Genomic DNA, 127,547 nt, shown 5'->3' with positions numbered 1-127,547 from the left:
CCCCAGTGTCTCATCCAGGGATCGATACCACCACACACCACAGCCCTTTACTCACACTTCAGCCTGGCAGTAAGGGATTGCAGGGAGCTGGTGGGTCAATTGCCAGGCCCCCGGTCGGTTGATGGCCGTTCGTTAAAGAGCGGTCGACACGGCGGAGCTCGGTGTTAACGGTGTCAGCCCTGATACTCCCGCTGGGCCGCGCTCTCCTAATGACCATCCAATCAATAGTCGTCTGCCCTCAGTACTGACCAATCAAATTGACATCTCTTGTTGACACATCGAACTGGAGTGGAAGAGGAAGGTTCAGCCGTGTCAGTATAGAACAGTGTCGCAGTTAGGTTTTGTGATGCATTTACAGACACTAATAAAATATTATTGATCAATTGGTTACAACAAGGACATTTGCAGTTTCTATGCAGGGTTTAAGGAAGGAAGAATTATGTCCAATAAGATTGTGTTATTTTTGTTTTTGTTGTAAAAAGAGGATTTGAAATGTCCAATTCAAATGAAAGGTGGATTTTGAATAATTATTAGTGGCTCCTAGTCTATTTTCTATGCAAAAAAACAAGTCTACACTGCCACTCTGTATCAGTTTTTGGCACTATTGTGTTTCTGTGACAAACTCACCTGTGTCTCTGCTGGTGAACTTGTTTTGTTTCCCTCTTTTCTCTTTTGGGGTGAGATATTTTTATCAGCTCCGTGGGGTTTCTTTTTCTCAACCGCACAGTTTGTATTTCTGCCTCTCTGTCTCTGTGCTCTTGTCAGCTTTTGGCATTTATTTGCAAAATAAACCAAACCAAAACTATTTATATATAAATAAGGCCAGGAGCTGTTTGAAAGCGGTTATCATTGCAAAATGGCCCAATCTTGTCCCCTGTGACGCCTCAAAACGCCAATCCTTTCCTTAAATCCATCCATCTAGGCATCACTGTGTGCTGCATCATGGTTTGATGTGTTTGTGTGTGTGTGTGTGTGTGTGTGTGTGTGTGTGTGTGGGTGGGGGGGGGCAGGAAATGGACAAGTCTTGGATATGAAAGGGGATTCAGGCCACGTGGCGACAGCTACACTGGAGCCTCAGTCCTCTGTGTCTGTCGCTGAGTCGCCCCGTCCGTCCATCTGTCCGCGCGCCCTCAAAGGGACGTTTGTCCCGCCACAAGGGTCATTCACAACACACACACAGATACAGAGATAAAGAAAGAAAGAAGCGCACCCTCTTCTGACTGGACAAATGGACAGTTGGTGACTGAGTGAGGCACTTCACGACCACTTTAATCGCCTCACACAATGAAAGTAGAGGACGTTGTTTTTAATTTAAAGACGTAACTGAGGACAAAATAGACAGAGAGCAAAGCTTCTGTTGATGTGGTTTTATTGCAGAGTTGATTACATGAAAGCAAGACAGCAGGTCATGCACGGGAACAGACCGATGTGTGCAGATTGAAAACAGTAAACAGTCATGAAAATACAGTATATGGCTGAGATTTCTCGTGTTTTGCAGTCAGATCATTTCTGTCAAGAGTCCAAGACATTGCGAAGAAAATGTATTGTTGTGGTCCTGTAAATACCATGTATCTCCACAACATCAGCTTTTCATCAGTTTGTAGCATTTTGCAGAAAATCCAATAGTTTTTTTTTTAGTTTTTTTTTTATGATTTTTAAAAAAAGTTAATGATATTTTTCAGACAATAAAGGAACAGTAAAAAAAAATTGGAGATACGTAGTTTCCAGTGGACAGCAAAAAACATGTAATGTATCACATTGTTTTGTAAGACACCACTTCCACTTAGTTCAGAGTTAAGTGTTCTTGAGGCCTAAAATGCTCTGCAGACAAAAATGACACTTTTCTCAATGGAGTTTGGAATACAAATACATTCCTTTAAATACATTAAAATTGTATTATTTGACACTTTTGCAGAACATGTCATTTCTACTTTTCTTCATTCATTAAAAACACTCATGTGAGCACATTATCACCATTTTTGTCATATTATGAGCACTGAACATCTCATTTTACAGAGCATAAGGTTAAAAAAAAAAATGAAATGGTGAAAATTAGAAAATTTCCGGTTACATAAACTGATAAGTCCCACCTCGGCTCTGGCAAAATACCTTATGAAACAGTATATCTGAGAGGAGCTGGCAATAGAGTATTTTCAGTAGGAGACGTGACAAAGTGACATCATGCTGAGGGGAAATGAGCACGAGCAGAGATATATTCAAAAAAAAAAAAAAAAAAAATTCTACCGCCTCTATCCCTGAGCTTCACTGACAAAAATGCTTTAGGTGCTGAGGATTATGGATTAATCTATAATAACTAGTGAAGGAAAAGAGAAAGGAAGAAAAAAACAGTCTCCCGGGCCCCGAGTCTACCATACCACCACCAGAAATACTGCCTCATCATCTAATGTTCCCACTAATATTCCCAAATTGTATCGTTTAGACCTGTATCAGCGCCGGAGAATTAATCATCATTTCTCTGACACTGCCCGTCCCCAGAGTTCATTAAATAAACTCTACCCCCCCCCCCCCCCCCTCTAATTTCTACAAGTTGGCGAGATATATGTTTTTTTTCTTTTTGGTCCCTTCACCCAACCCCACCCCTCCATTCCTTGATAATCTGTTTATCCGTAAGTGTCACATTACATTTGCAAAGCAGCTGGGGGGACCACTGCCATCTTGTATGGAGGGGCTTGAGTGTGATTACCCGGCCTCATATTTGGCGCACACTCAGACTTGTCAAATCCTTTGATCTGAACTGTCTTCATAATCACTTCAAAAAGTCTTCCTGAGAGCGTGAGGGCTTTACAAATGGGCTTCCCACTTTCACAAGGCTACACTCTTATTCTCTCTGAGTGAGTGTGTGTGTGTGTGTGTGTGTGTGTGTGTGTGTGTGTTTCTGTCTCTATATCTGTTTTACTTCTACTTTTGTAGAAGTGTGATTGTCTTTCTCCCTGTCTTTTTTTCTGCGTGCACTTCAGTTCACTCGGCCAAAGCAGATGAAAGAGAACGGCAGATAAAAACTAATTCAAATAACAAACTGGTCACATAAGAGAAGAATTATGAAAAGCAAACATCAACCAAAATCAATACATCTCGTGTTCAGGCATCTTGTGATACAGGAGGCGTACATCCAGTCTGATTGTACAAATGCTTTCATGTCAGAAGCTCCGTTCGTATTGGGTGTTAATTTTATACATTACACATAATGCATACAGAAGTTGTTAGGGGCACTGTTGTAAATACTGACTGTGCGGTATCTCCTATATACTAACTGTCACTGTATATCAGGTGGACAGAGCTCCCGTTAAGACATGTATTAACTTAAGGAACGTGTTGCTGTGCCAAAGGAGGCGCTATCTCCCTAACATCTATCATCAGAGTGTGGGAGGAGCTGATGATTTTTGAATCTTAGCATCCAAGAAGTCCAGCACACTGACTCATTAACAGTTAGTACACAAGAAATGAATATATTTCACAGGAAATGAGGCAATGAAACTGCAACTTTTGACCACTACTTCCCATTTAACTCAAAGAGAAAGCTAAACGTTTTCCCCACTGATTTAATACTTTTTTAATTTTCATGCACTATATGTTTTGTTGATGGCTGTGTCTGTAATCACTCCCTATTGACATACTACATTATATTAACTATTATTCTGTTGAGTGTCTCGTTTCTGAGTGTGAAGCATATACATTACTTTTTTTTTACCAACAATCCAACAACATAATGTGCCACGTTTTATCGGTGTCATGTGACATTACACCTGCTAGTGATGGCCCTAAAATGAAGATAGTGACTTGAGAGCGAACCGCTGAGTAGCTGTTATTATAATGAGCATAACTGCTGTCTAATGCTTTACAGCTGTAGCTCCTTCACTCCCTCGCACTATGGGACAGTAGTGTACATTAAGTGTTCGTAAGTATATTTTCCTAAAGATACTCTGACACTCTTAGATGAAATTTTAAAGACAGAGATCTTACTTGAGATCGAGTGTTCTTACACTGAAGCACAGTTGGAACTAACAACATTAACGAGCCATCGTTACTTTTATTAGTCACCTGTGCTTTTCCTACTGTGACACGTCAGACTGTCTGCTGTGGAAAAGACCCAACTTTTGCTTCAGTAAAGGATTTAAGAGCTTTTGTCCTCCACTGTTGTCAGGACGACGTGGGCGGGTACAGATCGTGCTTGATTGACATCTAGTTGCAGCTTTGTTGCACCCGTTAGGGCGGGACCATTTGCACCTATTTCATCCTTATTAAGATGACATCCCACCGGCATTCGGGAAAGCAGTTGTCCCTCTGTCTCGCCAATAAGCTTTATTGGTTTGACTGTTAAAACAATGCAGAATGGAGTGTGCCTCGTTTCATCGATGTCATGTGACATTACAGTTTAGTTATATACATTGAGTACATTGTACAGCATATGACACAGGCCTCTGACTTGCTCTCCCTCTCTTAGGGATGTGTGTACGTCTGGCTTTGTGGTTTGTGTGATGGATTTCATTATCTCAATAGCTGCGTGTCTCTCACTGTGTGTGTGTGTGTGTGTGTGTGTGTGTGTGTGTGTGTGTGTGTGTGTGTGTGTATGTGTGTGTATCTCACTCTGTGTGTCTTTTTACCATAGGGTCCAGAAAAAGGGCTCAACTGAAACAGATAATGGTGGTGGCCTTTCAGCATATTTTTAATATCCTGCCCCTGTTGTCTCTCCCTCTCTCTCTCTCCTCGGTAAGACCTGAGAGTCCTCTCTCTCTCTCTCTCTCTCCCTCCCTGCAGTGGATGGATAGAGGCGGAAGCAGCAATGGTGGCAGCGGCAGGGTGCAAAAGGAGCGCGTCCCCCCTCCCCTCCAACCCCCTCCCTCGTTCTGCGCTTCAACAATAGCATTTGCATATTTTTATACTCTCTTTCCCTCCCTTCTGTCTCTTTCTCTCTCTCTCTCTCTCTCTCTCTCTTGCTCTCGCTCTCTCGCTCTCTCTCTCTCTCTCTCTCTCAAAGAAAACAGCCTGAAGCGTGAATACTCCAGCAGCGGGCGTGTAGAGGAAAACGGAAGCTGGGGAGACGGCGTGTCCGCTTTTGCTGGGGGAGAGAGACAGTGCGCATACAAATACACACACACACACACACACACACACACACATACACAAAGACATGCATACACACACACACAAGCTAGGGCCCTTACCTCCAGAGGTTGTGCATCATAGGGAGGATGGGGGGGGGGAGGGGGGGCAAGGAGGGATGTCACAGGAGGACCAAAGTTTTGTGTGTGTGTGTGTGCTTGCGTGCGTGCGTGTGTGTGTATGTGGTGCCAGGGACTGTAGCTCTCCTGAAAGAGGAAGAAACAAAGAGAAAAACAGACATTAGAATCAGATGGGAACGCTCTTGAAAACAAAAGGCACACTAGATTGAAATACTGTTATACTACGAATCTTCTAAACAGGTGTAGGAAAGTAACTGAGTACATTTACTCAACCACAGGCACTTGTTCTGTACTTGAGTATTTCCATTTGATGCTACTTTATACTTCTACTCCAAGATTTTACATACAAAACATATGATGATCTTATCAAATAGGATGACTGTAACAGATTCAACTACCCGAGACTGTATGAAACAACTACAACAACAGAAAAACAATGCTCACACAGTAATGATAATCAGTATGAAATAATATATCACAGGACCCATTTGTCTCTATCATACTTAATGTGTTGCTGCTGTTACATATGACATTTTGAATGCAGGACTTTTACTTGTCATGGAGTATTTTTACACCATGTTACTGCTACTTATACTTTAATATATGATCTGAATACTTCTTCCAATACTGGTTACTTCATACCTCTACTGCACTACAGAATGTAATATGTTATTGTATATATAATATAATATATTATTGATCAAACTACTCCTACTACCATTTTTCAGATAGTTTTTATTGTAAGTGTTTTCTTTTTTTAAAATTATTCTCGTGACTCAGCATGAATGTCTGTGATTTTGTAGATTCGACATGTGTTACTAGTTATTTCTTTTCTGTATTTCTCTGCTGTAGCCCTGCCTGCTAATACTGGCGCCCCCACGACCTGTAAAAGAGTTTCATACGGTGCTTCCAGCTCTCCTCTGATTGGTCCATTCAGGGAGCAGACCGATTCTTAATCCAGGAGATTGCAATCACCTGAGTGGTGAGCCTGTTGCTTTTTCTATTCCGTTTCTCCGACCATCCCTTAGTTCTAAATGTTGCTCTATTGACTGGGATTGCGCCGATCAGTACATTAAGTAAATCTTTACACTCTGTTTTTACTGCCCCGCGAAAAAAACATGTATCTCCATTTTCGGAGAGATACACTGAAGAAATAGATTCATTTTTCAATTGATAAAATTCTCCTACTTCTTAAGCTAAATAAACTAATCCCATTTAAATTGTGAGAGATGTGCTGTCACACAGTTTGTCTTAGCTTTGGCGATATTATAATGAACAATATATGAAAAGATAACGTTTAATACTTTAAGGATATCTCATTCATAATACTTAATCTATGAAAGTACATTTTTGAATGCATGACTTTCACTTTTTACAATTTTGTATGTTACTTTTGCTAAAGTGAAAGTTCAGATTACCTCATCACACCTTATCATTCTACAAAACTACATAAAAACTTCAAACCAGTTCCCAGCAGAACCGGTACTTCACGTCACTTTTGAGACTTCAAGCCATCGTCTGTCACGCTTCCGTGTTTTTCGCATGAAGTTTCCGTTTGTGCCAGAAAAGCTGCTCGTTCATTTGTGCAAATATTTGTCAAAAGTCCACCGCCTGCATTTTGCGGCCTACAGCGAGCTCATGAAAGCGTTTTCCATTTGCTGTGCTAAACACACCTCTGTGTCTGGCAGCTCTTTCCTGGGAACACGATGTGTTTTCAGTTTGTTTGGAGTAAGCAGAAGAAGAAGAAGTGTTAGCATAAGCAGTGATGGCCGTCCTCACCGAGACAAAAATACAGCAAAGAAACTCAGATGTCAACAGCACAAAATGTGTGTAGAAGGACAAAACAGGGCCACCTGCACTGTTTGATTGACAGGTGGTTTCTGGAAAGTGCAGTGCAGGAATACAGTGCCATGAAATGCAGAGTTAAATATTTAAAATTATTACATTGAGCTAAAATCAATGCCGGTCACCATAGATACTTTATTTTCAGTGCTACTGAACCAGTTTTACAGTAAATTCCTGTAAGAAGTGAAACAAATCCACTAGTTTTAAGAAAAATATGAACTAAACTTGAGACTACGTGGTTTGTTTTGCAGTGTACAGTAGGTGTAAGGGTGTTAAATGGTTTCCTAATACAGATAAAGTTGTAATTTGGGCTGTTAGTGATCTCTTGTGTAAAAACACAAATCTGGACAGAACCCTGCACAGGAGCAACATTTAGCAGAAAACAGACATGTAAACATATGGATCACAGCTCTGACATAATATCCTGTGGGTGCATTTCATCTGCACTGAAGACCATAAGACACGCAGTCAGATTACTGGAGGAGCCAGGCAGCGTTATGTAACAGTGTCATCCTGAGTTTTAGCTGGAGGAAAACACACAGGTTGGCTAAAGTAGAGTTTCTGTGACAGATATTGACAATGCATTGAGACGTGTGTTAGTCATTGTTGGGAGGATTTGTGTTTGTGGACTGCTAATCTGAAAAGGTCTACGACAAACACAGCCACACACACTAAGGAGGACTGAATTTAAAACACACACACACACACACACACACACACACACACACCCCAACCACAGGCGTAACCGCAGAGAATTGGCCATGCTTTGCTAAGTTTTCGTCTCACACCTACAATACGAAGGCTACAGTCTTGAGAATAACAAGACGCGCTGCACAGTGTAGAGGAGAGAACGGCGTGCTGCATGTAATTTCATCTTACATGACACCCTGCATTATCTCAAGTTCAGTCATACAAAGGAGGCGTCCCTGTGGAAGACCTTGATTTGGAGGTTGTGGCAACATAATACGAGCTTGCAGTCTTTTCTCCCACTCTGACAATGGAGACATCCACACGAGCAGTGATGCTGTTTGAGGCAATATATATTGATACTAGCGTGTGCGGTGCCATAAGCGCTGAAAAGTCACAAAAATGTGTTTTGTCCCAACCTGACGACACATGACGTATTGAATGTGACACTACCTTTCAGGCGGTGTGAAAAATATTCTGAAAAATGTGAAAACTATTTATATCAAGACAGAAAAACCTGTTTAAATCCTCAGAAGGACAGATTTAATGTGATGCTGCTTGGCTAAAAAACAAATCCTGTTATTCATTTTTTGAAGAAAACACTTGCCAAAACAGGCAACGAATGGAGACACACACACACACACACGCGCGTAGGCTCAATACACATGTTCACACACAGTCAACATCACTTCCTGGAATGATGTCCTGACAGTGCACGACCAAAAGCCAAAAGCAGAGAGGGATATTTGACTTGACAGTCCATGCTGAGGCAATTTTCCAACATGGTTGAACAACAAAGTTCTATTGTGCTCTATTCTGTGCTGCATTGTTTAATTCTCTTCAAACTAGCCATCATTTACACAAGCTAATGATTCAAACTCAAACATAAAAAAAAACAAGCTCTGAAAGGAAAACAGCGGAAAGGGGTTAGTAGAATATGAGTCCTCTCTCTAGTCCTGTGACATACACTGCCTTCCTAGCCTGGTTCGCAGTCTGCACTGAGGCCTGCTGGTGAGTAATGTGTGGTGGGTGTGAGCTCAGAGGGGTCGGCGGCCAGCGTGCAATCCCCTCAAAGCCGCTTTTGTGATGCTGCTGGCTTGAACGCTCACGTCAGGCCTGGGCGAAGACGGAGGGAGGGGACGGGGGGGGGGGGGGGGGGGGGGGGGGGGGGGGGGGGGGGGGGGGGGATCTAGCTGCACCTCTGTGAAGCAGGGAGCAGAAAGCGCGTGGATATAATAATCACACTACTGTAGACGCTTGCAGTTTTCACACAAGCAGAAATCACGTCAGATATCTCTTCTGGAGACTGTTGAGTCAGGGAATTAAAAGACCATGAAGAAATTTCGTTTATGGACATGTGAGCATGAAGGAGCTGCAATGGCATAAACTATAGTCGGAAAACCAATTGTCAATTAATAATAACCTGTTTGCATAGCACTTTTCCAAACAAAGTTACAAGTGATTTTGGAGGAGAACAGACAAAAAATAGCAGCGATTACAGTAAAATGTCAGAAATTATAGAGAAAATACAAAGAGAAATAAGTTTGATGTATAAAGACTGAGTTAAGAGACGGGGTCAAAAAGCAGTAAATACTGAAAGAGAAGTGTATGAATTTAGTTTTTAGCTGATATTTAGAGGAATTTTCAGAGTTGTTGTTGCAGAGTTCACAAATCAAAAAGCTCTCAAATGTTTGCAAGAGTCAGAACATGGAGTTCTTTAAATGTAAAACTTTAAAACCCTAAAAAAAAAAAATGTAGTTTCAAAACATAAGTGTATCTTTATTCTTGACAAAATAAGCAACAACAACAATCAAGGAGCGGGCTATTGCATGAAGAATTTAACACTCAGAAACTCAGCTGATCTGCTTCATCAGGACTGTGTGGGCGTGGTTTGACCATGTCACTGACTGTGACCTGGCAAAGAACACAGAGAGGAAAAAAAAAACTCAAATACAAGAAATCTCTCGTGTTAGATTTCCCGAACTGTTGTAACTGTAGCAGATAATTGTGTGTTCGTGTAGGCTTGAGTAGGTTTTCAGGGCCTCTGAGTTTGGACCCGGCCACTGCTAGCAGAGTTTTCTTGCAGTATCTAAGGTTGAGTGGGTGCAAAAGCTCAAACTGGAGCCAAACCGTGGAGGGCTTAAGAAAGTAATAAGTAAACCCTTAAAATCAAGATCAACTGGTTTGCAATGGCTTAAAACTGAGAGGATCTCTCTTGTTTTCTAACGACAGTATGTAAACCTTTATATGTAGAGAGTTCTACTATTACCAGAGCTTCCATAGCTACTGAATAGGCCTTTATTAGCTGTTGTAACCAAACAATCAGAGTCATAATGGTTGAAAAACTAAATCTACTGTATGAAAACTGACTGTGATCCTTCAAAATAACTGAAGGGCCCATACTACTACATGTAAAAGCATAATCATCTGTTCATACCGCATACCACAGTTAAATACCTCCATGATGGAGGGTGAATTGCATCACCTAAATGCCCCCTGTTGCAGCTGATATAGCTGCACGTTAGTAGCTTCTAGTTTAGCCAGACTGTGTGTGTGTGTGTGTGTGTGTGTGTGTGCGTGCGTGTGTGTGCGTGCACGAGCTGTAAGCCCAGGGAGGGGAAGAGGGAGAGTCATCTAGAAGAAGATGTATGTAAACCCATTTCCAAACAAATGGGCCTGACTGCACGGCAACGGGGAGAGGTGCCATAAGCGTCCGGCGTGCATAATGCCGGCATGAATCAAGACTTCCCGGCTGCTGAACGTGACCACACAAGCTCTCGTATGAATAGCACGTGTCACCCGCGGTCACATATCATCCACAACACTCTCCGACCCCAACGGCGGCCCCCCCCACCCCACCCCACCCCACCCCACCCCCTGTTCTGAAGTTGAGAGTCACTCATCATTATTATACACGCCTTGAATCTGGAGCTAGCTAGCCACGCTCAGCCAGTCATACATGTTAACGTGGCGTGTGTGATAAAGACGCAGCACAATATAATGCATGCAAAACCTGCATTGCATAATACAGCGGGTGTCAAAGTGTGGCCTGGGGACACGCAGGGGCCCTGTGTAGGCTTTTAAAGGACCATATACTTTTGAATGCATGCTGCAGACTTTTAGTTTTTTCTACTCTAGCAAGCAGCCATTTATTTCCCTTCACTTCTGTACAATATGAAAGTCAATGAGCCCACTCTTGCAGCAAAGCATTTTGCAAATCACATTCCTGTGTTTTAGCACTCTAAATACATTCCCCCTAATGTTCCAGGCAGCCACTGGTTTCCATTCATTTCTACATGGTATGAAAACCAGTCAACAGAAATGGTTTAATTCATCAGTTTTTGTAAATGTTGTATTATCTTCTTGTGGCAATGCAGTTTAAGCACAGATTGATTTGAATTGCTCTGCCTCAGAATGATAATGTAAGTTTTACAGAAATGAATGTCACAAGAGTTTGAAGAGTTTGCTAAAAAAATAAAATAAATAAAATTGAAATGGTACATCGGTCGAAATCAGTGGCTGCTGGGGACAAATGTGTGAGGATATCTCAGATAAAAAACATAATGAACTTAAAAAGCCATAACAACAACTCAAACGTACATCACATAGTAACACTTGTAAGTACTGATTTTGGAGTTGCGCTCAACGTTCACATCCTTTACTTTCTGCTCCATCCAACCCTCGCTGGTCCCATTAGAGCTGTAGATTTTCTGCTCATTTGCTAAGCATGATGGATCATCAGATGGATCGTAGGAACGTGATGGCGAACACTGTGCGCTGTCTGTCTCTGCGTACGCGTCGCACCTGCACCTCCACACATGTATGTACTGTACAAACGCACACAGGCTGGATAAACTAGGTACATACGTAAGGGATAACCGGATTCTATGGAAGCCACATGTGCAGCCCTCTGTGCTCTACAAGTGGAATATTCATAGATGTATGCACAAAACACTCGGACACACACATACACACTTAGTCCGTGTGGACCATGGGGGCCGGCTGCCTTCACCCCGAGAGGCCTGGCTCTGAGTCAGGGCCCCGCCGGCAACTCCAGCCTCCCCTCATACCCCTCAGCTCATACATGGCAGCAACAGTATGTGTGCGTGCAAAGCACGTGTCTACAAACATACGACTGTGTTTGCAGGCATTGGAGAGCCTGTGTGTGCGTGTGCGGTTAGGGGTGGCAGGGTTTCCCTCAACGCGATGCAACGAGGCCATCAGTTATCCCTGATTGGGATGAAGGCAGTAGTGTTGGATTTGTGCTACAATGCGGTGCCCATAAAGACAGAGAGACGACATTTCCTCCCCATTTCCCTCATGAATATCAAAGGCGGAGGCAGCGCCACCACCACAACAGCACATAAGGAAAAATTACAGCCCTATTATTTTATTTGCATTACCTGTAATAGGCAGCATATTAGGTGCTGTATTTATTGCCTTATCAGCAGCAGCTTGGCTGTAAACATTTGCAGATTTATTAGCCACGCGGGCTTTGCCCAAACATCACACGTAATTACTTAGCAAATACTGCAAAGACGGTATCCGGAGGTTTTTTTTTTTTTTTTTCTTGTTTCTACTACTTTGTGGGCTTTGCGATGGATTGACCAGACTTAGCCGAGAGAAAGCAGGCAGCGTCGGTGTTGGGGGTTGATGCATCTATCACAGATGGGAGATCGTAGAGGCTAGTTTTTCCTGCTGCTGGCTCGGACCCAGACATGCCTATAGCCTCGACAGGGAATCAGAGAGTGGCTGTTATTTGTACAGCTTTATATCCAGAGTCACTCCTTTCGGGGATGTGGTTAGTGTTGTTTTTTTTTCTCTACCTGAGCGCCCCGCTTCCATCCAATTATGTTGTTTGTCTTCTCAAAGGCCTCAATACCTCTAGCTTTGCAACCACCCCCCCCACCCCCACCCCTCCTTGCTCTTCCACACACTCTGTTCCACAAAGTTAGATAGAACTAGATCCATTAAGTTGGTGAAATGAGCAAAAAAAAAGTGCGAGAGAGGGTTACCCTAGGTGCGCCCGTTCTTCTGTTATCCAATTTTACTGGGATTTGGAGTGATTTGCGCCTGGCTCCCCGAGGGAAATAAATACTTTGATTAATGTAATCCTGGGCAGGGAGGTGCCACAATCCCCCCCCCCCATCCTCAGGGAACGCCACTGTTTAACAAACAAAAACAAAAAGCAGGGACTATGGAGAGACATGCACAGTGGCTACAAACCATGCTGCTGAAGACTTCTATAGATTTGACTTCCTGTGGATTTAGTTTATTTATTAATTACTCTGCCTAATAACACAATATCATTCTTGATTAGCATGTGTAATACAGTCTAATAGAATAGAAAAATACCAGCGTGTCCGTCGACTGATTTGCATACACAATAACACTGTGGTTTGTTTTGATGCTGCTGCTGGATGTGGGGGTGCTTAGGCATGTGTGTCATGATGATGTGTTTTACATCTGTATATATATGTGTGTGTGTGTTTGTGTGTGTCTGTGTGTGTGTGTGTGAGAGAGTTACAGAGAGAGAGAAGAAGGGATGTGGCCGAGACTGAGGCAACCAACACCCAATGAGAGATGGGTGGAGGGATGAGGGTGGGGGTGGGGTGAGGCTGAAGACTGACGGACAAAGCACCCCCCCCTCTCCCCCTCCTCCCTCTCTCCCCCCTCAACCAGACACACATACACACACCTTTCCTTTCGCCCTCTCTCTCTCTCTCTCTCTCTCTCTCTCTCCACCACCCCTCTGACTCAGAAAGCTGCACTTCATCCTATCTTTGCCGATCTGTCCCCCGTCACTCACCTCCTCACCAGCCGGCACTAGTGGACTAGTGGTTTTGTGTGTGTGTGTGTATGTGTGTGTGTGTGTGTGTGTGTGTGTGTCAAACAAACACCTGCCTTTGAATCAGGCCACATAGATGAATCTTTTCCTCCCTTACGTCATGTTTTCACCAAAAAAAAAAAGACGTGACCTCTGCAACTTTCGACATTTATTTCCAAATTAAATCACACCTCAAAGTTATTTTATTAGTTATATGTTATTATAAGGTGACTCATTTTAATCTGTTGCTCATTCTGTCTGTCCACAAATGAAAACTTAATTAATTTTGTATAATTGAAACACTTTTTATTCCGATTTTTTTACTTCTTTGCTTAAAAAAATCAGTTCTAATCATTTGAATTAAAGGCAAAACACACACATAGAGGAAATTACTAATAAAAAAACACACATCCTGTCCTTTAAACTCATTTTTTTTTCACTTTAGAACCTTATTTTAGGCCAAATTATGACATCCCTATTGATTTCCAATCGCAGATCCATACCAGCTGTGCTGATACATGTCTGAGCCATGGCTCATGGTGAAATGAGGAGTGAGCACCACGAGAGTCCTGTGATAACACTAAACATAAAATCTTTACCTGCATGTCAGCCCATTTACAAGCTGTAGGCACACAGCGCTGCTCTGCTAATACAGGGCAATTACCAGCCCCATGCAGTGGAATAAGAGGTGTGTATAACTCTATATTGGCATTTATTAATAGAAAATTAATAAAGTGTCCCTGTCTCATTTGAATGGGTTAAGAAAAAAATCCCATTCATGTCCTAAATTGAAGGCATGTTTAATGCTTACACTGATATTCAGTGTAGCCCATTTAATTAACGGTATAGTAGCTACATTATCATGTAAGTGCTCCAAGTTGGATTCGGCTTTAAATCAAGGTTTAGCCTGACGTGAGACGCACTCAACGTATGTCGTTTGGCATTAGTGACTGGACCAAAGGGAGGAAAATAAATTATGTAGCCCATAGGCAACTTAAGTAGGCTATAATTAAAACGGCAGGAATTGCATCAATTTAATCTGAATATTGTAACCAGGGGTTGCAGTGGAAGCTACAGGCACATACACTGGGTTTAGCCACCTTTTTGAGGGAGACATAAATCTGCATGTCAGGTGTCAAGAGTTTATGGCTGCTGTAGAAAGTAGAATCAAAGTGATGAGACAATGAGGAGGTTTTATGAGGGAGAGAGAATTGATTAGTGTTGTGGGTAAATAGATTTTTATTCATATTAGTGAGTATTTTTGGCTTGTGTGGACGTTTTTATTCCCCCACTGAATGTGATCACATTTGTATATTTTTTCATTAATTAAATCACCTTGAAAACAGCAGAAAAGAGCCACTCCCTTATCACCTCCCCTGGTTTTTCTACATTGAAATTTTCTGTTTGGAAACATGCATGCAGGCGACTCCTGATGTATTTCTCTTGTGACTGGGGGGAAAGCAAGTTCATGAAAGGATCTTGATAAATTAGACAATCTGCTCCTGGAGGAATAAATAAATGGCCTCCTGCTACCAATAACCGTCATTGTTACGCCATGACAGAATGGGTGCATAATGCAGAGTAATAACGCACAGTGCTGCTTTGATGCTTTGCTGCTGCTGCTGCTGCTGCTGCTGCTGCTGGTGATGATGACGATGATGAAGAATAACAGTGGATAGTGCAACACTAAATGGCCGGTCAAGCATGCAGAGAAATTGCAATGCACTAATTCCCGGGATGATTCATGAGTCCTGCCCGGCCCTCATTTGCTAATAATTCTTAAAGTCGCCGGTTGGTCATATGTTTCCACAAAGACCTGCTGGCTCACACTTATGGCTTATAGGCTACTGCAGATGGCGACTGGCTTAAAACAGCGTGCAGGGCCTATCTGATCACAGACTATTTGCATATCAACCAACGCTGCGCTGTCACTGATAGGCTGCTGTCACTGGCCTGCGCTGATCAATACAAGCAGCTCCTGTGAAAATAACCACGTACGTGCGGGGTCCAGCCTGCAATAAAATCGGGATATCTTTAAAAATGGGATAATTAAATTAAGTTGTTGTAAATTGCCTCTGGGACTGAGGGATGAACAAGTATATAGAATAATATTAGCGAGAGCAGGAATGAGTGAGGTATCGCACATCAGCACTGCTCTATTTATTAAACAGCTTCATGTGTGCAGCCTCACTTTGTTTTTCTATGAAGGCCTCTGGAAATCTGTCCCCATTTAGTCATTTCCCTCCTGTAACCCGGTGATATCTTAATCGCCAATCCCGCCATCAATGTCTGTCTGAGAGTGTAGCTGTAAGAACGCACCTCTACACTGCAAAAATATAGACATGGGTGTCATGAATAACATTTAGTCTCACTTTAAATAAAAAGTAAGAGCTGTCAGTGGCTCACAGTGAAGTGGCTTCAAATGCATATGGTGCAGAACGACTTAAGCGGGTGATTAAATGAAGTCATTACAGTAAAATCATATTTTCTTCATTGTTAGAAGAAAATAAAAAACTGCACTAGAACCAAGTGGAATAATCTCACAGGGTCAGATTTTTAATTTGTAAAATAAACAAATACAGTTATTTTGATAAAATCATGAATATGATTTTGAAGTGTGACATAAGATGGACATTTTTTTTTGCAGTGTATGCTTTACATATTTGCAGCATTTGCATCACGAGTGAGCGCGACACCTGGCGGCAGTTATGATTTTTTTTAATTTATTTATTTATGATGAAGCCAACAATGAAGATCTATTTCACCTCCAGCCTGAGCTGCAGCAACAACCGTGCACAGCAGATACTGAGAGCAGGATTTCAACACTGCGCGTAAAAAGCAAATATTCCTCATGCCTTTCCTCTTAACACTGTAAAAAAATAAACAGATGAATATAATTTTCCCAGCATTTCCTCGTGGAAAATAGTGCGTTACTTTTCTTCCCAGCTACGCATCACAAAACGACAGTTTGATCTTATTTTAAAACATCGCGATAACTTAGTTGCTCCTCAGCCAAGTCATGATTGCTGGTAAAAAACCAAAGTAACGTGTCTACTCGGGTAAAGTCAAACTTAGGCCACAGTCATGAATAAACTGAGATTAAAAAAACTGCACGCGAAGCTGCGATCGTTCATAGTTATCAGTCACAACCCAGCAACAGCTTATTATTTCTCCTCCACGCATCAAGTGCTGATGGCGTTACTGTAACGCGTTACCGCCCAGCACCGGTGCTGCTGGCCCGGGACACCGAGGCTCTTTTCATCTCGACTCCAGTGCACAAACATACAGCTTAATGCGACTAGTGTTTCCCCCTTTTATTGGGCTCACCATGGCTACCAAGTGCTGGGCTCAGAAATGCACTCCCCATCAATGAAGGAAAAGGAGTTAACCCGTGAGAAAAAAAAAAAGAAAAAAAAAAACCCTTAAAGCAAAGTGCAGCGAAAACCGACCGACTCGTCCCCAGATTCTGGTTAATGTGTGATAGATCCTCAGTGATGTCGCAGAAAGTTGTGACAGACACTGAAATGCTGTGTTTTACTTCTTACGGATCATGCTGTCCGCTGTTAGGTAATTGCCTGTGACCACATCTCTTTTGCATCTGCACTTTTCTTTTTTCTTTTTTTTTTTTTTTTGAAAAATCTGTCGTTTTTAGTTTGAGTTTTCTTCCTTCTTTCGCTCCTTGGAACAGCTCCAAAACAAAAGCAGGAAAAAATAAAGAGCAAGCCGGTCAACAGTCATTACAATCCATGCTTGTTTACAAGCAATCATAGGCTTTGTCTGTCTTGACGGGTGCAGTTTAGGAGCGAGCTGCGGTCGGCTGCCTGCTGCATATAAACTTTAAACAAACTTTGCAGCGGTGATATCGATTTATATTAAAGGATTTCATATTGCACTTGCCTACGCGATCCCTCTGGAGGATTCAACCGAGGGGTCTCTCTCCTCACTCTCTCTCTCTCTCTCTCTCTCTCTCTCTCTCTCACCACCCCCCCCCCCCCCTCCCCCTGCTCCCTCTCTCCCTGCTTAAAATGTGATTGATTGCACTTTTCTCCGGTGGACATTCACTACAAAACAGCACGGCTTATCCATCTGCCCGCTATTTATATAAAAAGAAAAAAGAAAAAAAAAAAAGCTGGTGCGTAAAAGCAAACAGCAGCGCGCGTATTGATTTTTACGCATTTGGGGGGGAAAAATAGGTAAAGGGACACGCATTTGCAATTCGGTTTTAAAAATAAGTTAAAGAAGATGCGGCTGCATACAGGCGCAGATGTAGCATGGAATATCAGTTAAAGCGAGGACCAGTCTATGAGGAAGCGTATTACAGCTGCAGTGGAGAAATGCGCGAGAAGGCGATAAACTCTAACATTCCTCAAGCGTAAAAAGAAACCCGCATCGATGACTGTTGACTTACCTTGTGTCCAAGAACAGGGAAATAGCTTCACATTGTTCATATGGCGTCTGTAAATGGTTATCTCCCTTTCCTACGACTCGGTGCTCCCTAAGATTTTCTTTCCTCTGCCTCAACTGAGCAGGAGCACTCCTCGGCTCCCGCTATTATTTTCACTAAAATATATGAAAATTTATGCAAATGAAAATCAGCACTAACTGTTCGTCTCTTGTTATACTTGGGGATGATTTTTTTTCCTCTCCCCCCTTTCTTTCTTTTTTTTTTTTTTTTTGCATACAAAATAAATGAACTCCCCCAGCAGGGAACTTGGGGACCTTTTTATAATAAGCAAATAAATAATAAACACATCATATATCAGAGAGTGGTTTTTTTATCGGCGCACGGTGATTTCGGGGAGCATTTCTGAAATGGCTTTTTTGAAGCTCTCTTTATATGTTATATGTTTTTTATTTTATTTTGAGGGGTTATCTTCTGTGTGTGGAGCCCTCTTCCCTGCTTATGTACCCTTGGTGTCACGTTTCTGCTGGCCGCCTGAGACGCCCTTTCAGATCGTGCAGTGTGGATTGAACAGCAGTAATTTAGACAGAAATCCTCACTGTATATTAATGAATAGAGGGCCCCATGGCTCTGGCCCCTAGCCTGCCTATTCAATGTAAACAAATCCACGAGGCTCCCTCGGTTTTGAGCCCAGTCCAAATTAAATCTACTGGGATGAGAAGAAGAAGGGGGGCACTGGCATGGAGTACACAGCCTGTGCACAGCTCCACTGCCTTATATTTGCCCTTAAATCCCTTCTGCAATAAAATCTTTGCGTCAGCTTTGATTTGGAGAGCTTATGGGTTTAACGCATGACATGTAGCCGCAACCTATAAACAAAATACTGTTAATCCTGTCAAGAAGTCACCTGCCGCAGCCCTTGTTTCGGCCAGGTGGGTCCAGCAGGCTGCAGACACCCTCAACTCAACCAATGGGTGCAGTGGGAGCTATATATCTGGCACTTGTTACCACCCATGGGTGCATCCATAGGCGCAGGGGTCCCACACACTAACAAAGGCCCCATTCATCTACGGGTTTATGTGGTCATCTTAAGGGATGGTGCACATTTAAGGGCGATATCTCTGGATTTTTTTTTTTTTTCCTTTCTTAAGCAGACGTTTCCAGCATCGCCACCCCGCACGCACGCACACACATCCCCCAAGGACTGCTCAATTTGCCCTTGTTTTGGCTGCCACTTTCTCTTTCACTGTGCTTCAGTGAGGTTGCCTGTGCGCGGCGTTTCCGCATGGAAGCATCCCCGCAACCTTTGTGCGTTAACTCCTGAGGAGCCGAGGCGCAGGGCTGCACTGGCTGCACTGGCTTTCCTGCACTCGAATCGTGACGTGCACTTGTCGTGCTCTCTCTTCTACATGTTTCGCATGTGCACATGCTGCTCTGAGGTGCATTAAAGTGACCTTGATTCAGGGCAGAGTCAGTGTGCAGAATGATGGTTTTATTGAATTAAAAATCATGGCTTTATACCTTTATAAACTTTAGTTTGTAAATTTAGACAAAACACTTTTGAAGTGCTAATGAGCAATTCAACACACTATATAACCACGTAGCTTCATATAACAAGATAAAACATGCAGCATCCAGTGAAGCTTTTTTCTTCCTTTTTTTTATTCTAAGCCTTTCCTATATTTTTCATGAGTGGCCCAGAGGGAATTGAACCCTAACCGTGGCAGCACTGATGCTTTATTCTATTACACAATCAGGTCAGGTTACCAGATTATTATAATTGTTGCCAATAGATCTTATAATGTCAATGTGCATGGTTTGAATAAACTTGCATTAATACTAGATATGTCTGTAACAAGACGAACAGAGGGTAAAAGTGGAGTTTATCCACCTATCTGAGCTGACATCAACCTTTATGATGCTCATTTATATTAAAACTTTTACTTTCAAACAGGTGTAGTAATGCATAGACACAGAGGAAAGCACATAGTGAAGCTTTTCTTCGAAAATAAAAGTATAGCACGGTGTCAGTTTGAGACATGATGATCAGGAAGCAGAGGTCACAGTTTATCGACCTCTTTTATTTACCCCTTCACCCCTGTTTGTGTACTAGTATCTCAGTACTGTTTACTACCAAGTTGTCTTCCCCGTTTTGTTTGGACTGCAATTAAAAATCAGCCAATTGGAACAGCCGGAAGGAGGGCTCGTGCGCCCGGAGCAAGGCTGGCACGACCTGCCAATCACACCCCGGGTAACCAATCAACGGGGACGCACGGGGTAAACATCCGCGCGTCGTCGGGCTTGCGGGGGGGGGTGGGGGTGTTGGGGGCGGGACTACACGGCCTGTCAGGGAGAGAGAGAGCGAGAGAGAGATATAGAGAGAGAGAGGTGGAGAGAGAGAACAAGCGAATGAGAGGAGAGGCTTTGCAAGCAGCGCCGTACACTGTTATACTGGACTGTACTTCAACGGGAGTTTGCGGTTTGGCAGGTTTATATACATCAAAACAGAACAAAGAGAGAGGCTCTACAGTGCTATAAAAGAAGAGAGAGAAAAGAATAAAGCGAGGGAGAAATCTCTGCGACTGAATTACAAAAGAACTGAGGACACTCTGCTAATGTTTTTCACATCCAAAGGGGACATAAACTGGGACTTTGGACATTGTGGAGCATTTGCAAGGCTTTTTGTTTTTTGCGACCTCCAAAAGTTTGTTTGGGACAACTCCTTTTTCTTGTATATTTGAATTTTAATGTTCACAATTTCATCCCAGTGCAAAACTTTCTAAACGGACTGCACATGGTTTCAAAGGGCTTTTGAAAAACCTGGAATTTTATTCGTCCTTGTCCATGCAGAACTGTTTGAAGTAGAATGTTGTAAATACATGCGGATTTTATTCAGCTTTCTGCCTCCGTTTTTCAAGCTTTTTGGCGTTTTTTACGCACGTCGATGGTATTTGCCAAAAACCTACCCATACTTTTAAAGTTTGAATAATTCATGAGATACAATTTGCCCGCTCGAAAGAAGTGACTGTAAAAAGGGAGGGGGGTTATCCACAAACATATTCATAGGGGTTGACGGAATGGCCACCGCGGCTTCCAATCCTTATCTGCCCAGCAATAGCATCTTATCGTCCGGCTCCATCGTGCATTCTGACTCCGGAGGTGGTGGCATGCAGCCGGGCAGTGCTGCGGTTACCTCGGGGTCTGGGGGCTACAGGGGAGACCCCTCAGTCAAGATGGTACAGAGTGACTTTATGCAAGGCGCAATGGCAGCGAGCAACGGGGGACACATGCTGAGCCATGCCCATCAGTGGGTGACATCCCTCCCGCACGCCGCAGCTGCTGCAGCAGCAGCCGCGGTCGCTGCAGCCGAAGCCGGATCGCCCTGGTCGTCGAGTCCCGTCGGGATGACGGGCAGCCCGCAGCAGCAGGACGTGAAAAACTCCGGCAGAGACGATCTGCACACGGGCACCGCGCTGCACCACAGGCCCCCTCACTTAGCTCCCCACCAGACTCACGCCGGGGCTTGGGGTAGCACGACTGCGGCTCATATTAACTCCATATCCGGGGGCCAGCAGCAGCAGCAGTCGCTGATCTACTCCCAACCGGGGGGCTTCACTGTGAACGGGATGCTGAGTCCTGGGAGCCAGAGCCTGGTACACCCGGGTTTGGTGAGGGGGGACACCCCGGATCTGGACCACGGCAGCCACCACCACCACCATCACCACCAGCATCCGCATCACCAGCACCACGGCGGCGTCAACAGCCACGACCCGCACTCGGACGACGACACGCCGACCTCGGACGACCTGGAACAGTTCGCCAAGCAGTTCAAACAGCGGAGGATCAAACTGGGCTTTACGCAGGCGGACGTCGGCTTGGCTTTGGGCACCCTGTACGGGAACGTTTTCTCTCAGACAACCATTTGCAGATTCGAGGCTCTGCAGCTCAGCTTCAAAAACATGTGCAAGCTCAAGCCTTTGTTAAACAAGTGGCTTGAGGAGGCCGACTCGTCCACCGGCAGCCCCACCAGCATCGACAAGATCGCGGCGCAGGGGAGGAAGCGAAAGAAGCGCACATCCATCGAAGTGAGCGTCAAGGGGGCTTTGGAGAGCCACTTCCTAAAATGCCCCAAACCCTCGGCCCAGGAGATCAGCACCCTGGCGGACAACTTGCAGCTGGAGAAAGAGGTGGTTAGAGTCTGGTTTTGCAATAGGAGACAGAAGGAAAAACGGATGACGCCCCCAGGAGTGGCACAGACGCCGGAGGATGTGTACTCTCAGGTCGGCAATGTGAGTGCAGAAACACCGCCCCCCTCCATGGACTGCAAAAGAATGTTCAGTGAAACATAGAACAGCACACAAGAATATTTTATATGAAATTAAACTGATTAAAAAACACACAGACTATCGCCAAGATAGCCAAATTTTTTGATACTGTGATTGTGAGGGAATATGAATAAGACTGCAAATGTGTTATCTATTTTTCACCAGAAAAAAAAAAGAAAGAAAAAAAACAGCAACCTTTCCCTTTTTCCTCCCAATCCCCTCAGAAAACGCACCGTTAACCTTTTTCCAGGCCCTGAAATGTCTTAACCTAAAAGGTTCCTTCTGCTTTTTTCTTTCAGGGGCATTTTTTAGTAGATTACTTAAAAGATGCAAGTGAAGCGAGCGACCAGAGGGTGACAACTACAAGTTCATTCCACCAGGTAATTTTGGCGCATTAAAACACACCAAGAGGAAACCAAGTATTGTTTTTTATTATTTTTTCTTCCCCCCCTCCAAAAAAAAATTCTCTCCCTCATTATCCTGTGTTTGATTGAAGAAACAAAGGAGCAGGCATTTTGTATATTTAGAAATGGGACTGAACCGCCCCCCCCCCCCTCTCCATGCCCAACAATAACAGAGGGGAAAAACTGCAACAATATGAAGAAGAGTGACATCCACGACGCTTCCATCATGATTTACAGCTTTTTAATTTTTTCTGAGGTGGATTGCATGGTTTCATTTACACACACGGAGGATTAGGGATTTTTTTTTTCTCTCCATGTTGAGGCCCTCATGAAAGAAAAGACAACCAGGACCAGGACTGTCCCAGCCTGATCTCAAAGATCACCTTCTTGGGGTTTTTTTTTTTTTTTTTTTTAATTATTATTATTTAATGGACTTTGACACCGTGAGTGGATTTTTTCTGTTTTTTTCAACAAATAGAGCATAAGACATTTGAAAAGACTTCAGCTGCACTTATTTGAGAAAAAAAATTCTGAAAATCTGTTGCCAAGTGTGACTGAGTGGGTGCTGTGGATATACTATTAATGCTGCCCTTTCTAAGCAGTATTCTTTGGTAGGTTTTAATAAACAAAACTCTGTAAAGCCGGCAATATAGATCACTAGATCAGATACTGATCTGAGTTATTTACTTTATATTTTTCATCAGAATGACTTGTTTTAATATTTTATTCGGAATACATATGAATTATTCCAAACGGTAATTTATTTTCCCCCAGGAACTTGTGTAAGATGCTTTCCCTTTTCTTGTTTTATTTGATTTTTTTTTTTCTTATATTTTTGGTTGTTGCCCTTATTTGTTTAATTTTTGTATTATCGTTTCTAAAGGAGCACAAATCATCATAAGCTGACATTGACCGTTGTTAGGTAATAAGGGTATATTTTGATGTGATAATTTGATTGTAATTTAATTTCAGTAGTGGTTCCGTACGAGCTGATTGAGACACAATAAATTTGTTAGAATGAAATGCAGTCATCTTGTGTTTTGACATTTATATTCTTATCATACACTGGGCTGTATTTTATTGTTTTATTTATATCTTTTGGAAAGGGAATTACCGTGTGTACTATTTCTGCATGCACAGCAGCAGAAGGCTAATGAAGAAAATGGTGGACTATTTTGAAGCTGCGAGCTAATAATACCCTCCATTAGAATAATGCACAGGCCCTTTGCAGAAAATGACAATATTCCACCTTTAAAACTAAAAAAGCTGATTTTATTTATTTACCAAATATTAAAAAAAACTAAGCTTGGCGTATTAATATAGATTTAGCCGTTTTAAGAGCCCATAAGGTCCTAAGTTATTGCCTAAGCTTAAATAAACGTCCACAATCGTTTGTTATCATCATCCCATAACTGTACATTACCATTTAAATGGAAGATCGCGGCCAGTTTCAGGCCTGCACAATGGCTCGTCTGTTTGTTTACATCTGCTGCCTCTTCAGGCCTTGGGCAAAAAGCAGGAGCCCCAACCTCAGCCTGCAGGATGGACAACAGCCGAGGCTGGAGTCTGTGTTGTGGCGGGAAAAATAAATAAAGAACAGAGACATTTCTTAGAGAAAGAAAAAAAGAAAATCAAAGGGATGACAGACGCCGCCGTATTGTGGGTGTTAATGTACAGAGCGTCCTAATGTCCTGACTGTGTGTTATGTAATATTTACGTTGCAGATACTGCATCACATAATACTGATAAACACATTTAGTATAATTATTAGGCTGCTCCACGAGCGCCTGAGTCACGCGCTCGTCAAAAAAACACCAACTCTAATCTGCAAAATAATTGATTTCCATTCATTGAAATGACAGAATTGAATGTTAAGCTGTCTGCTTTGGGCGCACGCGAGATTATGAATGAGTGCGAAACAAAAGTGTGTGCTGATGTTTGATGTGACTACAAACATGGCAGACCCACTGAGCTCGGCAGGTGTGTTCTCAGGTGTGTGAGCTGACATGTTGTAGTATCCGGGGCACTGGGTCACAGAGCTTATTGACTGTGTCTGTCCAAAGCTGAGCTCAGCCTCTAACTGCTCTGCTCTGGGGATGAATCAGTGAAGAGCTGCTTGACACTGTCATATCAGGAACTGTTGTTTCAGGAGTGTTGACAGGCTTGGAGCGGGACAGGCCCAAGAAAGGATCATAAAATAATGTCCAACTGTTTTGAAAGGCACTGATGAGGCGCTCGAGCTATCATCTTATTTCCTACAATAATTCTAAATGATAAAAGCAGCACTTTGGCTGTGTTATATGTATATTTATACCCTATAGCCTCTATATATATATATTATTATTTTTTTTTTTTTTAACAACTGCACTATTTTTCCGTCACGGCTGCAAGAGGCAAATGTGTTCCTGGGTCTCAAACTTTTTTTTTTTTTCTTGAGTTGTCTTGCTCGCCTATTCAGCAAAACTCACAAAACGTGTCCTCTCGCTGCAGGATTTGAATTTCGCGGATGATTTCCCATACTAGTTGCTTAGCAACTGAATTCAATGATATAGAGAAGTAGGCATCATTTTTCTTTGTCTCCATTAGTAAAAGTGGCAGCACAGACACGCTGTGCATGCAGTCCTCAAAACTTTAGATTTCATTTATTTACGTTAATGGCGTTTTGCGAGGACGTTTTGAGATGTAAGGCTCCCTGAAATAAAATAGTCAAAGCTGGTCGGCTGAAATGCACTGCTCATTTAATTATATTTAAAGTTAAAATGTTGATGGAACATGAAAGAGAATAATAAGCTTTTAAAATATATTTAGGCCTATCGTGTGCAGTGAGGTTGCTCTGGCCTCATGTTGTCTACCTATGCACTTGCTCATTATGCATGCAGTTCCTGTGCTGTAAAATCCAATGCAAAGGCACATGACGTGCTAAAATAAGCCTGCCATGCTGCCCAACTCACAAGACCTTCACCACAGAGAGGAACACATGAGCTACTTGACTATGACAGATCCCATACAGCAGACCTGTGCGTTTACATTGCGCACGCATATGGATACAGCAAAAAATAAATAAAAAAAATAAATAAGACACACACACCTCTTAGAGCAGCCAGCAGCAGCTTGCATGGTTTGTGCAGAAATATCCCAATCTAGTGAGAGATTTTACCAAGGGCGACACAAAAAGAGTTTCAAATCTCATAATGGGTTTTGATCCGCCTATTCTCCAACAGCTTTGCCTTTTTCATGGGTCTTCAAAACCATGTTGGCAGCAGCATGGGTGTGCGTGTGTACGGCAGCGCTGCACAGGCCTGCCTGTGTGTGTGTGTGTGTGTGTGTGTGTGTGTGTGTGTGAGTGTGTGTGTGTGTCTGTGTGCACCGATACGTTCAGGCCCTAGGAGCACTTTACTTTCCCTGTTATTGATTTAGGACGCCAGTGGCCCAACAGGCTCGTCGCGCCCATTCGCACTAATTAAAGCTGCTCGTTGTCACACCACTGTGCCCTTTAAAACAAGACTTCAGCTGGAGAAGTGGAGGGACTCCGGATTTGTCCTATAAAACCCAACTTTTAATGTCTAATTATTATTAATATTTCATGTGGCTGTCAGCAGCACGCGCCCTTCAATCAGTCACTGACACTCACATGAAGAGTAAATGTAATAAAAAATAATCTAATTACACAGATTTATATTTTATACAGCCGCCTGAGCAAATAATAATCTTTAGGCCCAAATTCAGTGTATTTCAATATTAAAGTATGGCTTTGATACGTGTTGTAGCCTGTAGCTTTGCAGATGCTGTTTATAGCTGTAGATATGATGTAACGTAATTAGAAGTACAAATTAACGCACTTTAGTTCACTTTTTAATTATATATACACATTAACGCGCTTTAATTATATTTATTATCTGTGTATACGGCTACTTGGAGGGTTAAAGCACCTACTTCTGATCAGGTTTAATATAAAGTAGAATAAACACAGGCTACTTAGTTTTTATGTGCTGTTACTTGCTGTCGCGTTGTGGTTACGCTGTGTGTCTTAAAAGAGTAAATCCACTGACATGTACAGTATAGCAGGTCGGTGTCAGGCTCATTCTGACCTGGTGAAAACGTGCATATACACAATGCCCCCCCCCCCACCCACCCTCCCCTCATACTGTATTTACTCCACGTGTCGAGCACATGAATATGGATTATCCTGAGCTGCTCTCCGCAGGGAGCCGTACTCCTTCACGTCCACATGGATTTATCTGTGCTGCAGAAAAGACGCTCAGAAAATCTCCTTCTGTCTGCTTGTGACTGCTGACTTCTGATCATTATTATTTTTTACTGTTATTTAAAGTAAGTATAGTGGCTTATTTCTTCTATTCGCCCCGCGTTTGTTTGGTTCTCACGGTGGTAAATATGGGTGCGATGCAAAAGTCTGTTCCACTTTTTTTGTTTTGGTTTTGAGATTATTTCTTCTCTTTTTACGTCATTATATTTTCTTTAGATGATTAACTGCGAATAAAAAGTTGGGTAATTCTCGTAATCTCTTTATTGCTGTAATTTATGTTTTTTTTTTTATTCAATTTTCTGTTCATGCATTATCTTGTTATTGTTGTCAACAGAGCCATTTGGCACATATTTGAGTTAATTTATATAAATAAATTAGCCAATCAGGAGTGTTTAATGTCTGTAACGACAACAGTCATTATTATTATTATTATTATTATTATTAATAATATTATTATTTATCCACATTTACAGAAGAGTTTTTTTTTTGCTACATTAGAATATTAAAAAAAACATAAAATGCAGGACAATATCTAAACAAAAGCATGAGAATCATAATAGACCTACATGTAAATAAGAGCTTATCAAGTCTCTGTTCTGGCTGCTGCAGGAAAAGAAGAAGAAGAGGAAGAGGAGGACGTTTTTAAAATATGACGTGACTCTCGGGGTTTCCTCTCTATAAATTGTGAAGGTCATGGTTTTCTGAGCAGGCAGGATGGATAGGTAGAGGAGGGGTGAATGGAGTCTGAAGGCAGCTCAGCCATACAGAGGTAATGTGCTTCAGCATCTCATCTGCCTGTCTGCATTTCAAAAGCACATAAAGCCTCGTGCAGTCTCACGTTTTTGCTTTCTTATTATTTTTTACCCCCTTCTCCTGTTTCCAACTGCGGATTGAACGCCTTTAAAACAACAACATGAGTGATTCTGTCAGCTTTAATTAACAAGTCACATACATTTATAACTGACAAACAGGACAATAATGATCTTTAGCAATTTTTGATTATTTTTTATACGGATTTTCAAAATAAAGTGAGATCAAACACTTAAACTTGCTGCTTAAAACAAATCCCAGCCTGAAAATAAGCCCAAAAAGACGGAAAATAAATAATACTCCTATAGGCGTTTATAGTGTTTAATGATCCAGTATTAATTGAATATTTCGCCAAAACTGGATTTCTTTTTATTTTGTAGTAGCGAATCACCGCTATGTTCCTATAATATTCAGAATATTCTTATTTTAATTTCTTCATTATATTCCTATTGGGATATTTTAGAAAGTGTATTATCTACATTATAAACAATAACAGTAAACTATACGAAATGTCTCCCATAATATTCCCATTTGGAACTTTCTTAGTTATAGTGTCCTCATACTGTTATTTCTACTATTATTATAGGAACTTTGTCAGCACTATTGCGTTTTTATTCAATTTCCCCCACACACACGCACACACAAACACACTGCTGTGTTGTAATAAGTTGGGTTTTCTACGGGACGTTTTTTTGGCCGGAGAAATAATGGGTCTACGCTGTAGGTCAGTCCCCAGTGAGCAGCCCACACACACACACACACACACACACACACACACAAACACACACACACACACACACACACACACAAACACTATTTCTCACAGCACTGATGGAAAAATAGAATAAAAAATAATCAGGTGCATATTTGTTTGTTTGTGGTCATCTCGTCCACAGCCTGTGTGTGCTCCCGCTCGGCCACTCATTAGTGTCAGTCGTGTTGAAATTGTTGCCTGAGAGAGATTTGGTGTCTGACTGAGGGAAAAGTTGCAGCAGAAACAAACAGGCCCCGCACCAAGACACTCAGACTGGATCTCTACTACATGAACGTTCAGAGCCTTTGCATCATTTCCTGCTTGCAGATAGCCTAACTCTTCTTCTGTTCATAAGTTAGTCCCTCAGAAAATAGAAATGTGTATTAGACCTATTTGTTTGTTGCAGTCACTTACAGAAAATACACATCTTTTTAATAATATAATCACTTAAATAACAGCATTTAAACCAGGTAATTCATGTCGTTTTTTCTCATCATATTTACCAGCATTAAAATAATTAATTATATAATTTCTTCATGTATATCTGAATATTTCTTTCCACAGTAAAAAAAAAACTCAGTTACAGATACAACACTAGATATATTCACTATAGAACGCCCTCTCTCCTTTATGATGGGATTCACAGGAGGAAATATCTCCTCCCCAGCTTCCCTGACCTTACAGCGCCACCCAGTGGCCGCAGGAGCCGGCTCCACAATTCAAACGCTGCTGTCATTATCTCCACTAGAATCAGCTGCTTTAATTAAAGTCACTTAATAAAGATGACATTTTCATGTAGTTTTGATTATGGAGATTTAGATTTTTTGAAAGGGGTTGTAGCCACTCTGCATGTTTTGTGTGCCATTTTATGAGCTTTACACAAAATTTACAGGGAGTTTTTTTTTTTTTTTCTGGCACTGGACTAAAGCAGCCAACACGACATTACTATCCTTAAAATATGCATTGTTACTGCTCTGGATTAATTATATATCTTATGTATTATATATTTTTCTTTCAGCTGTTGCTCAGTTCAATACATATTGTCGACATCCTGTGAAAACCATGTATCTCCAAAATGTCAACTTCTCCTGATCTACAAAAAAACCCCAAAAAACAACAGCCCTGTTTTCAACTATTTCAGGTCCAGTGGGCTTTTTAAAGGGTTATTTATGTGAAGAACTTGTAGAGGAGCGTCTGAAAAATTTAAAATTCAAATTTGGAACTACATGGTTTTCACTTCAGCAGTGACATGTTAGCTCAGCAACAGAAAAGTTGCACATTTAAATAGAAAAAAAAGCCATTTAATTTGACACTGAGTGTGTGAGGACATTTGTGATGGCTACACGGTTTGGTCTTTTTTTTTTTTTTTTAGAACAGTGCTAATGCTGCTCAGATATATTCTGATTGTTTAGCTTTCATATTGGTTTATCTGGACATTTTGGAATTACATGGTTTTTCCAAAATGACAGTCCTGATACTAACTATTTCTGAAGTTGTGTTACCACTTTAATTGGTTTCCTGCACAACTTTTCTGTTTCTATGCAGTTTCTGTGCAAAATTAACTCCTTTCTTTTATCCAGTCTTATACGTGCACCATCTCGTTTCAGGGTCAAACACGTGCTCCGCCCGCGCCGATGATCCCCATAAAAGACGGCCATGCCCTGCTTTATTGGTTGCCATGGGAACCAGGAAGCTAGTTAGTGATCTTTCACATCTTCTCCTGCTGTTTATTCGTGTGACATGATGAGAGGCAGCTTTTCAGTCAGTGCACATGTGTTTGGAAAGCATTGTACAAAAGCGGTAATACCCTTTGAGGATTATTCCAAGCAGGGCTACTTTGTTGATGCTGATGGCATCCATGATCCATACCATCCATAATCATCACCCATGGGTGACGTCGCTGTAAGGTGGCAGCTTGTGCAGTCTTACATGCTATATTTTAGTTGTAGAAATCATTTCATAAGGTTAAAGTGGAAAAAACAGAACATTGAAACATTCAGTAAAAGTATTAGAAATATATGAAAAGTGAAAGCATCAAAGTTTTAATGCATTATTCTGAGTAATTTCTTCACTTGTGGTAAAGATCAAGATAAAGAGTGTATTATTTCCTTTTAAAATGCAGTAAAAGAAAAGATGCATTTAATAGAAATACTCCACAGTATAACATTCCTACAGGGGCTTTCTCAGGACCTAGGGCCATGAGCGGCATCTGTACATAAAGCTATCTTTGAACAGATTGCCCAGCGATCGTAAGTTCAGCCTGTGATGTAAAAACTTCTTGGTCCCTACCCATAATACCTCTCAACCGAGAAATCGAACCCAGCTCCACCCTGCATCCAGCCGGGCCCGCGTCTCGCAGCGAGAGCTCGGGCTGCCTCCAAAGCCTCGTGTCAAAAAGCTGGTCAGCATTTCAAAGGGCTCCCAACATTCGCGAAGACTGACGCCCACAGCCTCCAACGAGCCGCTGCCAACAATCGCTGTTTATGTTGGCTCCGAGAACCATCGTACAGGGAGAAGGGTGCGGGAAGTTGCCAAGTAATGACTTGCTAACCTCAAAAAAGTAGAAAAGAAGAAGAGATCCTCCAATGACGTGCCAGGACTTTCTGCTCATGAGCACAAACATCACATGGAGGATGACTTCTCTCTTCAACAGAGATCGACTCTGAAGCAGATGTTTTTGTACTTCAGGCTTTGAGGTAATACTTTTGGGGCCATTTTTGGCATTTAGCAGTTTGCTGTGGAGTTTAGTTTGGTTTCAGGATAGTGGAGTTTTGACATCACCTAACTGAGATCGGTCCGATCAGAATCTTTGGCTCTCCGAGACAGATGTGTGTTTACAAGCATATGTGCATTCGTGTGTCTATCTGTGCCTCATTGAATGCGAGCGTGCGCGCGTGTGTGTGTCCTGTCCTATCTAAGTCCCAGGCGGTGGTGCATCTCCACAGCAGACGGATCGATGGTCGGGGACGGAGACAGGGGTCGGTCGGTCCTCAGGGGTCCGCCGGTGACATCTCCTGCTGCAGCTCGCCGGCCGGCCGCCAGCTCGGGTCAGCTATCCCAGCAGGCCGTTCTCTCTGGCAGCAGTTACCAAGGTGACAGCATGTCAGCGCAGCCCCACAGCGCCGCTGAGGGCGAGAGGGTGAGGCGGAGGGGAGCGAGCAGGGAGCCCAATGCATCACCATCTCTGATGGGTTTGTCAATACTGCTTAGATCCAGGGGGAGCCGGGCCCGCCGTGACACACAGCGGGCCCCTCCAGAGAGCCAGCATCAGCACACACACCTCCACCTGCAAACACACACATAAGACGCCAACAAATTATGCACACATAAGCTTCCACATGTGCGTGCAATATGTGCAACACATGCATTGTGGTTTTAGAAAAACACATATTCACAGCAGGATACATCCACCGACACAAACGTACAAGAAAGACACGAACACACGTAACCCAAACTTGTTTTTGTCATTTAACGTAACATTGTATTGACTTTAATTCATTTCCTGGAAACTTAACCACCCATAACCGCCACATGCCCAACCCCAACCAAAGAAAAAGTATTGACACTAGAATGTATTAGTTTACCTTGTGGGGAAACTGCTTCTCGTCTCTGTGTCTCTTATGTGACTTCATAACAGCAAGCACACAAAAACTATACAACACGTGCACACTGTATATGCAACAGACAGCGTGTGTTGTGGCTTAGAAACACACAACATGGTCTTATTTACACATTAACACACTCACATTTAGGCACAAAAAATACAAAAACATAAAAATCACATGCAGCCGCTTTCAGTCAAGAGCAAGTACATGCGTTGCCACTTAGGAGGACGTTGCATTGATTGATAGTCGTTGCCAAGGAGCAGCGTAGTCTGCGTAGGCTTACAAACACTCATCATATACCTACATAACAGGATACCTACACAAATATCCTGTTTTGGTCTGGAGTCACATTTTGGCACAGCAACAGATATGAAGCGAATCACGTTACATTAGTTGTCCCGAAGACTTACCCATAAGCACTGCACGCCTGACCCCGAACCCTGACACCCAACATTTCACTAAAGCCACATCGTAACCCTAAAATGTCATAGTTCCACCACAGCTTTTTGACTTGTGTGTAAACCTACACAGTTCATCAGTATGCATACTAAAGGGTGTAGTGTTGGTGTGCACTATTTGCCCCCTTGCACAAAGGGAATAGAAGTTTAACCCAAAGCTGCAAAAAATGTTGATAAATCACAAATTGTTGGTGAGACGGCTCAAGACATACCTCAGAGAACAACACATAAATATCTGGAACTTCATTTTGCTTTCATTTGCTCAGCCTGATTGGCAGTGTTTTAAAGTCTTGCTTTTATTGCTGTCACATGCGTTGCATCATTTTCTGTCTGTATCGATCCGCAAAGTGTGTTGATTTCTGGTGCACCCATATGATGATTTTTGTCCCCAGATGGAAGCTAAGTCCCCACAACGTTAGTATGCGAGCAAATAGTTGTCCCCACAAGGTGAGTAATAAAAGCGAACTTGCAAACACACATCATGCACGCATAGCCGTAGTCTTATTTGCACATTGATATATATATATATATAGGCATAAAAATACATGAAAGACATGAAAACCATGTATATTTCCTCGCTAGACACACACGCAGCCACATGCTCCTGACAGACACTGATAGCTCGAGGAGACTGCACGGATGCATGGATTAAGCCGTTGGTGCAGGAGTCGAGAGCGAGCCGGCAGATAAACATTACTGTGCTGTGTGCTGCAGGAGCAGAGAGAAAAGAGGGCGAGGTGAAGGAAGAGAAAGCACGCTCGGGCCATCTGACTCTGTATCTCATTAACCAGAGTGAGCGGGGGATTGGAAAAGCAGCATCAGCTACGTTTGGCTCAAAGGAGGGCTGGCAGTGTAACCATTTCTAGGCGGTGGATTTAATAGATTACTAATGATCGGCCACAGGTATTTCCAAGTTAGACATTAGAGGCAGGTGCCCAGAATGAGATCATTTGCTAATCCGTACATTTTCACCTCTCTTGAAACCCACTTTGATATGTGAATAAGAGCGGGGTACACATGTTTGGATTCAAAGCGGTTAGTGTTGTGAGTGAATGGGGGAAGGAAAGGTTTTACGGCTAATCTCGTGCCGCTATCTTGGTGTGGTGAGGTGCTGTAAGTACAGTCGAAGGAGGTGTGAGGATATACGGGGCACTCAGGATTCCTGTAGGCTCTTTATCCAATCTGACCAATCCTCTTAGCAAGAGAGAGTTGAGCTCTGCCCTCCCCAGAAAAGTCTCCTTTTCATTCAACCTATTATGTCAATGTTTAATGCCTGAGGAGGAAGAGGAGAGAGGTAAAAATATTATGACTGAAGCCTTGACAGAGCTTGTTTGCAACTAATACCAGAGTGCCGAACTGCTCCTGTCAATTTCTCATGGTTGTTTTGAACATCTGCTACAATTTCCCCTCCTGTTACAGTGAATGTGAGCTGTATGGCAAAGTGAAATGCCTGATTCTGATTTAAATAATCTGTATGTGTGGCGCCTTCATGCTCATCGCTGCAACAGCAGGGCACAACTTACACATTAGCAAACACAGAGGTTGCTTGCACTCAAACGCGGGCGCCATTCGAACGGCTTCCGCTGCCGTTTAAAAGCTTTGCTCACTGAAATAAAAGTAATTAATTGGTGTTATACACCAAGGACATAATTATCTTTTCCAGTAACTGGCACATATTTAATTACCAGTAATTGTTCCCCTAGCCTTGTTCAAAAGTGTTGCGCGCCAGACAGTTCTGATATATTATACACTAATCCTGCACTTGATACTCAGTCAATTAGGAAATGTGTGTCAAAGACCAAGCATGTAAACAGCATTGTGGAACACACACACATCCTTCTGAGACACGACGCCTATGTGGGGCCTTTGTCGGCGCTCTCACACACTCGCACACAATCATCTGTGTCACTGCTCTGCACTTTGTTTTCCTCCTCAGGGTACGGATCTCTACCTATCCCATTCCTTCCCTAGGTGTTAATGCCTGCCAGATTGGAGGAAAGTAATTTGAGATCACTTTGCAACAAAGGCCGCAGATACTGATTAACACGGGGGCTACTTTCTAGCCAAGTGGCGCAGTCCCATTTAAAAAAGCGTCAGGAGCTAAATTTACTCCCCTGTGCCTTGGGGTGTGTGGGGCCAGAGGCTGCAGTGGGGCCCTTGAACATGAGAACAGGGTTTAATAAGTAAACAGGAGAGGCAGAGAACAGTGCTTCTGATCAGAGCTTATTTGCCAAGCCGAGCCCCTGGTACGCGCTACTAGCTGATTAGCCCTGCCGATTGTACCTTGTAATTGCAGTGCCTTGACCCCCTCTAGGCAAATATTAGATTTTAGTGGTTTAACCTTTCCAGTCGTCAGAGCGGGGTAAATTGCCCAACCAGATGTTAAGGAGCCCAGCAGTAGTCCGCAGCCCTTCTGATCAGCAGGGAAAAAAGCTCACAGATTGAACCTTTTCTTTTTAATATTGTCTCAATTTCCTCTGGCCTTTCAAGCTGATTTTTCGCAGCGGTTTCCTTCCCCGAGAAATGGTCATACTCCGATCCTTATCCCGTCTTGTGATGTCAGGTTACAAGCGAGACATATTTAAAATCAGTCCAGTCACAGTCATTAGCAAGGGACAAATGATCAATGAAAAGATCAATGACAGATATTAACCCAGCAATCAGTCCCTCAGTTCAATCACTCCAGTAATTTGTCAGCTGGTTACCTGCGACACATTCACTTGAACAGGTTTTTCCTCAAATGTTATGGGAGAAAATGTGCAGTTTGTTGGTCATTGTGCAAAAGTAGATTTGAACAGCAACCGCAACTGTTATTATTAGACTCCTTTCCTCATCGAAAAATTATTACATTTCAAAGAAAATAGTTTGCAACCAACTGCCAAGACCGTTGTGGTCAAATTTTGCATGCAACCACTTCATTTTTTCCTTTCGTCATCCAATACAGCACAGAGGAAAAGATTCCCTCCAGTGTGCTACGCTGCAGCGGGTAGAGAACAACAAATTGCAGAGAAAGCAACGGGGTGTAGATGTCGTCAAACTGCCTCACATTCCAGCTCTGAGCCGAACGCGAGGTCAAACGAGCAGCAATTATACAATCCCGTTCCCTCGGATAAAAAACATTATTTTTCCACCAGATCCCTCTCTGTAATAAGGCAGAGATTGATGTGCGACTGTATGCGAGAGCTCGCTCGAAGCGTCCATCCAGATGAAATGGAAACAATATGAAAACATTCTCTGAAGGGTGGAATTTCCCCCTGACTTTTTTAGATCTCGCCTGGCATTTAAAAAATTCACCCAGATATGTAAATCTCCCTCGACCGCAAACCCAACATCTGTGCCTGGTTTCGATCATTCTTTGCAAACCTGTAGGTGTCGGCGCAGCCAAAACAGAAATCTGAGGAGGTCACAGACACCACTGCACAAATTAACATAAACCTCATTCCCTGCTTGAGAAAATAAACTCCAAATGTATAATCTTATATGTGGTACAACCTCGGAACTTGATTACAATGGGAAAAAAAAGTGTACATGAATGTCTGTAAGTATGGGTGGTTTCTGGGAGTTAAAGCTTTCACACATTCTTACTTGAGTCTGCGGGCCTTTAGGGAACCCCCACAGCACCTCATCGCAGGCTAAACACCATTATGGGAAACACTTTAGGACAAGACGGGACGAGGATGTCGGAGGGGCGACGGAAGTTTTTCTTGGGTCATTCCCCGCAGTTTCCAGAGATCTCGGGTTTCTCCCCGTCCAGTCTCGGATCCAGGTCCCTCTTCCTCCCCCGACAAGCGTCTCCAGGCCCCAGTTCACCCCACATGTAATAGTTTCCTTCCTCCCCTAGCCTCTCACCTGAAAAAAGAGTCGGATGGAAGAAGGGGAGGAAAATAGTCATCTTTTCATCCCAGCGATGGACTGAAGTAACCCTTCAGCTGGAGGGGAAACCCAATACTGCCTCCGGCTCGCTGTCTGAGACGACAGAAAGGAGAGGGCGAGGGGGGGGGGGGGGGGGGTAACCAAAGTGGTTCCATGTGAGAGACGGAAGTGAAGTCTGGGAAAGACAGGGATCGACACCCCGAACGCACCTCCACTACCCCCTCTCTACTCAAACCACCTTACACAATCCCATCCTCAGGCCTGGAGACGGGGAAATGGGCCTTATCGCCAGCATCACTCTGGACACTGAAGAGATACAAACCTGCTCTCTTTCCCTCTGATTGGTGTTGCTCCGTATCATTCTGTAAACATATCCTACCATGTGATTTATATGCTTGAAGAGTGTAAACCTATTAGACCCCTTAGATCGCAAGGAAGTAGTCCGTTAGTCCTTCCAGTCTCGCCCCAAACCCAGTTTAAAGCCACCTGCGTTCTAAATTAAACACTACTTAAACCTCAACTTTTAAACCACAATGGACAAGAAGTTCTTTCAGTGCTCAGAACACTGGAAATTTCAACATTTGAAAATGGGCGAATCTACTGAAGAAGACTGTGTGATATGATCGAAAGCCCCAGAGCAACTGTCTGCTGCTCCCTTTACTTCCTTTTCCACAGATGAGCCATCTTATTATGACACTACGACACTTTATTTAGCTCTTTATTAGGTTTTAAAGGTTTAGAAAGTGTTCCTCTACCTTTGAATTGCCTTTGTGTTTCAAAGGTGCTGTGCAAATATACTATTTGTTTCTATTCAGATCTGGTTTGTGCATTTCTATCCAGTTGTTTATTCTGCTCTGCTCTATTTTATTTCACACAATTCATTTTTTGTGCAGTTCTATTAAATTTTAATCGGCCCTGTTCTATTCTGCTCTAGTTTTTCCTTTCTGTCCTCGTCTGTTCTTTTCCGCACTGTACTAGTTTACTTCTTTCCAACCGTTGCTTGTGTTCTATTCTAGTCTGCACTTTCTTTTGTTTCATCTCTGTAGTTTATTTATGTCTCATTCAGTTGTCAGTGTCAGTTCTGTTCTGTTCTCTGCACTGTGCTTTATGCATTTTACTCTATTTATTTGCATTGTGTTCACTTCTATTTTGTTCTAGCGTTCGCTGTTGTTCCAGTGCTTTCTGTTCTATTTTATTCTAATCCTGTGTTCTTTTTATTCTATTCAGCACTGTGCAATTGTATTAGCTTCAGTCATAGTCATTTCTGTTCTGTTCTACCTGACTGTTTTCTGTTTTAATATGAAACCCTCTCAAACTGCCTCCTGAAGCTCCAGTCTGTTCAGGTAGCTTTCTCCCCCATGGAGCCGTTCTGAGGAGGAAGCCTAATATCTGCAGACATCTATGGCCGCCGCCCAATCTGTTGCACGCTCCATTCATTTCACGCACTGCCAGAAGTGCTTTGTAATTATCCTGATATTGATGAAGGCTGATTCCAGCAGGTAATCGCTGGCAGTTCAGCTGTTTTTACGCATCTCAGCAAAATGTCTCTATCCATTACCAGTGGCAAATTAATTTCCACTCAATGACCATACTTGTTGATAATCTACGAAATGGTGTGTGTGTGTGTGTGTGTGTGTGTCTCTGCGTAAATGTGTGTGTGCATGAGAGAGGGGCTGAGTAATCCTTGACAGAGCTCTGAAACATAGCATGTAACTTGGTTTGCCTCACACAAAGATCACTGTGGGTGTTGGCTTGACACTACACGTTGTAGAAATTGTATAAACTATAACGTTATTAGTAATATTATTAATATCAAAAATTGTAGATCGATTTAGAGCTGAGCTATGAACTGGAATAGAAAAAAATGGCAATAGCAATAGGAAAGTTGATAGGAATAAAAAAAAAATAAGAAAGCGAATAGGATTGGGAATGGAAATGGAAATAGGAATCAAAATAGAACTGGGAATACAAATTTGACAAGAAATGGTGATAGAAAATTGTAATGGAAAAACTGGAATATGAGCGAAAGCAGAAATGGGGATAGAAATGGTAGGAATGAGAATAGAAATGAGAATAAGAATAGGAATTATAAACTGAAAGCGGAAAGAAATGGTAATAAAAAGAATTGAAATTAAAAAGAGGGATAAGACTAGAAACCGGAGTAGAAATTGATATGGAGTTGGAGTAGAAATGAGAAATGTGAATAGGAATCGAATAACGAAATATTAGTAAAAATAGAAATAGAAATAAGAACAAAAATAGCAGTGGAAATAGGAGATTGATAATAGAAATAGGAAAGAAGAAGGAAGAGGTATGTAAAGGAAACTGAAATAAAATAGGGAATATGAATGGGAATAGAAATATGAAACACACAAAATACAGATAGGGATAAAGAATAGATACAGAAATAAGATTTGAAATGACAATGGAAGTAGATGTTGGGATGTGAATATGAATAACAATATCAATTGTAATGGGAATTGCACTGTGGATGGTATAGAAATGGTGTTGATTAAATGTGTGTGTGTGTGTGTGTGTGTGTGTGTGTGTGTGTGTGTGTGTGTGTGTGTCAGTAGACTTCCTCCAGTTGGAGCTTACAACACCTCTGGCATTCCCTCTGCTGATCCCGGGTCTCTCCGGGTCCCCTCGGCCTGACTTGGGTCGAAACTGTACTCTCTGCCCCACCGTCTGGATCAGAGCAAGAACCTGAAGACTGGAGTTGTGAAGATATGATTGTTAACAGGTGAATATGAATAATTCTGTATCTTCTGTTCTTTTTTCCATTCACACATTTTCTGGATTCTGAGAAACTTACAGCTTGACTGCAGAAAAGCAGATTTTAAATTGCATTGGTTTTTTGCACCGGCTCTGCTGTGCATCTGTTTTGGCATGCAGGCACCAGGGTTATATACTGTTCAGTGGATGCAGTGTTTTACAGTATTGTGGCTGTGCTTTTGCAGAATGGGTGGCTCCAGCGGAAATTGAAACCCTGTCAGTGTTAGTGCCCTTCTCCTCATTGACCTGCCGAGGGAATGGATCCCCCAAAACCAACAGAGGTAGGACGACACTTAATCACTGACTGAGCTGAGCCACACAGGGACAACACCACTCCTTTTGTGTCCTTGTAACAAATACATGATCTGTCCACTTCCTCATTTGTTAATGTAACCTGAGACTTTTTTATCTGGATACTCATCAGTGAAAATATTTTAAATTATGATTTTTACCTCTGTCTTTATTCCTTTTTGTCATTGGATGCATATGCCGTTCTGTTTATGCTGTGTAGTACAAGATCAACATGTGCACCTTAAAAAAAATATGCAGCACAGTATATTAAAGATGTGTGATTCATGGTGTAAATGACCACTTATGCTTAAATACACCGTTTCTACAACCTGCTGTGATGTATTGTGGTATATTGAAGATCCCTTCCACCACAGCATTAAGGGGTAAATAAATATGCTTTAAAAGAGTAAATGAGCTTGAGCAAAGTGGCCCTTTGAGTCCCCATGTTTGTGGAGCAACCATAATGGATTCTTTAGAGCCGTGAACGGTTTATAGGCATGACAGCCATGTTTCAGCACGATGGGCTTATCCCTACGCAAGGCGCTAAGGATATTAGGGAATCAGCGTAAAGCAGCATGGAAATGATGACTGGAGCAAAGCCTCAGCTCGCTGGCATTATAAGCCCTCATTTCTCCAGCACTCCATCCCTGGGAAAGAGGGGGAAGGAGCGGACTTGGCACAGCTCCACAGTGCGATATCCTCCATTATTTCTTGCTCCATCGCTGTTTTAGCCCTACAATTAAAAGGATGTTGCTCAATCTGGGGATGGGGCAAATTGAGAGGAGGTCAGTGTCGCCTATTGTGGCGTTTCCTTTTCAAGACGGTGCTGGAATCCCTGCTTGTCCTTATGGAGATCTGTTGGAACAGTTGGATGAGAGCCAACTCTCTAATGCCTGGCACTGAGCTACAGCCTCATATGAAACACTGATGGCACATGCCATGCATGAAGAAAAAAGCCCATAAGGTTCCCTAAATTAAATCCTTTTACTTTCACGTCATAGCACTGTTTTCAGTGCAAATTCACCATTTTCACAGCGACTGGCAGTGTTTGGTTCTCATTAACCAAGGTGTATCTTCTCATTAACAAAGTATGATGTGTGAAATTAATTAATTCTCCAGTTTGCAGTCTTCACAGTGTCAAGTCACTCCAGTATAATGCAGGGTTTACCTGAGTCCACAGTAAGCTCACCAAATGAATATCTCCACCCAATCCACCCACGGCGGCTCGCCTGTCAGAGACGAACCACAGCAGAAGGATGATTAATGTCCCAACCCTCACCCCCCACTGTGAATTAGAGACCATGGGTCGAAACTATTTTTCTTGGTGAGCAGGAGCACGCTTGTGGCTAAAAACGGGGCAAACACCGTTTATCATCTGCCTGACGACAGCCCTCCTCGGGGCAAATTAACCACGCGGCCATATCGACTGGCACGGGCCGGGAGTCAGTGCCCCTTCACTTTGATTAATCTCCCCGTGTTCCTGTTCCAACTCTATCAAAGTAATCTAAGTGAAGACACACAGCATTGATCTGTAAACACAGCATACTACTGTACCGAAAACACACACACACACACACACACACACACATACACTATGAGAGGAAAAGGGACCACAATAACCAGAGGTGAATTTCTCCTGTCCTGTTTGCATGAATTATAAATGAAAAACACATTGCATGTGCGTATTCCTATATACAGTATGTGATGGTGGTCACTGGAAAGTTATGACAGTGTTTTCATACATGAAGGTGTTAATACCCAACATCAACCAACACCTGAAACATGTATTCATTATATTAAAAAGTCATATTCTCAGCTTTCTGACAAAGCATTTTTCAGCCAATCCAATGTGTGTTTTCATGGTTTATTCAAGAAGTAGAAGAACTTTCTTAACCCATAAAGGAACACTAAAAATCCATCAAATTTGGAGGTACGTAATTTTCCTTGAACAGTAACAGTCTGCAGTTTGTAGCTTGATTTATCATGTCAGATCTTAGAAGAATTCACTTTTCATTTTAATATTTTCAGGGAAACATCCAACAAAGATACATTTGCTGCATAATTATTTGCGCATGATGGTGTTTTTTAACATTAGTTTACTTCAACTTACTTCAGCAACTTTAATATATTAAACTATATTTTAAAAAAGCACATAAATACATCTCAGTAAAACATCACTTAACCTCCTGCTCCTCAGCATCAACAATGGGAAAACTGTGGTTGTACAAAACATGTTACTGCGTGACGCTCCCTGGGGGAATGAAGCTTATTTTCATCCCTATCAATAAAGTTTGGCTTAAGTGGCAGCTTGTGCTCATCTATTCAAGGAATCCACACAAAATGTTGTGTTAATCCATGCCTGCGCTGCCCAGCACCGACTGCACCACATATGCAAAACAATCTGTTTTATGTGTATCCTTGCCAACTTGTTTGGCAGACGGTGACTGTGCATTTTTTTTTAATTGTGTTATTTCTGACAACTCATGTGGATCCGCTGCTTTAAATCCTGTGGCGTGACATTTACAGTGGCCCCTCCTTTTGTTTCTGATTTAGCATGGAAGGCAGATGTTCACATACAGTTTGCATTAAACTGGGCGTCAGAGCCTCACAAGTAGGTCTGTGGGGTCAAAGTGGTTTTAGATAGTTGTGCGTGTCGTTTGTATGCAAAAAACTGACGCTGGACATGGTGATCATGTGGTGTAAAAACCTGAAAGGTTGGAAGAAAAAACACTAAAGATGTGCAAGTATAGGAACCAGAATTAACATTAAATTTCTAACAAACTCCCTAGTGGTAAATGTGTAATATCACCTAAACAGTCAACACACCATTGTTTTTCTGCACATTTTGGATGGTACAGTAATGAAATTGACAGGTGGATTTTTGTTTGTTTTGTTTTGTTTACCTGAAGACAAACGAGTATTACGCTGTTTCAGCATTTAAGATTTGAGCAATGGCTGTTATTAATTTACAACCTAAAAAGGACACGGGGAATAGTTTTAGTGCTGCAGTTTGCTCGTAGCTGCACCATGTGGCCAGCATGTTTTGAACTTTCATGATCATACTGAACAACACACGTTTCCAATGAGCTGTGGCTTGTGTGATGTGTTGTGGACTGATTTTTTAAAAAGCTGTGTATCTGAAGCAGCCTATGTACTGTAAGTCATTATATTCAATGTCTCAGTTGTTTTGAAATGTGTGATCTTTGTTGGAATCTTTTATATGTTCTATGTTTCATTTGTCATTTCAGACAGGTTACGCAATTCTGTTCATGCGGCTTGAATTATCCAGTCCATTTCTTTTCTGAATGCACTAAATATGAAAAGAAAAACAAACTCTTTGCCATTTAGTGACAAGTAGTAGAAGAGCAGTTAATTATGATGGCTCGGGATTTGGTATTAGTCCATTTTGTATTTGTTATATAGCACTTTAACTCAAACTTGAATACAGCATCATACACAGACATTGAAGCTTTTGAGAAGCACTCAGCTGCAACATTTCTACATTTATTTTAGAATAAAAGTTGTAAAATGTTCCACATAGTCTATTTTACACCAGGTTTTCATTATAGATTTTGAAAATGAAGCCGAACAATATTGTTAAAGCAAGTTTATGTCCACTAAAGCTTGTTTATTTACATGACATAAAAGAGCTTTAATATAGCAACTAAAAATGTAAGGAGGTTGTGAAATTTTGTGGTTATACTTTGAAAATGTTTATTGTAATTTTTATTTTCACATTAAACACAATATTTTGTGTATTTTAACATAAAATACAAATTACGTTTTGTCACGTGTCCCGTGACGTGAAACGACTTCCGTGTCTGACGTCAGAGCTGTCAGGAAAGATGGCGGTGTCCAGTGTGCGAACCGTGGGCTCGTTCCTCGGTAAATGTGGGAATTGCTGCTCCAGTATAAACACAGTCACGTCGCAGCTGAGCCGGCAGGTACAGTGTGATAATGTCTCTAATTAACCAACTGGTCCTGTAATTAAAACAAACGTGTACTCGATATAAATTCATTACAACGACAAAAACACTGACGTCCTTGAGTTAGCATCCTACTGCAGCTTCTTCTGACCGAAACTAGCTTAACGGATGTTTTAAATAAGGGTCTGCTAACGTCGTATTTAGTTTTATAACAGTGTGATATATTTTGTTTTATCTTACTATGGATTATTGAACCCTAACAACAGTTCGGCTATGGTTTTGTTGTTTTCGTTGCTCCAGATATATAGCATGGTGATGCAGTTTAGCTAACTACAAATGTCATAATAACATCGCTTAACCTCCTCTCCAGGTCCTGAGCAGGCAGATATGTGTGAGCTCTGCCCTCCACCGAAAGAACCTGGCGGCTGCAGGACCGAAGAAGTACACGGCGGAGTATATTGAGAAGCAGGTGGAAGAGTTCAACATCGGGAAACGGCACCTGGCCAACATAATGGGAGAAGACCCGGAGAACTTCACGCAGGAGGACATAGATGTGAGTGCAGTGCGCTTTACTGCACACATGCAAGTACTGTTACTTGTGTGTGTGTGTGTGTGTGTGTATGTATGTGTCTGTGTGTCTGTGTCTCCCATGCACCCACTGGCTTGTGCAGAGCTGTTTTGCAGCTCCGGTTTAGTTTTTAGGTTTTTCATTGTTTATCTTAAATTTCATTGGCTCCAATATGAGTTAAGGAGGTACAAAATTCTAGATATGCCTTTTTTCACTAGTGAAAATTATTTGATGGCTGGTTATATGTTTTCAACACTATTCTATTCTAATTCCTGTAGCTGTAGCACATCAGTGAGCCAGACTGTTGCACTGGCTGACATGTTCCCTCATAACCATGAACACTTACACTGTTGTTTATTCCCACTCACACCATCCTGGTTCTGTAAATACTCGCAAGAGCATCGACTGTGGATTTATCCACTGCTGAAAATTGTCCCCCAACAAATTATTTACTATGTTCTCTGTTTTTGGAAGGTTTGCTAAAAAACAAAGTGTCCTACCGATTTAAGAAATTACTGAGCCTTTTCAAAAATGTCATAAAAATGTATTGTTACTTTAAGTTTTAAAGTCTTTGGTATGAGCCAATCTGTTTGGGGCTGAGTGATACACGATTTGAGATGTGGACTTGTTGGTTTTGGATTTTGATGGAATTTGTTGGTAAAAATTAATTTTTATGGTGATTAGAAGTCTCACTGTGGCTGTCTGTTATAATTGTTTAGCAGTTTACATTATTTTTCTGCCATATTCCACATAATAGTAGCGCCTCAGCAGTTGTTGTTGACAGGTGGGAATTTGTGCTTGACAGCTCCTCAGGATATTCAGTCCAGTAATTATCCTCTCACCATGCCCTTCTTTAAACCTCTGAATTTATGCTGCAAGGTAGTAGAGTTTTTGCTCAGTCTTTGGATCTACACTTATAAACAGGCTTACAAACAGGTTTTAATAACAGGTATACAGTTTTCTCTACTTTATTTTGACAGTCAGTTGTACTGCCTTCGTGTGTGTCCACATTCATCTCCCCCTCGTGAGACAAAAATCCGAATCCACAAGCATATAAGCATTTTAAACACTGATTAACTTCCACCTTTCAGTCTGGAGAGGTGTTTTGTTTTAAAGCTCTGCTCTCTTCACATCATCGTCATCATTAGCACCGGTAGACTCCACCAGCATCAGGGAGGTGGGGCCACCTCTTGCTAATTCGCTGCGTCAGGGATATTAGCAACACCCTCAAACACACACCCAATGCTCATTTGAGATTTTGGCAATACATTAGCCCTCACTGCTCCAACCGTTTAGCTTGATTTCCCACTCTCCCCTCACTGGCTCCCCAGTGTCCCTCACATGCAATGAAGACAGCAGTTGGCGCCAGGCTGTGAAAGCCAAAGTGACGGCTAACAGCCTAAACTTGGCTGTGTGGAGGCAAGGAGGAAAATTTGGGAGGACTGGAGAGGTGCAGAGCGGGGCACCTGATAAATCCCTCCGCCTTGGTGTGGAGTCCAGTCTCTTCAGGTGTGACGGTGATAAAGACCCAGCAATAATCAAAAGGATGTTTACAGTCAGGGGAGTGTCATTTAACACTGGATATTTGCCACAGACCTAGAAAAGACACATAAACAGCTCTTGCGAATGTTTAATCTTTGAAAACAAAATTGTGAAATATACATGACTCTCAAAAACTTTGAATATATATCATAAAATAGCTTTTTGTCTGACTTATGGCTGCACCATCTGCTCGTATTCTAGTTGCCAACAATTTTTTGAGCCTCCATTCAGCTTTTTCTAACTAGCACCAAATCTGATCATTTGATTGAAATAATAAATCCATAACAGTTTTGATCATTTCTTAACCATTTCAGTTCTCAAATGAGATAATTTTCAGCTTTTTCTGTGTTGTAAACTGAATACCTTTGGGTTTTTACCTGTTGATCAGGTAAAACACGCAATTTCAAAGCTGTTTTCTACTGTTTTCTGACGTGTTAGTAAATGATTAATCCATTGATCAACAATGACAATAATCGCTAGTTGTGCTGTTATAAACTATCTTGTGTCAGAGTAACATAGTAACAGCAGAGTAACCACTGCATAAACATAGAAATCAAGGCTACAGCAAAAGATTTTCATCGTTAATTAGTTAATCATTTATTATTAGATTTACTGAATAATCGTTTTGTGTTTGAAATTATAGAAAATAGTGAGAGCTTTTCGTTGGACCTATAACTTATAGTTCTATGAAACAAGGACACAAGGACCTTTATTGTCATCTCACCACAGTTACATTTCTACTTTCTACAGTACAATTCTACATAATGAAATGATAGGAAGCGAGGTTAGCCTGCTGGCCCGTTGAAGCTTTTTATCCCACTCGTTCTGTCAGGAGATGCGAGAGCTGCCGACCCTTTGCCAAGTTTCAGAGACGCAGACGAGACGATAAAAGAAGACGGTTTCAAACGTTTCATCCTGCGTGTTCAAAATTTAGCATGATTGATTTCACTGTGTCGGTGAAATTTGTAAAATCGGACACCCTCCTGCGCTGTGGCGCTGCTCAGTTGTACGAGTGTCGGTTCGACTGTCGCTCTTCCTCTTTCTTCCTCTGTCACTCAGTCTTTGCCCCTCGGGGATCTCTGCCATATTGTACTGAGGCTCAGGGGACACACAGGTGTGTCTTCATCTGTTCCCTGCTCCTCTGTCTCCGCCTGTCTTTCCCTTTTCCTCTTCTCCTCTTACCCTTTAACTTCTCCTCAATTGTCTTCCTCTTCCCGCCATATACACACACACACACACACACACACACATTTATTCAGTCCTTTTCTCCCTGCTTTCTGTCGTTCTGACAACCTTAAAGGCAGCAACCCGCTCCCTCTGTGCAGCACCTGCTGCCTCACTAATTGAAGCGACAGAGAGGAGGAAAAGAGGAAAGAAGAAGAAGAGGAGTGGAGAGATGGTAGGATGGAGAGAAAGAGAGAGAGATGAACAGACTGTCTTGATGAGTGTGGCGGGGCCAACACACTTCCTGTCTCCCTCTCCTCGCTCACACACATTTACAGTGCCATCTGTAGCCCTGCTAATAACACGGACACACGCACACACACGCACACACACGCACAGCAGCAGAGCATGAACTTGGAGTGAACTGTTGGACGTCCACAGTGTCCTCTGCTCACTGTCAACAAAGCCAAAAACTTGTGCCTTTTTCTGCTTGTTTTCTCCTCTAACTCTACAGTAACACACACACACACATACACGCTCCCCTTTCCTTGAACCCGCCAGCAGCTTGTGCCTCTTCTCTTCTGTCACTTTCAGTGTTGTCCGCTGGTGTGACCTCTGTTGTTGGGACGTGTCAGCATTGTCATAATCTGCCATCAGTGCATCTTTCAAACTGCCATTTCTTCTACCTTTAATTTATTTATTAATTAATTTCCTCTCTCACCCACAGAGGAGTATCGCATACCTCTTCCCCTCCAGCCTATTTGACAAGAAAGCCCAGCCCCTCATGAAGGTAACTTTCCTTTCATGTGTTTAGCTGATGTTCAAGTTTAAAGGCTGTAAATTATTAGTTTTTATGATACAAAGTCATGTCGAACTGATTTATTTGTTATCGGTTGGTGTCACAGGTCTAAAACTGGACAAGAAATTGTCACTGAACAATTTCCTTTCCTTGCTTTTTGCATGAAGCATTTTCAATCTCTTGGGCAGTGGTTTCCAGCGTGAGTTTAAGGACCCCCAGTGGGGGTCCTCAAGAAAATGAAAGAAAGAGATAGAAACATGTTTTATATGGACTTTTCTCAATTTCTTGCTTGTTTTTTTCTTTAAATCTGAGAAATAAAACTCACTAAATGGTTAAATCATTCACATTTGATACGCACACTCTTCCAAAACCTGTTATTTGATGGTTTTTGTACTTTAATATAAAATGACATGCAAATGAAGGAGTCAGTTGATGAATAATAACATAAATAGATGAATGCAGTGATATTAAATAGATCACAAATTCTTATCCATGCTCATATTTGCTTGCGGTTTAAGCAACTACCATTTCATGGGATGACAGGACCTGCTGATGCGAAATGAATCTTTAAGGATGAGAAATAGATTTGGAGGTCATTTCACTAACTTCAGCTTCACTCTTTGTTTATTTACTGCTCACTGGGGCAGGATGGCTTTAATTGTCCTTGCTTTTTTCCTCTGTTTCCACTTCCAGCATCCAGAGGAAATATTTCCAAAGCAAAGAGGTATGTCATCTGTGCAGCCGATTACTTTTTTTTACTGTAAATGAGTGTGAACTGCTTCTAAACTGATCATGTGTCCTGTTTTTAAAGCTGTCCAGTGGGGAGCAGACGGACGGCCTTTCCACTACCTGTTTTACACCGGCAAACAGTCCTACTACTCCCTGATGCATGTGAGTACTGCAGGCACTGTCAGGTTTTCATGTGAGGTGGAGGTAAATCTTCATCCAGCTCAGAATCCTCAGTTCTTCCTCACCTGCCACTCCCTCCCCATCCCTGCCTCCTGCACCCCTCGGGTCATATCCTATTCAGTGAGTTGAGAGAAGGCTGCGCTGTCCCCCCGAGGAGAGGCCACATCAGATCCTCTTTTCCACACAGCTGAATAGAGCGGTGGGAGATTAGAGGGGAAGTGAGACAGAGGGAGGAAGAGTCAGGCGAGCGGGACAGAGAGGTCAAAGGTGGTCTGTCTTGACAGGTGAATCACTGGAGAATAACTGTGTCTACCTGTGCTCCTGGGGTGGTGAAGTTTATTCTCACTTTCTCAGTCTGGGTCCAAACAGCAACTGTCAAGCAGAATGTTTTTAAAGACAGTTTGTCTACTAGGAAACACTGATGACTTCATGTTTCAACTTTAAAATGTCCCACAGTCTGGTTATGGACATGATTCAGATCAGCTGAGAAGAATAGCTTCATACAATAATAGCCTCTTTATTGATCTCGTTAAATCTCAGACTTCATCCACACGCACAAACTGGATCATTTAGAAGAGGAGCTGACTTTTAAATCCACATTTGTAATAAAGAATAAAAAAAATAATGGGATCCTTAAAATTTGAATATTTGCTTATATATTTTCAAACTCTCAGATATTGACATTGGTATCAGCCTCAGATGTCCTGTATGGTTGGTGCCACTCCCGCTGGGAATATTATGAAGCAATATCTTTATTAGACTAGATCTAAATAAGACTTAGTCTGTGTTTAAACATGGTCAGTATCCATCCACCATTTCCTTCCTGATAATGAACCAAATCCCTGCAGCTGTCTGAACTTTGCAGAATTTCTACCGTTTCAGGGAAACTGTGACACTGACAGAGAACAACATGAGATGGCAGCTAATAGAAAAGCTGTTTGTAAGTCTTTGAGTATATAAATCCATACATTTATAGGATTTTAAATAGTTTTTTTTTTATTATTCTAATGAATGACACTTAAAGTTGGTAGTAGGGAAGCCAACAGGGGGCACCAAAAATCTAACACTGCCATTTTAGATGTTTAATTGATAAACAAGGAAACATAAGGAAAGTAAGAAAACAAGCTAACACAAACAATTTCATAAACAAGCAAAAAAAAAATATTCAGTTGTTGGTTGAGATGGAGAAAAAGAAAAAGAATATTTGTAAACCTCCATGTTTTTGTGTCCATGTTGAAATTCGTGTCTGAGGTGTGGCACGTCTGGCTTGTCAGGCTTTGTCCCGCCACAGGGAGCAGTGACTCCACGGGGATTTGAAAGGGAAGTGAGGTGGGGCAGAGTGGGTGATTCACACTGCTCCCCACCTCTGTGCAGACCTCCTTCCTCCATCCTCTGTTGTTTTCATACTCAGCTGTTTGCTTCCTGTCTATCAGCTGCTGACCTTGTTGAAAGACGTTTCGTAGACAATAGATGTGTCTGTATCTAAAACACAGAGGTATGATATCTGGATATTGGTCACACGTCTTATACACACACTCACACTCACACACACACACACACACACACACACACACACGCGCACACACACACGCACACACACACACACACACACACACCATTGTGCCCTGGAGCCACAATCTGCACCCCCTGCTGCTGGTTTAAATAGGTATGTCAGACATGTCTGAGAGCTGGAGCTGCCTGTCTGCATGATCGCAGCCTCAATCACACTCATTTTTTTTTTTCTCCCTCTCCTCTTGTTTCCTCCTCTCCCTGTTTTTTCCTCCCCTCGTTCCCTCCCCCCATCTTGTCTCCACACACCTCAGGAGTGTTGCCAGGAGGGGGCAGTGGCGTGTGCAGCTCTGGCTGTTGTTGGGCTCAGCCAGCGCGGTGCATTAACCTGCCCACCGCTCCACTGAGCCTTTTATGGCCACGACCGTGGGGGATGTGAAAAAACACCCACCCATCGCACGTCTCACCCGTCACTTTAACTTCATCTAAACCTACATATGAAATAAACACCCAATCCTCAGGGGGAGATGTTCTTTCATTTTCATCCTTTATCATTACGTTTTGGCTAACTTAGTCCAATTTAAATGTTTGACTATATTCCTTTTCCTCTCATAGCTAAAGCTGTGAACTTGAAGGTGTTGCCATGCATATGAAGAACCACTTATTGAAAAGAAAGAGTGGAGCTCTAGCTGTCGGTCTCCGTAACAGCCTCGACTAAAATGTATCCAGATACTGGCCCTCTCCTCCTTTCATCCGGCCAATCCATGCGAATTATTCCTCGCCATTGTAGGGCCCAGTGTTTGCAAACGTGTAACGCAAGCCCCTTATCCAAGCCCCCTCCTCCACCTCCTCCTGCCTTCTCTTTTTTTCTGATTTTCTATTACGTGTTTTTTTTTTTTTTTTTTTTTTCTTGCAAAGAAAATTGGTTTTTGCTTGATGTTTGCTTTTTTGGTGCCCCCCACCCTCCTCCTCCTGCTCCTCCTCCCCCCCCCGTACCCCTCTGTCGCTGGTCGGAGTGGCAGCGGATTAGGCACACTCTATCAAGAAGGAATTAAACAAACATCTGGTGAATAATTGACGGGGAAATGAGTTCTCACCCAGGCGCAGGGCGGCAGAGGTGGGGGTGTCTGCCTCAGGGACGTGACCAGCATGCCCCCCCCCACCCTCACCAACCCCCACCAAAGTAACTTGCGCATTTGTTCACAATCAAACCTTATTGTCTACAATAAGATTCACAAATGACAGGCAGAAACAATCTCCTATTTGATACTGGAGAAATCAAAATAGAAACTAATTAAAGGGTCTTTGCAAACTTCAGACAGCTGTTCTGGTTTTTGATCATCTGTACAGCAGAATACTTCAGGGTTTTGTTGAGTCATTTCACGGAAGATGAACTTTCCTACAGTACAAAGAGAATGGGACTCCTGTACTATAAATGTACACACTCCCCAGTGTAAATGCTGCAAATATTTCATCAACCAACAGTGTGTGTATGACAAGTTGAAGCATGAGCCTCAGATTGATTCAGTTACTTCTTACAGTCAGTAAATGTTCAGGAAGATGCAACTAATGATTTTGTTCAACTTGTTTTCACTCTTTATTTAATCAGATGTATCAGGGGCTAAAACTGGAGCATCTCAGGCCATTTGTTTTGTGTGTGGCCAAAAGTATGTGGACAGCTGAAGATTACACTCATATGTCATAGTTGAACATTTAATTCCAACACCATGGATATTTATCTGCTGTTATAGCAGCCTCCTCTCTTCTGGCTGCAGGGATTTACTTCCATTCAGGCACAATGAGCTTACAGCATTTTCAATGTGCACATCTTTCACAGTTATCCTTAGTGTTGTCGTTGTTGTTGGTGGATTTCAGGAAATGTACGACAAAATCCAGAAGTTGGAGAAGTACCAAGACCAGCTGAGAGCCAAAGGACTCTTCACCGAGAATGCCAAGCAGATGTAAGTTGAGAAAGACGTTTTTTTACACTTCAGAATTTGGGAACAGTTTTGATCATCAAGTCATGTCAGATGGGAATGATAACAAGAGTAACAAGATCACAAAAATTCATGGATTTAAATGAAAACTTTTTCACAATCCAAGCAGGAACTTTGGTATTTTGCTGTATTTTGTGTCAAGTGGAATAAAATGATCTTTTATTAAATATTTAGTTTGAAAGTACAGTTATGGTGACTCTTAACTACTCGTGATGAAAGACGGCTAAATAGGAACTCTCTTCATAAGGTGTTTAAATGTTTAGAGAGCCACCTGACTCCAGTAATAGATTTGAAAACTGTTTAAAGGATTCAGATGAAGTCAGTTTGAAGTCTCAGAAAATGAAAGCAAGGAATCACCATAAGGAGAAACGAAAATAGTGCTGCGTCTCTCTCCTTCAGCTCTCTAGGCACAAGCCGGTGGCTCACAAAGGAGGAAGTGGAGACGTCGCTGGTGGAGACCATCTCGACTCACGATGTAAGAGCAGACTTTGTTTCCTCTCATCCTCCTTTTCCTCTCCTTCTCTGATGGAGGAAGATGAAGCTTTTGACACGTGTGTGATGTTATCCTCAGTACAATCACTTCATCCAGCTGATGGAGCGCCTGCTGTCCATGCCCTACTGCGCCACAGAGGAGGAGTTTGTCCTGCGTTACCGCCGGCAACTGGAGGCTCAGTCCAAGAGCCAAATGGTGCCGTCTCTGGAGAGGGATGACAGAGGCGTGGCCTTCAGCACAGCAGAGGGTAGACGGCTCTCAAATTCACATCCCAACTCACTGAAATTTTCCACATTTGCTGAAATGTAATTCTTGTCACATCTGACGCTGACTGGAGATCTGCCATGTCACATCTTTATGTCCTCAAGTTCAGAAAAGCCTGGACATTAGCTCTTGGAAAATGTTTGGAAACCTGCAGAGATTTTTTTTTTTTATGTGGTTTAAAGTACAGAATCACCACAGCCCACAATGTCAGTCAGTTTTTAACACTCATTCTTCTCCAGGCCTGTTTGAGTTTGTTAAACAAGCTGAAAGTTAATTTTTGAGATCTGGAGACTGGGTCAGGTGATAAAAAGAAGGGTGACTACAGGAGAAATGAGCAGTCAGGCTGTAAACAAATTCCCAGCTTAGTCGAATGTATTTGGAAAAGAAAATGGAGGTGGACCTGTTTCTTGCCATGTCGTCAAACTATAGAAATGATGGCCGGGGTCTAAAAAGAAAAGACAGGGTAAATTTTGTTTTCCTCTTGTCCACCAAACATGAGAAATTTAGATTTAAAGAGCAAAAACTTTGTGTGTGTGTGTGTGTGTGTGTGTGTGTGTTTATTCTCAGGCCGTAGGAAGACATCAAGCTCCTCTGTCGTTCTCCGAGACTGCGGCTCCGGGCGCGTCACCATCAACGGCCGAGACTACATCCACTACTTCTCCGTGCTACAGGACAGGTAGGAGAGCCCCTGAACAAATAAACCTTTTCCACATCACATCACACTCTGCCGCTTCATTCACAGACACCATTTCCCTTAAAATGCAAGCCGTGATGTGTTTTACTCCCCCTCTCCCCAAAAAAATTAAAAAGCAGCTTTTTCACTCTTCACAGCATCGCCTCGTTTTTTTATTTATCTCCTTGTAGTAAGTTAATTACACAGTTGAGTGATTGTGTGTGTGTGTGTGTGTGTGTGTGTGTGTGTGTGTACACGTACGTGTGTGTGTGAGTGTGTGAGTGAATGTCCAGAGCTGGTGTTGTCATGCAGTGTGAGGATGGGCTGTAATTGGAGCAGAGAGTTGACAATTGACTTTGTCAGCAGCCATAGGCCATTCAGCCTGAGACGCCATCCAGAACACAGACACTTTCTTTTTCACTCACACACACACACACACACACACACACATACGCACATACGCACATGCACACGCTCTCTACCTTATCCTATTCCTGCTGAGTCAGAAGTTACTCTGTAATATGTGGTGGTGAGATTGTAAGAGAAAGCTTTTCACAGTGCTGGATCCTCTGTGCTTGTCTGAAAAGTCACCCAACCAGACATTAAATTAGCTAAGCCTCTGCTGTTGATACCACTATCTGTTAAATAGCACACACTCCTGCTCTGCCTATTCAACCACATTTCATTCTTTCACCTCCTTTTTTTTATTATCTCCTGGTCATTTTCTTCTTTCCTCTTCTTTCTTTTTTTTTTTTATTCCTCATCTCTCCGCCTTCAGGGAGCAGCTGATGTTCCCGCTTCAGTTCATGGGCATGCTGGGACGTTTCGACCTGGAGTGCACCGTGAGCGGCGGTGGCAGGTCCAGCCAGGCGGGGGCGCTGCGACTCGCCATCTCTCGTGCCCTGCTCAGCTTCCTGGCAGAAGGGGACATGGAGATCATGAGACAAGGTGGGGGGAGTCACATACATCATACTTTGTTTTGCATGTTTAGACCAATTTACTACAAATCATGTACATTAACACTTCTACTGATACTTTTCCCCAGCCAGCAAACCCCCTGTCATTTCATTGCTTAGAAGCACTTGCAAAGGCTTGAATCCATCCAACGCAGTGGAGCAGCCCCTCACAGTTAAAACATGTCATTTTGAAGACAGGAACATTTGCAATGAATGAAAAATGTTAAATTCACACTGTTTCCTAACATTCAGGTTTGCTGTAAGCAAATCAGGTCTCACATTTATAGTCACAAGCCACGCCTACAGTAAATGATTCACATCCTTGAATTTAAAAGAAGTTGATTTTGGGAAATTTGGAGATTTAAGCTTGAACAGATTGATAAAAACTGATTAAGCTCTTATACAACATTGACTAATATACTGCATATATTAAATGAATGTGATGTATTATGTGTGTTGTAAAATCTCAATATGAGCACTTTGTAAATAACTAAGATAGGAGTCAGATACAGTTCCAGCTGTTTACTTTTTTTTCAGGCTTGTTTGTTCTCTGCTGAACAGGTTGTTCCCTGTCTAACTTATTGCTCGGTTGATGTACTGTTGTTCTGATGTATTATGACAAGTTCAGGGATAAAAAGTTCTGCAGCTGAAGTTCAGGTTGAGGTGAGGCTTAGTTGAAAGATGACAAGAAAGAAGAACTGCAGGCGACGTAGGTGAAACCACAAGAGGTCCCTATACAAAAAGAAATAAATAACACAGTGACAGTCTGTGATGCAGCTGAACAGAACATCGAAACAAACAATATCAAAGCTCATTTATTCAGAAAGCAGCTCAGAGGTGAATATGGACGAATTGGGTGCAGTAGTGCATTCCGACAAGATGGACATGACATCATCATTACCACTTTGTCTCATGATTTCATCCTTCATCCATCCATTTCATCTCTCTCTGTTGTTTTCCAGCTGGTCTGTTGACCCCTGACCCCAGAGTGAGGGAGAGGAAGAAGCCAGGACAGGAGGGAGCGAGAAGGAAATTCACCTGGAAGAAACGCTGAGGGGGAAGGAGGATGATCTTACCTGAACTGGAATATGAAATATTCACACTGGTGTCTTCCTTAGTTTATAACAACAACAAACCAAATGTCTTCATGCGCTCTCACACAGACGCCATGTTTTCAGGATGCAGCCCGGACTGAACAACAAGCTGCAGTGAGCGACCTCAGCCACCAGATGGAAGCGTGTGTCAAGGAATAAATGAAAAAGTTATATATGATTATCAATATATGAGTCACTAAATGAAGTTTTTCATGTAAAAATATGGTTTTCTGTCCATCTTTTTCTGTTTTTCCTTGTTTTGGTTATTACTTGGAAATTTAACCATTTGACATGTTTACTGCACAATTCTGATGCATTTTAGTTTAACTTTATTTAGACATTTGGTCCGATTTAGACTACACACCAGTGAAGTAAAATTTTTTTGGCCAAAATAAAGGAATAATGTATAAATTTGATTAGTAAAGCATGATAAAGCAATTATTTAATTCATTATTTCTGTTTTTCTAAAAAGTATCAAAGAAGATGCAGCAGAATAGAGATAATGTATTTGTTTAATTCCATGCATTCCTCTTTCTTATCAAAACATGGGGCCTTCATTACCCATAATGCAACCCTGACCAGATAACCCGCCCAGGGGGCAGGGGGGTAGAAATGTGTTGTTGGGGCCATATTGACCTCCACTATACATGTACATGGCATGGCAGGAAGTTAACAGGAACAGGAAGTTAATTGGCAACAATTTTAATAATTGATTCCAAAATATTTGCTAGAGTTCTCTGGTGATTACACTGTTTTTAAACTCAAACAATGAACCGGGTCTAGTTTAAAAACTCCAGTCTGAAATTGACCTTTTGTGAATTTTAATCAGTCTTCACGCTCTCTCTGTTAATGTAGTCCAAAAAGTTATTTTTCGTCTTGACCTGGTCTAATGTGGACTGGGTACTTAAATTTACCGAACCTGCAAATATACGTTTCCTATTTGGTGCTATAACCAACTTCCGCCACGAAATGTCGCCAAATTAGCATAAATGAACCAGGTGCGTCCCTGCTCATTATAACGCACCTGTTTCTGCTTGAGAATAATTAGGCCATTGTATGAAAGGATAGATTCATAAGGAAACATCGTTCGGTGAGTATATCTGCTTCAAACAAATTAATATATATGTTAATAACGATTAAATTGTCTTTAAGTTTACAGTTTAACTATATATACAAAATCCTACACGTTTGTTTTGGATATTATCACATAATTTGAAGTGTGACAGGTGCACTTCCTACCTGTAATCAGTCCCGTATGTTGTGACGGTGGAGGCAGGGGGGTGTGTGTGTGGGTGTGTGTGTGTGTGTGTGTGTGTGTGTGTGTGTGTGTGTGTGTGTGGTGTGTGTGTGTGTGTGTGTGTGTGTGTGTGTGTGTGTGTGTGTGTGTGTGTGTGTGGGTGGGTGGGTGGGTGGGTGGGTGTGTGTGTGTGGCGGAGAGGTGGAGTCACGTAGCCTCCCATTGGCTGCCGGTCCAGACAGGCGTACGAGACAGATTACTACCACTGCCGAATACAGAAAGCAGTCTGAGGGTAAAGGGGTGAGCCAGCAGCCGCAGCAGCTTGGCCCTGCCTGTCCTCCGTTTCGGATCCAAAGTGGAGGTGGGTTAGCGGCTAATACAACGTTTTTTGTGTGTGTGTGTTCTGATCCAATGGAGGCAGCGGTACTGAACCCCGCGATAATGACGGAGCTGGACTGCAACAGCAACACCCTGAACGCCGAGTTGGAGGTGAAGAAGCTGCAGGAGCTGGTCCGGAAACTGGAGCGGCAGAACGAGCAGCTGCGCACCCGGGCGAGCGGCTGCTCAGGCGGCCCGCATGTGCTGCCTCCATCCCCGGCGTGCGCGCTCGGGAGCGCCGGTGGATACTGTCTGCCCAGCCCGGTGCCCACCCTGCTGTGTCAATCGTCTTTGGGGTCATTCTTGCCCCCGGAGGAGCCTTTCGAGTATTTCCACCCGCACACCGCCGGTGATGGAGCAGCTGCTGCGGGGGAGGCGGAGGACGCTTTCGAGCTGTCGGTTCTGGATGAGCTGGAGCTATTGGACTTGGATTCTCTGTGCTGCTCAGATGAGTCTGAGGAAACATGGTAACTGTCCGATGATTGTTTTAATTTTCAACCATTTGTTGCTTTTGTTTTTGCAGTAAGTCGTGAGTCTTGCATGCAAAGGCCACATGTGTGATTTAGATGATTCTCCATGCCTGATTGTCTCATTGTTTGTGGGTGTGTGGTTTGGAAGCAGCAGCCTGTCCAGCTTCTGCATCACCAAAACAGAGCCACACACCCTGGAAGTTAATTAGGGAGCTAAAAGGAAGAGGCCACTTGTTATCAGGCCTGCACCAAGCTGCCATTCTCCCTATGCGTAGGAGATGAATTCTCATCATGATGCCACTTGCTTGGTGCTTTTACATCAGTGCCTTGCTCTGCCCACAGGGAATCAAACCCTGAACCAACTCTGTGCAGAAAACCCCTTCAGATCCTGCCCGTCTCTTATTTGATGTCATCTAAAAAAAAAAACCCAATCTGAGGTGGTTGCTAAGAGACCAAATCAAATTCAGAAAGTGAATTTTTTGCTGATTTTGACGTCCAGGGTGAAGTGGTCATCTCATGCAAACAGGACGCAACTTACTCCGAGCAGCAGACAGTAACTAACAAGTTGTTTTCATTCGTAACTAACTGACTGATTCAGTTAACCGACAAGCTGGCTGTTAGAGGCTCCCATTAAAATTTACCAGAGCTCATAGTGGTGTCTTCAAATAGCTTTATATGTATATCCACTCCCTGTGTCTGGAATAGTAACCGAGGTGTGTGTTCTGTCCCCTTCAGGTCAGACTCTCACCTGAAGTCAGTGCAGGTTTTAATCTATAATTCAGCTCCCCTCATGTTGCCTGCAGAGCAGAATCATGGAGGGGGAGTTCGGCACTGTCAGAATAATCTGATCCACTCCATCTGAACAAACCGGCTTCTCTTTCCTGATATCTGAAAAGCTTAACATCACCTCCAGCCAGGGGGAGAGATTTTACACCGAGTCATCAGGAGATGATGAGTTGGTGGCACAAAGGAAAGATGGAGTCTGAGTCGTGATCTGTCAGGGACTGCATGGAGGAGATTTGCAACAGGGCGATAACGTGTTCCTAACTCATATTATGAGGAAAACATTGGTATTAAAGTGTATTAAAATGGCCCCTTTATTTTGGTGATTCTTATATTTTCAATTGAGTTGAGTTGGTTTCTCTGTGGAAGCAACAAAAACAGGATTTCGGTTATCGTACATATTAAATTTAGGACACGCTACCATCCGAGAAGAGTCCTACATGCCCAGTGTCAGTATGTTCCCCAAGAAAACAAGAAGAAATGGCTGATTTATGTTCAGGAAGGGGGTTGAAAAAGAGGAGGAGGATATTAATGTTGCAAATCTTACTTTTTGTTGTTGCTCTTTACAAGGTTTCAGCCATTTCTCTTGCTTATTATATGGCAGTGTTTGCTGAAATATCTCAACAACTATTTAATGAATTGCCATGAAATTTTGTATAAACATTCATGCTCCACAGAGGACGAGTCCTAAAAACGTTGGTAATCCTCTGACTTTTCATCTGCCCCCAGCATCATGTCAAAGTCTCCTCGGATAGCTGCTGGCAGGCTGTAGAACAACGGCTCATTCTCATCTATTTCTGAGCTACAGTTAAGACATATGTTTGACGTTTCTTCTTTCTTTGGCATCTCTTTCCAGGTTGTATGTGTCATCAAAAGCCGCAGAGTTTACAGAAAACTTTCTCACGCCTCTGCAGTGGTGCCGGCAAGTTCTGGACTGTCCCAAATCAGAGGTGGAGGCCGCCAGGCGATCGCTGTCCCTCCGACTGGAGCAAGGTACCAAGCTCACAGGTTGTTTGTGTGCATGTGGGGGGGGGGGGGGGGGGGCATAGATTGGCCCCGGGGGGAGGTTGTGTTATACAGTGAAGGAGCCAACCGCGCACAACAAGACAAACACAGAGCGTAGATACATCCAGGGAAACACACTAGTCTCACAGTTGTTGTAGGGTGGTAAATCAAAAGCTACTGTGTATCATCACGTGTGTTTGTTCCTGAGATAAGAAAACTGAGTGATATTACACGTTGGATTTGTTCAATTTAACCAGTCTGAACTGTTGAGCGCACTGCAACTAGAAAATCAATGTTACGGTGAGGTCTGCAAACCTCTGCTGCACTGATTTCCTGTTTGTGGTATGACAGACCTTCCTTTAACTGCACATTAATAAAACATAAAACGAAGAGTAGTTAACTATGTTCACTTTTTACTCACAGCAAACATAAATATAGCTGCATCCTTTCCAAAGATGTATATATCCTCAATAGTCTGTGCAGAACTTCCATATAGAACGTTAGATTTTCAAATTAAAATGTCTCTGGATTCTGGGGCCGTCCTTACATTTAAAATCAGGGGGCTTTTTTCTAGACAACCTCTAAAGACCAGAGAGCAATGCACATGCAAGAAATCTAGGAAGAGGTGAGGATGATTCTTAGAGATGTAAACCGGCAGAGGAACTTATTTCAGATTAAGATCTGCATTTTATGTTGTCGTAGTGTGTCATTGACTTATGGACTCTGATCTGTTGAGAATCATATTAAGTGGCTGCTTTCAGGGATATTGCTTGTTGCTTGTTTTCAGTTTTCTATATGTTCGCGTAGTTGCGTCAATTTCCCTGATGCGTTTGTCATTTTTTATTTTCATTGACCACATAAGAAATACTTTACACCCCCCCACCCTCCAATTTGAGTTTCCTCAATCTCACTCAGTCCACCAGAGGCGGGGACAGCAGATTAGTTGGCAGGGTGCTGCTCGCCTCCAGGCTATTTGAAACTGATGTAAGCAGCTTTTAGGTGTCTCGCCAAAACACATAGCTCACTCGCTCACAATCACTTAACTGTCTCACACAACACAAACCTTTTCCAGGAAAAAGTGCTAAATTGTTTGTTGTCTAGACTTTAACAGCCTGGTGCTCTTACAGTCTTGTGAGGGGGGGCAGTCTGGAGTCTGGCACCAAAATTTATACAACTTGGCCGAGATTCAGAGAGTTAGGAAGTCACAGTGACAGGGTGAGGACAACCCTCAGATCACTGTGCAAATGAGGTGATTTGAGTAGTGACATTCAACTGTGGGCCGTGGCCAATCAATGACCACGATTGGTTTATGGCAATACTAATGCAATGCTTTTTTAAATTTATTTTTTTTTATTTATATATATATATATGTGTATATATATATGTGTGTGTATATATATAATATATATATATATATATATATATATATATATATGTGTGTGTGTGTGTGTGTATATATATATATATATGTGTGTGTGTGTGTTTTTTGCAACAACATGGGGGGAACCTTTTATTTGTCATTATCACGATATGTGAAATTACATAGACATTGATAGAGGATCTTATCCTTATTGCTCACTCCCAACAAAATGGGACATATAACAAATATCAAACTGATGTTTAAAGTTATTATTAGAATAAATCATCACACTACAATTTTGACATTATTATTTTTTTAATAAGGACTTTGTGGCTTTCTTCATTACTGGTTAAGTATTTTTTAATGAGTTATAAGGAAGTTTTTTTTCTGAGGGTTGTGTACAGGAAAGCTCACATGCAAACAGTGTGACACATTCACACCTGGAAGCTGTCCGGTACAACCCCAGTCTGATACTGTTAGCCAATCAGCAGCTAAATTGGAGCTGTTGGAGGTTAAATGCCTTGCTCAGTGGCACCTTAGTGGTGGTAATAATCAAGAACAGGCAGGTTCATCCTGCTGCTCCAAGGATCCAACTGCTCACCTTTGCAGCATTTAAATGTTTTTGAATTTCTTTGTGCGGTAATCATACAGCTTAGTCTATAAATGCTCTTTATGTCTTTACATATGAATGTGGTAGTAGAGACCAATAACACACTTGGCAGCATGAGCCATGTTGTGACACTGGAGATGATAATTCACAGGCAGTCTGAGTTCATCCACCTTTTATTTAAATATTAAGTCAGTAATAGGCTCCAAGAACCTCATCTGATGGACAGAGTAAACTGGGATTAGAGCTGCAGCTCCATCGTGTTGAATGGCACCAGTTTTAGTGGGTCAGGCATCCAAACAGGATGGTAGGAGGCCCTGTGGTAGATCCAGAACAGGCTGGAGAGACTACATAGCTGCAAGTGTTGCTGGGAAGAGGGACGTCCGGACTGCCTTGCTTAACCTGCTGCCACAGCCACCCAAATAATTTTGATCATTACAATAAAATCACCCAACGTTCCCCCACTCTCATACTGCCCAGGGCTAGTTCTCCTGCAGTCATCAGGTTGAAGCTGGATCACCTTCGTCACTACGCTGTGACTAATGGGGATCAGCAGGACAGTGGAGCTCACACGCTGTAATCCGTCCAGGCCTCGGAGCCTTAAGCGGTTCAGGCCCGGGTCACCTGACCTGCGTGTCTGCCTTAATGACGAGCATCACAAGAGGAGAGGAAACAGATTGGAGAAAGTAAAGCAGGAAAAGTGGCCACAGAGCTTCATCTGTCATAGTTTCATCAGCTGACTGGATGTCTGAAAAATAAACACCAGAGAAAATCAATATCGGTGTTAAGGCTGTCTCTTGGCTTGCATTCGGTGTTGTCATGGTTACCTCATGAGCCTGAATCGACTTTTTAAAAATAGGTTTAGTGTCTGTGGTGTATTGACAGGCAACCTGGAAAAAAGCAGATCAGGATTATCAATAGATAATGTCAGTGTGTTGGAGAAATCCTCACCTGATCAATGAGTCTCTCTGTATACTTTATACTGTGTGTGTGTGTGTGTGTTTCTGTCTCTATATCTGTTTTACTTCTACTTTTGTAGAAGTGTGATTGTCTTTCTCCCTGTCTTTTTTTCTGCGTGCACTTCAGTTCACTCAGCCATTGTGAGTTGTATATGATAAAAACAAGGAGGTAAAGTTGAGTGTGTGTGTGTGTGTGTGTGTGTGTGTGTGTGTGTGTGTGTGTGTGTGTGTGTGAGAGCTCCCACAGCCTCAGCTGAGCAGGAAGCTTAATACCCTGAAGCTTTTAATGAGAGGAGACGGTGCTGGACTCACCTGCGTGGGTGCGTGCGAGGCCTTCCCACACTTATAATAACTGCAGATAATCAAGTTATCCTGAGAGGAAATAAGTGCTGTTGGACTCCTCTTGAATGTTATCTGCTCATAGACTTGATACTTACAGACTCAACCACAACAAAAAGGATTGATTGATTGATTGATCCCTGGGAAGTGCAGTGCCATCCTCCTCCTCTCTCAGCCAAGTTAACTGGGGAAACTGTTTCTTTGTGGACCTGGTTTTGTGCACAGGGCCAGTGTCATGCCAGCTGCTTTTTATCTAGCTTTCATCTCACAGTCTTTGTCAGTACAGGGGTCACAGTAGTCGACCTCCGACTGGTCTGAGACCTGTGAAGTTGCTCCAGCTGTGCAGCTTGTTGCATCAGAGGCTAATGGTCCTCCACCGCAGCCTGTGCATCACTCAGAGCTGCAGAGGAGTCCTCCCACCAGCTTGGCCTGCCGTCTCTCTCCGCCTGAGGTTGAGTACAGTGAAATGGAGAGCTGTTGCCGTGGAAACCGTGTACATGAAAGGAAAGTACCCCTCCTTGATAGCTACGTAGCTTAGATTCACACTGACAGGTAACGCAGAGAAATCCTCCTTCTGCATCTTTGGATGAATGCAGGCTTCAATAACACACACACACACACACACACACACACACACACACACACACACACACAGTGTTTAATATGATGCACAATGCAGCACATTTTTATTCATCTCTGTTCCCTACTAGTGCCTGGTGCTTCAAACCAGTTGAAATTTCTTCTCTGCATCTATGAATAGAAACTAAGGTGTGTGTGTGTGTGTGTGTGTGTGTGTGTGTGTGTGTGTGTGTGTGTGTGTGTGTGTGTGTGTGTGCGCGCGCGCAGCTTCAGTCTCTGAGCGGCACTATTGTGTTGAATACAGCTTTGTCCTTGGTGCTAAGCACATGTGGAGCTGCTGAATAGAGCAGTGACAGACAGTGACAGACACAGTGCTGGTGAGGTAACAGCCCTCCTCTCAAAAAGGTGTGTGTGTGCCTGTGTGTTGTGTCTATCTTTGTATTTGTGTCTATTTTTGTGAGGGCCAGTCTCAGTTTTGGAGCCTTGATGTAAAGACCCTGACTTCAGCTCATGCTACTCTTCATAAATGGTCTGTTGTGAGGTTTATTTAAAGACATATTCAAATAGTTTTGTGCCTGGTGAAAGATGAGGATGTATAGAATGAAGAGGCAGCTGATTTTTAATATCGCATTAAAACAAACTTGTTCAGTACGTGAGCAAAAAACCCCTGGACACTGCAGTTTTTAGCAAACATTACTCAAACTGTAGTAAATAGTGAATTTGTTAGGGACTATTTTTAGCTGCGGACTAATACACGTGTGTGGGACTGACTCGGATAAAATACAGTGCCCATTGTTCTTTGTCAGAAAGAAAAATGTGGCCCAGAGTAATGGTTTGGGCAATATTTTGTTGACAAGAAGAGAACCAGAATATCAGCAGCCTAATCCTTTAGTTTGAGATCCTCGCCAACACAAAATATTGTCTATTGTTTGTATTAAACATGAAAGTGGTCGATCATGATAATGCTGACAGATTAAATGTCCGCTCTCTGCTTGTTCCCTCCCGTCTCCTCTCTCCTCCATCCTCAGTCTCCAGGTGGCGTAGCTCCCTGTCCAGCCCCTCCCCCGGTCCTCCTCTGAGTCGAGTCGCCGGAGTGTCTCCCATCAGCGCTTCCCCTTCAGCCAAACCCTGCTCCACTCCACAGTCGTCTGAAAGACACGGTAACAGCGTGCGTGTGTCACGCTCGGTCTGTGAGCTCTCTCGGGAATCAGCAGCAACATCACAGAATAATGATGTTAACGTGTGATGTATCTGTTACATATGCAATATCTTACTTTTCACAAATCTACAGTTTTAAATATGTCAAATATGAGACCGGTTTGAGTTGTGCGTGGCCAGATTTGGTTTAATTATGTTTGTTTTTGTTGTTAGTGGAGTCTAATTATATTAATTGCTCATTGCCTGTTTAAGTATTATGGTCTTTTTTTTGCGGTTTATCCTGATGTGCAGTTTGTGTTTCTGCTGAAAACTCAGTAGTTTCTCACCATCCCTCCTTCCCTCCCCGCCTCAGCTCCATCCCTCTCCTCCCCGCTCCACCCAGTCCTCCATCGGACGCTGAGTCCTGTAGGGAAGGATCTCTCCCCTGTAGCTGAGAGGAGCCCCACGTTCCTCCCTCACCCGGCCAGCCGAAGTAAGGGGCACTGCTGCTTTCTCCTGCTTTTCTTCTACCATATGGAGCATAATGATATACTAATAATACACTCGGTATTTAATTAACTTTCCGAAGCTGAACTGAATACTTCACGTGTAGTTATCAGAATATTAATGTGCAGGTTAACGCTGTCTGAGATGCAACGCTGCTTGTGTCTCATTATATTTGACCACATTTTGCTGCAGGAGTTGTTGTGTTATGTTTGAGGGTGAGAGCGACACAGATTCAAGTGCATTATTAGTGATGGAAAAAAATAATGTTCCAGACAGAGCGGAGGGCAAAGCTTCAGGGGACGAGAGGGGCCACATTGTTGGAGTCCTGTTGAGCCCTGAAGGGACGGAGCTCATTTCTCATTGCTTCATGTAGCAGCAGAAACTAATTGCCACAGGGCTTCGTTGGTGGCTTTTTGCCAAAGGCTCAATTCCATGACAGTGCAAGTCAAAACAGCAACAAGGCATTAAAAAACCAGAGGCCTACTTTTGTACTTTTTGCTTCTTTTTCGCAGTGCAGGAGGCAGAAGCAACGCTTAGGCACACAGAGGTTGTGGGTAATGTCCAAATAGGCCGGGGAGGCTTGGGGCTTGGCCCAAGCAAACCGGTGTGGAGTAGAGCAGGTCCCAAGGAGAAGAGAAAGCTAGTCGTGGAGCAGGTTCGTAGACGGGAGGAATTATTAAGGGGTGCTAAGGCAGTGGCCCAGGCTAAGCAGTGGACAGTGGGTGAATTGGGAAGGTGTAGACGAGAAAAAGCTTAGCTGGAAAGAACTCTGGAGCACGGAGGAAAGTAGTATTAGATTCTTGATAGGGGCGACTTATGATGTGCTGCCAACTCCCCAGAACCTAAAACTCTGGGTAAATGGAGACCCACTATGTTCGTTGTGTTCAGGTACGGCAACTTTAAAGCACATTCTGTCAGGGTGTAAGGTTAGTCTGTCGCAAGGCAGGCATACGCGGCGACATAACCAGGTTCTAAAAAGCTTAGCCGCAGGAATTGAAGAGTTACGGAGGCAGGCAAATTTAGGAGGACCTAAAACAAAGAAAGTTGCAATCGAGTTCGTTCAAGAGGGAGAGAAAGTCGGTAAGACAAGAAGAAGGCAAGGCAGCTTAGAAGGTGCTTGTGATTGGGAAATGCAGGTAGATTTAGGAGGAAAGCTTGTTGTTCCCCAGGAAATAGCCGTTACAAAGCTAAGGCCCGACATAGTCTTGTGATCTAGGAGTAGAATGAAAGTATATTTCGTAGAGCTGGCTGTTCCGTGGGAGGCCTTAGTTGAGGAAGCATATGAAAGGAAAAAGCTCAGGTACGCAGAGTTAGGGGCAGAAGCAGAGCAGCGAGGATGGAAAGTTAGGATTTGTCCAGTGGAAGTAGGATGTAGAGGATTTGTAGCAAGGTCTGTTGTCTCTTTGGTGAGGGAGTTAGGAGCAAGTGGACAGAGTGTGAGGAAAATTGTAAAGGACATGTCAGATGAGGCAGCAAGATCCAGTCAGTGGATTTGGATGAGAAGGAGTAACGGTAGCTGGGGGCCCAGCAGGGGGAGCGCTTAGGATAGACAGACTCTTAGGAGAAGCAAGGAAGAAATCCAGGAAGAGGAAGTGTTTTTAAGTGGGGGTGTGGCCTGTGTGAGCCTCTTTGAGACCATGCGGTTAGTCCAGGTGAGGTGGCCTGTATTGTTTGCTTGTATCGAATTGGTTTGTAGTGTGTCTTTGGCCGTTTAGGTGAGTTTGTTTGTTTGTTTGTTTGTTTGTTTGTTTGTTTGTTTGTTTGTTTGTTTGATGTCTTGGAGAGTGGGGGGGGAGAGTTTAGCTCAAAAAGGCATCTCTCCTTGACTCTACCTCCCTCATTCAAAATGGCCGCCACTTTCTCCAACTGTTTAGGGGAGTTTGTTTGCTGAATCTGCTTAATCTGTTAGTGTGTTTTGTCAGAGTTGATGATGGTGTTGTTTGTGGTAGCGTAGGCAAGATAAAGAAAATAGTCGCGGCGTGAGGAGCAGTGACGGCTGGCATTAGGGGAGTGACTCTGGGACGCCAGTGATCACCGTCTAGCCTCCTGGAGGTGTCGTGGGACCAACTAGACGAAACACTGGCGAAAGGAGGTTCCCACCTGATGACCCCAAAGACATGTTAGTTATCACTGCTCATTAGTCTGTACGGCTAAATTAATAGTTATCACGGGACATGTTAAGCTTAGGGAGCTATTCACTGAGTCTGGTCCATCTTCTGTAGCACAAGCTTTGTGTTTATCTTAAAGGTGCTATCTGAATCTTTTTTATAGATACCATGTTATTCAGGGTCAGAGCCAGGATCTTACAAACACTGTGGTCACGACTCTAACCTTAACTCCACCATCCAAACTCTCACATTTAATCATTCATATGTCTGTTCAGCTGCCTCCCTACATTATGATCTGAATGTTGTTTCAAAGTCTTCTTCACACTGTCAGGTACTAAACTATGTTGGAGAGTATTACATCTATCTTTTGAATAGTTTTTGACTAAAACGGTCGAATTTTAAGATATTTAGTCGTGAAAAGTGTCCAGAAAGTGAGAGCATAATTTCCCAGATCTGAGATTTGTGCATCCACTTCAATGTCTGGATTATTCTGGACAATCCAGAGACTATCACTGTACTCTGGGGACTATTTCTTTGGTGAAAACTTAGTTACTCGAGTCAAGCGGGAAGATATGTTATGTATTGTATTTGTTTTGTTTTTTTTTATTTGGGCAAACTGAACCTTTAAACAACACAGGCTGGTCTTATGAAAGGAATCAACAGAGATACATTTTAGGGCAAGTTTCTTAAACTCAGAGTGAGCCTGAGTCACAAGGAGATAACAAAGGGTCCTGAGTCACCTCATTCGCTCTGGAATAATAGCCCTGATAGAAAGGATTATTTTAGAGAGCCATCGCAGTGAGCAGGTTTCAGGAATATCATTAACTGTGGAGAGGTTGGTGTAACCTCTCTGATAATATTTCTGCCTCAGTGCTGCTTAATAGGCTTTAATTCTCAGAGCCAAGTATCACCCTCCATTAGTGTGAATCCTTCATCTTTATGTGGAGCACACTCGGATGACTCAAGGGTGCTTCCCTCATTACTGAGCCACCAAAAGTGAGCGTCGCTAGGCAGCACGGTGACTGTCTCATTTGTGTAACTGTCGTCGTGTCAGGACTGAGATGGGGGAAGGGCTGGTGAGGAAAATTGACATGAGTCAAACCATTTTCTTTGCCTGTTTTTTTTTTTTTTTTTTTTTTTTTTTTTTTTTTTTTTTAGGCCGCAGCCTCATGCGCTCAGCCCTCAGTCCTCAGTCATCCCTGGACAGTGACTTCGGTGCTTCAGAGGTAGAGGACGACTCCATCACCCTGGGATACAAACTGCAAGACCTCACCGACGTCCAGGTCATGGCCCGGCTGCAGGAGGAGAGTAAGTCATTTACTCATCTTACGTTCAAACAGAAGGAAGCGGTAGCTCTGCAGTTGAGATTTAACACGTCTAATGTCAGTGTTTCTGTGTAAAGAACAGCTCTTCCTCTGAGGAGAACTATATAATTGAAACTCTAAATTGCAGGGGAGTCAGACCACTGCATGCTGACTGTATTGTTCTTTATTTTTGCCCAGTGGCTCCCAAACAGGCGAGAGCAGAGGAATATAAGGTGAAACTGAAAGCAGAATCTACTCAGAGTAATGCTAGAACATGAAGGTGAAAGGGGATTTTATGTTTTGTTCTGGCTGGACATGTCAGGTTTTTTTTTTTTGTCGTGTCTCTGTCATTGTGCCAGTTCACTTCGTCTGCTGACCATCTGTCTCTATTGTTCCCTTCTTTCTAATGTTTTAACATATGGCCCCAGATCTCAGAGCTCATCGCTACTTCAGCTTCATTAACCCCAGGAGGTGATGATTGTGTGTGTGTGTGTGTGTATGTGTGTGTATGTCCCGGCTGTGCGTGCGTGCGTGCATGTGTGTGTGTGTTTTGCCTGCTGGTCCTCATATCTCGCTCCTCCAGGTCTAAGGCAGGACTACGCCAGCACGTCGTCCATCTTGGCCAACCGCCGCAGCCAGAGCTTCACCTTCCAGCTCAGCCAGCTCAGCGCCGGCCCCGACCTGGAGGAGGAGGAAGAAGAGGAGGACGACGAAGACTACGGCCTCCTGCCCCCGCCGCAGCCGCGCCTCACCCGCCTTCCGCACTCCCACACCTTCTCCAGCATCCGAGACTGGCGAAGAAGCACCTGTTCCCTGTCCACCCCTCCTTCCACCCCCTCCACCCCTCCATACCCTTCCGCTGGGTTCGCCTTTCAAGCTCAGCCCCAAACCCAGCCCCTGGGACTGGGACTGGGACTTGGACTGGGCAGCCTCTGCGCATCCGAGCAGCAGGGCTTCAGACCAGGGTCAGGTGAGAAAAGAGGCTTTTGTTATTTACCTGTACACATGATTTTCTTTGTTGCGAGTAGATACCAAAGTCTAAGTGTGGTTATTCTCTTATTCTAATTAAAGTCAAAGGTAAAATAATATTTTGTGAGAAGCCAAGCCGCTCTTCTCCAGCGTGCACAAGTTAAAAGCTGCACCTTTACCAAGGTTGGTAGATGAACAATAATCTTTCAAGGAAGTCTCAACAAAATCATAATTCTAAAAGTATATTATGATATCCACGTTCTGTTTGGGAGAACTATCTAAGCCTTTGTTTGGCATTTGCCTTTGCCAAGACTCTAAGACTAAAAAGTTATTTTCCCAATCAGTCCTACTTTGAGAACACAAGATAACAAGAATATAAGACACTAGGGCTTCATACTTCCCCTTTAATTATCAGCATAAAAAAGTGAGGTAGAGGCTTAACACTGAACTGAAATACACCGTAATTACTCTGATGAGCACTAATGAGTTATTTCTGTTTCTATGTTGTGTATGTGAAATCTTGTATGTGTGTATTTGTATACATATTTGTGTGTCGGTTATATTGTTTTGGGGAAACTTCATCGTGGCGTCCAGCCGAATTTGAGAGTAAGTCGACATCATTTTATAAGTATGAAATACACTTTAATACTTACTTAACTTCATAAACATTGAAATATTATTGAATATTAATCCAGCTTTTGTGTTACTGAACACAATTTAAAATGTCATTGCTCATCAACTTTCACATTTTGAGATGTATCCAACCTTTGTTCTCTGATCGTACGTCGACGCCCCGGACTGACCCACACTGATGCTCTAACCACTTAATAATAACTCTGTCTAAGCCTCTTGTACAACTGGACTTAAAGCTCTAAGACTGGCGTGTTTCCGTTCTGAGGCAGAGACAAGAGAGGGAAGAGTAAATCAAGCGACTGTTTGTACGCTAAAGGAGATCACAGCCAGCTTGACGTGCATTCTTAAGGGATGGAGGCGTAATAAAAGAACAGGCATGACTGTACAACAAAACAGACTTACTTTACAGACTGCTTTACTGTATTTATTTGCACCTATGGATGTGTTCTCGAACCCTTTGTGATTTAGAACAGCAAGACGGCTGTTTTTACGTCGAAATCTGCCCAAGTGCAGCTTTAAGCATCCTGTGTTTATTTTTACGTTGGTGTTTTTGTTCATCTCTCCTAGATAAGCTGCGCAGGAGCATGCCTAACCTCGTCAGAGCTCCCAGCATGCCAAGTGTGCCCACTCCGACCAATCCTAGTGCTTCCCCTTCTTTGCTTCGTAACAGCCAGAGTTTTGATTCATCCAGCGGGCTTGCTCGCCTGCAGTCCTCCAGTAAGACACTACTTTCATTTTGCTGCAAGGAATTTAAAATAAACTTCATTGTTATGAAATGGATCACATGCATAAACACCAGTTGGCTAATTTCAGCTTTCCTCTCTGCTTTTACATCTGCTGTCCCTGCCCTCCTCCAGTCCCCTCCCCAGGCCAACTCCAAAACAGGGTCCAGAGCGTGGGAAATTTCTCCGCCTTGTCACGGCAGCCCCTGAAGGCCACCGCCTACGTCAGTCCCACCATCAAGGGCTCGGTTTCCATGCCGACCTCCGTCAGCCTCCAGTCCCTGAACTGCAGCGGCGGGAGTAACGGTGGAGTCGGCAGCGGGATCCCTCTGCTCAGTAAACCCGCCAGTGGAGGGGGGACGCCCACCTCCACACCAAGCACTCCCCGCAGCAGCCTGCCCCGTCCCGCCTCCTTTGTGGCCACCACAAGCTCCGTCCCCCGCGGCAAGGTGGCCCAACCAACGCGAAGGTAAACTGTTTAGTTTTATTCCCTATAAACACTACTATATACTTGGAACTGGATGAAAACGCAGGACTTTTGTCTCATTTTTGTAATGATCCCGGTCAATAAATCAACAACACATTTCAGGAGATTCTCTTCTAAGACCGAGTAGACTCAAATCATCATCATTTGTTTTCCTTGTGTTTAGATACAACACATTCAAGTGGCATTTTTTCTATTTACATAAGAAATGTAAGAAACCCAATTAAATGTAATTTATTGAATATTTATTCAGCTTGTTGGCTTGTTAGATTTTTGTCCTGCTTACAGCAATGATATAAGCAAATAATGTAAAGGTTTTACGAACAGCGATCTTTTTGCTGTGTGACAATAGTAATGGTGTTAATGAGAATAACAATGCACTTCACCCCTATAACAATGAAAGTTCAAAGAATGAATTAGATTCAAACAATAAATTAAGACAAGAGTGTCTTCTCTTTAACCAATATTCCAAATTTACATAATCTTTGCCACTCAATTACATTGTGCACACAGCCCAGTGTAAGTTCCTACTTGCAAACAAAGTACTTTGTTGCAATATTATTGGTACTTGGGCTTAGTCGGTATCCCCTACTTTAAAAATGGCCCTTTTTTTCCCTCAGTTTACTGACGCCTCCAAAGAGCTTGTCCACCCTCAGTGCCCTTCGTGACAGCACCTGGAGAGACGGCTGCTACTGATGAATGGATGAACTGGTGCAGTGGCACCCCGCTGGCTGGGGCGATTCACTTACACCTCAACATCAAGTTTTTCATGCCGACATTGACTGGGTCTGACCAAATCGTTCCTGTGGAGATGACCGCCTTAAATCTGAGATCCTGCATAGAATGGTTAGATGTTGCCACAGTTGAGGGTCTTAACATGAACTGATCTCTCATGCCATCGATTTAATTCTATGCAGAATTTCTTCGGGAAAGGCGGGTTGTTTTATTCTGGATTTGAGTGTATACGCCTGTCAGGTTTCAATTTACCGAGAGCTTCACACTCGTCGACTGACTGATCCGTGCCAAGGGGGATTTATTCCCGGTTGCTCGTGTGCAATAAACTGCTGGCTGTAGGGTAACGGTAATACTAACCTGCTAAAGAGGGCTGCCAGTTTTTATGAAATGAGCCTCACGATATTGTATTTATTTATATATTTATTTTAGGTAAAACATTTTTGACTAATCAGGTGTTTTCCCTCTGGCAACAAGCGCCAATGATGCTGCTAAAATTAAATCAGTCCCTCTTAGTTTGGGCACATTTGGTGTCATTTTTACAAGCAAAACAAGTATGCATTTGTGTAAAAAGCTAACTATTAAGTGTGCATATATATATATATATATATATATTGATGCAATATTATTGAATTTTAAATGTGAATCCTGACCAAAATGAAAATGTCTGAATGTGTTTACAAAATTGTCTCACTATGGCATCAAAAGACTTTGTGCATATTAACACTTTTAAATTGTTTAACGACCTATAAGGGAAACTGTTGTTGTTGCACTTTGTATAAATCTCTGAATTTACTGATATTTTTATGTTCTGTTCTTACTAATGTTTGCACTTCTTCTACATTTGATCTTCTGGATTTAGGGGGAAAAAACTGCTGTTAATTAAATGTTCTTTGGGATATTTCACAGTTACACACGGCATAATGTAGCACCCTTTGTTTGTAATATTTGACTTGTGTTTTTAAATGACCGTTAACATGGCACATTTCACAAAACCGTGACACTTTTGTTACTGTAATAGACTGAATGAATGAAACGTTTTAATAAAACACTGAATTAAAATATAAACTGCCTTCATTTGAAGTGATTTAAGTTGTTTCCTTAGTGAAAACAATTTTGAACCACGAAAAATAGATTTAACATATTTATCAGTATGTAACAAGCTGTGGTAATCTTATCACTAAGAGGTAGGTCTTTCACGTTTTAGGATGCCACCTAGTGGTAGATGAAGTGAATTGTATACTTAAAATTTCCAATAAACATTAAAGCATTTTTAAAATTGTTTAAGACTGCAGTATAAAATACACTATGAAAAATAAGCAGGTTATGTTGGTCATTAATTAAAAGATCTTTTGACCAGGCAGTTCAATAAAGTGTAGTGTCAAAACTGCTCAGAGTGATGGTCAAGAAGGGGGATATGAGGAAAATTTGCGATGTAGGATGACACTCTTCAATTTTTTCTATTACCACAAATATATAATCATCTTGGATGATGTACTCGAAAACTCATTGACTGGCCTTGGCTTGAACCCCATGTCCTCAAAATACCTGTGCAGGTGTCTAACCCATTGACCAACCAGACACAAGAGGAGTGTCTTTCTTAAAGCTTTTCACTCTGTCCTCTGTGTGTTGGGCCTGGAAAGTAGTAAGATCGAATGAGATTCGAACCTAAAACCACTCATAATCTTTGCCACTCAATTACATTGTGCACACAGCCCAGTGTAAGTTCCTACTTGCAAACAAAGTACTTTGTTGCAATATTATTGGTACTTGGGCTTCGTCGGTATCCCCTACTTTAAAAATGGCCCTTTTTTTCCTCAGTTTACTGACGCCTCCAAAGAGCTTGTCCACCCTCAGTGCCCTTCGTGACAGCACCCGGAGAGACGGCTGCTACTGATGAATGGATGAACTGGTGCAGCGGCACCCCGCTGGCCGGGGCGATTCACTTACAGGAGGACCTAAAACAAAGAAAGGTGCAATCGAGTTCGTTCAAGAGGGAGAGAAAGTCGTTAAGACAACAAGAAGAAGGCAAGGCAGCTTAGAAGGTGCTTGTGATTGGGAAATGCAGGTAGATTTAGGAGGAAAGCTTGTTGTTCCCCAGGAAATAGCCGTTACAAAGCTAAGGCCCGACATAGTCTTGTGGTCTAGGAGTAGAATGAAAGTATATTTCGTAGAGCTGACTGTTCCGTGGGAGGCCTTAGTTGAGGAAGCATATGAAAGGAAAAAGCTCAGGTACGCAGAGTTAGGGGCAGAAGCAGAGCAGCGAGGATGGAAAGTTAGGATTTGTCCAGTGGAAGTAGGATGTAGAGGATTTGTAGCAAGGTCTGTTGTCTCTTTGGTGAGGGAGTTGGGAGCAAGTGGACAGAGTGTGAGGAAAATTGTAAAGGACATGTCAGATGAGGCAGCAAGATCCAGTCAGTGGATTTGGATGAGAAGGAGTAACGGTAGCTGGGGGCCCAGCAGGGGGAGCGCTTAGGATAGACAGACTCTTAGGAGAAGCAAGGAAGAAATCCAGGAAGAGGAAGTGTTTTTAAGTGGGGGTGTGGCCTGTGTGAGCCTCTTTGAGACCATGCGGTTAGTCCAGGTGAGGTGGCCTGTATTGTTTGCTTGTATCGAATTGGTTTGTAGTGTGTCTGTGGCCGCTTAGGTGAGTTTGTTTGTTTGTTTGTTTTAGGTGAGTTGCATGGTGCGGTGTTAGAGTGTGAGGGGTGTAGAGCACAGCCTAATCCGGCGGGGGAGAGCCAGCCTAAAAAGGCCCCTCTCCCTGACTCTACATCCCCTCATTGTCTTGGAGAGTGGGGGGGGGGGGGGCAAGAGCACAGCCTAAACACTGGCGAAAGGAGGTTCCCACCTGATGACCCCAAAGACATGTTAGTTATCACTGCTCATTAGTCTGTACGGCTAAATTAATAGTTATCACGGGACATGTTAAGCTTAGGGAGCTATTCACTGAGTCTGGTCCATTTTCTGTAGCACAAGCTTTGTGTTTATCTTAAATTCAAAGCTAGCCTAGCTAGTGACTGCTGTGAATAGGGCAGCTGACAACAAGGGAAAGACCATGTGACAGCCTGGATAGACAGCTGACAGGAGGCAAAGACCCCAAGGGTGCTGCCATGGGCTAGCAATCCATGGTAGCAGTGGCGAGGCCTAGCATCTTTGTCACAGCCAACATAAGCTACGTTTTATTTAAGAAAAATACCCCAAGGGTCAGCGAGAGCAGGGGTGGAAGATGACTCGCAGGCAGACTATACGGCAACGGACACTGGAACGGACATGACTATGAGCTGGATATGCGACTCAGTGAAGGATAGGGGCACGGACCTATTCTCTAGGACTAGAACTGGGCAGAATAGTTTTCAGGGTGACGTGAGGGTAGATGGAGAGAATAAAAATGATAGGCCAGAGGGAAATAAGCTCCAGATTTGTCCTTGTGGCTGGCAGAAAGTAACGTCAGTTAGGGGCCTTAGAATGCATCAGGGAAGAAAGAGATGTGTTGCAAAGGAAAGGCAGCGTGGCCGCATCGATCGATACTTTTTAAGAAGTCGATCGAATAAGTCGGATGAAGTCCGGCGACAGGTAGAAAACCACAGTTCGAAGGATACCAATAACGCAGCTACAGAGGAGGAAGAGGAGAGTACAAGAGGGGATGCAGCTGAGACTGAGGTGAATAGGCCAGTCAAGGAGAGAAATATGGAGCAGAAAACTAGAGTAAAATGGCCGAGGGCAAATGGCAAGAAAGAATGGGAGTCAGTCAATAGAGATTTGTCAGCAATTCTAGGTAGACTAAGAGGAAATGCAAGCGATAGACTAGAGAAGATGGGGGATATAATTTACTCCTATGGCGCAGAAAGATTCGGGGTGCAAGACAGAAAGAGGGTTGAAAGAGCACAGTTAGTTAAGTCTAGACGGCAAAGGGAAATGGAGAAATGAGTTAAGGAAAGAAGACAATTAAGAAAGCAGTGGAAAAGGGCAACAGAGGAAGAGGGGGGGGGGGGATTAATGTGTTGCAAGAAGATTTGAGAGGCAGACTAGCAGTACTTAGAAGGGCTGAATATCTTAGGAAAAAGGGAAAGAATAAAGAGTATGTAAGGACAGCGTTTTACAGGGACCCTTTCGAGTTTGCCAAAGGATTGTTTAACCAGGAAAAGGGAGGGCAGCTTAAGGCAACAAAGTTAGAAGTAGAAAAATATCTAAGAAACGCATATTCAGATTTTGAGCAGAATAGAGTAATAGGCCTTCCACCTGACATGCCGCCAGTAGGAAAGATAGATCATGAGGTGGAAGGAGGTTGAGGAGGTAGTCAGGCGTGCAAAGGCTTCTTCGGCCCCAGGGCCAAATGGAGTCCCCTACCGGGTTTATAAAAGCGCACCTGATATCCTAAAGTTTTTGTGGAGGCAATTAAGAACAGTTTGGGAGAAACAGGTTATTCCCAGAGCACGGCGTAGGGCAGGAGGTGTTTTTATCCCAAAGGAGAAGGAATCCTCAGACCTGAGTCAGTTTCGAATGATCTCTCTCCTAAATGTAGAGGGGAAGATCTTCTTTAGCGTAGTCGCACGGAGATTAACTAGCTATTTAGAAAGGAATAGCTTAATTGACACCGCGGTACAGAAGGCGGGAATACCAGGGTTCGCAGGATGTTTAGAGCACACTAGCATGATTTGGCATCAGATTCAGGCAGCCAAGACAGAGAAAAGAGACTTGAATGTCATATTTTTGGATTTAGCAAACGCGTTTGGTTCAGTGCCACATAGCCTTATTTGGGAGGCATTTGATTATTTTAAAGTACCTGGAGTAGTGGTTAATTTAGTAAAATTGTATTTCCAAGATATTAGGCTGTGCTTAAGCACAGCAGGCTTCACAACAGGATGGCAGAGGCTAGAGATAGGCGTCACGGCAGGGTGCACGATTTCTCCATCGGCATTCACAATGGCGATGGAGGTAATCATCAGAGCTTCTAAGTGGGTTGTAGGTGGAGAGAGGCGGCAGGATGGGGTGCGCCTTACACCAATTAGGGCCTACATGGATGAAAAGAATACTTGAGAGACTTAATAAAAACTTAAAGTGGGCTAGTATGAAAATCAAGCCTAGTAAGTCTAGAAGTATCTCAATAAGCAGAGGGAAGTTAAGTGATAGGAAGTTCGTAATAGATGAAGAGGAGATTCCAATAATTAGGGAAAAATCAGTAAAGAGTCTAGGTAGGTGGTACGAGGCAGACTTGAATGACGGAGAACAGGCAGCGCAGTTTCGGAAGGCTGTTGCCGGGGGACTGGATAGAATAGATAAATCAGGGCTGCCAGGAAAGTTGAAACTGTGGTGTCTGCAGTTTGGGTTATTTCCCAGGCCGACGTGGCCACCGTCTGTATATGAGATTCCAACATCCACTGCAGAAAAAATGGAAAAATTAGTTAGCTTTTACATTAGGAAGTGGCTAGGTGTTCCTAGATGTTTAAGCACGGCGTCACTGTATGGGAAAGGCATACTTCAGCTCCCAGTGACCAGTCTAGTGGAGGAGTTTAAATGTACCAAGGTTAGGACAGAGCTCCTGTTATCTGGGAGCAAAGATGCGGTAGTTAGTAAGGTGGTTCCAAACCCAATCAAGGGGAGAAAGTGGAATCCAAGAATCGCAGCGCAGGAGGCAGAAGCAACGCTTAGGCACACAGAGGTTGTGGGTAATGTCCAAATAGGCCGGGGAGGCTTGGGGCTTGGCCCAGGCAAACCGGTGTGGAGTAGAGCAGGTCCCAAGGAGAAGAGAAAGCCAGTCGTGGAGCAGGTTCGTAGACGGGAGGAATTATTAAGGGGTGCTAAGGCAGTGGCCCAGGCTAAGCAGGGACAGTGGGTGAATTGGGAAGGTGTAGATGAGAAAAAGCTTAGCTGGAAAGAACTCTGGAGCACGGGGGAAAGTAGTACTAGATTCTTGATAGGGGCAACTTATGATGTGCTGCCAACTCCCCAGAACCTAAAACTCTGGGTAAATGGAGAGCCACTATGTTCGTTGTGTTCAGGTACGGCAACTTTAAAGCACATTCTGTCAGGGTGTAAGGTTAGTCTGTCGCAAGGCAGGCATACGCGGCGACATAACCAGGTTCTAAAAAGCTTAGCCGCAGGAATTGAAGAGTTACGGAGGCAGGCAAATGTAGGAGGACCTAAAACGAAGAAAGGTGCAATCGAGTTCGTTCAAGAGGGAGAGAAAGTCGTTAAGACAACAAGAAGGCAAGGCAGCTTAGAAGGTGCTTGTGATTGGGAAATGCAGGTAGATTTAGGAGGAAAGCTTCTTGTTCCCCAGGAAATAGCCGTTACAAAGCTAAGGCCCGACATAGTCTTGTGGTCTAGGAGTAGAATGAAAGTATATTTCGTAGAGCTGACTGTTCCGTGGGAGGCCTTAGTTGAGGAAGCATATGAAAGGAAAAAGCTCAGGTACGCAGAGTTAGGGGCAGAAGCAGAGCAGCGGGGATGGAAAGTTAGGATTTGTCCAGTGGAAGTAGGATGTAGAGGATTTGTAGCAAGGTCTGTTGTCTCTTTGGTGAGGGAGTTGGGAGCAAGTGGACAGAGTGTGAGGAAAATTGTAAAGGACATGTCAGATGAGGGAGCAAGATCCAGTCAGTGGATTTGGATGAGAAGGAGTAACGGCAGCTGGGGGCCCAGCAGGGGGAGCGCTTAGGATAGACAGACTCTTAGGAGAAGCAAGGAAGAAATCCAGGAAGAGGAAGTGTTTTTAAGTGGGGGTGTGGCCTGTGTGAGCCTCTTTGAGACCATGCGGTTAGTCCGGGTGAGGTGGCCTGTATTGTTTGCTTGTATCGAATTGGTTTGTAGTGTGTCTGTGGCCGCTTAGGTGAGTTTGTTTGTTTGTTTTAGGTGAGTTGCATGGTGCGGTGTTAGAGTGTGAGGGGTGTAGAGCACAGCCTAATCCGGCGGGGGGAGAGTTTAGCTCAAAAAGGCTTCTCTCCTTGACTCTGCCTCCTTCAAAATGGCCGCCACTTTCTCCAACTGTTCAGGGGAGTTTGTTTGCTGAATCTGCTAGTGCGTTTTGTCAGAGTTGATGATGGTGTCGTTTGTGGTAGCGTAGGCAAGATGAAGAAAATGGTCGCGGCGTGAGGAGCAGTGACGGCTGGCATTAGGGGAGTGACTCTGGGACGCCAGTGATCACCGTCTAGCCTCCTGGAGGTGTCGCGGGACCAACTAGACGAAACACTGGCGAAAGGAGGTTCCCACCTGATGACCCCAAAGACATGTTAGTTATCACTGCTCATTAGTCTGTACGGCTAAATTAATAGTTATCACGGGACATGTTAAGCTTAGGGAGCTATTCACTGAGTCTGGTCCATTTTCTGTAGCACAAGCTTTGTGTTTATCTTAAATAAAAACACCTCAACATCAAGTTTTTCATGCCGACATTGACTGGGTCTGACCAAATCGTTCCTGTGGAGATGACCGCCTTAAATCTGAGATCCTGCATAGAATGGTTAGATGTTGCCACAGTTGAGGGTCTTAACATGAACTGATCTCTCATGCCATCGATTTAATTCTATGCAGAATGTCTTCGGGAAAGGCGGGTTGTTTTATTCTGGATTTGAGTGTATATGCATGTCAGGTTTCAATTTACTGAGAGAGTAGCCCTCTAACCCCTGAAGCCACTTGGTCTGAGGTGAAAAGAATCATCTTTCTCAACACTTCTAAGTCATGTTAGATCTTAACCACCAATCTTAGAATCCTTAGAGAAAGACTCTAACACCTTGAGCTACTAGGCCAGAGACAATGAAATGATCTTTTCAAAGTTTTTCAGTCTGTCCTCTCATTGTTGGCCATATGATTGGCTGAGATTTCAACATGCAATCTGTGCAACTGCTGTTTTGGGCAGCAGCCAAACACCGCCCTGTTCTCTACCCCGCTTAGTACAATCCGGGATCCCCCTTGTATAAATCCAATTGGATTCATCCACCTCCTGTTTGACAGTCTGACCTTTCACCTCGGCTCGGAGGCAGCACGGACGGGACCACATGCTACAAACATTCGGGTAACTTCAGTTCAATTCAATATCTCTAAACAACTATCAAAATAACTAACATCAAATGTTGCTCTTCCATTAACTTCCAAGTCATGTCAAAGAAAATCACAACTTGGTGCTCTCAAATTCTAAATAACCGAATTACTCACACTTAGCTAACTTAGCAAGCCCAGTTCACCACACATGCTCGGATAAGACTATGCAGAAAACACTGTGTATCTTTGCTTGTGCATGAGTCCACTTTACATGTGTGGGAACATTAACTCCTATTTCATGTGGCAGCTCTTCAATCTTTCTCACTCGGAACAGAACATCAGTCATGTCGCTTCACTCTTATCTGTATATTTCACCCATGCAGCTCAAATTAAAAAAATTATACAGCCAAAGGCAATAAAAATAACACTTCTTTCTAAAAATGACCAATGACAAAATATCAGATTACAATTACAGTTTGACTCAAACGGGGACAGGACAAAATTCACACCACTCATTTCATTTTATTTCTAAACTTTTATACATTCTCATTCATCTTCAGAGGAAAAGTCTCTCTACAAGCTTTCTTATGTCTTAAATTCAGCCCGTCGCCGCTTTGTCTGCTTTTTTCTTCTCTGTATTTTCACAACATGGAAGGAAGTGTGCTGCATATGGACTCTGCTCGCTCTCTTCTCTGCATGCTGACCACTTGGAACTTCAACATCAAAGCACAAACGCTACCAGATCACATCACAGCCGGCTCAAATGTCAGGCAGAGTACCCGCCCTCCCTCATCTCAGCCCACAGAGTCTGTCTGTCACTACATGTGCCTGTGTCTTCTTTGAATGCAGATGTCCCGCCACCAGGAGACCAGGACCAGGCACCGGCCGGCACACCGCTCCAACTCCGGCTCTTCACTCCTTGCGCTCACATGTCCATCACGCCGGAAGCTGGCGGCCACCCATCACAAAAGGTAATGGCGCTCTCATTATATCGGGATCACAAAACAAACATGCTCTATTCAATTTTTTTATATTATTCATTGCAATTAATGGGCAAAACTCTCGCTATTTAGCAAAAATATCATTTGGCCATTCATACCAGTGTGTCGTATGTAAACCTTATATCCATTTTCATTTTTCACAGAAGGATCACGGCGCAGTCGACAGGCCTCAGCTCTGACCGCCGCCTGGAACACACACATCACGTACGTCACATTTTTACAAACTTCATATCAGTTACTCTGCAATCAATCCTACTTTTACAATCTTTACATTTATACTGTATATTCTTGCTCTTTGCTTACATGCCTCTTTTAGACTAAGTCTTTTTGCTCATTTACACACACATGCAGCTGGAACCCTCCACCTCCTCTTTGGCGCTCCGCCCTCCCGCGTCCAACTGACCGGACCGGACGCCGCGGGACGCACATCTGCTGGTGACTATTGCTTATATACATATCACCACATTGATTAGATCTTGTGTTTAACTGAGTTCCCCTCTTAAGATACACACCCAATTAAAACTCATCCTTCACAACAGGCCTCTGTTTGTTTCAGCAGCTGGAAACAAAGTGAGTATTTTTTGGTTGGTTTTAAAAAATGTTGTGGTTTTTGGTATTTTTGTAAGGAAGTAAGTAAGTCTTTAAATAAATACTTTAAATAAATGATGGCCACCTTCCAGTCTCTTTACTACAGCGTGGGTGAATGTGGCACATCTCAGGCTGGAGTTGGAGTGATCCGCTGCACTCCGCTGGTCCTCCTCATGCCATTGCAACAAACTATTGCGCAAGCAAAGATGCACACTGTTTTCTGCAAAGCCTTAACTGTCAGAAAATATAATATGTTTTGTCAATGTCATTTATACAAGTCTGTCTTCTGTCCAGGCTAAACAACTATGAAAATAAGTAACATTTAATGTCTTTGTGTAGCTCTGCCATTAACTTCCAAGTCATGTCAAAGTAAATCATAGTAGTAGTAGTAGTATTAATAATTGAAATGGAATTTCTCTGTTGACTTTCAAACATCTGAACTGGTGATATCATTGATAGAAAATGTAGGAAAAGGCAAAGAAAAATCAAAAGAGGGGAAGACGGCCTGCGGTGCTTTAGTCAGAAAACTTTACACCACATTTGTGTCTGTGTGCACTTCTCTGTTCATTCAGCAGCCTGGACAGAAGACAGACTTATATAATGACAAAACATATAATATTTTCTGACAGTTAAGAGATAAGGCTTTGCAGAAAACGGTGTGTGTGTCTTTGCTTGTCAAATAGTTTGTTGCAGTGGCATGAGGAGGTTGACTGTTCAGACTGAGATGTGCCACATTCACCCACGTTGTAGTGAAGAGGAGCGGCTGTCCATAAGACCGTAAGGTGGCCACTGTTGGGTCTGAGCTCTACCTGGGCACCATTAAGTTAACAGTACTCTACCTCATGAGCTGGACACCAAATATGTTAGATTTCGGTCGTTTATCAATTTATCGGCTATCAAAAATTAAGAAAATATTAATATGACAAAAAATTAATATTAAATAATAACTTTAAAATGAATTAAAGTTCACGGTGCACCAGCCTAAACTAATAGGCAAAATAGCCAATATGGTTTTAGTCTCAATCTATTACCATTAGTTTGGAACTCTGATTAATCATTAGCTTACTAACTATAACCAAATTACCAAATCAATAGTAAGTTACAGTCGAAGGATCGGAATTCTACCGAGTAGAGGTTGGCGATATTCACGCTTGTGCAACATTAAACACACCAGTAGTTATACTTAAAAGTACATTTATTTACAATGGAGCAGAGTAAAATACAATGTCTAATCTAGCATATACAGGTGTGTGTGTGTGTGTGTGTGTGTCTGTGGGGACACAGACAAAGGCAAGATGGCCGACTCAAAGCGGTCACTGTGACCACATGACCTGAACAAAGAAGACTACAAAGATGGCGGTAAACAAAGAAACTACTAAAATGGCCGCCGAGACCACCTAGTGTGTGTGAGTTTCTTTGTTAGCCTAGCTCATGTAATCTAAAGGTACCGGGTTAGAGGGGGGAGGTTAGCTTCATGCAAGTTCTAGGACTGAGACGTACCGCTACGTGTGTGAACATACGAGTACTCGATTAACTGTACGACTGACCGCGACCTAAGCAAACATCGCAACAACAAGACATCAATCAACGAGTACATTAACAAAGTTAAGACTTCTGCTGCTTAGCTATGCCGTGCTATGCTGTGCTGGGAGAGGTTAGGCCCAGTCCGTTAACGTTACCCGATCCTTGGAACAAGCCTTTCCAGTGTTTTGTAAAATCCAGTGAGTTGGGGGGTTTCCTGGTGGAGTAAAGTCCTGTCTGGCTGTGTCGCTTGCTGTTATCTCCTTTGTTCTCCTCACAGAGTTAGCCGTTCCACGCTAACTCTGGTGCGACAAATCAGCCGGCCTTGTGTCGTAGCCGCTGATTCTGAAGAGGATTTGGTTCACTCACAGTTAATCTGAAGCAGGTCGCTGTTGTGGAGGAGAAGAGCGTCTGCAGGCTGCTGGTTGCGGGCCGGCGAGAGAGCTAGTTTCTCAGGTAGCAGAGCTGACCCGGGCCGGGGCCTCTTTGCCCTTTGCAGAACCGAGAGGAGAGGGCTGGAGCTGCTCTCCGGAGCGAGCCGAGAAGGGAAGAGAGCGAGAAGAGGTCTAGAAGACTGGTTTTGTTTGGCGACACCCTTGGGGGTCACATGTCACACGCTGACCACGGCTGGCCGGTAAGGTCATCCCCAGGTGTGAACCGTGAGGAACTGTGGGGTGTGAATTCCTTTGTCCAGTGAAGCAAAGAAACATTTGGTCTATTGAACAATTGAGTCCCGACACCACTAATGATAAAAGGTACCTGGACCACCACTGCTTATTATATATAGTTGACATGTATTGTAGCGGGGAAGAGGAAAAACAATACAACTTATCTTTATTGTGCTAGATGACACAAAGCTCAATGACTTACATTAGCCAAAATAACACAGTCACAGTCGCGTGCTACAATAAGAAGCCCATTAGCCCGTTCCCCTCTTTCTTAGCAAGGGCCATGCCACGGTCTTTGTGTCATTTATCCATTACTTTAATCTTTTATTCATTTATCTTTAACATTACAAATATTCACTTATTCCTCTCTGGGCTGCAGCCGTCTTTAAATTTCTGTATATTGTTATCTTATCATCACCAATGACCTCAACCACTTCGATATTTAGTAATGAAACCCGATGAAAGTGTCATGTTTTACGTATATCACTGCAGCTCAAACATTTTGTACCACGTCAAAACACTTACATCTGGTTTATTTCTTCTTACAGGCGGAGACGTCTGTTTCTCAATATCACACTCAACTGCGTGAGGACCGTGACCGTCTGCAGAGCGGTGAGAGGGTTTCTTTTATCTTCACATGTTTTATTCTTACACAAAATGCTCACTTTTCAATTCTGTGGCTTTCACTCTTACAACAGAGAGATTTCATTTATCCAGAAAATTCAATCAAATACATGCATTTTCATCTCAATTTAGTCTTCCCTCAACATAGGTACAAGCCACCACCTGTAATTTCACATCATAGACATCAGTTGTTCTTGTCAATAAAACTCACACTTCCCCAAATCTAGGAGAACTGTTGTAATACAAATTTCACTTGGCTTTTCTATGATTCAATGAAAAAATGACATAAAAACATTCAAATAGTTATAGTATAGTAAGGCCTTAAAAGCGAAAAGATGACATTCTATGGTATTGCAAAAAAATGTGAAAAAACAACATAGTATAGTGAGGGATAAAAACATCCAAAAAGGTCATAGTATATTAAGGTATAAAGACGTCATAGTAAAGTAAGGCCAGAAAAGTCGTAAGGTGTGTGTGTGTGTGTGTGTGTTTCAGGGCCGTCTATCGGGACGCAGACATCTACCTCCTGGACGATCCTTTAAGCGCAGTGGACGCTGTGAGCGACCAGCTGAACTTAAAAGTTTAGTGTGTAGCAAGTGTCGGACGAAACGTGTCTGTGTGTCCACGAGCAGGTGCATCTGCGGCCTGCCGAAGAACAAGTGTCCCGTCCCGGTCGCCCAGCAGCTGCAGCACCTCAGGGCCGCCGACCAGATCCTGGTCCCGAAGGAGGTTTGTGCAACACATTCGCCGACACCTGCCGCCGCTTGTTGCGCTTCCAGCTCGCTCTTCTAAAGAGGAAATAGTTTATTCCCTCGCATCGCCGGCTCCGGTAAAACTATGTCGAAGGTACGAGCTATGCGCGCTAGTAGCTCGGTAGTTGACCGTACAAACCGACACGGAAGTCTTTTTACCCCCCCAACGTCCGAAGATCCGAAGACCCAATGGATTTGTTTTATTTTTGATGGAGATGTACCATTTCTAACCATTTCACGTAGGACCGCTTTCTCAACGAGGGCCAGTACAATGCGGGATTATAAAGCACGGATCAGCACCGACTGTCCGAAACCCAACTTCAAATTTGGGAACTGTAAGTTTCACCATTTTATGTCGCTTTACCGTGTGTGCACGAGAGCCTGTTGCACGTGTTGTTAGCACGGCAGCTAACGCGGCTAAGGTTCTGCCTCGTGCCCACAGACGGGTGCAGATTGTATGCAATTCCTCTGCTTGGTGTCGCCGCGTGACGTCGATTAGAGCCGCCCTGCCGACTTTATCACACTTGAAAGGCGTTTTAACTGTCCGTAAAGTCGAGCCGGTAAAATTCCGGGCTTGTTTATCGGTGCTGTGAAAGTTAGTATTGAGAGTCACGCCTTATGATGTCCGTTTTAACGTTTGTATCATGTTTCCAGATTCGGTGCCTGGAGGGAATATCTAGATGAGCGCAGAGTTACAGGGGATATGTGAAAGAGGATAGTAATACACATTTTTTGTATTTTGCAGGGATAGTGAGCTATTTGCGGCATTTACAATCTATTGACGACCCAGTTTACACATAATTGAGTGCATTTGTTGTTATCAATTTTGCACTGCTTGCAGCTGTTGCCATAACTACTGCCTCTGTTTCCTCTGTTCAGGCCAGCACATCAGCTTCCCGCAACAATACCTGGCTGCCATGTCTTACGATGAAAATGCTGAGCGACCGAAAGCCCAAACAAAAGAAGGTGAACCACTGTTCAAGGTCCATTTTCCAAAGGCCGTGAAGGGGGAATGCAGAGCTACACCAGTTAAGACTATAAGTGTTATATTATTTTATTTTTCAACCAAAAAATGTTTTGTACACATTGTAAGTATTAAGTATGTAAGCATAATGTTATGACAGTTCCACCGACAACAAAATACAGTAAAGAAAATGTCAGGAGATAGTTAGAAATAGACTTTCAATCAATCAAGTTTTGGCGCAAAAACAACACCATACCTACAGTGAAGGGTGGTGGTGGTGGTGGTGGCGGCGGCGGCGGCGGCGGCAGCGTCGCGCTTTGGGGCTGTTTTTCTTCAGCTGGAACTGGGGCCTTAGTCAGGGTGGAGGGAATTATGAACAGTTCCAAATACCAGTCGGCCTTCTGTTAGAAAGCTGAAGATGAAGAGGAACTTCATCTTTGGGCACGATCTAAATCAACCAAAGAATGGCTTCACCGGAATAAGATCGAGGCTTTGGAACGGCCCGGCCGGAGTCCAGACCCGGATCCCATCGAACATCTGTGGGGTGATCTGAAGAGGGCCGTGCACAGGAGATGCCCTTGCGATCTGTCAGATTTGGAGCGGTTTTGCAAAGAAGAGTGGGCAAATATTGCCACATTAAGATGTGCCACGCTGATAGGTTCCTACCCAAAAAGAGTGAGTGCTGTAATAAAAGCCAAAGGTGCTGCAACAAAGTATTAGTTTAAGGGCGTGCATATTTATGCAACCACGTTCTTTTAAGTTTTTTATTTTATATTTTTCCCCTTTAAAGGTTTCAGTTTGTTTTTCAATTGCATTGTACAGGTTATAGGTCACATTAAAGGTGGGAAAAGTTGTGAAATTATTTGTCTTGCTGTCATTTTTTTACATCACGAAAACCTGGCATTTGAACAGGGGTGTGTAGAATTTTTATATCCACTATATGTTGCGTTTCGCAATTGTTTATACGGATCCAGTGAATCCTACAGTTTTTTATTATCACTGATTATGAGTGCCTCATTTGATGTAAATAAATGCTTGATTGTTACTAAAGAAAAGACTCCTGAATTCATATATTATATGCACACTATCTGCTGCTGATATGCCTTGGTATACTATGACGTTTTTTGAAATTTTATGCCATACTATACTATGACGTTGTTCCCATCCATACCTTCAGCTGATCCAGTGTAAAGGTCTGTGTCCATGTGTAGTGTGATTATAGATCAGCTCTAGCTTCTATATTGATACTGTGAAAGTATCAAAGCCTCAGTCCACAGAGAAATGCACACATTTAAGATAAACACAAAGCTTGTGCTACAGAAAATGGACCAGACTCAGTGAACAGCTCCCTAAGCTTAACATGTCCCGTGATAACTATTAATTTAGCCGTACAGACTAATGAGCAGTGATAACCGACATGTCTTTGGGGTCATCGGGTGGGAACCTCCTTTCGCCAGTGTTTCGTCTAGTTGGTCCCGCGACACCTCCAGGAGGCTAGACGGTGATCACTGGCGTCCCAGAGTCACTCCCCTAATGCCAGCCGTCACTGCTCCTCACGCCGCCGCTATTTTCTTTATCTTGCCTACGCTACCACAAACGACACCATCATCAACTCTGACAAAACGCACTAGCAGATTCAGCAAACAAACTCCCCTGAACAGTTGGAGAAAGTGGCGGCCATTTTGAAGGAGGCAGAGTCAAGGAGAGAAGCCTTTTTGAGCTAAAGTCTCCCCCGCCGGATTAGGCTGTGCTCTTGCCCCCCCCCCCCCCCCCCCACTCTCCAAGACAATGAGGGATGTAGAGTCAGGGAGAGGGGTCTTTTTAGGCTGGCTCTCCCCCGCCGGATTAGGCTGTGCTCTACACCCCCCCATACTCTAACACCGCACCATTCAACTCACCTAAAACAAACAAACAAACTCACCTAAACGGCCACAGACACACTACAAACCAATTCGATACAAGCAAACAATACAGGCCACCTCACCCGGACTAACCGCATGGTCTCAAAGAGGCTCACACAGGCCACACCCCCACTTAAAAACACTTCCTCTTCCTGGATTTCTTCCTTGCTTCTCCTAAGAGTCTGTCTATCCTAAGCGCTCCCCCTGCTGGGCCCCCAGCTACCATTACTCCTTCTCATCCAAATCCACTGACTGGATCTTGCTGCCTCATCTGACATGTCCTTTACAATTTTCCTCACACTCTGTCCACTTGCTCCCAACTCCCTCACCAAAGAGACAACAGACCTTGCTACAAATCCTCTACATCCTACTTCCACTGGACAAATCCTAACTTTCCATCCCCGCTGCTCTGCTTCTGCCCCTAACTCTGCGTACCTGAGCTTTTTCCTTTCATATGCTACCTCAACTAAGGCCTCCCACGGAACAGTCAGCTCTACGAAATATACTTTCATTCTACTCCTAGACCACAAGACTATGTCGGGCCTTAGCTTTGTAACGGCTATTTCCTGGGGAACAAGAAGCTTTCCTCCTAAATCTACCTGCATTTCCCAATCACAAGCACCTTCTAAGCTGCCTTGCCTTCTTGTTGTCTTACCGACTTTCTCCCCCTCTTGAACGAACTCGATTGCACCTTTCTTCGTTTTAGGTCCTCCTACATTTGCCTGCCTCCGTAACTCTTCAATTCCTGCGGCTAAGCTTTTTAGAACCTGGTTATGTCGCCGCGTATGCCTGCCCTGCGACAGACTAACCTTACACCCTGACAGAATGTGCTTTAAAGTTGCCGTACCTGAACACAACGAACATAGTGGGTCTCCATTTACCCAGAGTTTTAGGTTCTGGGGAGTTGGCAGCACATCATAAGTCGCCCCTATCAAGAATCTAATACTACTTTCCTCCGTGCTCCAGAGTTCTTTCCAGCTAAGCTTTTTCTCGTCTACACCTTCCCAATTCACCCACTGTCCCTGCTTAGCCTGGGCCACTGCCTTAGCACCCCTTCATAATTCCTCCCGTCTACGAACCTGCTCCACGACTGGCTTTCTCTTCTCCTTGGGACCTGCTCTACTCCACACCGGTTTGCCTGGGCCAAGCCTCCCCGGCCTATTTGGACATTACCCACAACCTCTGTGTGCCTAAGCGTTGCTTCTGCCTCCTGCGCTGCGATTCTTGGATTCCACTTTCTCCCCTTGATTGGGTTTGGAACCACCTTACTAACTACCGCATCTTTGCTCCCAGATAACAGGAGCTCTGTCCTAACCTTGGTACATTTAAACTCCTCCACTAGACTGGTCACTGGGAGCTGAAGTATGCCTTTCCCATACAGTGCCGCCGTGCTTAAACATCTAGGAACACCTAGCCACTTCCTAATGTAAAAGCTAACTAATTTTTCCATTTTTTCTGCAGTGGATATTGGAATCTCATATACAGACGGTGGCCACGTCGGCCTGGGAAATAACCCAAACTGCAGACACCACAGTTTCAACTTTCCTGGCAGCCCTGATTTATCTATTCTATCCAGTCCCCCAGCAACATCCTTCCGAAACTGCGCTGCCTGTTCTCCGTCATTCAAGTCTGCGTCGTACCACCTACCTAGACTCTTTACTGATTTTTCCCTAATTATTGGAATCTCCTCTTCATCTATTACGAACTTCCTATCACTTAACTGCCCTCTGCTTAATGAGATACTTCTAGACTTACTAGGCTTGATTTTCATACTAGCCCACTTTAAGTTTTTATTAAGTCTCTCAAGTATTCTTTTCATACATGGCACCGTTGTAGTTATCAACGTCATGTCATCCATGTAGGCCCTAATTGGTGTAAGGCGCACCCCATCCTGCCGCCTCTCTCCACCTACAACCCACTTAGAAGCTCTAATGATTACCTCCATCGCCATTGTGAATGCCGATGGAGAAATCGTGCACCCTGCCGTGACGCCTATCTCTAGCCTCTGCCATCCTGTTGTGAAGCCTGCTGTGCTTAAGCACAGCCTAATATCTTGGAAGCCTTAAAACCAGCCGTCGGGACTTCCTGTAACTTTGTGATGTCACAACAAAGCAGTCACTGCTCTGCATTTCCCTTCGCTGATCATCCACTACAGATAATGAGTATCTCCGTAAGTCCGAAGGCTCCGTCTACCTCCACGACGTGCTCACAGGAAAGTCCGAGGAGTTCTTGAGCAAAGACAAGTTTGTAAGTCCCCCCCCCCCACCCCCCCCCATCCACATCTGTGTTTGTTCTGTGTAAACGTTATAAACCACATGACGACAGCATGAAAACTCCATGTGAAATGTGAAAAGTTTGTGCTTCTCCTCCGACACAGAAGGAGAAGAACGCGTACGACTACCGGCTGTCTGCAGACCACAAATATGTTGCGTTCATGAGCAACCGCTCCGAGGTACGTCGGCCTTTTATTCACGTTGATCCGACGAAAGTTTTAAAGCTGCCGAGTGACGGCTCGTTTTGTTTTTGCCCCGTTAGCTTCACTGTATGACCGGTCGTTAGAGTAAGTTCCCAACTATGAATCTTAATGTCTTTATTTTACTCTCATAAAAAGTTGGTGCACAGTTAAACATTATCTGCCTATTTCATTATATCCCTTTCAAAATAAGATGTTTTGGAGCTGGCCGCAGCTGAAGAAGTGAAAAGTCTTTCTGAACTTGTGTGTGTGTGTGTGTGTTTGCATTTCCAGGCCCTTGTTTGGGGGAATAATGCGTACATAAAGACGAGCCCCGGGTCCGCAGGACAGCGGGTCACGTTCAACGGAGAGGACAACTGGCTTTTAAATGGGATCCCAGACTGGGTCTATGAGGGTGAGATTCATATTTTAGGGTTAGGGTTTAGGGTCGGTTCTGGAGGCCGACGGCGAAGACCGGGTCTCTCCGGAGGGTGACCAGGAGTTGACTGCAGCAACAGACAGACAGACAGACAGACAGACAGACAGACAAAGGGGAGTGCGCGCGCGCGCGCGCGCACGCACCTGGGAGGAGAGGGTGATTGAACACAGGTGGGGCGGACGATCAACAAGGAGGCAAACGGGACAGAGACAGAAAGTACAAACATTCAAGGGAAACAACTCCAAAATTGTGACATTTGCGTCGGTGTTGTTGGAGCAAACAAAGTGTGAGCCAGGTCAGAAATCTTAGCAATGCTTTTTTGATGTCATCGTTTCTCCAGCATTTCACTGTGAAAAAGCTTTTGACCACAATCGTGAGCACATGCTTGTTTTATTTATTTATTTATTTATTTATTTATTGGGGCACGGACCTATTCTCTAGGACTAGAACTGGGCAGAATAGTTTTCAGGGTGACGTGAGGGTAGATGGAGAGAATAAAAATGATAGGCCAGAGGGAAATAAGCTCCAGATTTGTCCTTGTGGCTGGCAGAAAGTAACGTCAGTTAGGGGCCTTAGAATGCATCAGGGAAGAAAGAGATGTGTTGCTAAGGAAAGGCAGCGTGGCCGCATCGATCGATACTTTTTAAGAAGTCGATCGAATAAGTCGGATGAAGTCCGGCGACAGGTAGAAAACCACAGTTCGAAGGATACCAATAACGCAGCTACAGAGGAGGAAGAGGAGAGTACAAGAGGGGATGCAGCTGAGACTGAGGTGAATAGGCCAGTCAAGGAGAGAAATATGGAGCAGAAAACTAGAGTAAAATGGCCGAGGGCAAATGGCAAGAAAGAATGGGAGTCAGTCAATAGAGATTTGTCAGCAATTCTAGGTAGACTAAGAGGAAATGCAAGCGATAGACTAGAGAAGATGGGGGATATAATTTACTCCTATGGCGCAGAAAGATTCGGGGTGCAAGACAGAAAGAGGGTTGAAAGAGCACAGTTAGTTAAGTCTAGACGGCAAAGGGAAATGGAGAAATGAGTTAAGGAAAGAAGACAATTAAGAAAGCAGTGGAAAAGGGCAACAGAGGAAGAGGGGGGGGGGGGATTAATGTGTTGCAAGAAGATTTGAGAGGCAGACTAGCAGTACTTAGAAGGGCTGAATATCTTAGGAAAAAGGGAAAGAATAAAGAGTATGTAAGGACAGCGTTTTACAGGGACCCTTTCGAGTTTGCCAAAGGATTGTTTAACCAGGAAAAGGGAGGGCAGCTTAAGGCAACAAAGTTAGAAGTAGAAAAATATCTAAGAAACGCATATTCAGATTTTGAGCAGAATAGAGTAATAGGCCTTCCACCTGACATGCCGCCAGTAGGAAAGATAGATCATGAGGTGGAAGGAGGTTGAGGAGGTAGTCAGGCGTGCAAAGGCTTCTTCGGCCCCAGGGCCAAATGGAGTCCCCTACCGGGTTTATAAAAGCGCACCTGATATCCTAAAGTTTTTGTGGAGGCAATTAAGAACAGTTTGGGAGAAACAGGTTATTCCCAGAGCACGGCGTAGGGCAGGAGGTGTTTTTATCCCAAAGGAGAAGGAATCCTCAGACCTGAGTCAGTTTCGAATGATCTCTCTCCTAAATGTAGAGGGGAAGATCTTCTTTAGCGTAGTCGCACGGAGATTAACTAGCTATTTAGAAAGGAATAGCTTAATTGACACCGCGGTACAGAAGGCGGGAATACCAGGGTTCGCAGGATGTTTAGAGCACACTAGCATGATTTGGCATCAGATTCAGGCAGCCAAGACAGAGAAAAGAGACTTGAATGTCATATTTTTGGATTTAGCAAACGCGTTTGGTTCAGTGCCACATAGCCTTATTTGGGAGGCATTTGATTATTTTAAAGTACCTGGAGTAGTGGTTAATTTAGTAAAATTGTATTTCCAAGATATTAGGCTGTGCTTAAGCACAGCAGGCTTCACAACAGGATGGCAGAGGCTAGAGATAGGCGTCACGGCAGGGTGCACGATTTCTCCATCGGCATTCACAATGGCGATGGAGGTAATCATCAGAGCTTCTAAGTGGGTTGTAGGTGGAGAGAGGCGGCAGGATGGGGTGCGCCTTACACCAATTAGGGCCTACATGGATGAAAAGAATACTTGAGAGACTTAATAAAAACTTAAAGTGGGCTAGTATGAAAATCAAGCCTAGTAAGTCTAGAAGTATCTCAATAAGCAGAGGGAAGTTAAGTGATAGGAAGTTCGTAATAGATGAAGAGGAGATTCCAATAATTAGGGAAAAATCTGTAAAGAGTCTAGGTAGGTGGTACGAGGCAGACTTGAATGACGGAGAACAGGCAGCGCAGTTTCGGAAGGCTGTTGCCGGGGGACTGGATAGAATAGATAAATCAGGGCTGCCAGGAAAGTTGAAACTGTGGTGTCTGCAGTTTGGGTTATTTCCCAGGCCGACGTGGCCACCGTCTGTATATGAGATTTCAACATCCACTGCAGAAAAAATGGAAAAATTAGTTAGCTTTTACATTAGGAAGTGGCTAGGTGTTCCTAGATGTTTAAGCACGGCGGCACTGTATGGGAAAGGCATACTTCAGCTCCCAGTGACCAGTCTAGTGGAGGAGTTTAAATGTACCAAGGTTAGGACAGAGCTCCTGTTATCTGGGAGCAAAGATGCGGTAGTTAGTAAGGTGGTTCCAAACCCAATCAAGGGGAGAAAGTGGAATCCAAGAATCGCAGCGCAGGAGGCAGAAGCAACGCTTAGGCACACAGAGGTTGTGGGTAATGTCCAAATAGGCCGGGGAGGCTTGGGGCTTGGCCCAGGCAAACCGGTGTGGAGTAGAGCAGGTCCCAAGGAGAAGAGAAAGCCAGTCGTGGAGCAGGTTCGTAGACGGGAGGAATTATTAAGGGGTGCTAAGGCAGTGGCCCAGGCTAAGCAGGGACAGTGGGTGAATTGGGAAGGTGTAGACGAGAAAAAGCTTAGCTGGAAAGAACTCTGGAGCACGGAGGAAAGTAGTACTAGATTCTTGATAGGGGCGACTTATGATGTGCTGCCAACTCCCCAGAACCTAAAACTCTGGGTACATGGAGACCCACTATGTTCGTTGTGTTCAGGTACGGCAACTTTAAAGCACATTCTGTCAGGGTGTAAGGTTAGTCTGTCGCAGGGCAGGCATACGCGGCGACATAACCAGGTTCTAAAAAGCTTAGCCGCAGGAATTGAAGAGTTACGGAGGCAGGCAAATGTAGGAGGACCTAAAACGAAGAAAGGTGCAATCGAGTTCGTTCAAGAGGGGGAGAAAGTCGTTAAGACAACAAGAAGAAGGCAAGGCAGCTTAGAAGGTGCTTGTGATTGGGAAATGCAGGTAGATTTAGGAGGAAAGCTTGTTGTTCCCCAGGAAATAGCCGTTACAAAGCTAAGGCCCGACATAGTCTTGTGGTCTAGGAGTAGAATGAAAGTATATTTCGTAGAGCTGACTGTTCCGTGGGAGGCCTTAGTTGAGGAAGCATATGAAAGGAAAAAGCTCAGGTACGCAGAGTTAGGGGCAGAAGCAGAGCAGCGGGGATGGAAAGTTAGGATTTGTCCAGTGGAAGTAGGATGTAGAGGATTTGTAGCAAGGTCTGTTGTCTCTTTGGTGAGGGAGTTGGGAGCAAGTGGACAGAGTGTGAGGAAAATTGTAAAGGACATGTCAGATGAGGGAGCAAGATCCAGTCAGTGGATTTGGATGAGAAGGAGTAACGGTAGCTGGGGGCCCAGCAGGGGGAGCGCTTAGGATAGACAGACTCTTAGGAGAAGCAAGGAAGAAATCCAGGAAGAGGAAGTGTTTTTAAGTGGGGGTGTGGCCTGTGTGAGCCTCTTTGAGACCATGCGGTTAGTCCGGGTGAGGTGGCCTGTACCGTTTGCTTGTATCGAATTGGTTTGTTGTGTGTCTGTGGCCGCTTAGGTGAGTTTGTTTGTTTTAGGTGAGTTGCATGGTGCGGTGTTAGAGCGTGAGGGGTGTAGAGCACAGCCTAATCCGGCGGGGGAGAGCCAGCCTAAAAAGGCCCCTCTCCCTGACTCTACATCCCTCATTGTCTTGGAGAGTGGGGGGGTGGGGGGGGGCAAGAGCACAGCCTAATCCGGCGGGGGAGAGTTTAGCTCAAAAAGGCTTCTCTCCTTGACTCTGCCTCCTTCAAAATGGCCGCCACTTTCTCCAACTGTTCAGGGGAGTTTGTTTGCTGAATCTGCTAGTGCGTTTTGTCAGAGTTGATGATGGTGTCGTTTGTGGTAGCGTAGGCAAGATGAAGAAAATGGTCGCGGCGTGAGGAGCAGTGACGGCTGGCATTAGGGGAGTGACTCTGGGACGCCAGTGATCACCGTCTAGCCTCCTGGAGGTGTCGCGGGACCAACTAGACGAAACACTGGCGAAAGGAGGTTCCCACCCGATGACCCCAAAGACATGTTAGTTATCACTGCTCATTAGTCTGTACGGCTAAATTAATAGTTATCACGGGACATGTTAAGCTTAGGGAGCTATTCACTGAGTCTGGTCCATTTTCTGTAGCACAAGCTTTGTGTTTATCTAAAATTTATGTATTTATGTATTTATGTATTTATTTATTTATTTATTTATTTATTTATTTATTTATTTATTTATTTAATTTTACGTTCTCGTCCGGTGCAGCCAGGTACTCCCAACCCGGTTGTGAAACACTGACAACGTGACAGAAATCACCGAGGTCCTTGTTCCGGCCTCATTCAGCGCAAGGTAACGTAACAGTTTTTATTATGTGGATCTATTAAAGGAGAAAGTGAGAGATAAACAGTGTCATGTGGTGGAAATTACTGTGATGAAGTTGCATAAACAAGGGAGTTTTATTCCGCTGAATGTAACTCAGCAGTTGTGGCGGGACAGTCTGCAGCTGCGTTCTCATACATTGTCCTTGCTGATATGTTCCCAGACGGCTTAATGAATACACTGCGGTCATGTGATGTGTGAGAACAGCAGCTAAAGGATAAGGGGACAGATCTGTCTTTTCTTTCCTGCCCTCAGTGAGCACTACTCGGCCACCGTCGCTTGGGTGACGGACACCCGTATTGCGGTCCGGTGGCTGAAGAGGGTTCAAAACCACCTCATCCTTCAGATCTACAGCTCGAGGTAAAAACATGTCATCGACCAACAAACAAACAAACAAACAAACAAACAAACAAACAAACAAACAAACAAACAAACAATATATCGCAGGAGACATTAGGGGCTGTAACACAGGGTCTCAGTCACATGGTGCATGTTCATTTAGAGTGTATGTGTGCCTGCCTGCCTGCTTGCTTGCCTGCCTGCCTGCCTGCCTGCCTGCCTGCCTGCCTGCCTGCCTGCCTGCCTGCCTGCCTGCCTGCCTGCCTGCCTGCCTGCCTGCCTATGTAGACATGTTACCATCCTGTCAACACCTCCTTAAAATAAAAGTCAAATACTGCACCGGTAACTTACTTACTATACTATGTCGTTTTCTTACATTCATACCTTACTAAATGAGGGCTTTTTTGATGTTTAATACACTGAAGAGCGTCTGTGTGTTGGTCCTGGAAACTAGTAAGATGAGATAAGATTTGAACTGGCAACCTGTGAGTCTGTAAAGTATCCCTCTAACTCTTTAAGCCACCGGGTCAAAGAAGCATCTTTGTCAAGACTTGTAAGTCCTATTAAAAAAAAAAAAGAGATTTCAACATACAACCTGTACAACCGGTGTTTTGGGCAGATTGAAATTCTGACCTTCTTGATCTTCTGACTGGAAGAGGACGATCCATGGACCTGTCACTCTTTATGGACAAACCGGGTTCTTCCCGTTTCCTCCTGAAAGACACAGGATTTAATCTGAAGTGCTTCCAGAACACTTCAGTTAAGAAAGCAGGATAAGTGTGTTTTTTCACCACTGAACAGACAAGCTGTCGAACATGCAGTTCAGTGGCTCAATGTGAAAACAACATGAAAACAGAGTCATGAGAAATGGTTCATGCGTCTCATTTCTCTAAAGCCACGTCTCCTTGTCTCCTCACATCTTTTCCTTCATCATCTCTCACGTCTTCAGTAGGAGGGACGAAGACGCAGGGAAGAGATGTGAGAGGGAAAGGAGGATTTAAGGGAATTGAAACGAAGCACATTAATAAACCTCTGGATACACAGCTATTTAAACTACAGCAATATTATCATGTGAGTTACAGCCTGCCTCTTTGCAACAGGTCCCGGTCCAGCAGAGTGTGGTGTGTCTCTAACACACACAGAGCTTTGAGTCAGAGAACGGACACTGATCCGTGCTGCCGAGTTCACGTCCACATCAGCTCACACACATCATTCATCTGAACGTCGACTCAAATGTACATCATTGATTGGCTCTTCTTCTCTGTTTCTAGATGGCGTCGTGAGGCTGCAGCGACGTGATTCACGACTACAGAAATCAGCAGAAAGAGGCCGATGTGAGGTGGGTCTGTCAACAAAACACACATATCCCACACAGAAATATTATGATGTAATTAAGATTCAGAGAAATCCCTCAGACAGAAATATTAAAAGACACTATAGTTGATACATTTGAATGAATCTGGAATAATCTAACACAAGTAACGCTTTGGATGCAGGATTATACCTTGTAAAGGAGAATTTCTAAATTGCCTTATTTCTCCATTAAGCGTCTGAACCCTTTATCCTCCCCCAGAGAATCTGCAGCTGTCTCGGGGCCCCTGACCTATTAAACAAGTTGTTGAATAGTTGTAGATGTATTATCAAATGGATTATGTAGAGTTTTTCCTAATAGTTGCCATTTTGCAATAAAATCCTTATTGAGAGAAAATAATCATGAATAATCTATGATTTTGGTTTCCGGTGTTCATGTTTTATATGTTGCTGTGTAATGTGCTCATTGATATTTGTGCTAACTGTTTTTAGCACTTACTGTGATTTGTTAAGCCATACATACCTTTTGGAGACTCGTAATGATGCTAAACTTTGTCCTCCTGATGTGAGTCTCTGTCACTTCACACGACTCTGACGGTGATGAAAAGAGAAAGTGCACGTGTCAGATTGACGAACAGAGACGGCATCAAGAGTTTACACAATGATGCTTTAATGTTGTTATTAGAACTGTACTAATGACTGATGTTAATCACAGTCAAACATTTGCCGATTGGACGCAGAACGCACCTGCGGCGCAAAGGTAAGGCTAACTGATTAGCTGCGCGCTTTAGCATTAGCACTGTCTTTATGCGAAACCTTTTGACTTACTTCAGTTTTCATGCGTAAGTGTGTGTTTTGTGATGAATGAGCTTGTTTTATGTCTAACTCTATACTTTAGGCTTCCTTATGTTGCAGCGTAGCTCCACGTGGGTGAATTATTTCCCTCGCAAATAAATGTATGTGGTGGTATAGCAGTTTGTGGTTCCGGTTTATTCAAGTCACATTAATACTGCAAATAATAAGTTGGTACGTCTTAATGTTTTAAAGCACGACTCTAGTGCTGAGTTTTGTGTCTTTGTTGTTGTGTTTTCCAGGTGTCGTCGGTCAGCTGCTGTCGCCCGGATGGAGGTATATGTAGTAAAGTGGCTTTACACCAGATTTGAAACTTAACGCAGCAGCAGCAAACAGCTATTTTCTATGTAAAGCACTTGTATTTATTTTTGGATATGTTCCCGTCTCTGTAAAAAGACAAACACTGATCCAAATGTTACATCATGACCTCCTAGGTTGCAATCATTGAGTTATGATTTAGATATATTGTTGTGTAAAGTGCTGCTATAATAGTAATGTTAGGACTGATATTTCAAACCGTTTTTGTGGGTTTTCCATTCAGTTTGTTTGACATTTTAGAGCTCACCGTAGTAGCGTTAAGGTTACAAATGACTTATTGTCGGCCGCTGACTTGGATGCAGAGTACCCTTCTACATGGTGTAGGAACATGGGTAGGCATTAAAATGAGATCGTTTTCATCAATCACTGAGCTACAAAAGGTTAGATGTGTTTATTTATTGTGGGTCGGTTCGGGTATCAGACAGGCCTCCCTCTGCTGTCTTTTTAGCGTGTATGAAATGTTGCTGCGGTGGAGTCGTACGATGGTATTGCTCCACTGCTCGCCTACTGTCATTGGTTCCCTGTTTGGTTTATTAGTCCCTCGTAATTGTGACAAACTTGTCAGGGTTTGGACGGTGTAGAAGAGATTTATGTGTTGGACTTTCACACTTAAAGATAAATTTGTCTGGTTTTGCTGTTCCCAGTTATTAGTGAAATAAATAAATTCATGTGGCAGATGATTTAATTAATATCTGTCAAAAAGGGTGTTTTATTTCATGTCATATTCTTTTTCCTTGCTGTGGATTGAATCCGGACCGACGAGAGCCGTGTGATCTGCATGCATGCATGTATGTATATATATATATGATGGTTGAGCCTGTGGTGAGTAAACTTTACATATATATATACTAGTGTTAATAAAATATTTAATGTATGTTGTGTTTTATTTACATGACCTCTTACTTTGTGTTTTCAGTGAGTGGCGGTGAAAGAACTAGTCTGTCTCTGTCTCTGTCTCTGTCTCTGTCTCTGTCTCTGTCTCTGTCTCTGTCTCTGTCTCTGTCTCTGTCTCTGTCTCTGTCTCTGTCTCTGTCTCTGTCTCTGTCTCTGTCTCTGTCTCTGTCTCTGTCTCTGTCTCTGTCTCTGTCTCTGTCTCTGTCTCTGTCTCTGTCTCTGTCTCTGTCTCTGTCTCTGTCTCTGTCTCTGTCTCTGTCTCTGTCTCTGTCTCTGTCTCTGTCTCTGTCTCTGTCTCTGTCTCTGTCTCTGTCTCTGTCTCTGTCTCTGTCTCTGTCTCTGTCTCTGTCTCTGTCTCTGTCTCTGTCTCTGTCTCTGTCTCTGTCTCTGTCTCTGTCTCTGTCTCTGTCTCTGTCTCTGTCTCTGTCTCTGTCTCTGTCTCTGTCTGTCTCTGTCTGTCTCTGTCTCAGTCTCTGTCTCTGTCTCTGTCTCTGTCTCTGTCTCTGTCTCTGTCTCTGTCTCTGTCTCTGTCTCTGTCTCTGTCTCTGTCTCTGTCTCTGTCTCTGTCTCTGTCTCTGTCTCTGTCTCTGTCTCTGTCTCTGTCTCTGTCTCTGTCTCTGTCTCTGTCTCTGTCTCTGTCTCTGTCTCTGTCTCTGTCTCTGTCTCTGTCTCTGTCTCTGTCTCTGTCTCTGTCTCTGTCTCTGTCTCTGTCTCTGTCTCTGTCTCTGTCTCTGTCTCTGTCTCTGTCTCTGTCTCTGTCTCTGTCTCTGTCTCTGTCTCTGTCTCTGTCTCTGTCTCTGTCTCTGTCTCTGTCTCTGTCTCTGTCTCTGTCTCTGTCTCTGTCTCTGTCTCTGTCTCTGTCTCTGTCTCTGTCTCTGTCTCTGTCTCTGTCTCTGTCTCTGTCTCTGTCTCTGTCTCTGTCTCTGTCTCTGTCTCTGTCTTGTCTCTGTCTCTGTCTCTGTCTCTGTCTCTGTCTCTGTCTCTGTCTCTGTCTCTGTCTCTGTCTCTGTCTCTGTCTCTGTCTCTGTCTCTGTCTCTGTCTCTGTCTCTGTCTCTGTCTCTGTCTCTGTCTCTGTCTCTGTCTCTGTCTCTGTCTCTGTCTCTGTCTCTGTCTCTGTCTCTGTCTCTGTCTCTGTCTCTGTCTCTGTCTCTGTCTCTGTCTCTGTCTCTGTCTCTGTCTCTGTCTCTGTCTCTGTCTCTGTCTCTGTCTCTGTCTCTGTCTCTGTCTCTGTCTCTGTCTCTGTCTCTGTCTCTGTCTCTGTCTCATTGTATATTATAATAAATATATTAAAAAAAAAAAAAAGAACTTTATTGAAGAAAACATTTTTATTAAATATACTAAGTCAAAAACAGCAACACTGCTAGATGCAACAACAGAGTATCTGACATCTACTTAAACATAAGACTTTGGTTGCTGATTCCTAAGTATATCTTTTGCCCATAAGATATACTTAGGAATCGGCAACCAAAGTCTTACGTTTAAGTACATGTCAGATACTCTGTTGTTGCATCTAGCAGTGTTGCTGTTTTTGACTTAGTAACACATCTCCATACCACAATTAGCAGTTGGTTGGTTGGTTCTTCTCTTTCCCCCATGGTTTGTGAGCAGGAATGGGCTTGGTGTCATCAGCAAGGGGCTCTTGGTGCTGGTGGAGGAAAAGGCAGAAGGTAAATGCTTGTGATAGTGTTACCTACAGCTTTTCAACACTTACCTTTCATTGTTGGTGACACCACAGCTCCTTTAAAAAAAAAAAAAAAAAAATAGTAATTAGATGATTTGGGTTTAACACACCTGCAAACAATACATAAATAAAAGCAGTTGTATTTGCCAACATGTGAAGTGACTTACCAGAGTGTTTGCAGAGAGCACCCTTCAGTCTTTGCTTCATCCTACACAGCTGTGAGCCATGAAGCACACAGCAGAGACAATGAGTGCAATGGCTGCCGCCTGCTGTAGACAGAGTGAACAAATGTTAGAAACACTTACAGGAAAGGAGCAGGGCAGGTCCTCAGTGTTTGCTGTGAGCAATGAGGGTAAAAGACTTACCGGAGAAAGAAGTTGGCCTTCACCCATGTCTTCGGTGTTTGCTGTGAGGAAGGAAGCAGAGAAAGAAGTTAGCAGGGCCTCGGTGTTTGCCGTGAGCCATGAAACACACGGCAGAGACAATGAGTGCAATGGCTGCCGCCTGCTGTAGACAGAGTGAACAAATGTTAGAAACACTTACAGGAAAGGAGCAGGGCAGGTCTTCACCCATGCCTTCAGTTTTTGCTGTCCAAGCCATCGTTTGCTGTGAGGAAGGAAGCAGAGAAAGAAGTTAGCAGGGCCTCGGTGTTTGCTGTGAGCCATGAAACACACAGTACAGACAATGAGGGTAAAAGACTTACCGGAGAAAGAAGTTAGCCTTCACCCGTGTCTTCGGTGTTTGCTGTGAGAAAGGAAGCAGAGACAATGAGGTTAGCAGGGCCTCGGTGTTTGCTGTGAGCCATGAAACACACGGCACAGACAATGAGGGTAAAACACTTACCACACAAAGGAGTTAGCTAGCAGCCCCTGCAGATCTTCACCCGTGCCTTCGGTGTTTGCTGTGAGGAAGGAAGCAGAGAAAGAAGTTAGCAGGGCCTCGGTGTTTGCTGTGAGCCATGAAACACACACAGCACACGTCGGTCTTCACACAAGGACTGACACACCGGCACTGCTGCTCAAGTAGCACACTGCTGATTGCTCACACCTGTGAACAGCCAATCGCATCTCCTCACTGGGCGGTGCCTCGGTGACACTCCTAATTGCACAGGGCTGCGCCTCGTTGACGCTCCTAATTGGATCCTCCTGCATCGATACAAACAAAGTCAACCTCTTGCAACAGAGAAAGTATGTAAACACTTCCAAGCAACACTTGATAATTTGCACAAAGCTGAAAAAGTCACTTTACCTCTGGAACTACATTCACCCACTACACATTCTGTACAATGACAGCAGACACCGTGAACTTTTAAGCAACATCTCCATTATACTACAGTAGAAGGAAACTGTCAAAATATTCTCACATAAAAGTACAAAGTAAGTCACTTACATATGGGGGGGGGGGGGTGATATAGATGACCTGAACAAAATAACACAAACACCTTGACACCACAGCTACAATCCTCTCGGAGCATGACTTTAGTCTTGCGTATCAGTTATCTGCCTCCTGCACTCTGTATGAGCCCTGAACAAACAGCATCACTCCATCCACACCACAAGCCAAATGAGATTCAAGCACTTGTTACATCCACTGTCAATGTTCAATACAATGATTCCTCTTCCGTTATCTCACAGACACATAAAGATCACAACACAAACATGCTCACATCTTTGGTTCCCTCACACACTTCATACTACATGATGCACGTGTAAGTGTGTGACACGGTTCTCACCAAATAGTCCTTCGAAGTAAGACATCTCCAATTGGACCCTCTGTATTCATACATCAAAACTTCTCTTCCCCCATCTCACAGTTGATGAGCAGCTGGACCTACCACACCACAACAAAACAAACAAACAAACAAACATCAGCAAACCAACGGTGCCACTACATACACTGAACTGGACATTTCACAGTGTGCACCTTTACTGCCTCTCATCCATGTCACTTCTACTGCTAGACAGCTCAAATACAGCACACACAAGTCAAAGATACATACATACGTTTCACACAAGCCAAGGACTGTAGACTTTGGTTGTTGATCTCAAATACTCATGCTTCTTCTTCTTCTAGCAGTAAAAACAAACAAGACAGGGGCTATGTTGTTACATCACCTACTGCAGAGTAAAAAACTATTTCCACTCAGTTCAAAAGAACCAATGGACCATAAACACATCTCAGTGTGAGCTGACACAGTAAGGACATCGAGTGTAAGATGGTGAATAAACTAAGAGCTACAGAGTTCATGTAACACATGAAGTTGTACATGCAATATACTGAATGACTTCTATCTCACCTGACATCAGGTAACACTTAACTGGGCGGCTCCGGTATCAGCACCACCATCTTACAAGGACTCCTGTAGAAGAAACAAGACAAAACCAACAGGCCTTGTTCAAAAAAAAAAATATATATATATATATATAAATAAATAAATAACAACAACAACAACAACAACAACAACAACAACAACAACAACAATAATATAAGATTGTCCAAGTTCTGTACCTTACTACACTATGACATTTTTAAAACATATTATACTGAGGTACCCGGGGAGAACATGCGAACTCCACGCAAAAAGATCGCACGGCCGAGCCTCGAACCGGGAACCCTCTCGATGAGAGGCGACAGCGCTAACCGCTGCGCCAACGAAAAACTGACTGTGTACCTGGAAGTGATTGAAGTCATTGGTGGTGATAAGATAACGAGATACGGAAAAGGCTGCAGCCCAGAGAGGAATAAGTGAAGATTTGGAATGTTAAGATACATGAATAAAATGAAGAAAGAAGAAGCGGTAATGGATAAATGAAGCAAAGACCATGTCATCCTCCTCATGCCACCGCAACAAACTACTGCACAAGCAAAGACACACTTAACTGTCAGAAAATATCATATGTTTTGTCAATGTCTTCTGTCCAGGCTGCCGAATGAACAGAGGAGCGCTTTCTGACTAAAGCACCGCAGGCCGTCTTCCCCTCTTTGTTTTGATTTTCCTTTGCCTTTTCCTACATTTTCTATCAATGATATCACCAGTTCAGATGCTTGAAAGTCAACAGAGAAATTACATTTCAATTATTAATACTACTACGATTTCCTTTGACATGATTTGGAAGTTAATGGCAGAGCTACACAAAGTTGTTTCGTGATATTTCATTGAATTGAACTTACCCAAATGTTTGTAGCGTGTGCTCGCGTCCGAGCTCCGTCCAAGCCGAGGTGTAAGGTCAGACTGTCAAACAGGTGTTGGTTGAATCCGATTTGATTTATACAAGGGGGAACCCGGATTGTACTAAGTGGGGTGTTTGGTTGTATGTTGAAATCTCAGCTTACTACTTTTCCTAACATAAGATTCTTACTATATTAGATTATTACAGAAATTGGATCACTAAATGAATACATTTCCTGCCTACTGACATTTACTTGACAGCAGCTAATGAAATATATTCATATGTAATAATCTAATATAGTAAAATTCCAAAATGTTTCATAAAACTGGCAAGCTTGAGCATGTGGGGCTTCTCCTGCTCTTCGGCTTACTTACTTACTTACTTACTTACTTACTTACTTACTTACTAACTAACTAACTATAATATCATATTTTTTTGCCTTATTACAATGCCATAAAAACATAGTGTAAATAATGCATACTGCTTGATTGTGAGACAGTATGATAAATATACACATTCTTAATAATCAGACTCCTCATGGTCAGTTTCTATGTTTGCTTGGTTTTGTCCCCTGTAATCCCCATCGCTTTTATTCAGCATTTGAATGTAGCTATTGTGCACTCAGTCCATGTTTTATTTCATTTAACACAGTACTGCCGTCTAAAGAAACATCAAAACTCGGGAGTTTTCCAACACTAACAGGAAACAAAACTGACCGGGTTTCTGCTTATTTCTTCACTTCATTGCAGCTGTTAAAAACACGCAGGAGTCCAAACAGAAATAAATACACAAACTCAATCGCAGCTTCAGCCCCTGTTCGATAATAACATTGCTCAATTCTAACAAGCATGTTCAAAAAATTAAATACCCACGCGTCATCTCTACCTGGGGAATGACGGACATCCTCTGACGCAGGTCGTGGAGGCCGATCTCTGACGTCAGGACGCCGTCTATGCGGATCTCTCCCTGCGGCTCCCGTCCTCACCGTGTTCTCCACACGCTCCACTGGACGTTTCCTATCGGCGTCACGAGGCCTCAAGTCCTCTCTCTCTCACACACACACACACACACACACACACACACACACACACACGCACTATTTAAAACATTGATGTTTTAGTAAGTAAACAAACAAACAAACAAACAAACAATGTAGTGCCCTTAAACTTCCACCGGATGTCTGAAAAAACACAGAGAGGCTCCAAAAATAAAACAACCAATAACTACACAAACACTGATTTTTAACAAAAAAAACAACAACAACAACAACAACAACATAATATACTGTCTCGTCATCACTCTTGGTAAATAAGCACTATTGTGAATTGTGCCTCCTTAGATATACTTTTTACAGTCTGTGAAAATGTTTGCTACAGGTGTTCAATGTCAAGTCCAGTAAGATACTTTAATAGATGCTGACAAAGTAAATCGTTTTGATTTTATTCATTTTTATCCGTGTTTTGAGCAGAGATGCTCATCGTGACATCTTCCTTTATGTAGTCAATTTATTTTGAGCATTACAATAAAAGCTGTCAATCAGCATAATCGTGTCTGTCAGCAACATTATCTTTAGTCAAAGACTGAACTGTGCAGTTTTCTACACTACACTGTTGTCAAGCTCCACATTATATGCAATAAGTGACATGTTTGATATGTAGCCAAGCTTACTTCTTACCCACCTTAGCTCCACTGTCTGTGAGTGAATTTTTGAATTTAATAAGCTTTATATTCTGGTCAACGTTTCCATTTTTCCTCTATATTTTGGACAGGTGCCCCTGCGGAAACTGTGCAACCGTGCCCGCAGAAGCTGAGAACATCCGATACCACAGGTAGCATTCTCACTAGACGCACTAATCACTCATTTCTTTTCATTACATTACATTACATTTATAATAAACCGTAGCATTTACCATTTGGAATTCACCCTAGGTTACCAGACGGCTTTGGGAGATCGAGGAAGAATTACCACGTATATGGTCGGCCGCGCTGACTGCGGTACTTTACGGTTGAGAGGAATACACCGGTACGTTTTGCTTCTTTGTAAAAACATATAGTTTCAATCTAAATAAAATGGACTAACGTACCCTCAAATAAATTAGTGACGAGCCAATCTCAATGCTACAGTCTTCAAATCACTGCTACGGCCCCGAGTCCTGATTTTAACTCAACTCAGAGCGGAAGTTGAACACTCAGACTTCTTTGTTCCTTTTTTTATTGATAATAATTTGGTGTAAGATATTGATATCTATATTTATATTACAACATTCTTCAATTTCATAGAAAGGCAGGTGGTTGGTGCTAAGATGACTCATAAAGAACATGCAGCTAATGTTTTTTAATTATCAACACTGTGTCAAGTTGCATCTTTAGATTTCATGTTTTCAAAAGTGGTTAACTTTCTATCAATTAAATATGATTAAGCACTAAGAGTCTCGATACTCACTATGATGCCGAACTGCCGCAGAGCCAGTCGGATCACCTCATTGGTCGAGTCTGAGTTGCTGACAGGAAGCGTCTTGGTCTAATGGGAGGAGACATTCACATACAGCATCAACAGGACATCACTTTACACTGCAGGGAAAGTATCACCGCACGCACGCACGCACACACAAAAGATGGAGGATAAACATTTAAATAAACTTACAACAGCAAAAGTGTTGATTCCCTTCCCATACACTCTCAGAGGGATGGTCTTAGGCTCCTCCTTCTCTTTCTCTTCTTTTATCCGACTGCAGAGAAAAACAAAGTGGTGAGATTTGTCCTGACACACACACACACACACACACACACACTCAGTACTTCATGCTGATGTGTGAAGGCAGAGTTTACCTTCTGAGGGTGGAGAGCCATCTCTCTTTCTGTTCTGTGGAGCTGAGGGGAACATGAAGTAGAAACATCAAAGAACATCACATGTAATTACAGCCTGTGTGTGTGTGTGTGTGTGTGTGTGTGTGTGTGTGTGTGTGTGTGTGTTACCTAAACGTTGCAACACAGTTGGAGGTGGGCCAGCCAATGACAAAGCTCCTGTCGGGGTTGGTGCTTCCCTCACACACCTCGTCCGTGCAGCCTGCCGTCCACATCTCACACACACACACACACACACACACGCTCTAATTTTAACCTTAGACCCAGGTATTAACCTACTTCAGCGGTGAATGACACGAGCAGCAGCCAAAATGTTCCTAAACTCGTGCTTTACTTGGCTTTGGCGATGACCGGGATGTCGGTGAACAGGAAGAGGTGTCGGTCCTGAGTCTGCATCCCCGTCTTCAGCTGCGCGTGTCCGTGGAGGAGAAAGGACTGGACCGACGGACAGGTCTCGGGACACACGGGGGCCACATCACTGACGCTCGAACTGAGCACTGCAGATTCGACGCGCAGCTTGTTTTCATTCGATGCAACTACGTCATATTAACCGACAGGAGGCCGCGGGGGAATCTCCATCTCAGACCACATTTCCTGTAAACTACTTCTGCTTCTTGTTTTACGAAAAGTTTCAGATGAACATCAAAAAAGTCCCGTCATATGTGGATGAAGCTTCTTGAAAAAATCTAATGTTGAGTCTTGGTGACATGGTGATTAATGCAGGTATGTGATTCTTATCTTTGACTCAGAGCGGAGGTGAAACACTGAGCTTGACACAGTGATATCCTCGCTGTAATGTTTCAAAACCACTCTCTTATTATACTGTAACTTGCTTTTGCTTCAGACCAGTGACTCACTGGTAATGCTAAGCAGCAGCAGCTAACTCATTGGTCCAAGCCTCTCTGTCTCCTCATATAAGGAGCTGTTCTGAGCAAGCAACGTCTGTGGACGTCCAATTCTAGTCGATATCACGTCCGTCCGTCCAGGCCACAATCTGGACGTCTATATGACAGCCAGAACTATTCGATAAATGACATTGAGTGAAGTAGTCCAGCCTGGCCCGATTTTGGACGTCTACTTACAGACAGAACTAGTTGAAAATAGACGTTCTGAGAGGCCACAATCTGGACGTCTATATGACAGCCTGAATTAGTTAATAAATGACATTGAGTGAGGCGAGGCAGGCCCCTTAGAGCTGTTTTTTTGTCATGAAGAGTGAGGTTTCAATGGCTGTTCTCCATTGATCTGCCTGTACAGCATAGACTTCTTAAAAATGAACCAATACTCAGCAATATTCATTGTTTTTAGTAATACTTCAATGATTTTTGGAGGTTTATGTTACTCGCAACTTGTTGCCATGCAAATAAATAGTAGTTTGAATTCAAAATCACAGAGGCTAAGCCAAAACCTGAGTACCTGGGAAAATATATATATTTTCATCATAAATGTTGCATTTTGGTGTATTTCCATCAGGTTTACAGTTACAATTGTTGTATAGGAGTTGGAAAACAAATTCAGCAGAAAAATTGGCTACTGGACCTTGGTTAATGGTTATAGTGCTTTATTGTTACAGTGCATTTTTACAAGGCAAGGATAAAAAAATTCCTTCGTTGCATCTTGACTCTATAGAAATGGTTTAAATACCATGGATTCATGTTAGCTTCTTTCAAAAGTGACCAGAATAATGAATATAGGCCATATGGTTGAGGAGTTATTCCTGATTTGGGCAGGTTTTGCCTCCGGATTCAGAGATTAAAAACAAAAAAAAACCTTTTCCGTATGCAGTACCGGCAGCCATCCTAACATCAATAACTTGATTTAATCTATTTATCCACATATTCCCCGTTTGTTAATAATAATAATTTGTCATTTTTTATAGAATATAGAATATTTTTTATTTAACAACTGTCTCTGTGGTTTGGTATTTAAAACATTTTTGGCTGTAAGGTCGTACGGTATTAATAAAGTTCGGTTGAATTAACCAATCACGTTCTTGTTACCAGACTGATATCCTTCCGCTGTGAAAGTAGTTCTACTTTTATAGTGGTGATTAATCATTTAATTGGGACTCGTAGCGGTTAACATTGCCTTTAACGACTACTTCGACCTTTTATGAAATGACATTGCTTTTTTAATCGAGCCAACTTGCCAGGAAAGTTTTCTGTAGTGCTGTCGCACGGATGGATATGAAGTCTGCAAGGAATTGTACAATCACACAGTGGACTTGGCAGTTACTCGGCTCGTGCAGAAAATTAAACTAAACTTCCATAAAACCCTAAAACGAAAGTCTTTGTAAAACACGCATGACATTGTTAGGCAATTTATCAAGTCTCATTTTGTACATACGACTTGGAAAACAACGTTTGCTAGAATTTTTTTTTTTTGGCGCCTGCTAGCAAACCGCTTCGTATAACGTTAGCGCCACTTGGGCCGTTAGGTTAACTTGGTTGTGACTACAGGCAACATTTACAGATCAGGTCGTTTTGCAGTTAGAGGAAATGTGCTTCCTAACTCTCTTATTATTTTATGCATCCAGGTTAAAAACGTTATATTGCTGTTTATTCCTAAATTCAAAATCTGCTTTTTTTGGATGCACAAAAGCTAATGTTATCCATTTTAAATGGGAGTGCGGTAGGCTTCATATCAGACTTTTCCCTTGATGAATAATTTAATTTGTTTTAGTACGAAAAATAATATAGTTTTTCATATGATTTTCTACATATATTTAAGGCCAGAGGCTGGCCGTGTGTGCGAGTGACAGTTAGTGAGAGCCAGCCTATGCTGGCTAGAATGGGCCGTGTGAACTGGACAAGCTGAATGTGCAGGGGCTAGCCTAAGGGACAGTAAGAGTATATAATATTTCGTAATGACTCATTGAGACGGACTGGGAACATTATCTTTTAAGTAGAGAATGTCGAGCTGTATGTTTACTTCTTCACCTGAGGAAGATGAGGTCGAAAGAAGTATTCCTATCATAAATAAGACAGTAACTTTGTGTTTAGTTGGAAATCTTAAAATTGTCATGTTAGATGTCATAATATAAATCTTCATATAATCTTTAAATTATCAGATGGTGTGATCTTTTTGTAAATTATGGTGGTTTTAATTCTACTGATCTGACATGCCCACTCCAAACTCCCCCGTCCTCAATTTCCGTGACAGCCGGCTGTCGCAAAGCTTAAACTTCTCCAGACTCAACGCAGACAACTCACGCTGCTGTCTATTTTGAGAGTGCACAGTTTACCACAGTCCTCAGCTAGTATTAGCTGCTGCGATGCCTAACTACTGCTGTGTTCTTTTAACGCCCTCCTTTAATTAGACTTATGTGTCCTACAGAGGTCATGCACAGTTGACAGATGGTCATCAACCCCACCATGGTTATTCTGTAGAGAATATTTTGAATAATTCAGTATTTTCAGTTGTCTGGCTGGTCCTTTAATATAGTTTTGTATGTGATCAGTCTGCAGTTTCACTTTATTTTCTTGTATCATCATGTAGCTATTAGTCTAATTTGTTGTACTTAACATCGCCATTGTAGAATGTAACAATTCATTTTAATGCGAAATGTTTTTCTGACATCTTAATACACTTGATGATAAATTTGTTTTTTCTATCTTCATAGAGAAAAGAAGAGCCGCCAACCAGGTAAGTTCACTATTAAGACATGTCCTCGACATTTTGTTTATCATTCAGCTTTGTGGAAGACTTTCTCTATATTGCTTGAATTAAATTGTTGTGATTTTCTTTTAAAATGAGAAAATATACAAGCTACCTACACTGTTTCCCCACAGAATTAAATCAACATGCAGATAACTAGCATTGTTGATCGTGACTGACTGAATATTCTGGTGTTGACTTTTCAGGTTCATCTAAGTCATACAGCAGGGAGAGGTCCACTGCATGTAAGTATAGCCACTCATCGTATATATAAAATCAGCATGCAGATAACTAGCATTGTTGATCACGACTGACTGAGTCCCACCCGCGCACCTTCAGGCACCGTCTCAATCCCCCTTCTCTTGTTGAGTGAAAGAAGGGCAGCGCGTACCTTGTGGATACAGTAACTGTTACAGTAAAATGGTTGCAAAATGTGACTAAATGGAGCCATGCACTTTATCGGCAACAGAGACTTCACACCCCACGGACCACGTTTTCTTAACCATAATGATATGTAAAGCAGTCCTCCACCATCATTTCAGTTGCGCTGCATTTGACAAATGTCTGCCGTGTGATCCAAACTCCACAAACATACATTTACGAAGGGAGAGCGGTCACAGGACTGGGATAGTCGGGTATAGGGCGTTCGATCACAAAATGCTAAAAGATATCAATACGTCAGAACGTGTCTCTGCCTAGCAATTAATGTTACTGGTATTTCTTGTGCTCAAGTAGCCTACGACACAGTGACTCGACTTAAAGTTTAAACATAAGTAACTTACTATTAATTTCGAGACGTCTTAGTTTTTTAAGGGAGGTGCTTAGCAAAGGGTCAATTAATGAAGCTGCAAATGGAGGACCCATGAAGCATGTGCTTCTTAAACTAGAGACTCTTGATGTACTTGTCTTGTTATTCGTGCATCAGGACAGTACAAACTTGGATTAGCTAACACAATGTGCCACATGAGTAATAGTTGATGGAAATGGTTGTTCATACAGAAATTTAGATATAAAAAAAAGTTTTCACATAAATGTTAAAAATCTCATTTATTTTAGCCATTTACAAAATACGGAGACGGAGAGAAACTCAAGGTTCATTGAAGAAACCTGACAAGGTTAGGTTCATAGATTCAGTTACCATAGTCATACTCAGAGGTTAACTTACTTCAGTTTCTCAGGTGTGATTTTCCTCCCTTTCTGAAATGGAAAGCCCAGTTTCCCTCATTTAGGGTTAACAGACTCAGAGTTTTCACTATAAACCTGCTTTCTGACACGGGCCTCTGAACAGTAGCATCATTACGTATTGACACGGGCTTTCAATTTGGCTCCTCTGAGGATGTATTCACATGATTTTTTTGTTGGTTGTTTTTTGATATTATTCTTTTTTATTTTAGCTGCTGTTATGCAATGGGATTCTGCTGCGACGGAGGCGCAAATCAGATCTGCAGCTGCGGATCGCTTGAAGCATGCCCCGGGACGAGTTGGAGGAGGTTACAATTAGGTCTCGTTAGCAACTGAATTTTTACTCTTTTCTAATTTTAAATACTTTTATATATTTATAGTTTTGTTATTTTCGTTTTATTCAATGTTCACTGTTGTACAATGTATTTTAAATGTGTTCGTGGCTTTTCATCAAAGCTCTTGAATAAAATTGGATAGTGTGAATCTTAAATCGGCTAATTACCTGTCATCCTTACATCTATCCCCAGCAGTGTTACAGCTCACCCCAGTGGGGAGGTTGTAACTATTAGATGTTCACTTCGATAATTAATGAAGTCCAACACTTTTATGTGTTGTAGACAAATATGGATACTGTGTGTCGACAACTGTCGAGTCATTGATGATCAAACGGAAAGTGATACTATATCATATCATATAAGAATGAATGCTCACTCACTCACTCACTCACTCACTGTCACACACAGATCCAAGTTGTCTATTTCTGCTCAAACATGCATTCTTCACTTTTTATGTTTGTGTCCATTTGAGGACAGTGGAACTTTATACTAATTATCTTTAACGTTTATCCATTTTTTAATATCTGATTAGCAACTCTGGTCATCACTCATCTAATCAGTACGGGACAGTAGTGGTTAATTGTAGTGTGTGCATTTCATTCATGTCAGTGAAGGGTACTACTTTTATAAGCTGTTCTCATTAGTGACCAAGTTTGAATTTTTAACGTTTAATGTCCTGAAAAGATGTGGCCTATATTGCCCTCATGGATATTGTCTTCTGGATGTCCAATAATTGTGTCTTTAACACGTACTTTTATGACATCTTTAAAACGTCCGGAAAAGACGTATTAAAAACTTTCATTCTGGCTCCTCTGAGGACGTCTTCTGGATGTTCCGATATCACGTCTTTAACACGTACTTTTATGACATCTATACGACGTCTAGAAAAGACATCTTTAAAACGTCCGGGAAAGACATCTTTACAACGTCCGGGAAAGACGTATTATAAACTTTCATTCTGGCTCCTCTGAGAACGTCTTCTGGATGTTCGGATATCACGTCTTTTTGACGTGTTTTGGACCACTTTTTGCTCAGTGGGTAGTTTCTCTACATCTACGATGGGTGTCCACGGCCTCTTTCATTAGATTATCCACTTCGGATCTCTGTCTCTATCCCTTCACCGCCATCGCACACTAATTATCTCCCCCACCGTCGACAGATATGTACATTGAGTTTGCAAGATCCACATTTGACCTGTGTTCTGGATTCAACAGACACCGACCCGACGTCGAAGTCTCTCGTTGTGTGAACTGTGTTACGTGCTGCCAAGTCACGTGTGATTAGGCGGAGAGTCGAGAGCAGTAAGAGGTCAGGGAGAGAGTTTCAGAAAGTCACATCTAAAGTCACAGTAAAATTAAACCTGCAGCTTTAAATTGATGCTTTTCCAATGCAAGTTGACTGACTTTCCTGTCTCTCTCACTGCACCTGTCAGAATAAAGCCAAACAATAACTAAAAAGGTGTAAAGAGCTCATTTAATTTCTCTAAAACGCATCATTGCTTCCTTCACTTGCACTTAAAGAACAGAAACGGCAGAAAACAAGAGATTAACAAACGATTACAGACGTGATTTCAGATGACTCCCACATGTTGGGACTCAGTCATTCAATAGACCAAATGTTTCTTTGCTCCACTGGACAAAGGAATTCACAACCCACAGTTCCTCACGGTTCACACCTGGGGATGACCCTTCCCCCCCATGGACCCCACTGGCCAGCCAGTGTGGGCCAGCGTGTGACATGTGACCCCCTAAGGTGTCACAAACAAAACCAGTCTTCTAGACCCCTTCTCTCTCTCTCTCTTCCCTTCTTGGCTCGCTCCGGAGAGCAGCTCCAGCCCTCTCCTCTCGGTTCTTCAAAGGGCAACAAGGCCCCAGCCCAGGTCAGCTCTGCTACCTGAGAAACTAGCTCTCTCGCCGGCCTGCAACCAGCAGCCTGCAAACACTCTTCTCCTCCACAACAGCGACCTGCTTCGGATTAACTGTGAGTGAACCAAATCCTCTTCAGAATCAGCGGCTACGACACAAGGCCGGCTGATTTTCCAAGCAACAGGAGTCGTAGCAGAGTTAGCATGGACCAGCTAACTCTGTGAGGGGAACAAAGGAGATACCAGCAAGCAACACAGCCAGACAGGACTTTATTCCACCAGGAAACCCCCCAAACTCACTGGATTTTACAAACCACTGGAAAGGACCTCTTTGCTTGTTCCAAGGATCGGGTAACGTTAACGGACTGGGCCTAACCTCTCCCAGCACAGCATAGCACAGCACAGCATAGCTAATCAGCAGAAGCCTTAACTTGTTAATGTACTTGTTGATTGATGTCTTGTTGTTGTAATGTTTGCTTAGGTTGTGGTCAGTCATACAGTTAATCGAGTACTCGTATGTTCACACACATAGCAGTACGTCTCAGTCCTAGAACCTGCATGAAGCTAACCTTCCCCCTCTAACCTGGTACCATTAGATTACATGAGCTAGGCTAACAAAGAAACTCACACCCTCCCTCTCACACACACTAGGTGGTCTCAGCGGCCATTTTAGTAGTTTCTTTGTTTACCGCCATCTTTGTAGTCTTCTTTGTTCAGGTCATGTGGTCACAGTGACCACTTTGAGTCGGCCATCTTGCCTTTGTCTGTGTCCCCACAGACACACACACACACACACACACACACACACACACACACACACACACACACACACACACACACACACACACACCTGTATATGCTAGATTAGACATTGTACTTTACTCTGCTCCATTGTAAATAAATGCCTTTTAAGTATAACTACTGGTGTGTTTAATGTTGCACAAGCGTGGATATCGCCAACCTCTACTCGGTAGAATTCCGATCCTTCAACTGTAACTTACTATTGATTTGGTAATTTGGTAATAGTTAGTAAGCTAATGGTTAATCAAAGTTCCAGATTAATGGTAATAAATTGAGACTAAAACCATATTGGCTATTTTGCCTATTAGTTTAGGCTGGTGCCCCGTGAACTTTAATTCATTTTAAAGATATTATTTAATATTAATATTTTTAATATTAATATTTCCTTAATTTGTGATAGCCAATAAATTGATAAACAACCGAAATCTAACACATTTGGTGTCCAGCTCATGAGGTAGAGTACTGTTAACATAATGGTGCCGCCCGTGTGAGGCCGAGTACTAATGATTTCCAGTTACTAATAGAGCTCAGACCCAACAGACAGTTATGTCATAAAACACACGTTCACACTATCACCTCGCTCCATCTTCCGGAGCAGAGGCGGCAGCTGATTATCTGTCTGATTATCACCTCTGTGGCGCTTTTTTACAGAGGGGGGGGGGGGGGGGGGGTTGGTTGGTTGGTTGGTTGGTTGGTTGGTTGGTTGGTTGGTTTACTTCCTCTTCACTTTCCCAAATTTGTTTAAAATATGACACGATGTGTTTCTACTTTCTTCTTCTGATTTCTTAGTATGAATTAAAGAGAAATACGTTTGCTGATTCGACGGCCAGCCGAGACAAAAGGTTGTGTTTGTGTATCGCAAGTGAACATGTAAGTGGGCGAGCCTCAGTGTGTTTGACAGCATGTGTGCCTTCCAGCCGTACTCACATCGTCCGGGTAGTTCGGTTTGAAGCCATCTGGCCGGCGTCTCAGGTCCTCCTGTTCTCTGTGCCTCATCATCTCCTCCTCCTCCTCTCCTCCTCATGCCTGCAGACGGAGAGAAAAACCAAAACAAAGAAATTAGTCAAATAAGAATATATGTGTGCATCTCTAATGCAACAACTTCATGACACAACTACTTAAAGCTTAAAAAATAATTTGTTTGTGCCTAACAATACAAAAGTAGTACAAGTTGGACTGTGTCATTGTGTCCTAATGGTTTGTTCAAAGAAAGAAAACGCACCTCATCTCTATCCGGTTACGGAGCTCCTCCGGTCTCCTCGGCTCCTCCCGACGTCTCGTTAGATCTGGAAAGGACAACGTGAGTGAGGAGGACTGGCAGAAAGAAAGGAAAGGAAGAAAGTATATATGAATATTGATGAGGGGTGGACGATCTTAATCACGATCTGCGTCCTGTTTCCATCCTGATTTGATGAGGATAAAGGCTGACGTATAGTTTAAATCAATATCTACGCTGTAGTGAGCTGCAGCACAATCACTTCAGAATCTCTATGGAGAAGCAAAGTTTGTGCCAGTGCAAGATACCAAGCGCACTAATGTCACAACAGAAGCCCGTATACAATCTTTTCTCATACAAAAGGCGAACCACAACTCACGGGAGGACGCCAATAACCCGTCCCTACCATGTCTCATTAACATGAGCCGATGTTCGTGTTTGGCCGACTCCGGCTCAGCCTCCGGTTTCTCTTTGGCTTCTTTAACGTTCCTGTCCACCTGTTCTCTCTGCTGCTTCTCCTATAACTTTTTGGATGACATAATGTTAAAAAGTGCCAGTTTGTTTCCTCCTCTCCACTAGGAGGAGGCACCCAGTGGTGGCTCAGGACGGTGGTACCTCCAACTTTATAAATAGAGGCCTGAGGATCACTTCCTCCTCTTCTTTCCCAAACACCTTTGTTTGTCAGGCGTTTGCAGGTGTTTGCCGTGTGTCTTTTGACTTGACCTTCAATGTAAGTAGTTGTTTTATATTCCTTTGTGTCTGAAATTAAGGTTATGCATAATTTGTTAAATAATAGTAAGGATTATGAGTTTGATTAACCATTATTGTGATATTCTTGTTTCCTTTTTATCCAGACACATTTAATATCATCTAAAAGTGGATTTATGATTGGTAAGCAAAATATTGTCATTTGCTCTTCTTTTTGTTTTAGAACCACGGCAATCCCCTTATCACCATTTAACAATGAGAGATAAATAAAGCAATTGTATCCTTAATAATCCTGATTCCTGTTGGTTTGTGGATTTACTACAAAATGGTCCTTCGAGCCGGAGACTGAGCCACACTCCGCACAGTGACCCATGATGGCTGATTCACAGACTGATGGCAATACGCTTAATGATGAGCCCCATAGCTCACGTGGTTCTCACTACAGGAAGACTCTTGGCACCAAGTCAGCCTCTAGTCTCCCTGTAAGCGCTCAATTTAGTGTGTATTCTACATGCAGTAATGTTTCTAATCTGAGCGAACTTCAAACTTGTATTCTCGAGGAAAAGAAAAGGAGAGATGAGCTGGAGGAGCTTAAAAGACAAAGACAGGAGGACAAGGAGCTTGATGAACAATGTAAAGAAATTGATAAAAAAAGCCAGAGCTGCTCAGCATGAGCAAGAAGATGCACATAAGGAGAGAGAGAGAGAGAGAGAGAGAGAGAATCGTCCGACAGGCTGGCATGAACCGACGCATTCGTATTAAGGGACAAGAGCTTGAGTCGGCCCGGCTTGTTTCCAGTTTTATTAGACAAAATCTCTCTGCAGATAATCATCCCCATCTTACTGAACAGTATAAATATCAGATCCTCTTGCAACATCTTCAGCACCCAGGAGCTAACAAATTAGCCAGATCCAGCATGCATGATGCAAGACCGTATTCCACCGCTCTCCTAACACTTCGAGAGAAATATGGTCAGCCAAGACTGCTAGTTCAGAGCGAAATAGGTGATGTAGAGGCCCTTGATGATTTTTCCCTTTCTGTCCATGCTCTGGACCCACTAGAGGGCCCTAGTGGGTCTGAAGTAAGATGTGCCTCTCATGTTGATAGACTCCTAAGTAAACTCCCTGTGCAGTACAGAGATGGATTTGTGGAGCACTGTATTAATCGTGGCATTCTGACTGGACAGGCAAACCAAACTTATTCCCTCCTTGACCAGTCAAAGTCAAGAGCCAAACGCATATCAGAGAGAGCTGTTGAGCTACACGAACCGGAAAGACCACGGATGGGAAGGGAACGTCGGCCTTCAAGATCAGGCTCCTCTGTCTATTTGTCAACATCCGAGATAGATAGCACATCGAGAACCTACGGCAAAGATGAGGTAAATGTAAATAAGCCCTACTGTCCCCACTGTAATGTCAGAGATCGTTTCCTTGGTTCATGTACAGAGTTCAGAAAACTCTCCAAAACTGACATTATGAAATGGATCAAAGAGAAGGACAGATGCTCTAAATGTGGGAGAATGCATAAGATGGACAACTGCACCTTAAAGCGGCCATGTAACATCTGTGAGGAGATCCACCTGACCGTTCTCCATGATGTAAGCACAAAGAAACCATCCATAGTGACCTCCTTTACATGGATAAACCTAACCGCTCCCATAAAGTCATGCTGAAAGTTGTCAGTGTGTATCTCCACAGTGGAGAAAGGACCCTCGCAACTCATGCAGTCCTTGATGATGGTGCTGATAGATCTATTCTGCTCCCCCAAGCTGTCCAGAGTTTAGGCCTCACAACTCAGCCGGAAACTATTGCACTGCGCACAGTGAGACAGGATGTGGTACAATTGAATGGGGCATCTATATCTTTTGAAATCTCCCCTATCAACCAACCAGCCAACTGAGAGGTATGTTATCCGTGGAGCATTCACTGCAGAGAATCTTGGACTGTCAGAGCACACATACCCTGTGAAGCAACTCCAAGAGCTATGCCCATCTTATCACAGCCACAGAGCCCATCGTCACGGGTCCCTCTGGTGGCCCATTGGCAGTACATACCAGGCTGGGATGGGCTCTCCGAGGGCCAGCCAGCTTAGTTCAAACCCAACACACTGTCTCCTTCACTCTTACTTGTTACAAAAGTGAATTGCTAAGGAACGTGGAAAGACTCTGGCAGATTGACGCTTTGCCATATGTGAATGAAAAGACAGTTAGAGTAGAGATAGATGGTGTAATGCGCTATGCCACTCCACTGTTAAGAGCTTCCGACATCCCTGTCCTTAAAGCTCCAAAGGAAGCTGTCTCGCCTCGTCTCTGTACTACAGATCCCAAACTTTCTGATAAATACGAAGAGGAGCTGCGTAATCTTGTCCATTCTGGATATGTTCAAAGGATTCCCAGTGAACACGTAGATCAACCACAGGAGACTTGGTATTTCCCACATCACATTGTTGAACATAATAACAAACACAGAATTGTATTTGACTGCTCCTTTGAATACACGGGACAAAGCCTGAACAACTGTCTACTACCTGGCCCGATACTGGGTCCCTCTCTCCTTGGAGTCCTACTCAGATTCCGCCAACATGCCATTGCCATCTGTGGAGACATCAAAGGCACGTTCCATCGGGTACGCCTGTTAAATGAGGACAAACCCCTACTGCGTTTCATATGGAGAAGTATGCAGCAAGACCAGGAGCCCAACGTTTACGAATGGCAAGTTTTGCCATTTGGAACGACCTGTTCCAAATCCATCTGTGCTGTGCCACCTATGCACTGCACAGACATGTTCAAGATCACTGTGATGGAAATGAGGAGGTCCATCAATCTGTCCGACATTGTTTTTACGTCGATAACTGCCTCCAAAGTTTCCCTTCCCCTCATGAAGCCAAATCCCTCATTGACAAAATGAGACCTTTGCTTGCTGATGGCGGGTTTGACATCAGGCAATGGGCTAGTAACGATCCAGCTGTAATACACCATCTTCCCCTCGATGCAAAATCAAAAACTAGTGAATTGTGGCTATCAGACAATGGAGACCCCAAAGAGCTGACACTTGGCCTCCAATGGAACTGCTTTACAGACGTGCTGGGTTACAAGAATAGATCCATCCCTTACCATCAGCCTACGATGAGGAATATATATAAAGTGCTGGCAAGCCAATATGATCCTCTGGGCTATCTAACCCCTTTCGCAACCCGTGCAAAGATCCCGGTACAAGATCTATGGAAGCAGGAGAGAGGATGGGATAACCTCATCAGAACGGATAGCTTGTTGGAGAAATGGCAAGCATGGGAGAAGGAACTGAAAAATCTCCCTGACATTCACTTTCCTCGCTGTTATCTGCCCCCTTGTACCAACGCAGCTACTTCAGAATCCCATATGCAGGTATTTTGTGATGCCTCTGAACGTGTGTATGGTGCTGTTGCCTACCTTCAGTTTATTTAAGATAAACACAAAGCTTGTGCTACAGAAAATGGACCCGGTGAATAGCTCCCTAAGCTTAACATGTCCGGTGATAACTATTAATTTAGCCGTACAGACTAATGAGCAGTGATAACCGACATGTCTTTGGGGTCATCGGGTGGGAACCTCCTTTCGCCAGTGTTTCGTCTAGTTGGTCCCGCGACACCTCCAGGAGGCTAGACGGTGATCACTGGCGTCCCAGAGTCACTCCCCTAATGCCAGCCGTCACTGCTCCTCACGCCGCCGCTATTTTCTTTATCTTGCCTACGCTACCACAAACGACACCATCATCAACTCTGACAAAACGCACTAGCAGATTCAGCAAACAAACTCCCCTGAACAGTTGGAGAAAGTGGCGGCCATTTTGAAGGAGGCAGAGTCAAGGAGAGAAGCCTTTTTGAGCTAAACTCTCCCCCGCCGGATTAGGCTGTGCAGACTAAAGACGAACACGAACACGCCCGTGTCAGCTTCATCATGGCCAGGTCTCGTATAGCCCCTAAACGACAGCTATCTATCCCTCGCCTGGAATTATGTGCAGCCCTCTCTGGTGCCCAGCTGGCTAACCTTCTCAGATCTGAACTCACTATTCCTCTACAATCGGTGACTTTCCTGTCGCTACAAGGTGTTTGTTGGGACAAGAATAGCGGACATTCAGACTCTGACTGACACAAAGAGCTGGAGATATGTTGACTCGAAGAATAATCCAGCTGATGACCTAACACGGGGCAAAACCCTCTCCCCCCCATTCCTTTTACCCGATACCAACTGTTGGCCAGCCAATCCATGTGTGGCAGCTGAATCGGAGCCTGTTGAAGAACTCAGGAAAGCCATGTTCTGTGGCACAGTCATGTCAAATGACTTTCCTGATGACCTGAGTAAGTACAACAGTTGGGATGAACTAGTAAAGGAAAAGAGTATGTTTTTTTTATGGGGCGGCAGATGCAAATCATAACTCAAACATAGCTCAAAGCTATATAAACTCAGAGAGGCGTCTTCTGCAAAGGGCCCAAATAGACTGCTTCCCTGAGGAGTTTAATGCTCTTAAAACTGGCAAATCCATACCAAAGAGTAGCAAACTACTTCCCCCGTCTCCAGAATACGACCCTGATCTTGGCCTTATCAGAGTGGGAGGTCGACTTGGAAGAGTGGAGACCCTTGACTATGACAACATCCGTCCTATTATATTGGATCCGAAACATCAAATAACCACACTCATTATAAAGCCTTATGATGTGAAACTGCTTCACCCAGGCCCTGAGCGCGTCTTGGCGGAAATGAGACGCAAGTACCGGATCCTGCGCGGTCGCCAAGCTATTCGTCGGCATCAACGCCAGTGTCGAGACCGTCAGAAATGGAGAGCCAATCCAGTCATTCCCAAAATGGCAGACCTTCCTCCGGCCCGTCTCAGACTATTCAAGCCCCCCTTTTGGTCCACAGGCATAGACTGTTTCGGGCCTTTCACAGTAAAAGTCGGCCGCCGTACAGAGAAGAGACGGGGCGTACTCTTCAAATGCTTAACAACACGATGCATACATCTTGAGTTGCTCGACAGTATGGATGCAGATACATTTTTAATGGCATTTAGAAGATTTGTCTCTCGTAGAGGGAAACCTAGTTTTGGACTAACTTCAGAGCAGGACAGGCAGAGTTGGAAAATGCATTCCTGGCCACGGCACCAGGCTTGCAACACCGACTGGCTCATACACAGGTGAACTTCCAATTCAATCCTCCATCTGCCCCACATTTCGGTGGAAGCTGGGAACGAGAGATAAAGTCAATAAAAATGGCCCTTCATGCTGCACTAGGAAAGCGACCAACAACAGAAACAGTCCTACACACAGTCCTGATTGAGGTTGAGGGCATTCTGAATTCTAAACCTCTCGGATACATCTCCTCTGACCTTGCTGATCCAGACCCAGTAACACCAAATATGTTGCTGATGGGGCGGCCCGACTCCTCTCTTCCTCAGGCAATCTACTGTGAAAGTGAACTCCTTCGCAGGCGAAGATGGCGTCACAGTCAGATCTTGGCTGATCGTTTCTGGACAGCTTTCATTCGCTATTATCTTCCAAATCTTCAAACCAGGCAGGAATGGGAGACTGACAAGGACAACTTGGATTCGGGTCAGGTAGTATTGATAGTTGACCCCCAGTATCCTCGAGCATCGTGGCCTATTGGGAGGATAACTGAAACCTGCCCTGGAAAGGATGGGCGAGTTCGCAGCGCTAAGGTCGTTATCCAAGGCCGAGAATACTTGCGCCCTGTTTCCAGATTAATTCCACTGCCTGAAATTGATGATGACGAAGCTAAATGAAACGTATTCGCTGCTCAAATACGGGGGCGGCTGTTAGAAAGTGCCAGTTTGTTTCCTCCTCTCCACTAGGAGGAGGCACCCAGTGGTGGCTCAGGACGGTGGTACCTCCAACTTTATAAATAGAGGCCTGAGGATCACCTCCTCCTCCTCTTTGTTCCCAAACACCTTTGTTTGTCAGGCGTTTGCCGTGTGTCTTTTGACTTGACCTTCAATGTAAGTAGTTGTTTTATATTCCTTTGAATTATGGTGTGTCTGAAATTAAGGTTATGGATAATTTGTTACGTTTGATCTTATTTGTTAAATAATAGTAAGGATTATGAGTTTGATTAACCATTATTGTGATATTCTTGTTTCCTTTTTATCCAGACACATTTAATATCATCTAAACGTGGATTTATGATTGGTCAGCAAAATATTGTCATTTGCTCTTCTTTTTGTTTTAGAACCATGGCAATCCCCTTATCACCATTTAACAATGAGAGATAAATAAAGCAATTGTATCCTTAATAATCCTGATTCCTGTTGGTTTGTGGCTCCAGTCAGAACATTTGATTTACTACACATAACATAAAGAGCACCTTTATCTCACTTTTTGGGACCGTCACACAGAGGACAGACTCTTTATCTCTAACTGAGTAGCTTAAGGGGTTAGAGGGCTACTCTACAGACTGAGAGATTGAGAGTTCAAATATGGTTTGATCTTACCTCTTTTCTGGGACCAACACACAGAGGACAACCTGAAAAAGCTCTGAGAGAGAGAGAGAGAGAGAGAGAGAGAAAGAGAGATGTCATCTTTATCTCTAACTGAGCGGCCTAAGGGGTTAGAGGGTTTCTCTCTCTCTCTCTCTCTCTCTCTCTCTCTCTCTCTCTCCTGGTATAAGAGTGAAAGCCAAAGGATTAAAAAGTGAGCATTTTGTGTAAGAATAAATCATGTGAAGATAAAAGAAACCCTCTCACCGCTCTGCAGACGGTCACGGTCCTCACGCAGTTGAAGAAACGCCTGTAAGAAGAAATAAACCAAATGTAAGTGTTTTGACGTGGTAGAAAATGTTTGAGCTGCAGTGATTATATGTTCGTTTTTTTTCATTTTCTACCGCTTATCCTTGCGGGCGAGAGGCGGGGTACGCCCTGGACAGGTCGCCGGTCCATCGCAGAGCAAACGCATAGAGACAGACAACCGTTCGCACTCACAGCCACACCTATGGTCGAATTAGAGTATCCGATTAGCCTAGTCCCCGTTTGCATGTCTTTGGACTGTGGGAGGAAGCCGGAGTACCCGGAGAGAACCCACACTGGCACGGGGAGAACATGCAAACTCCAAAAACTGACTGAGTTCCCGGAAGTGATCGAAGTCATTGGTGGTGATAAGATAACGAGATACGGAAAAGGCTGCAGCCCAGAGAGGAATAAGTGAAGATTTGGAATGTTAAGATACATGAATAAAATGAAGAAAGAAGAAGCGGTAATGGATAAATGAAGCAAAGACCATGTCATCCTCCTTATAGGAGACATAGGTAACCGAGGAGGAGCACAGTGTGTGTGGGTGTGTGTGTGTGAGGCAGAGGGAGTGGTTCAGGTGGGAGTAGGTGTGTGTATAAAGGTGTGCACTTACCAGGTGATCAGATGAATGAGAGAGTCAGGGTTGGGTAGTAGCCATCATTTTTGTTGACCGCAAACGCTAAACTTTATCCATTTATCCATTAATCTCACTTTTGTATCTGTTTAATCTGTTATTATCATTTTTTCATACATCCATCCTCGCTACGCTGTGATAGCTCTGTACTCTTTTTACGCAATAAATGCAACGAAAGTATTTTGGATCTCAGCGTATCTTGCTTCATACCCTCCTGGCGCGTCACAGAACTATGAACCTGAGGACCCAACCTCATACTCTCAGCGGCTCATAGAATTATAGCCGCTACATTTTGTCAACAAAAAAGGCGTTTAATGAAAAACATCCAGATGCATCAAAGAACCAAGTCGTGCGCACAACGACTAGCCGAGAACAAAGGAGCCACAGCTAAGTGCCACGCTACGTCATCTATACACCTAGGAACAGGTATGTTTGAACCTGTATGTTCGTGGATTGAGGAATCTGCTACAATTGGAATGCATTGAATCAAATGAGGACAATGTATTAAGTGGATGTTCTGTCAATGAACTTAAAGGCAATGTCTACGGACGGAATCTGGATGCGCTTTTGATGAATTGTGACTGTCTTGTTTAATTCAAAATACAATTTAATGGAAATGAGTCAAATAAACGCTGCTGCTGAATGTTCGAACATGGAAAAGGAAAAAAGAGACATTAAAATGACGCCTAAAGCTTTGGAAAATAAAATCGACCGGCTGCAGCATGAGCGCAAAAGTGCCGTTAATAAAATCAAAGCGCTTATTCCGCAAATAAAGGCGCACATGAAATCAAAAGAAGACGTGACTGAAATTCTCTCACATCTGAACAACATGAATGCACTGTGTAAAAAGGCCACTGACCTGCATAATGAATTACTGCCACTACTACCTGATGATGAACATAAAAAACACAGTGACTGGTTTTGCAGCATTATGGAATACAGTGATGCATTCAAGGAACAAGTGGAAAAATGGAAACAGGAAAATTTGCATGAAAACTCAGATAAGTTACAACTTCAGACAAATACTTCTGAGCAACCATCAAAGGAAATGAACCAGGTAGTGCAAGTCCCTGCAGCTGACCCTCCAGTGCCTGTGTCTACTGTGCAAGACCCTCAGGATGAACTTTTGCCCTGTGACAGCATCTCAAATGTAACAAAGAGATCACGCTCACACTATTCCTCATCTTCAAGCTCATCTGCTCGCTTAAAAACAGAAACAAATCTTGCAATTTTGACAGCAAAACGAAAGGCATTAATTGAGAAACACGCATTGGATGAAGAAGAATTACAGCTACGCAAGAGAAGAGAACAGCTTGTACTAGAGAATGAAATTACAGAGGAAATGGCAAAATTAAGTGTTATAAAATCACAAAGAAGTATTATCAGTAAATCAAGGTCAAAGGTTACAGATGGGATGAATTCATATTATGAAAAATCACACTCAAGAAAACAACTTAATGTCAATGCCACTGAATTTTTCCCATCATTGCCTGATAAAGTAAAGCCTAATGCAGTTGAAACTATACAGACAGCTGTGAAGTCTAAAGTCGCTCACTCATCTGACATAAAACATCCCCCAGGTCCTTCTTACACGCTCCAACGTTACCTAATGGCTCCTGAAAATCCTGTGACCAATGTTACACAAACTGGCACATCACAAAATGACAGTGTGCTGGACATAATGAGGAAACAAAACGAAATTACAACACTCTTATTGCAACAACAATGCCTCTCAGCACTCCCTAAAAGAGAAATTCCCATGTTTGATGGTAATCCACTTAAATACCATTCTTTTATCAAAGCTTTTGAAAATGGAGTTGAGCGAAACACCAACAGCAACTGTGACAGACTATACTTCCTTGAACAGTACACCAAAGGACGTGCAAGAGAGCTGGTGAGGAGCTGTCAGTACATTGATTCAGACAGAGGATATGTGAAGGCGAAGGCTCTATTGAAAGAGCACTATGGCAATGAGCAAAGGGTGGCAGCAGCATACATGGAGAGAGCTTTGTTATGGCCCATTATTAAAACAGATGATGTGAACGCCCTCCAGGAGTATGGCCTCTTTCTGCGTGGATGCTGCAACGCTATGGAGGATGTGCAGTATTTAAATGATCTAGACACACCGACAAATATGTTGGAAATAATCAAAAAACTGCCATACAAACTCAGAGACCGCTGGAGGTGCCACGTATGTGACCTGCAGGAAAGGTTTGACAGAAGAGCAAGGTTTATGGACATTGCCAACTTTGTTGAAAAACAAGTAAGAATTGTGACTGACCCTGTGTTTGGAAACATTCAGGACTCTGCTATACCAACCAAACAAATGAAACACACACCTCACCCTCGCTCCAGCATCAGAGGAACCAGCTTCGCAACCACAGTAAATCGTGTGGAGAGAACAGCCCAACATGTGAGCAACGCTACGGATATAAAATCACCAGCCAAAAAGATCTGTCTCTGCTGCACTGGAGGACACACATTGGATGTGTGTGCACGGCTGGAAAAAATGGCACACAAGGAGAAAATTGACTTCCTGAAGGAAAACGGTGCTTGTTTTCGCTGCCTGTGTGTGGGGCACGTCAGCAAAAATTGCCAAAGGAAAGTTTCCTGCTCAAAGTGTGGCCAAAAACACCCAACTGTGCTCCATAAGGACAGTTTTGCAACTGTAGAACCTGCTGAGAGAGGTGTCCAAGTTACGGTGGACGGCACCTTGGTTTCCAGTGGGCTTACAGGGGCTGGTGAGATGAATTGTAAGCTTCCTATTGTGCCAATTCAAGTTAAGACGAAGAAGGGCAATAGAATTATTCTAACATATGCTTTTCTGGACCAGGGAAGTACTGCAGTGTTTTGTACTGAGAGTCTGATGCAGAAACTCAATTTGTCTGGGAAGAGAGCCAACATTCTTCTCAGGACCATGGGGCAGGAGAAGGTGGTCAGCAGCTACATTGTGCCAGAGCTGGAGGTGGCAGCACTAGAAGATGATAGCTTCATAGAGTTGCCAAAGGCTTACACTCAGTTGTCAATGCCAGTCCACAAATCAAATATACCTGCAAATAAGGATCTGACAAGGTGGCCATACTTAAGACATATCTCCTTACCACAGATTGAGGCTGGAATTGAGCTATTAATAGGAACAAATGTCCCAAAAGCCATGGAACCGCTGGAAGTCATCCGTAGCGAGAATAATGGACCCTACGCCATAAGGACGGTGCTGGGTTGGACAGTTAACGGACCACTGACAGGAAACAGTGGAGAGGCCGATTACTGTGAGCAGCCAGTAACTGTGAATCGTGTGTCCATTGTAAATTTGGATGAACTGTGGCAACAGCAATTCAAGATGGATTTTCCAGAGTCTCCTGTGGAGGAACAAGTGGGTCCGTCCAGAGAAGACCTGAGGTTCATGGACATGGTCACAAAGTCAGCCAAGCATGTTGATGGGCACTATCAGGTGGCCCTACCTTTGAAAAATTCAAATGTCAGCATGCCAAATAACAGGAAAGTAGTGGAACAGCGTCAAAACCATCTGAAGAGGAGGCTCCAGAGGGATCCAGTG

General features: G+C 43.3%; 4 protein-coding genes and 4 long non-coding RNA genes across 17 annotated transcripts; 7 read left to right on the top strand and 1 right to left on the bottom strand.

The window, feature by feature from the left end:
* Positions 1–20,355: 20,355 nt before the first annotated feature.
* Positions 20,356–24,580, top strand: pou3f3b (POU class 3 homeobox 3b). Of its 2 annotated transcripts, none has more exons than XM_056370093.1 (2): positions 20,356–22,242; positions 22,587–24,580. In XM_056370093.1, the coding sequence occupies exons 1-2, from the start codon at positions 21,040–21,042 to the stop codon at positions 22,683–22,685; spliced, it is 1,302 nt and encodes a 433-aa protein (XP_056226068.1). In that variant the 5' UTR covers positions 20,356–21,039; the 3' UTR covers positions 22,686–24,580. The 2 variants fall into 2 exon arrangements, with proteins under 2 accessions (XP_056226068.1, XP_056226067.1); XM_056370092.1 differs by having other exon boundaries at positions 20,357–22,251; positions 22,587–24,579.
* An 18,773-nt stretch (positions 24,581–43,353) lies between these two features.
* On the top strand, positions 43,354–55,831 carry mrps9 (mitochondrial ribosomal protein S9). Its single transcript, XM_056371061.1, has 11 exons — positions 43,354–43,465; positions 43,818–44,000; positions 47,449–47,511; positions 48,214–48,244; positions 48,332–48,411; positions 51,814–51,899; positions 52,335–52,410; positions 52,507–52,675; positions 53,260–53,368; positions 54,144–54,313; positions 55,284–55,831. Exons 1-11 carry the CDS (start codon positions 43,367–43,369, stop codon positions 55,373–55,375), a joined length of 1,158 nt encoding a protein of 385 aa, XP_056227036.1. The 5' UTR covers positions 43,354–43,366; the 3' UTR covers positions 55,376–55,831.
* Positions 55,832–56,892: 1,061 nt separating this feature from the next.
* On the top strand, positions 56,893–72,811 carry LOC130165630 (SLAIN motif-containing protein 1-like). Its single transcript, XM_056371062.1, has 10 exons — positions 56,893–57,497; positions 59,140–59,276; positions 64,161–64,292; positions 64,643–64,762; positions 68,043–68,192; positions 68,772–69,158; positions 69,752–69,763; positions 70,358–70,507; positions 70,648–70,981; positions 71,617–72,811. The coding sequence occupies exons 1-10, from the start codon at positions 57,064–57,066 to the stop codon at positions 71,690–71,692; spliced, it is 1,932 nt and encodes a 643-aa protein (XP_056227037.1). The 5' UTR covers positions 56,893–57,063; the 3' UTR covers positions 71,693–72,811.
* Positions 72,812–80,217: 7,406 nt separating this feature from the next.
* LOC130165095 (uncharacterized) lies at positions 80,218–81,274 on the top strand. Its single transcript, XR_008826702.1, has 4 exons — positions 80,218–80,470; positions 80,555–80,676; positions 80,850–80,910; positions 81,058–81,274. It is a non-coding gene; the product is annotated as an uncharacterized LOC130165095 (long non-coding RNA).
* Positions 81,275–83,959: 2,685 nt separating this feature from the next.
* On the top strand, positions 83,960–86,687 carry LOC130165094 (uncharacterized). Its single transcript, XR_008826701.1, has 3 exons — positions 83,960–84,095; positions 84,740–84,836; positions 85,739–86,687. It is a non-coding gene; the product is annotated as an uncharacterized LOC130165094 (long non-coding RNA).
* A 10,152-nt stretch (positions 86,688–96,839) lies between these two features.
* LOC130165522 (uncharacterized) lies at positions 96,840–99,282 on the top strand. Its single transcript, XR_008826820.1, has 3 exons — positions 96,840–97,068; positions 98,135–99,032; positions 99,127–99,282. It is a non-coding gene; the product is annotated as an uncharacterized LOC130165522 (long non-coding RNA).
* A 1,294-nt stretch (positions 99,283–100,576) lies between these two features.
* Positions 100,577–115,633, bottom strand: LOC130165110 (rho GTPase-activating protein 20-like). 9 transcript variants are annotated; one of them, XR_008826714.1, is made up of 16 exons: positions 106,933–107,036; positions 106,786–106,827; positions 106,601–106,685; positions 106,400–106,477; positions 104,842–105,004; positions 103,083–103,145; positions 102,790–102,855; positions 102,519–102,616; positions 101,834–101,931; positions 101,630–101,687; positions 101,490–101,530; positions 101,330–101,392; positions 101,152–101,192; positions 100,954–101,055; positions 100,817–100,843; positions 100,577–100,750 (listed from the first exon to the last, which is right to left on the bottom strand). XR_008826714.1 is itself a non-coding variant. In XM_056370042.1 (7 exons), the coding sequence occupies exons 1-6, from the start codon at positions 107,034–107,036 to the stop codon at positions 103,120–103,122; spliced, it is 498 nt and encodes a 165-aa protein (XP_056226017.1). In that variant the 3' UTR covers positions 102,643–102,855; positions 103,083–103,119. The 9 variants fall into 9 exon arrangements, 4 of the variants coding, with proteins under 4 accessions (XP_056226017.1, XP_056226016.1, XP_056226015.1 ...); XR_008826712.1 differs by having other exon boundaries at positions 100,577–100,843; positions 102,786–102,855; XR_008826711.1 differs by having other exon boundaries at positions 100,577–100,843; positions 101,793–101,931.
* Positions 107,024–112,150, top strand: LOC130165111 (uncharacterized). Its single transcript, XR_008826715.1, has 4 exons — positions 107,024–107,544; positions 110,444–110,466; positions 110,685–110,723; positions 111,873–112,150. It is a non-coding gene; the product is annotated as an uncharacterized LOC130165111 (long non-coding RNA).
* Positions 115,634–127,547: the final 11,914 nt, after the last annotated feature.

This window comes from Seriola aureovittata, chromosome 24 (genome assembly GCF_021018895.1).
Source record: "Seriola aureovittata isolate HTS-2021-v1 ecotype China chromosome 24, ASM2101889v1, whole genome shotgun sequence".
NCBI classification, from domain to species: domain Eukaryota; kingdom Metazoa; phylum Chordata; class Actinopteri; order Carangiformes; family Carangidae; genus Seriola; species Seriola aureovittata.
This window is presented reverse-complemented; position numbering and strand designations above follow the sequence as displayed.

What these genes read in the sequence shown, in the direction of transcription:
- pou3f3b (XM_056370092.1), top strand. Translation starts at nt 21,040, where the DNA reads ATGGCCACCGCGGCTTCCAATCCTTATCTGCCCAGCAATAGCATCTTA. An exon ending in TGTACTCTCAGGTCGGCAAT is followed by an intron (nt 22,252 to 22,586) that starts GTGAGTGCAGAA and finishes TTTTTCTTTCAG; the next exon opens with GGGCATTTTTTAGTAGATTA.
- mrps9 (XM_056371061.1), top strand. Translation starts at nt 43,367, where the DNA reads ATGGCGGTGTCCAGTGTGCGAACCGTGGGCTCGTTCCTCGGTAAATGT. An exon ending in CCTACTACTCCCTGATGCAT is followed by an intron (nt 48,412 to 51,813) that starts GTGAGTACTGCA and finishes GGTGGATTTCAG; the next exon opens with GAAATGTACGACAAAATCCA. An exon ending in CATGGAGATCATGAGACAAG is followed by an intron (nt 54,314 to 55,283) that starts GTGGGGGGAGTC and finishes GTTGTTTTCCAG; the next exon opens with CTGGTCTGTTGACCCCTGAC.
- LOC130165110 (XM_056370040.1), bottom strand. Translation starts at nt 107,036, where the DNA reads ATGTGGACGGCAGGCTGCACGGACGAGGTGTGTGAGGGAAGCACCAAC. An exon ending in TGGCTCTCCACCCTCAGAAG is followed by an intron (nt 106,686 to 106,785) that starts GTAAACTCTGCC and finishes TTTTCTCTGCAG; the next exon opens with TCGGATAAAAGAAGAGAAAG. An exon ending in TGCGGCAGTTCGGCATCATA is followed by an intron (nt 105,005 to 106,399) that starts GTGAGTATCGAG and finishes TGTGTGTGAGAG; the next exon opens with AGAGAGGACTTGAGGCCTCG.
- LOC130165630 (XM_056371062.1), top strand. Translation starts at nt 57,064, where the DNA reads ATGGAGGCAGCGGTACTGAACCCCGCGATAATGACGGAGCTGGACTGC. An exon ending in CCCTCACCCGGCCAGCCGAA is followed by an intron (nt 64,763 to 68,042) that starts GTAAGGGGCACT and finishes TTTTTTTTTTAG; the next exon opens with GCCGCAGCCTCATGCGCTCA. An exon ending in GTGGCCCAACCAACGCGAAG is followed by an intron (nt 70,982 to 71,616) that starts GTAAACTGTTTA and finishes TTTTTCCCTCAG; the next exon opens with TTTACTGACGCCTCCAAAGA.